General features: G+C 37.3%; 1 pseudogene; it reads left to right on the top strand.

Annotated features, from left to right (window-relative positions):
* Positions 1–33,330: 33,330 nt before the first annotated feature.
* Positions 33,331–123,792, top strand: LOC122490998 (annotated as a pseudogene).
* Positions 123,793–144,179: the final 20,387 nt, after the last annotated feature.

The following is a 144,179-nucleotide window of genomic DNA, read 5'->3' as shown; positions in this document are numbered from 1 at the left end:
TCTTCCAGTGTCCACCAATTCTAAACTATCAGTCATGATCTTTACCCAATTCTATCCAAGCATACCTTCTCCATATGTCTATCCCACACTGATTTCAATGTAATTTCAGAATCACGCACTAGACTTCAGAATCTTAATAAATATCCCAATGTTGTTCTTTTCCCTCTGCAAGGCTCCTGATACTGTTGAGGTAGTATTCTCCCTTAACATGGTAAGCAATAAAATTTTTTGTCTTATCAGCAGGTTATTTTGATAATATTTTGGAGAGCTAACTTTTGACAGATAGGAGAAGTTGGCTGAGAGTAAAGTAAACAGAAACATGAGTTTATTGCGGATGTAATCTGAGTTGCAAGAGAAACTTACAGATAGAAATGGCCATTTGCCTTTCACTAGTATCTCAGAAATCATATTCTCTTGGAGCTTCCTCTAATCCCCTATTCCAAATCTGAATTTAATATCTGGAATCAGAGAACCCTGGGCATCACGCATCATCATATTGCTTTACAAAGGATCTATATCCTACAATATAGCACTTATACTGCATAAAGATGAAATAAGACTTCATTGCTCCTACCCAAGTTCGTAACTGGAACATTCCCATGAGCATTATAGCTACCTACAGGCTCCTGTCCATCTCTTCTTACTGCCTTTCCCAGCCCCAGAGATAACACTATCTTGTTTTGAGACTAAGAGCTATCTTTTTTTTTTAATTTTTTTTCAACGTTTATTTATTTTGGGGACAGAGAGAGACAGAGCATGAGCGGGGGAGGGGCAGAGAGAGAGGGAGACACAGAATCCGAAGCAGGCTCCAGGCTCCGAGCCATCAGCCCAGAGCCCGACGCGGGGCTCGAACTCCCGGACCGCGAGATCGTGACCTGGCTGAAGTCGGACGCTTAACCGACTGCGCCACCCAGGCGCCCCAAGAGCTATCTTTTAAAAATAAACTCTAAAATAATTCTGTCCTATATGTATGTCTGCCTATACATTTTTACATTCATTTTTAGTCTTTAGAAAATATAATCACACGCTTTCCTATAACTTCCCTTTTACACTAAATATGATATTTCTGAGGCTTACTTCTATTGTATATAGCTATAGGACTTCCATTTTTACTATGGTTTTTGGTGGCACTTTTCACATACTTGTTGAAAAATAAAATAGTTATAATTAAGTTAAAGGTGACTGCCCTAGAAAGATAGGAATTGTTTAGGATGACACCATGATTGCCCTTTATTGATCATGAAAGGATAGGCCCCTGTGCAAGATCAGGAAAGGCAAGTCTGTGAAACAGGGCTGTGTTGCACTACTTATATGGGATGGGGGTAGTAGGAGCTGTGGGTTCACCACTGGAGTGGGGGAACACTGCAGGAAAGAGAAGGTCTTCACATTAAGGTAGGGAGCTGAGACCTATAAAGATACCAATGAGAAAATGCCCACCAAGCATCAGTATTTCACTGTTTTCCCTTCTAGCTTTCTATAGTTATACCTCCGTTATATCTAGTACTTGTGTAAAAGTCTATTATTGGCAAGAGCCAGTGTTTTCAGGCTTCAGGTTATGAAATAAGAGAGGCAATAATGATCTCTGTGCGGAGACAGGACAACAGCTCCAGGAAGGAACCTGTTCTTAACTCTAGACAGGAATTTGAAGCAAGCACTATCCAAATATATGAAAGAGCACTGGGAGTGCTCAAAAGTGGGGAGTGGGTCACCAAGCGTCCCACAATATGTGGGATGAGGGCGAAAGTCACACTGTCTAACAATTAAAGGAAAGTGTGAGGCCCCAAGACCTAGAGGAATTACATAGTGAATTGAAATTACTGGGTTTTCTATATTCCCCACAGGAACTCTATGGACTAGTTTATGCTTTCTCTGTTGTTATGTCTCTATATTGATATATCATGAATGAATGAATGAATGAATGAATGAATGAGAGAAATGAGTAAATAACCTTTGGAACAGAAATAAAAACTCCAGAAAGATCAATCCTGAAGATAAATATATAGAGGTCATCAATTAGAATTTAAAATGAGTTACAGGGGCACCTATGTGGCTTAGTCAGTTGAACCTCCAACTTCCACTCAGGTCATGATCTCACATGATCCCACAGATCCCATGGGTTCAATCCCCATGTCAGGCTCTGTGCTGGCAGCTCGGGGCCTGGAGCCTGCTTCAGATTCTGCATCTCCCTCTCTTGCTCTGTCCCTCTGCAGTTCATATGTTCGCTCGCTCTCTCAAAAATAAATAAACTTAAAAAAAAGAATTTAAAATGAGTTCCAGATGAAGGAGAAAAGGCCATCTAGAGAAAAAAGGAAGGAGGTCTTCAACTTGAGGAATAGCCCTATTAGGTTAGGAAGTTACAAGACAGTGCTCTGCAGTCTGTGTATGGGATCTACCAGTTCTGCTGATTTCACTATCAGGCTGATGCTTGCCCTAACCTCTGACTCGTGGAAACTATTTGCATCAAAAGTCATTCTCCAGTTAACAGCTTTTAGTATTTTTTTTTTTTTGGTTGTATGGTAAGAGAGGAAACAAATATCTGAATCCAAGTAGACCTATTAACCATCCATTATAATTTTGGTGCCTATATTGAGTCCTCCTGTGACTAAACTTGCTGGTTACCAGTTCCAAATAGGGTTTGAGTTTTCTTGAAGAGTTTTGATTTTGTTTCTGTTCTTAAACCTTCTTGTCTCTAGGCCTTCCTCCCCTATTTACTTTAATGCTAGAAAAAGGGTTTATGATATAATCTCCTTAATCATTCCACCTAGCCATTGTCCAATTCCAAATAGAATTTTCAAAATTGAAAACATATTAGAGGAATAATTATACATCACAGAGAATAAAATATCTACTTTCTTGATCCCTGAAGAAACAAATATTTATCTCCTAAAGGACAAAACAATCAGAATGTTCTCTGGAATATAAAAAGCTTACACATTGTATTCAGATGTGGCACTGAGGAAATCTAGCATTTTGTTCCCTAAGTGTGGTCTGCGGGCCAGCAGCACTAGTATCACCTGAGAGCTTGTTAGAATGACAGACTCACAGATCCCATCCCAGACCTACTGAATCGGGAGCTTTATCTTTATAAAATTCTCAGGGGACTAGTATGCATCCAAATTTTCAGGAACATGATTCCAGAGTACTGAGGAGAAACTTCAGGGCCTTCCTTGAGGAGAGTGAAGACCTCTGCAAGACCCAAGGCAGGGGTGGGTCCTCTGAATCTCTCCAACGTCCTCACCACCAGAGCAGTATAGCTTTGGCTTTTGTTGTATGTTGTTGTTGTTGTTGTTGTTGTTGTTGTTTTTAGAGTAGAGAGCGTGTGAGCAAGGGAGAGGAGAAGGGCAGAGGGAGAGAGAGAATCTTAAGCAGGCTCCATGCTCAGCCCAAAACTCAGTGGAGGGCTAGAGATCCCACAACCCTGGGGTCATGATCTGAGATGAAATCAGGAGTCAGATGCTCAACCAACTGAGCCACCCAGATGCCCTGGTCTGATATTTTTAAGTGTTGAAGTTCCATGTTAAGCTTTAAAAATGGAATCTCTTGCTTAGAGAATGTTTAAAAATCATCAAACAAGTGTACCAGAATACAAGTGGTTCTCAAAATGTAGGCTGGGGATCCTAAATAGACACACACACAAACACACACACACACACACACACACACACACACACACCTGTTTTGTCTGGTGCCTTAATTCTCAATAGCTTATACTATTTTAAAAATACACATAGATGTCATTACAATTAATGAAACGCGCCAGAACTAGACCCACAAACGTATGGCCAACTCATCTTTGACAAAGCAGGAAAGAACATCCAATGGAAAAAAGACAGCCTCTTTAACAAATGGTGCTGGGAGAACTGGACAGCAACATGCAGAAGGTTGAAACTAGACCACTTTCTCACACCATTCACAAAAATAAACTCAAAATGGATAAAGGACCTGAATGTGAGACAGGAAACCATCAAAACCTTAGAGGAGAAAGCAGGAAAAGACCTCTCTGACCTCAGCCGTAGCAATCTCTTACTCGACACATCCCCAAAGGCAAGGGAATTAAAAGCAAAAGTGAATTACTGGGACCTTATGAAGATAAAAAGCTTCTGCACAGCAAAGGAAACAACCAACAAAACTAAAAGGCAACCAACGGAATGGGAAAAGATATTCGCAAATGACATATCGGACAAAGGGCTAGTATCCAAAATCTATAAAGAGCTCACCAAACTCCACACCCGAAAAACAAATAACCCAGTGAAGAAATGGGCAGAAAACATGAATAGACACTTCTCTAAAGAAGACATCCGGATGGCCAACAGGCACATGAAAAGATGTTCAGCGTCGCTCCTTATCAGGGAAATACAAATCAAAACCACACTCAGGTATCACCTCACGCCAGTCAGAGTGGCCAAAATGAACAAATCAGGAGACTATAGATGCTGGAGAGGATGTGGAGAAACGGGAACCCTCTTGCACTGTTGGTGGGAATGCAAATTGGTGCAGCCGCTCTGGAAAGCAGTGTGGAGGTTCCTCAGAAAATTAAAAATAGACCTACCCTATGACCCAGCAATAGCACTGCTAGGAATTTATCCAAGGGATACAGGAGCACTGATGCATAGGGCCACTTGTACCCCAATGTTCATAGCAGCACTCTCAACAATAGCCAAATTATGGAAAGAGCCTAAATGTCCATCCACTGATGAATGGATAAAGAAATTGTGGTTTATATACACAATGGAATATTACATGGCAATGAGAAAAAATGAAATATGGCCTTTTGTAGCAACGTGGATGGAACTGGAGAGTGTGATGCTAAGTGAAATAAGCCATACAGAGAAAGACAGATACCATATGGTCTCACTCTTATGTGGATCCTGAGAAACTTAACAGGAACCCATGGGGGAGGGGAAGGAAAAAAAAAAAAAAGAGGTTAGAATGGGAGAGAGCCAAAGCATAAGAGACTGTTAAAAACTGAGAACAAACTGAGGGTTGATGGGGGGTGGGAGGGAGGAGAGGGTGGGTGATGGGTATTGAGGAGGGCACCTTTTGGGATGAGCACTGGGTGTTGTATGGAAACCAATTTGTCAATAAATTTCAGAAAAAAAAAAATAAATGCAAAAAAAAAAAAAAACAATTAATGAAACGCGTTCATTTCAGAGTAGAAACTTAAAGAGGGGGAGCTAACAAAGCTTGATAATGGTCAGCAAATGGAGGAATCAGAGGAGGAAGAAAACTCACTCAAATCTAAATCATAGAAACTGGATGAAGAAAGGTTTTCCACTTGTGGATGATCAGCCGCAGTAAATATTCAGAGAAGAGAAGCAGGAAAAAATGTGTCCTAGGAGATGTTGCAATGTGACATCCATGCGCCTCTTCAGCTGGCAGTTTATTTGTCTGTCACAGGAAGCAGTTTGGCAGGTTATGTCATTTTATAGCCATAATAATGTTCTGAGTCAAACCAGCTGCCTTGGCCTGTTGCTGCGACCTCAGAGGGAACAGATGAGGACTGAGAAAGGAACATTGGATTTGGCAATTAGGTGGTTCTTGGTAACAGTGGAGAAAGAGCAGCTTTATTTGAATAACAAGGATGAACACCAAACTGCTGGGGGTGGGGAAGAGAGGGGGGGTGAGAAGGGGAAGCTAGCAGGATGGCAAATTTAGATCCTCTTTAAGAAAATAAGTTTACTAAGAAAGAAGAAAAAAAGAGCAATTTGAATAGAGACAGGTTTAGGGACAAAATTTTTTAAGGTTGTGAAAGCTAAGCAAATTAGTAAATTGAAGAAACAAAAATAACAGAAGGATTGAAGAAGAAAAAATAAGGGAGTAGGTGATAAAACTCATTCACAGGGGAACTTTAATAACCTAGGTGGAAAACAGGACCATTTCTGCTCTATTCTATTTATGCCAACTATTTTATTATGAATTTTTTAACAGATAGTGAAATTAAAAGAGTTTTTCCTGTGAATATCTATATACCCACCACTTTGTTCTGTCATTAACATTTTGGTCTGTTTTATGACATATCTATTTATCTACCCTTTAATCCCGCCATTTATTTCTGATACATTTTGAAATAAATTGCTTCCCCTAGAACCTGTATCATGAATTTCATTAGAGTTAAATATTAGCTTACAATTTTTTTCTTTTGAGGTAAAACTTATACACGATGAAATGCAAAATTTCACATGTACATTTGCTGACTTTTGACCAATGCACACATCTATATAACCCCAAACCCTATCAAGATAGGGATGCTTCCAGGTCATGTTGGTGGCGTAGTCAGTTTGGCATCCTACTCTTGATTTTGACTCAGGTCACAATCTCACAGTATGTGAGATCAAGCCCCGTGTTAGCACAGAGCCTGCTTGGGACTCTTTCTTTTCCTCTCTCTCCGACCTCCCCTGTTCGTGCATGCACTCTCTCAAAATAAAAAAATAAACATTTAAAAAATAGGGACTCTTTCCATCACTCAAGAAAACTCCCTCATGTCTGTTCCCAGGCAGTCTTCACCCACACCCCCAGAGTCTACCAGTGTTGTGATATTCTAATGTTTTTCCACATAGACTATATTTTCCAGTTCTAAAACTTCATATAAATGGGATAGTACCATATTGATTGATTTGTATAAGGCTTCTTTGAGTCAGCGTAATGTTTTTGAGGGTCATTCTTTTGCTGTGTGGATCAATAGCATATTCCTCTTTATTGCTAAGTGGCTTTCAGTTGTTTGGCGGTACCCGCAGTGATGGATACTAGTACTGCTAATGCTGCTGTCAACATTTTTGTCCAAGTCTTTTGGGGACATATATTCACGTACATTGGGTAAATATTTAAGAATGGAATTGTTGGGTTTTAGGGTAATTGTATGTTCAAAGAAACTGGAATACATTTTCCCAAAGTAACTACCATTTTTATACTCTCACCCTCACCAATGATGTATGAGAGTTCCACTTTCTCCAAACCCTCTCCGATACTTGACATTTTTGGTCTTGCCATTCTGCCAGGAGTATAGTAGTGTCTCGTGTTGGTAATGTTGGGTTTTATTTTTTGTTATCAGAAGATAATCTGCCTTAGCACTCATGTAAAACAATATTATCTAGTGATTTTAATGCAAGACTGAAATTCTAGTCTATAAATTTATCTCCCCACCTAGAATAAACTTCTTATAGACAGGGGCCATGTTGTATTATTCTTTATTTTTGCACTAGCATTAGCCCAGTGACTGTGTTCAATAAACACTTGTTTAATTTAATTGAATCAAATGTGTTCCTGCTGGCAATTCTATCAACGAGGAAGTCAGCATGGAAGCTTCTTCCCCTCTTCTCTTCATTTTTTAGGGGATCCGTTGGCCAGTGGCAGTATGAGTAGAGAGAAGAATGATAGTCACAGTAGGGAAAAACAGCATGGTATGTTCCCACTGAGGACAGATACGGACTGCCAGTCTACTCTGTCTAGTATTTAGACATATACTTCAGAGCAAAAACTTGCATATAAGATGAAAGCTTCAAGTTGTTTTTATCAATTATATGTCAGCCATCTGGACTTTCACTAACAAATACTACAGACAACTACAATGTGGACAATAATCAGAAACTAAAACATAACTTCCAGGGAAGAGCAAAGGGTATTTTATTTCCTTAAAAACAGCATGAAGCTGAACGCTAGAGGCTGGTTTATTTGTATGCAGTAATTCCCAAGAAATGTAATGAAATTCTTGAAGCATAGTATTGCTCTAGTGACATACCAAACTCACACACACACACACACACACATACACACACACACAAACACACACACCCCACAACATAGCTTTGGCTCAGAAGCATCCAAAAGTAATCACATACCATGCTTTTGAATTCATTCATAAGGACTGAAGCATTGTTTTGTCAATTCACTTTTAAGAGCATTTGGATGAAGAGCAAACTTTACAAAAGGTTTGCTTTTGTAAAGCAAATCCTTTACAAAAGGATGTAAAGATGTTAAATGCAGAATGATTTATGGAATTATAATAAATCACGGAATTATTTTGCTATAACAGTGACATGTGTGGTGTGTCAGAAACATTTGCAAGTAAAAGGGTTATTATTGGCATTATTGCTAAACACTTCTAGTCTATAGTAGAATGGTATTTTTCAAGTACATACCAGATATTAGCATATAGCCATGTACCCAGATTGTACACGTGGCATTCAGAATATGATGTCTGAAAATGAAGCAACCATGTGTATCAGAGTTTACCTAATATTTCTCCTCATTTCCATAAGATCTGATAAATGGAAGTCAAATCACAAGAGAGAAAAGTGGGTAATGAAAAAAATGTTGAATGTCTACTGGGGCACAGTCTACAAGTGGCCCACAAAAAGTTTTTTCTTTTTCCCTTTCTGGAATGGCCTCTAGAACCATTGAGGAGACAAGGGCTATGTTTTGTACCCCTCCTTGCATCCATGAATAATCATATATCAATTCTCAACAGAGGAATGTAAACAAAAGTGATGTGTACTACCTTCAAGCCAAGACTTTTGAAAAAAGAAAATGAGGCTTCCCCATTGTCCTCCCTGTAAATCTGCTGAATCACATGTAGAGAAAGTGACCTCATTACCAGGAATACTGGCATTGGACTATTACGTGAATGAGCAGGTTTATTTAGTTAAGCTACTGAATTTTACCAATTACAAAACTGGGACCCAGTGACATCAGTGACCCCAGCAGCTTAACCAAGTTTATACAGCTTGGAAAATAATTAAACAGGCTAGGATTTTAACCCAGGTTTGCCTGGCTCCAAAATCTACACTCTCCAAATCCACCCATATATCCATATAATTCATGACATAAACTTGTCAGAAGTATAAAAAGTTTTAGATTTAAAAAGCCCGAACCTGCTGATTTATAAAAGAAAACTGTGGTAAATGATTTGGCTAAGGTCACATCAATCTTTAAGCAACATATTTGGGAAAGTAGATCCAATATTCTTTTCACTAGACTATAATATAGAAGTGAGCAGTATTTGTTAAAAGAATGCTCAACTCACAACACGTATCAATTCATGCAAGGAAGCAATCCTTACTCTATTTAGAATTTGTCTCTCACTTTATTGAAGAAAATTTTGCCAGTGTTTACTCATCCAGCAAAGGAGTTGTGCATGCCACTCTATGTGCTTGCTTATCTTGTAAGTCTTGTGTTTTGTGTATTTACAAGCCTTTTATTCATTTGAATCATAACTTTTTGCTATTATGTTTTCATAATGTCATGTGTAAAATACTACAGAGTAAAAATGAAATGTAACATCCTAAGTTGCAGGCACTAGGAAAAATTTTAGAGTCCTTATACTAAAAACTTCTTATTTTGTAGATAAGGAAATTGCGACCTAGGGACTTGACATGATTTTCCATATGTACAACCTACTTACAGTAGTCCTCCCTTACCCATGGAGGTTACATTCCAAGAGCCCCCAGTGGATGCCTGAAAGCATAGATAGTACTAAACCCTATATGCCCTATGTTTTTTCTTCTATGTACATACTTATGATAAAGTTTAATTTATAAATTAGGCACAGTAAGAGACTAACAACTAATAATAAAGTAAAATAATTACAATATTCCATAACAAAAGTTATGTGAATGTGGTCTCTCTCAAAATACCTCATTGTGCTGTACTCACCATTCTTCTACTGATGATGGGAGATGATAAAATGCCCACGTGATAAGATGAAGTGAGGTGACGGACGTAGTAGGCATCGTCACATAGTGTTAGGCTACTACTCATCTGAATACACGTTGGAAGGAAGATTAACTGCTTCCAGACTGCAGTAGAACTCAGGTAACTGAACCCTTAGAAAGAGAAACCATGGATATAGGAGGCCTATCATATTGAAAAAGCTGAAATTGTATCAAGAATAATATCTGCCTTTTTTTCCACTTTACATTCTCAAGTGAAAAATAAAATACTAATTTTAGACCTTTTTTATGACACAAATGCGCTCAAGTGAAAATCAAGAAATCATAGAAATTAATAAAAATAATAAGGCAGTGCCTATTAATTTGGATATTCTTATGATAAGGAGGAAGTCATGGTAATCAAGGAAAGTGTGAGAAAAAACTATATAATTGTCATTAACATTCACTAAATAAATATTTAGTATAAAACGAATTCCATTACTAACACTTCAAATAGCAACTATCTCTATTACGTTCATGATTCTGTTGTGGTTATAATCTTTACAAAGCTAAAAGGAGGCTTTGTTCTAGAAAAAGAAAGCATAAGCCTCTTTATTTTTCTTTTTCCTAACACAGTTTCCATGCAGTATCTTCAAAAAACACTGTGTCAGAATGAAACCTCCCACAAGACTCTTGCTCATTGCACAATTACCAAAAAAGCAGTAGAATCTATGCACAACACTTATTTCCAATTGCAGTTGAAGGAACCAGGATGTGAAGTCATAAATCATTAGTCTCTGTAACCATCTTGCTGGATGAGCACCAGCATGGCCAGTCCTGGAGAGCTCAATTAGCTCAAAGCTTCTTTGGCTGTTCAGGATTTATGTCAGTTACCCAACAGTGGGTGTTTTATGGGAAAAGTCTTCCCAGGGATTTCTGAAAACTCCACTGCTAAACTACCGATGATAGAATAACAACATGTTCGGTATTGGTCTTCCAGACTGAAAATGAGCAGTTATTTTCATACTATTATTGAAAGTCTGACAGATTCAGTGAAACAGAGGCAACCATGAGACTTCCATGATTGGGCATGGAAAACTGAAATAGGAGAGATAAAGATTTCAAGGTAAAAAGGAGAATAAACTATTAAATGACTATCACAATTAGGTACATCTTTCTTTTCAGCTCACTGAATTTGGTGGACCTAGAAGCATGTGTTCAAAGACAGTGTTTCATTGTGTTTTAAGAAAATACAGAAATTATGCCCCAAACAAAACAATGGCTATAATTAAGATGTCAAAGTGTCCAGTTGAATTGGGAAGAAGAATTCTTAATGAAACCAAGCTCTAATTTTATAAAGCCATAATTTGATAATTTAATGAGTGACAACATATCCAAAATACCGGGATCTATGGTATTTTGTTCTATGCTGCAAAAGATGAGAATCTATTACCTAATTTTACTTTGTGTTGTATTTATGGAGAAGAAAGTTATTTTTTAGTTAGAGCTGAAACTAGAAACTTTCAACTTAGACCTCAGAGAACACTTAGTTTTCTCACCTTCCTAAAAGAACAAGGATTTTTGATAGAAGCAGGGAACCTGTAGAATGTTCAGTAGTTACTGCCCTAGAAAAGTCAACTAGGGAGACTTGCCTTATTTTTTTTAATTAGTTAATTTATTTATTTTAACTAAACTCTGTGCCCAATGTGGGTTTCAAACTTATGACCTTGAGATCAAGAGTTGGATGCTCTACTGAGACAGCCAGGCACCCCCAAATTTGCCTTACTGAATTCTCTCAGGTTATGGTTATCCAAATTCAGTTACTTTCCTATATTAGACCTTTCTATTACTCTATTACTCTATATCTCTATGTTTAGCACTCTTTTTTTTTTTCAACGTTTATTTATTTTTGGGACAGAGAGAGACAGAGCATGAACAGGGGGAGGGGCAGAGAGAGAGGGAGACACAGAATCGGAAGCAGGCTCCAGGCTCTGAGCCATCAGCCCAGAGCCTGACGCGGGGCTCGAACTCACAGACCGCGAGATCGTGACCTGGCTGAAGTCGGACGCTTAACCGACTGCGCCACCCAGGCGCCCCTGTTTAGCACTCTTAATATCTCTTTAATACAGCTGTTTATCCTAAGTATCTATAAATCTACTTAGAGGGGCTCCTGCATGGCTCAGCTGGTTGAGCGTCCAGCTTCGGCTCAGGTCATGGTCTCCTGGTCTGTGGGTTTGAGGCCTGCGTCAGGCTCTGTGCTGACAGCTCAGAGCCTGGAGCCTGCTTCAGATTCTGTGACTCCCTCTCTCTCTGCCCCTCCCCTGCTCACGTTCTCTCTCTCAAAAATAAATAAACATTAATTTTTTTTTAAAAAGTCTACTTCTAGGTCCAATCTCTATTTTCACAGCCATCTCTCCTGTAATATTCAAGTTATAAGTTACTTTGGTCCAGCTTACAAATGGCAGCTGCTTTTGTTTTGTTTTGTTTTAGGGAAAGGGGATATTTGAAGTTGTATGGGGAATACATCTGAAGCTTCAAGACCATGAGGCCATTTAGAAATTTGAGTGCTCTACCAGTAATTATAAAAGGAGCAGATGTCATGGTTTCCAAAACTTTAGAAACATTGTCTTGCCTTTAAAAACAGCAATGAAAAGTGGTCAACCCAGATGTTTGGCTCCCAGTGGCCATCCAGCCCTTGTGGTTAAGTCATTGTTGGCTAACTACACAGCCACAGATCAGGCCTAACTAAGCACCTGGATCTTGATTGTAAGGAGGAGTGCCTACAAGTTATTAGTAAGCTCTTGCCTCCATAAATTAGACATCTAGTTTCTTTCAATAAAGACTAAACAAAAACAAAAACAAAAAACCTCTGTTCTCCTCAGCTGTGCTACACACAACACCCACTGGAAGATAAAATGAAAACAAAATGATAGAAAATATATCAGTGTGATCATGGAATAATGTAATTGGAGTTGGATACTTTGCAAGTATAATTGTCCTTGTGGGATGTGATTGTATGGATGTGAGAATAGAAAGTGACCACCATTAGCTTGTTAAATGCTTTAATACAATAGGATGCTTGCTTTCATCTGAGCAGTACGGATTGTTTTGATGCAACATGACGCTGGAACACAGATGTCAGGCGAATTGTGCCTTTTAGATCTGGCCCAAGCCTTGCTAAGTTCCATGGAAATGTGGGCTGATTTTCCATTCCAAACTGGCTAGGGCAAAGCAGAGAGGATTCTGAAGGAGGCATCTTGCAAAGAAGAGTGTTTCTCTCGATTTAATTTCCATAGCAATTTAAAGAAATGATGTGGGGGCGGGGACAGGCAGTGAGTTGGTAGAATAATTGCTCAGATTTGACAGGGTGTAGGAAAGCTGAAAGCACAGTTTCATGTGCATAATATTAACCTCCACACATTTCCAAAATGGCCTCTTTATTCAACAAAAATATTCTCAACATCTATGAATAGTTTTTCTGAAACTGAGTGGCATCATGACAGGTCAGAAAATGCCGCAGGGCATAACAATATATATTTTTCAAACCCAATCTGAAGTTCCTCATAACATCAAGTAAGGTGGTTTTAAAATATATACTGACATCTCTCAAAGATTATAAATTGTGGTTACTTCTGCCTTCTGTTTTATTAGAGATTCAACGTGAGTCAAAATAAAATCAGACCATGGCTATACACTGAGACGAGTTCTTTTTTTACACTGAAACATGGAATTTGAACACTTTTAAAATGGTGAGAATTTGGTTGTTTGACAGAATTCAGCCTTCTATAAGATAGGCTTTGTCTATTATATATCTATGCATTACACAGAAAATATAAAGTAAAAAATATTTTAATAACCATGAGTCTGAGTGAAGCGACTAAAAACATTACCTTTGAAATCAGAATCAAAGGGGTGTTGATCCCTGTTCAGCCACTCATCAACAATGAGAATGAAGTGAATCACTTAACCTCCTGAGATTCCATTTCCTCATCTCTAACAGCAGTAATAATACCACCTTATAGGATTACCATGAAAATTAGAAAGAGAGGGGTGCCTGGGTGGCTCAGTCAGTTAAGCGTCCAACTTCAGCTTAGGTCATGATCTTATGGCTCATGAGTTTAAGCCTTGCATCGAGTGCAGACAGAGCCTGCTTGGGATTCTCTCTCTCTCTCTCTCTCTCTTTCTCTCTCTCTCTGTCTGTCTCTCCCCCCCCCCTTTCTGCTCCTCCCCCACTTGCATGCGCACATGCGCGTACACACACACACTCTCTCCCTCTCTCTCTCAAAATAAATAAATAATCAAAAAAATTAGTAAGAGAGGTGAGGCTTCTCTCACAGGACTAGATTATGGAATGCACTCAATAAATGCTTACCATTTTCATCCATAAACAACTATATAGTCTTCTTATTCTGCCTACCTTGTGAAGCTTGAAAAAATTTATAATTTATTAAGTGCATCAATTTGTTATTTGTCTTTTTTCTATCATTAAAAAATGCATCAACATTCAGTGACACAATGTTGACCAAATTATAATTCTTAACTTGATAATGTAACATATTTGCTGTCTCACTAGCTCTTTGTGCTATAAACAGAACCTGATCCTTCTGAGAATAACATCTCAAACTTAAATTTAAAATTAGGAAACAAATTTATTACCCACATTATTAAATGCATATTGATCGAATGAACTCAAAGACTTTTAAGAAACAGATTCTAGGAAGTAGGCTTTAAAGAAAATAAAATTTTAGGTGAAATGAGTTATTTTTTAGGGAAGAAAATAAAGCTCAACACAGATCATTCTACTTCTCTAGTTTACATGGCTGGATGACTCTCTACAGCTTATGGAAGGTATCCACATTCTTATCTGGACATTCAAGTCTGCCCATGGCTTTATCCTACTGGGCTTTCTACCTCTGTGTCCACATGTCTTTCATATACACCAGTGTCACTCAAAATGAACTTCTCACTTTATACACATCTTAATTTAAGACCTCTGTGGATGTGATAATTGTGTTTAATTTTTTCCAGAATCTTCTTTCCCATTATCATGCCATATCCACATCCCTGAATCATATAAATTCCTAAAATATTAGTGCAAATATCATCTTTCCTACAAATCCATACTAAATTCACATCCTTTCTCTGAACTCTTACAGAAATTCCTCATATCTTTCTTTTGGTGGATCGTGACTAGAGATATTTCTTTTCTTTGAGTTTTGTTTCTTTATGGCTTTCTACTAAATTGTATTTTTCTACCAAATTACTCCTTCACAGCAGGAACTGTGTGACTTACCTTGATGTGAAGAGGCAGCAAGATAAAGTCGAAGGAAGCAGATCTCAGAGAAAGACCTTCCTGGTTTGGAACCATGTTGTTTCAATGACCACTTTGTGACCTTGAACACATTACATCTTCTCTCTTAGCCTCAACTTCTTTGCATAAAAATAAGAACAAAAAGAAGTGAATGAATAAGTTTCTCTCACTGTGAAACTGTCAATGGTAAGAAAATGAAATAAGACAATCCTTCTGCAAAGTCTAAAACTGTAATTTTCTAACTAGTAAAACCATCAAAGAGCTATGTTTTATTTCCTAACAGTTTACCAAATTTTCTTTTCAGAAAACCAAAGGGAAAGTTTGAAAATAGCTTGCCATAGTGCAAGGAGGTTTAGACTGGCAGACAGGAAATCTTACCTACTGTGGTCCTGGCTCTAGCACCAGAAAGCTGAGTGACCTCAGGCAAATCCTTCACCAATCAAAGTGGAGGATGAGAAATATTAAGTTCTTACAGGCTTTCCCCCCCACTTACCCCCTCCCCCATGGATCTAGCAATAGTCTAGTTCAAACTGTAAGCTCAGGGAAAAAAACAAGAAGCCAACAGAAGTGCCCAACTCCCACTTACAGGTCAGCAAACTTCAATATAGAACATCCCATGCAACAAGGCATCAAAAGTTTACATGTCACTTCCACAACAAAGCCTTAAAACCGCCATCTGGCCCATGAGATGTCCTATAAGAGCAACTTTTTTAGGTACTCTTCTTGTCCACTCATCACCTTGTATTTTCATTATCTATCTAATATATCTGTTTCTTGTCACAGACTGTGGACCCCCTGAGGGTATGGTCAGAGGTATTGTTATTTTCATTACCTCACAGAGCTCCTATCTTAAATGTTTCCTTACAAATGAGTAGTAAATGAACAAGTGGATGAACAAATGAGTAAATGATTAAAAAAGTCAGAAAAAAAAGTTACTAAAGCCCAAAAAACCCCCAGAATTTAAAATATATATAATTCCAACACTGTGTACCTGGTTGTTTCATCCTCAATATGTACCATTTTGTTCTGTTTGAATGATGGAAATTACTGGGTTCAAACTAGTTGAATTTTCCTGTTTTGCCATTAGGGAGCTCTGAGATAAAGGACAAAACAGACACCAGCCTCTGCTACATGTCCATCCACTTGATCTTTCTGAGTGGTGAGTATCTAAGGACAGATTCTGCTATCTTGCTTTCTGATAACTTAATTTCAGGATATGTGGAGAGGAATGTGACAGATGCTTAACTTTAGGAGACTCAACATCAAATACCAAAATAAATCCCCTTTCAAAATACCAAATTGTGCATATCTAGCTAACTTCTGATAACTACAGTATGTCTGACACAGATCAGCAAATTAGTAGATGGTGTCTGGTAAAGGTTTAAGTTCCAAGATGTCACTCATTTTAATGAATTGACGAGAACTATCATCAACAAACATGTATAAAATTACTGAAAGTAATTATAAAAATAGCCTTGGGAACATATTAAATATAAGCAAAACTACCTGTTTATACAACAATACTGGTGTGAAACAGTTTTTAATGAGGGCACTTTGAAGACTTAACAATTGTTAAAATTAAACTTCCTTAAAAAAAAAACTGGTTGTGCCACTTTAAAAATGTGTCATTGCTGGGGCACCTGGGAGACTCAGCCAGTTGACCCTCCGACTTTGGCTCAGGTCATGATCTCACGGTTCCTGGGTTTGAGCCCTGTGTTAGGCTTTGTGCTGACAGCTCAGAGCCTGGAGCCTGCTTCAGATTCTGTGTCTCCCTCTCTCTCTGTTCCTCCCCTGCTTGTCTCTGTCTCTTTCCCTCTCAAAAATAAAGATTAGAAATTTAAAAAAAATTAATGTATAATTGCTAAACATAATTACAATGTACTCGGCGCTTTTCTAATGAACTTACACTTATTAACTCATTTAACTCTTACAACCACCTATGGAATAGGCCTTATTATTCCCGTTCTACAGATGAAGAAACTGACAAAGAAGTCAATTTCTTGCATGAAGTCACATGGGTAAGAAATTATGGAGCTATTAATAATAGACATCATCTGGTGTCTGCTGAAAAGGTGTAATTTGCCATCGCTATAGTCCAGCTTCCTGTGCTGTACATTAGCTCTCACTGAGGCAAGATCCCCTCTTCCTGCCTTTTGCCTATAACATTCAGCCTTTCTTCCCGTACTTCTATCAACTCCTGCTCACGGATTCTTTATCTGTACTGATAAGTTTCTATAGGGACCCATCTAAGGGTACTTGCATAATCAAGGAAAAGAAAAACTTTTTCAATACATCCGCTTAGTTTTAAATATTAACAGATGAGGTAGGGAAGAACATCCACGATTGCCCATGGGAAAGGGACATTTTCAGGGTTTCTGAAATCACATTCATAATCTTGGCATTTAGTTGGCTTAGCCAACTGGCTGTGTGACTTGGTTAGTGACTGGTTGTGTCACTGTGTCACACTCCACAATAGGGGAATGATATTATCAAAGACACAATCTATTACGAAGAGATCATTATGACAATTACCAGTTGCATTGCTTGTGTTTGTCTCTAAGGCAGTTGCCTCTGTCTAGCCCTCGTACAAGTGGATGTATGAGACCAGGTCATGGGGGTATAAGCAAAGATGACTCTTGACCCAGAGTACGCACAATGAACAAGAGCCCCTGCTGGTGGGGTGAACACTCTGCAACCCCGTGCCTGGCGTTTTCCTCAAAACAACCCTAAAGCAAAGGGTTTAATTAATTTACCAAAGAGCCCACAGCTAGTTTTAAGAGGCATTCCAACACAAGTCTATAGGACTCTAATACCACTCTTGGCTTCTTGATGTCTTTTTCCAAAGTCCCCCACTTGTGATACATACCAACATACAACATCCTGGTGAAGGAAAATGGTGTAATTAGTGCATCCCTGACATATTTAGTAAGTTGCATAATATTGTGCAGCTGTATTTGGGCCTGAAAAAAATAATGAAAAATTTCCTGTGCTGGCACTACACACTTCACTTGTTCCATTTCACTTTGGTAGTGCTTTCAAAGTCCTCTTGAAATTTGGGGCACTCACTTGAAACTGATTTGATTATAGGATATACGGTTAATTGGTTTTTGCATTTGAATTAATTGCATAAATGTTCAAAGAATTTTTAGAAAGAAATGTGCTCAGTGAAAATTGATGCCATGGGAGACATCACAATTTATAATATGAACAGTATTATTGTATTTCTAAGGAGATTTTCCTTCCTTCAGAACATTTGGATATGCAAGCCTGTGACAAATTCTGCTTCTCACTGTGGCTCTCAGCCAGGTGAAGCTGCATCCCGTGTTCAGAGGCAAATGTCTCTTTGCAGATTCATTGATTGCAATCATCAGTAGTTTGCTGAAAACTGGAATGAAATAGCTATGAAATAACACATGCTTGTTTTATCTTTCCTCTAGCAGACAACGTCGTAGCTACGGCCCTCTTTGAAATAACTATGGCACCATGCCCTAATCACAGTTTATGCAAACACCATAATACAGTTGTCGTGTGCTCTCAGAAAATTTTCATACAAATTAATTCACACAGTTCTTAAGAACGACACATGTGAATTAAACATGAAAGGAATTACAATATCCATTTTTCAGATGAAGAAACTGAGGTTTTATAAAAGCTGAATAATTTGCTCATGACCATAATACTAGTAAATGAAATGAATGTGCTTATTGTTTGAGAGGTTGTGGATGCTGGAATATCACAATCACAGTTGTAACTATTCACAGGTCTTCAAGAAAAGATCTGTACAAATTTATAAAACTTTTGGTGAAAACTCTGAGAACTGTGTGCTAAGACATGCTTAGGTGTAAGTCAGTTACTAGAGAGTGGGCTAAGCTACTGCCCAGCATTTGCATCTCAACTTAATTATTTTATTTTTATTCCTTATTGCTAATTTCATAAGGATCCAGAGAAGTCAGCCATTACATACTTTGGGCCATTCATTCATTATCAAACCAAACCAAACAAAAAACAGCTAAGTGACTCTGTGACAAGCACTGTCTTGGGTGTGGAAAAGATGGAGAGCTAAGCCAGGCTGACTGAATCCCTGAATTCAAGGAGCCTGAAGCTATGGAACAGTCATTAGGCAAGAAATCAGTAACAAAGCATGATGAGAATCATAAAAGATGATTTGCAGGGAGTTATGAGGTCTAACCTAGGAACTTTACAGGAAATCTCTCCCTGGGAAAGCTGAGACATGAAGAATAATAGGAGTTGGACAGGTGAAAGAGAGGAAGGAAAAATAATATGTTTTATTTGTGGTTCTACTTTACTGGTTTTTGTGAAAGAAATCATATTGTGTAATAAGTGTGTTTATAACTTTAGGAATTTATTATGGTCTCAGGATGTGCTACTGAAACTGTCGAGGGTAGGTTCTATCCTGAGCTTTCCTCTACCTACTTAATAGGTTGGTTAGAACCTGATGCACTTACAGACACAGTGATTTGATCGCATTCTTAAATGATGATTTTTTTTTCCCTGTCCCAAGTATGCAATCTGTGGTCATAACTCTGTCATAAGAAAGATTGCCTAAGAGAATGTGGATGAAAGAGTGAAATTTCATTGCCAATGCTGGGAAAGAACATTTTTGGGGGGTACAGATGCTACTAATGTCATATACTTTTCTGTTTACCTTAAAGACATCAGCTTATTATACAGTTTACATACATATTATAAAAACATAGTCAGAATCTTACATTTCTCTCTGTAGTGTTTGGAACAAAGACTTCATGTTAATTTTTATTGCTTCTTATAAACATTATAATTTTTTCAAAGTGTCACTAAGAATTTTTGTGAGATTGGTACTGTATGCATTTGAATATTCAGTATAGTCCAATATTTTACACAACATCTGTTGAAAATATCATTATGTAACATAGTGAAATTCTAATTGATAGCATATTTTTAAAAGTCAAATCTAAACTTAAAATTTCTTTTTTACATAATGGACAACACCAGCTTGACAACAAGGATTATGTTCAAGGAAAGTAGAGTACAGCACAAAGTAATAAACAAAATGTACCAAATATCAATATACCCCAAATTATTGATATTGGTCAAGATATTTGACTTATGAAACCCTGGAATCATGTTAACAAATTTGTAAAAATTAACATTAGAACATTAACAAATTTTAAGTGGGTGATGGGTACTTATTAAGGAGGGCACTTGTTGGGTGAGCACTGGGTGTCATATGTAAATGATAAATCACTGGGTTCTAACCATGGAACCAATACTACACTGTATGCTAACTAACTTGAATTTAAATAAATAAAGTAAAAAAAACATTAACAAATTTGTGTAAATTACAGAATGTCAAACTTGGACTTAATACATTCAGGTAAATGCTCTCATTTTATAAATGAAAAACTGAGGTTCACAGGCAAATTATCTCCGCTCCCAATGCTAGTTAGCAGTAATGTTGGGACAATGCTAATATCTTTGACTCAAAGCCTACTTCTTCTTGGGGATAACCATGCTATCAGCTTTGTATTTCAGAGAAAATTAAAGGGGCACATGGGCGGCTCAGTCAGTTAAGCATCCGACTTTGGCTCATGAGTTTGAGCCCCGCGTCAGCCTTTGTGTTGACAGCACAGAGCCTGGAGCCTGCTTCAGATCTGTGTCTCCCTCTCTCTCTGCCCCTCCCCTGATCATGCTCGCTCCCTCTCTCTCTCTCTCTCTCAAAAACAAATAAACATTAAAAAAAAAGAAAATTAAAACTATTCCAAGCAGACTTTCAAATGATTTTTCTACCATTTTGAATGCATGTCTATGTTTGCCTACTTTGTGTATAAAGGTAGAAAAGATAACTTACAAGTAAAGAAAATTAAAATCATGTTGACCATTGCTTTTGATCTTTGTCGGTACTAGGATGGTTACTAAATAGTTTGCAAGTCATTGCAATGATACCTTATGATCCATCACTGAAGAATAGGAAATGGACAAAACTAATAGGAAGTAGAGTTATCAATGTTCTTAATTACTCTGTATCTATCTGTCCATCGATCCGCCTGCCCGCCTACTATAATGAGCAATATGCAAAGAAGCTGAAATTATTGTATTGCTATGTGTAGAGAAACAATTACTATAATTATCTAAATGGAGTAGTTAAGTCATTTCTGTTGATGGCTACCATTAGTGCCAGAGAATCTCAACTTTTTTGGGGGGTGATGGTGGTGCATACCACACGTTAGCAGGCTATTTGGTGTGTCTTTACTACTGCATGGAGTGAATAGACACAGCTCTAAATCAGATCACTTCAGTCCAGAAAGAGGAACACTCAGGATCTGTCCAAAGTATTGACCTGCAAGTTGTAACTGCTGTTAGACAAAGATCATCCTGAAAGTTGACCTGCAAAAAGTGAACAACAAAGAATTCAAGATAAAGTAGCAGAATAACTTACATGCGGATGGGAAGAATCAATGGAGACGTCAGCTGGCAATACTGTTCTTAGAAGACCTTTCAGATAGGTGGGCAGAGCACTGTATTTGTAATAAGGATGCAGCAGAGGCCAGTCATCAGGCTGAAGGAGGGCAGTGTGCATGCCTGGGACAAAGACTTGGCTCATATCTAGCAGGGACTAGACATAGGAAGCTATAGAACAAGACATCAGATGATGAGTTATGAGACAGAAGTCCAGTTACTAGAACTACAGCACAAGAATAATAATTAAGGGGGAGGTGAGCTGAGGTTTAAGAAAACAGGAGAGTTCCTAACGATAAAACTGCCTGAACCAAGCCCCAGAGCAAAGTATAAACTCAGATAGGAGGGATTTAACTTCCTCTATCTACCTTTAAAACTTTGAGTCTAAGTCATAGTGCCCAATAATGTTGCCTGGTCCTAAATCTGTCTCCATTTTATATGCAAGTAAGTCATTTGGATATGTGTTTGTGTGTGTATTTGCACCTAGGATTATCTTTCACATAATCTCAATTTCTTTTGATTTTTATAAATCCCCTTTCTGTTTTATATTTGACCATAGTCACCATCTAAAAACATCAGTATGAAGATGGGTTCCAAAGCTATCCCGTAATTCATTTTGTGAATGGAATTTTCTTTACACCCACTAGTTATTTAGCAAATTAAATCTGGTAACTGGGATGATACAAAAAATGACTGAATTCAGGATGACTACATATAAAATTACTCTCTGTTGTGTAATGTTTACTGACCACAGCCTAACAAATGCCTCAATGACATATGCCTTTAAGCAGATACCTTAATTGTAGTCTTTTTTCCCTAACATGAAAACTAGAAGCAAAACACACAGGAAATAGGAAAACGTTTTTGAGATTGACTCATACCTTAATATGACTACATTATATTTTAAAATTTGTATGTGAGGTCAAGGGTACTAAATTGTAGAAGTAATTCCTACAGCAGGTTGGTCCAACAAAGTAATAACACATTTCTCCATAGAACACAAAACAATTTTTTTCACTGAACTAAGCCCTTTTTGAGAGATGTGGGAAATGAATATAAGCAATCTCATCAAATGAATAAAAAGATGAAACACACAGTGTTTATATAGTAAGAATTCCAAATCTAGATAAATGCATGAGCCTAAACCAATTTAAAATGTGATATTCATACTGCATTTTTAAACCTTTTATAACCTAACTGATTTATAAACCACTGGATCACACTGCCAATTGTAGGGAAATGTGACATTTCTTTTCATGCTATCATTCAGACTCAATGGGAAGGATAAAAAGGAAGTATCCATTGCAGTGAAAGAAATATATGAAGTCAAATAAAGAGATATCATTTTTCCCATTGAATTAGCAAGATAGTTTTAAGTCATAATAATGTAAGAGCATGAGAAATATATTCAAATATAATCTTGACTAAAGTGTAATTAACATTTTTTAAAAGAGCAAGATTCTTAACAAGCCCATAATGTTCAATTCAGTAATTTTATGTCAGGATGTAACCTTAGAAAATAATTAGACATATGGACCTGGATCTATATACAAAGATATTCACTGATGGGTTATTTAATATCTAACACTAGAGGTTTGGTTAAAAATTTTCTGAAACATCCATGTGATGGAATATCATTAAGACATTGAATGTTTGTTTTAAATACTTATTTATTTTGAGAGAGAGGGAGAGAGGGAGAGGGAGAGGGAGAACTAGGGAGCAGCAGAGAGAGAGGGAGAGAGAGAATCCCAAGCAGGCTCCACACCATCGCCAGGGGCCTGACTTGGGGCTCAAGTTTCACTAACTGTGACATCATGACCTAATTCAAAACCACCTGAGTGTGGTTGAGAGTCCACACTCAACCAAGTGAGCCACCCAGGGGCCCCAGTGAACATTTTTAATACTATGTAATAAAATTATATAATAACAAAAACAGGATACAAAACAGCATATCCAGGAGTTATGGTTCTTTGGGTGAAAGTAACAGAAACAACAGTTAGCTAATTTAAACCAAAGGATATGGTGCAAGATATGGAAGATAAAGAGGAAGTTGAGAAGGAGAAGGAAGAAGGAGAAAGGGAAGAAGATGAAGGGGAGGGGGAAGGGAGCCGATGAATCAATCTCAGAGGAGACAGTTTTTGGGATACAGACAGTGGAAGCTAATTGTCAGCCTCATCTGCTTACCATTACATGATTCAAATCTTCTTTCCTTCTCCCCCCCCCCATCTTTGAATCACTGTATTCAAAGTGTCAGGAGAGATTTGGATTGGTACCACTTGAGTCAAGTAACTCTCACTTGGCTAAAAAACTTCACTGTAGTTCTATCAATCCAGTATATTGTAAACCAAAGATTTCTTTTTAAAAATGATTGAAAAAATAATTTAAAAATTAATGAGAATTAATATAATAGTTTTCTTTCTTTTTTTTCTGTTTCCAAGTTTTATACATTGAGAATTATTTTGTTTTCAGAAAGTAACCATCAATTTGTTTAAAAGAATGGTTCATGGAAAAGAGCTAAATAGGCCTAGGTAGGGACCTTGTTTTCCTTAAAACTCACCAATTTAAGCATACTAGTAGCTATGTCAACCAGTTTTCTATTCTTTAGTGATGGAATTTATTGTTTTGTCTAACATCAGTACTACATAAAATGCCTCACTTGTAAATGCTTTGCCCTTTCTCTTATGATTTCCCAGACTGTTCTTTTTTCCTTTTGTTTCTAATGTACAATAGAAGTAGGTTTTGTTTTACAACTAGCACTTTAGCCTTTCATTCAACAGTTTTACTACTAATCTGATATACACTAAAGTACAGTTTCTTTTATCTTTAAAATGTATCTTTTGTTAAATAGCAATTTATTAATAGAATATTTTATGGAAAATAAAGTTATCTTTAATTAACTGTGGGCAGTCTTTTAAATAATGCTACCTTTTTTTCAGTTTTAAGTTTAGGGCTGAATTTTGAGTTGACTTTGATACATTTTGATTCTGATACATTTTCTTTTTTCCATTAAACAAGGAACAGAGCAGTCAACTTGAAAACAAATTCCAAAAGAATCGAACAGGATTTGAAAACTGTTTTTGAGGTTTACTGGCAAGGAATCTCTTCATCCATGGTCATGGCCTTAGGTGATTGTGAAAAAAAAATGACTAGACCATAAGGAATCTAGCCAGGGTAGTAATAAAAAGGTTGTTTCTCTATCTTTTGAAGGATTGGAAGAAGGAAAAAAAAATATTTACCAGGGACAAGTAATTAGAATCGATCTACAGGAACATTTTTAGTTATCTTTTTTTTTTTTTTTATCTTTTAGACTTACAAAATTTGCTCAAAGGCAGGAAAGTGATCATTAATAGTAGTCATGCTATCAGTTAAGATGTTTTTAAAATTATTTTTAGCTCTTATGCATTTTTAATCCTTTCATTTGTATAATTACAATTTTTAATAATCTTTTTTTTTTAATTTTTTTTTCAACGTTTATTTTTGGGACAGAGAGAGACAGAGCACGAACGGGGGAGGGGCAGAGAGAGAGGGAGACACAGAATCGGAAACAGGCTCCAGGCTCTGAGCCATCAGCCCAGAGCCCGACTCGGGGCTCGAACTCACGGACCGCGAGATCGTGACCTGGCTGAAGTCGGACGCTTAACCGACTGCGCCACCCAGGCGCCCCTGTATAATTACAATTTTTAAACATTAAAATTCTTCATGGTATTAGGTAAGTGTTATGTTGGTAGAGGAGAGGAATCACAGACCAGAAGTCCAAATAATTTCATTTTTGTCCTTATTCTTTTATTTTCTGGCTTGTGTTGGATTACTTAATTTTGCTAAGTATAGTTTCCTTTAGTGAAGAAATAAATTCAATATCAGCTGTACCATTCACAACTCATAGGGTAATTTTGTGGATTAGATAAAATGTAAATATGAAGATTCACGGAAAGATGTAAGTTTTCATAGAAATGGAAGGTGATAATACCAATATTGCCGTCATTTTATTACAATAACTGAATTATCTTCAGTTTCTAAACTATTGATATTTTTAGTATAGACTCTAGCACATCAAAACCAAAGTAATTAAGCATCAATAATACTATTCTTGATATCAATAAAGGAAGCCATGGAAATCCTATAAGTTTTGACTTGAAACCATTATTTTTTAAATTGATTAAAAAGCTTTCTTTCAAAAATGTGTGATGTTTACAGCAGCTTCCCATGAATTCTTCATGATTTTAGTGCTTGTGAAAGGAGACAGACTGACAGCACCAGTCACTAAACTTCCAAAGGCCTTGGCAAGGTGCCGTGCCTCACAACACGAAAGGATGGTGGTCTGGTCTTCATGGGTTGTTTCATTCGGTAGGGACTCCTGGAAAGGGCCTCATCTGCACATGTGGTTTTCTTTTTTTTTTTTTTTAATTTTTTTTTTAACGTTTATTTATTTTTGGGACAGAGAGAGACAGAGCATGAATGGGGGAGGGGCAGAGAGAGAGGGAGACACAGAATTGGAAACAGGCTCCAGGCTCTGAGCCATCAGCCCAGAGCCTGACGCGGGGCTCGAACTCCCGGACCGCGAGATCGTGACCTGGCTGAAGTCGGACGCTTAACCGACTGCGCCACCCAGGCGCCCCAAGCACATGTGGTTTTCATGTCACCATCCATTAAGGGTTGAAATGGGGTCTACCAATTTGCATAATGGGCTGTGGGACGATGCCCGAGAGCACTACTTGAGAACACAACAAGCCTGGGAGGGGAGAGGCCTCTTTTTAGTCAGGCTGTGTGAGGCTGAGAAGTAAACCAGGCAATCCATACAGAGGTCTGTCTGACACACCAGGACATGGCAAACTTATTCTGTAAGGGCCAGAGAGCAACTATTTTAGGCTTTATAGGCAACATACAGCTTCTGTCTCATATAGTGTGTGTGTGTGTGTGTGTGTGTGTGTGTGTGTCTTACAACCCTTTAAAAATATAAAAATTATTCTTAACTAGAAGACCTTACACAAAGGCCATGAGTCAGATTTGGCCCACTGGCCTAGTTTGTGGATCCCTGTGGTAGACAAACAAGACATTTACTCATGTAAGGTATGATTCAGTGACTGCTAAAATAGGCTGTATCTCCCTCCGACCTTCTCAAGCCTCCTCAAGTTTCTGCTCACAGAGCCACATAATTAATTATTAGAGCTTTATACCTCAGGCTTAAATTTCCCGTTCTAAAATGAAAACTGTAAATCAGTGAAATTTTTAAAAACTTCAACTTTATCCATGATTTAAATACATCCATTTCATTCTTTTATTTTTTTAACATGTATTTTTTTTGAGAGACAGAGAGAAACAGGGTGCAAGTAGGGGAGGGACAGGGAAAGAAGGAGACACAGAATCCTAATGTGGCGCTTGAACTTACAGACTGTGAGATCATGACCTGAGCCAAAGTCAGAAGCTTAAGCAACTAAGCCACCCAGGCACCCCATCCATTCCATTCTTTTAAATTAAACCTACCTACATCTCATACTGTCTCATATTATGCTCCAGTTGGGACATAAAAGCAAAGCAAATCATATACACTTATTAATATTCTAGGCAGTTACCAAGAACTCTTTTCCTTTGCTCCCTACTGAAGCCTAGAGCATGCCCCCTTTCTACAGGTCCTGAAATCCTGAAACTTTTTCTTCCCGTATCTGAAACTCCTTTGATTCAATTATTCTTTGCCTCCTATGTTTTGGCTTTTGGTCCTTGGCTCCTGAGCTATCTCATTGTGATCTATTTTGTCTTCTCTGGATTGGAATCTCCTAACATCCTAAGGAGATTCAAATAATAGAATCTACCTTACAGAATGAGGATTAAATGAGATAAACCAAGTTAGGGGGTCTAACATATCGGTGCACAAAGATCAGTATTTAACAACAGGTAGAGGTAAAGGGAAAGAACTTCACAGTTCCCAATGTCTGATGAGATGGGGGTGAAGAGGTTGGGAACTTTTCTGCATTCACTCTTCCTTTGTTGGGTGCAAGAGCAGAGGAACATAGAAAACTTATTATCTCTACATTTTTCTCAGAGAGTCATCCCAGTCTCTGGCTTTGTTATCCAAATTAGCACCAGTAAGTTCTGTACAAAGAGTATGAAATGTTTTGCCTAGTCATCTGAGGAATATAAATACATACTTGTAAGGCCCTACAGGAGCAGCAGCTATGATGTACTTTAGTTAAAAAGGTCTTTGTTATCTCTTCAAGATCCTGATTGCAATTATTTTGGATGTGTATCTGGAAGTGATATTGCTGGATTGTATGGTATTTCTATTTTTAATTTTTTGAGGAGCCTCTATACTGTTTTCCATAGTAGCTGCACTAGTTTACATTCCGAGAAACAGTGTATGAGGGTTCTAATTTCTATACATCCTGGAAAACACTTGTTACCTTTTGTTTTTTTTAATAATAGCCATTCTAGTAGTTGGGAGACAATATCTCATTGTGGTTTTGATTTGCATTTTGCTGATCATTAGTGATGTTGAATACCTTTCCATATACCTGTTGGCCATTTGTATGTCTTCTTAGGAGAAACATCTATTCAAATCCTTTGTCCATGTTTAAAATCAGGTTATGTATTTTTATTGCTATAGAGTCATAGGAGTTTATTATATACTTTGGATAATAACTCTTTATCAAATATATGATTTGGCAGTATTTTCCTCTTGTACCACCATGTTCATTGCAACATTATTTGCAATATCCAATATTAGGGAAATAACCTAAATGTCCATCAGTGGATGAGTGGATAAAGAAAATGTGGTACCTACATATAATGGAATATTACTTGGCCTTTAAAAAGAAGGAAATCCTCCCATATGCAACATGATGAACCTGAAATACATTATGCTAAGTGAAAGAAACCAATCAGAGAAAGACAAATACAGCACTATCCCACTTATATGAAGTAGCTAACATAGTCAAATTCATAGAAGCAGAAAGTGGAATTGTGGTTGTCAGAGGCTGGGGGTGGGGAAGAAATGGGAAGGTATTGTTCAATGGCTAATAGTTCCAGTTATGCAAGACGAACAAGTACTAGAGACCTACTATACACAGTATCTATAGTTAACAACAGTTACGTGTTTCAGTTAAAACATTTGTGAGGAGGGTAGGCTTAATGTTAAGGGTTCTTATCACAAAAGAAACAAAATCAAATGAAAAACCAAAGGGGTATGAGGAAGCTTAGAGATGGTTGATAGCTTTACCTGTGGTGATGGCTTCATGGGTATATGCATATATCCAAACTCATCAAATTATATACATTAAATACGTGCACAGTTTTTTTGTAGTAATTATATTTCAATAACCTGTTAATTAAATAAAAAAGATCTTTGGTGTTTCCCACACAGTCATAAGCTTCTTTCTTCCCTATCCTGACCCAAATGCCTTAGACTTGCATAAATCCCATCTCACAAGGTAGTCCTCATCACTTTTCTATATCCCCTGCCTTTTCCGCATGGACCCTGTGGTCTTCTAGGAGTAATATATTAGTTCTTATTGCCAAGGGCCCCATGATCCTTCATGCTGCTATTCTCTTGAATGTTATCTTCACGTGAAATGCTTTTCCTCTCTTTTCACCCATTATGTGATATTTATCAGCAACTCTATGAATCCTTAACTAGCTGTTCCTTTTTCTGGATTCAAGTAACATTGTGCAAATCTACATTAGCATTTTATTCACTGTTTCTGGAATTATCTGCTTGCATATTTCTCTCTCTCTCCAGACTGGGAAAACATCCTAGACATGGATATTGTCCTATACATCTTAAACCATTAGGATCCAGTAGAGTATCTGGTATATGTTGAACAGATTAATGAGTTCTTTATTAATTTTTGAAAAATTTCTGACAATTATTTTTGAGATTTTGGTTAAACTTGTATTTAACTCTAGATGCAAATCCCAACTATATTTCTAGGATTCTATGTCTCTAACTATGTTTATAACATTATTTCTGATCAGATGTGAAGAGTCTCTATATCGAATATTGTAACAGGGGCATGATGACTTCAAAGAGCTGGATTTCCAGAATTCTGATGTGGTGACAATATCTATCCATTTAGAAAATATTTAATGCCAATCAAATGTATGGCAAATGCTAGTGCCAAAGATAAATTGAGACATTTCTCACCTTCAAGGAGCTCTCAGAAGAGGGAAAGAGGCAGACAAGTCAACAATCCAATGTGATAAAAAGCCATTATACATGGGAGCACAGAAGCCCTGGGGGCAAACTGAAAGGGCCTATAACCCAGAATAAATAAATAAAACATAGGAAGACAGTGTTCTTTATTTTGGCACATGAATAACATTAGATGCTTTCCCATGGTTCCAGGAAATGATGGAAAAATCCCTCCAGGAAAAGGCACCAAACAGAATATCCTCTGGCAGGTTTTCTCCCATTCCCACGAGACTGTTGACCAAGGAACACTCCTTTAAAACCACTGGACAGAATCTTACTGCTAATTCCTCAGCGGCCATTTCTGAAAAATTTGTTCTTTAACATGAACAGGCTGTGTTGTTACAATTTAGAAAAACTTATGGGACAAGCTATACTCAAGTTAGCAGTTATAAGTACCCATGTGTATAGGTTTTATAATCATTGTTAATTCCCTTCTTACTTTTCTCTACTACACATTCAAGGGCTATTTGGCTCAGAAATCAGGGTCTCTAGGAAAGAAAGATCTATTCTTCATTTCTAAGTTAGAGATCATTTTCTTTTTTTTTTTTTTTAATTTTTTTTTTCAACGTTTATTTATTTTTGGGACAGAGAGAGACAGAGCCTGAACGGGGGAGGGGCAGAGAGAGAGGGAGACACAGAATTGGAAACAGGCTCCAGGCTCTGAGCCATCAGCCCAGAGCCTGACGCGGGGCTCGAACTCACGGATGGCGAGATCGTGACCTGGCTGAAGTCGGACGCTTAACCGACTGCGCCACCCAGGCGCCCCTAGAGATCATTTTCTTGAAGGTAGTTGATTCAAGCACCATTGGTACCTTTGTGGATTCTGTGCATGAAACCATCTGCCACCTGGCTGCACTTTTCCAGAGTCAGTGTCTGCTCTCTGAACTGCTTCTTTGAAATGACTTGGTCTTGAAGTGTCTCTGCCACTCAGCCTTATTCTCTGTGCTTTTAGGACTATATTTCCTTCTATTCCAGTAGGCTCTTAATTCTCTTTTGTTCTTTCTCTGAGAGATTCAAGCTTCTTCATTCATCTGCTTTTATAGCATCACCCTTCAGGGTTTTCCATTCTCATTAAATCAAAAACCTTGGAGTTAAAAAGGACAACTTCTCCCCAATCCCAGTAATTCCTCTTTCACCAGTCTCCAAAATCTTCTCTGAGCATGCCTGTGAAGAGCACTCCCACCTACAAAGTAGCCTACATGATTGGTCCCCACTGGTCCTACCCCAAATAAGCCATCCTCTTTCTTATGTGGCAGCTTTCAGATATTTTAAATCACCTGTCACATCCACACAACATAACCTAACTTACCTTAGCCATTTTTCACATTAATTTTCCACTAATGACATCTATTTCTACTAGATCTCCAATGCTAGAGGCTTAGTTTGTTCCTCAGGAAATGTGATATCTTTGCACTATTCCCAATAGAGGGTTCGAGATGGAGTATGATTAGAACAGATATCAGATGGATTCTTATCACCCTTTATCTGGTCACTGTAATTCTATTCATCAGATGCCATATAATACATTCATATATTTGGCACCATTTGTTTCTCCAAAGATTAATCTCATTTTTCTTAACACTCTTTCATGGAGGCTATCATTGGGATTAATGATGAGGATCAGGGAACATGCTAAAACATACATATGTGAATTTTCATTTACTTCTATTAATTTGTATCTTATTAGTTTTGGTTTATACTCAGGTAACGAGATCTTCTCATTTTTTAAATTCTAGTGATTCTAACCTGTAACATAATAGCTACTGTACACTCTTAGATTTGAGAGTGATGTTTCTATATGTTCATTAATGAGGACTTCCCTCTTACCCCACTTTAATCACTCTGAAACCTGGGTCCAGGCCCCATACACACTCATTTTGAACAATCTACCTAAGCGTTGGTATCCTTTTTAATTCTTCTGGTACCTACATCTACATAAGTATTAGCACAACTGTTATTCTATTAACCATTAATCAAGCTCAGGGGATAAAGAGTTAGGGACATGTGCTTGATAGCTGGATATAAGCATCACTGTGGATCTCACCCTCAGTGTGGCAAACATACCCTAAGACAACCTCTTGTGTATACAGTCTTGTATTATTTCCTCCTCTTGAATGCAAGAGAAACCTGGGATTTTCATCTAGCCAATGGAATATTGTAAAAACAAACAAACAAACAAACAAACAAAAAATGATAGGATAGTCACCTCCATGGTATGTGTCAACATATATAACTCCATTTTAGCATACTGGTGAAAGAGATTCTCTTCCTGGCTTTGAATGCGGAAGCTGCCGTATTGTGGGAAGACTTGTGAGAGAGACATGGCAAGACTTGGAAGTGTCCTCCAGCCGATGGCCAGTATGGCAATGGGTACTTCAGTCTTATAGCCATAAGGAACCCAGTTCTGCCAACAACCACATGACCTTAGAAGAGGATCCTCGGGGTGCCTGGGTGGCTCAGTCAACTAAGCATTTGATTCGTAATTTTGGCTCAGGTCATGATCTCATGGTTCGTGGGATCAAGCCTGGCATGGGACTCTGCACTGACAGTGTAGAGCTTGCTTGAGATTCTTTCTCTCCTGCTTTTTCTGCACTTCCCCTGCTCATGCTCTCTCTCTCTCAAAATAAATAAATAAACTTAAAAAAAAAAGAAAAAGGGGCGCCTGGGTGGCTCAGTCAGTTAAGCATCCAACTTCAGCTCAGGTCATGATTTTGCAGTCCATGAGTTCGAGCCCCACGTCAGGCTCTGTGCTGACAGCTCAGAGCCTGGAGCCTGTTTCAGATTGTGTGTCTCTCTCTCTGCCCCTACCCTGTTCATGTTCTGTCTCTGTCTCAAAAATAAATAAACGTTAAAAAAATTTTTAAAAAAGAAGAAGGTTTCTTAAAAAAAAAAAAAGAAAAGAAAAAGAAGAGGACACCAGATTCCTTAAAGGAACATTCTGGCTAATACTTCACTGGAGCCTTGTGAAATCCTAAGTAGAGGTCCCAGCTGAGCCATTCACAACTTCTGCCCCAGAGAAACAAGGAGATAATATATGTATGTTGCTTTAAGCCACTGGGTTTGTGGTAATTTGTTCTGTAGGATAGAAAACTAATAGAGTTACTGGTTTTGTACCCCTCAGCCTCACCCTCATTTGGGCCTGAGAGCTTGATGTGTTGTTCCTGTAATGTACCTTTAAAGTCATGTCAAGAGTCGAAAGATAGGTTCGAGATGACAGTATAGGAAGATTCTGAGCTTACCTTCTCCTGTGGATGCAACAAATCTATAACTATCTGTGGAATAATTCCTCTTGAAGGGGACCAAAGACTCCACAACAAAAGACAGCACCAAGACAGGTGGAAGAGGTAGAGATGCAGTACCCTCAAGGAACAAACCACATTCCATGTGTGGCAGTCTACAGTTGGGAGTGATCCCAAAGGTATGGGCTTTTCCCTGAGGAGTGAAAGATTTGAGCTCCATCAGGCACCCCAACCCTTAGATCCTACATAGGGAGATGAGCCCCCAGAACACCTGGCTTTGAAAAACAAAAGGGAATATGACCAGGAAAACTACAGAACTGTAGGGAAAGAAAATTCACTCTGAAAGGGCTCACACGCAGACTGTCTTGACCTGGAAACCAGTGTAAAATCACCGTATCCAAAAAAAATGTATAGACCATAGGTGAAGGAGTCCCACTTACTAATCTTGGGACACCCACATGAGAGGCAGGAAGTAACTGGTCCTCTCCCTGAGGACCGATGGCAACCATTTTTGCTATCTTTTTCTGCAGGCTGATCCATATGCTGACAGGCATTTTGGAATCCTTCCTCCAGACTGCTAAGGTCAGAGGACATGTCCTGCTAAGAGATCCATGCAACTCTGTGTCTCAACTGGACCTCCCAGCAGACAAGACAATACCCCCACCCACCATCATGCCCAAAACAGTCATGGTGAGGCCTCACAGGCAGCCAAGTCAGGGACCAGCCCTCTGCACTAGCACACCTGCAGCAGTTGCAGCCAGGCCTTGTGGCTGGCCAACTGGGTCAGAAGCCAGCCCCACCTACCAGTGCACTTGCAGTAGTCATAGCCCCACTACAACAGGAAGGCACAGACAGGCCACACAGGGGACACCTGTGGAGCACCTGGCTCTGGTGGTGAGGGAGGATTATGTTTCTGGGCCCCACAGGACATCTCCTACATAAGAACATTCCTTCAAGACTTGGAGATCTAGCTGAGCTACTGAATACAAAGAAATAAACACAAAGAGTTAAGCAAAATGAGGAGACAGAGGAATACATCACAAATGAAAGAAAAAGAGAAAACCTCAGAGAAAGAGTTAAATGAAAGGGAGATAAGCAATCTATGTGATGGAGAGTTCAAAGTAATGGTTATAAAGATGCTTACCCAACTCAGTAGAAGAATGAACACAGTGAGAACTTGCAACAGAGAGAATATAAAAAAATACCAATCAGAGCTGAAGAATACATAACAAAAATGGAAACTATACTAGGGGGAATCAATGGCATTTTAGAGAATGCAGAAGAATGGATCAGCAATCTGAAAGACATGGTAGTGGAAATCCCCCAAACTGAACAGCAAAAAGAGAAAAGAATTTAAAATAATGAGGATAATTTAAGAGACCTCTGCATAACATCAATACTAACATTATGGTGGTCTCAGAAAGAGAAAAGAGAGATAAAGGGACAGAAAACTTACTTCAAGAAATAATAGCTGAAAACTTTCCTAACCTGAAGAAGGAAACGGTATCTGAGTCCAGAGAGCACAGAGGGTTCCAAAGATGAATCCAAAGAGATCCACACCAAGACAGACTACAATTAGGATGTCAAAAAACAGAGACTCATAAGAGCAGCAAGGGAAAAGAAATGGTGTGTGTAAGGGAACACCCATAAGACATTAACTAAGTATTCAAGAGAAACTTTGCAGGCCAGGAGGGAGTGGAATGATACCGTTAAAATGCTGAAAGGGAAAAATTTACAACCAAGAATACTCCACCTGGCAAAGTTCTCATTCAGAAAGTAAGGGATGATAGTTTCCCAGACAATCAAAAGCAAAAGGAATTCATTACCACTAAAATGTCCTTATAAAGGGCATTTATTACAGGGACTTCTTTAAATGGAAAAAAAAAAGTTTGTAAGTAGAAATCAAAATATACATGAAAGAAAAAAACCTCACTGTGAAGGCAAACATGGTACAGGCAGTGGATCAACCACTTATAAAGCTAGTATGAAGTTTAAATGATAATAGTGAAATCAACTATGTCTATAATAATCAGCCAAAAATACTCAAAATAAAACTATATAAAATATGATATCAAGGGGCGCTTGGGTGGCTCAGTCAGTTGAGCGTCCAACTTCGGCTCAGGTCATGATTTTGCAGTTCGTGGGTTCGAGCCCCACATCAGGCTCTCTGCTGACAGCTCAGAGCCTGGAACCTGCTTCAGATTCTGTCTCCCTCTCTCTGCCCCTTCCCTGCTCATGCTCTGTCTCTCTCTGTCCCTCAAGATGAATAAACATTAAAAAAATATGACATCAAAAACATAAAATTGGGGGACAGAGAGTAGTAAAAATGTAGTACTTTTAGAGTGAGTTCAAACTTAAGTGACTACCAAACTTAAAATAGATTACTATACACATGGGTGTTACATATGAATCTCATGGTAACCACAAACCAAAAACCTATAATAGTACAAAGAGAGAGAGAGAGAGAGAGAGAGAGAGATAGATAAAGAAATCCAAACATAACACAACAGAAACTCATCAATCACAAAGAAAAATGTTCAATCTCACTAATCAGCAGGGAAATTAAAGTCAAAACCCGAATGAGGTATCACCTGACACCTGTCAGAATGGCTATTAAAAAAGACAAGAAATAACAATTATTAGCAAGGATGTAAAGAAAAGGGAACCCTTTTACACTGTTGTTAAGAATATAAATTGTTGCAACCACTTTGGAAAATAGTATAAGTGTCCCCCCAAAATTAATAAAACTAACATGTGATCCAGCAATTCCATTTTTAGGTATTTACCAGAAGAAAATGAAAACATGAATTTTAAAAAGATATATGCACCCCTATGTTCATTGTGATGTTATTTACAATAGCTAAGATATGCAAGAAGGCTGTGTCCATCAACAGATGAATGGATAAAGAACATATTTTTTATACACACACACACACACACACACACACACACACACACACTGAAATATTACTAAGTCATAAAAAAGAATGAGACCTTGCCACTTGTGACATTAATTGAAGGTATTGTGCTAAGTGAAATAATTCAGAAAGAGAAAGGTGCAGTACGGTTTCAGTTATATGTAGGATCTGAAAAACAAAACAAAAACAGACTCATAGATACAGATAACAAACTAATGGTTGCCAGAAGGGAGGGGATGGGTGGATGGGCAAACCAGGTGAAGGGAATTAAGAGGTACAATATTCCAGTAATAAGATATAGAGATACAATGTACAGTATAGGGAATATAGCCAATAATATTGTAATAACTTTGTATGGTGACAGATTGTAATTAGATTTATTGTGGTGACCATTTCATAATGTATATAAATATCAAATCACTATGTTTATATCTGAAACTAATAAAACATTGCATGTCAATAATTCTTCAGTTAAAAAACGGTCACGCTGAGAACTTTAAAGTTGGCATACTTAATGTGCCTAGTTAGGCATAATGAGCATTAGACGAAGTGGCTGCTCTCAAGTAGCTCACAGCCCTGCTGTAAAGTCAAGAAGCATCCAACAACAACAAATTAATCCTATTATATTAAACATATATAGTTTTTAAGAATGCATAAAGTTAGGGGTGCCTGAGTCACTCAGTCAGTTGAGCGTCTGACTTCAGCTCAGATCATGATCTCACCTTTCATGAGTTCGAGCCCCACATCGGGCTCTGTGCTGACAGCTCAGAGCCCACTTTGGATCCTCTGTCTCCCTCTCTCTCCACCCTTCCCTGGCTCACTCTCTCACTCTCTCCCTCAAAAATAAATAAACATTTTAAAAAAAGAATGCATAAAGTTATAAGATCAACATAATACCTAAAAATACTGGGTTTGTATAAATACTACATAGAAATCAGATAATATATGAAAATAACTACTACAATGCCTGGCATAGTAAGTATAATAAAAATGAACCAAATAAGATGAAATGTTAATTTATATTTACGATGTTACAGCCCTCTGTAGTAGAGGCTGCCCAAACAACCTCTGTAATATCTGCCCTTGGATCCTAATGAAGTCAGGAGAGAGTCATGTAATGTTATGGTACCTTGGTAGCTCTCCCATGTCTTCCACTCCAAAGGGTTGATTAAAGGTATTATCAAAGACTTCTGTGGCTCCCGACAACATGATCTTTAAGCTGGAGGAGTGTGTGCTTGCTAAGGAGCAGCCATTCACTGTGAAGAGGGCCTCTTGTGATTTTAGTCATCACTTTAAATAGAACACAAGGGTCAAGGAAGAGCAATTCTGGTTCATGGTAAAGAATATGTCCTTCAAGAGACTCTTTTTTTTCCCCTCCACCCATATGAGCTGTATGAGAAGTCAAGTAAACTTTGTGTTGAAGGGTACTTGGAAAAGAGGAGCTCTTCCTTGCAAGAGATGTTAATTTGTGATCAATAAAGGTAAAAGGGCCTCTTCCAGAATATCTAAGTGGAACTCAGTAGGTAAATCTATATGCCACTTTCTCATTTCCTGTTACAAAATGGTGAACCTAAAATATTCAATACACTCACTACATTGTCTGCAAAGAATACTCTTTTATTTCCTATCCCTTTTTATTTACCTGGTAAAATATTCTTCTTTCAAGATTCCCATGTAAATGTCTCCAATGTCTGAGAAATCGTTCCTGGACTTCTAAGACAATAGTTACCCTCATTTGTATTCATACACTATCCTATTTATATCTTACCTTACATTTTAGTTGGTACTTAATGTCTACACTTCTTCAACATTATAAAGTCCTCTATGATAGAGACACTGTGCATAATAGAGATATTTATATTTGTGGGCTGGACTCAATATAGAAACTCGGTATATATTGGCCAAGTGAAATATCTATATAAAATGTATCCAAATTGGAGAGGAATTCCCCCAAATCTCAGAGATTCAGTCCTCATTACAGAAATGGTAAACCTCAAAGATAATTATAGTTTGCTTGCAAAAGTTTACATTGGCCAGGGATTATCTTACCCCAACCACCAACTATGACCTTAAGATAAAAACATAGCACATTTCATGATAAAATAGCTCTTTTTAGGCATGTTTATTATATAATGGGATCTCTACTGGTATGATGGTTTAGAATTGTGTTCTTATAAAATAAAATAGGACAAGTAATAAGGAACTGCACTATTTCAACAATCCAAGTTAATGACCCAGATTCTTTTGATTACTAGATATGCAGAGCAGCACCACTCAGTGAGTGCTATGGAAAGAGAAACCTTAGCAGATTTTATGCCAAAACAGGTCAGCTGGTCAATGATGTTTCAGCATCAACTTTTCCCAGTATTCTTAATCAGTTCAGAGAGTCCATTAAGCACCTGGTGTCTCCAAAGCTCTTAAAAACACTAAGTGATGGATCATCTCCTAACTTCTTGCAAGATGGGGAAGAAATATCATTCTGCCTTTACAGATGGAATATTTGAAATGTAAAATAGCATATCCAAGGCCAGACAGGAACTCAGCACCATGATTAAATAAAAACTCTGAGTTCCCAACATCTAAGCCTTGGCAAAGGAATTTGTCACATTGCCTTTTTATAGAGAGAGCATGGAAACCCAGGGGGGATGCATAAAAAAGAACTATGAATTTTAAAGCAATATGGAAATCTATTTAATTTAGGCTAAAGTTAATAGGTAATCAGCTCAATTCCTCCCCCTCCTGCCCATACGTATCTGGCTGTCAGACTACATAGCTGGCAATTTAGGTGACTTGGAAGGACCAATACAGACTGAATAGAGACAGAGGTGGGCAAGAGAAAAATTAAGGGATGAAGCGGACTTATATGCTGTCATCTGTGCTCTCATAGAATTTAAAAAAAGAAGTATTAGCACCAGTAAGACATTTACCTACATGGGGTTATTCTGTATACTGAGAATAGAGTTTTATGACCCATAGCAGGATTTTATAACAGATTTAAAGAAGTTGTTCATCCAGGGAGGTCTTTTTTGCTCTGGGCTCCTTGATTCACATTCCTGGTAGCATGTGTTTATATCACTCTGACTCTGTTTAATGACTAATCAATGAAAAAGTAGGTGTGTCCCACAAATCACAAGACAAGGGTTTACATCATGCTTGCCTCACAGAAGGCAAAGTTCATTTTATAAATTCATCATTGAGGGATCTGAGTGCTGACAGAAAGGACAGCTTATATCCCCAGAAAGTAATTTACCTTCCCACAGACACGCTCTGGCTTTAATAGCTGAGAACAGGGTTGTGGGATAAGGAGAGCACTGGCCATAAATGAAATGTTCTCTTCTGGTGCTTCTCATTTGGGCACTATTTGACCTTCAGTGGTTTCCGATTCCATGAAATGAGGCAGAATCACTGCCTGCTGAGGGGCAGAGTGGAGAGTCTGAGAGTGAGTCACAGTGGCTCTCTATTCAGGTGATTTGCAATATCAGAAGCCCGGAAGCCGGCTCTCTCAGAATCTCTCACCTGCCTGCCCCCTTGATACACCATTACAGTCATTGCAGGGGAAAAAGGCAGACAGGGAGCTGTTGCTTCCAGGTGGCTAGAGTAGGATGCTCAGGAGGCTATCTGACCCTCAGTGACAGATAAAATAGGGATGACAAAAATAGGACTATGCCTTCATGTCTAAAAGTGGTATCATTTGCATAGCATTTTCAGACTCAGTCCTGCTGAAGATCCTCCTTACAGCCCTGTGAGGGGAGCAGGGCAGGGCTTATTATCTCCATTTGTTAGGTGAAGAAACTGAGGCCCATTAGCATTCTATGACTTTACCAGAGTAGTACAGCTAGGAAGTGGTTGAGCCAGGATGGAACTCCAGAAACTTCCAAGGCCACCTCCATCTTGTTTCTTTGCCCAGGCATCTTTGCACAATTAGCTATTCATCCTATCCTTCTCTTCAAATCAAAGAAACCTATGTTCAGCCCATGAGAGACAGAGAGAGAGAGAGAGAGATGAGAGAGACACCTAGACAACTTCCCAGGATCCTTCCAGTGCCAGGTATCAGTCACTTCACTGGTAACTATAGCCTTCTGAGAACCAACTCAAAAATTTCAGAAATGTTTTCATATCTTTTGCTGATCACTTTGGAAGGTGCAATAATTAGGCCTTTTGATGGGGACCAGAACATCATACTCCATGAGAGATTGTGAATTGTCACAATGCTAAATATTTATGTACTTATTCAAGTATTATGCATCAGGAGTGAGGAGCTTACAATTCAACAGGGAAAACAGGCATGAAATGAATAAGTGCACAATGACTTCGCGGCAACAGTGATATTTACTAAATGGCAATATCCTGGATACTGACTAATATGTGATGAAATTTTTATCCATAAACAAACAAGTTGTAAGAGAAAATCACAGAAGAAAATAAAGCCACTTTTGTAGACAATGTATTTGTGGAGTTTACAGGGGGAAAAAAGTACTTAGGAGAGGCTATAAGCTATAGAAAAAAAAAGCTGAATAAAAGACCCTGTGGTCTCCATCCCACTTGCCCCTTCAGAAAGTAAAGATTTTTCCAGACCCTTCTATCACTCTGGGCAGTTGACTGCCTTACAGCTCAGGTGTGCATTTGCCTGCTTAAATCTGCTGTTCCAAACAGCTTGCCATGCTCTATATATAGAGATGACTTCACCCTCTGTTGGAATGCAGCAGCTGTTCAGCAGTGCAGACTGATATGCTACAAAGACTTAGCCCATATCTAATTGAGCACTTCAATGCTGCAGAGATAGGCGCCTTAGAAATATTTAGATAAAATGCCTTTGGCCAGATGGAAGCTGGCCAGAACACCAAGATAAAATCTTCATCTCACAGGACTTACCGGGGAGTCCTGGTGGGGGGCATCCATGAAGGGAGGTGGGATTAAGAGAGATGCTCTGTCCCATTCACCTCCCACGCTGCATACGTGACATGAAGAATAACAGGGAATAGGAGAAATCAGCATTTTGCTGCTGCTTCCTTCTCCCATGGCAGACCAAACACAGCCCACCCTCTGTGAAAATAATCTGAATGGTAATGATGCCTACATGTCAGGAAGTCTCCCAGTTTTAAGACTCTCCCACAAAACTGTTTTCTCCCCTAACTCCCAGGATTCCAGCCCCGGAAACTGGTTGGCAGGTATAGATAAATTGGGTATTGCCATCCTACTATTTCTAAATGAACTGATTGCTCAAAATACTTTTATAAAATATATTTTTTAAAACTTCATAATATCAGAAAACATTTCAAAAAGTGAAGTTAAAATTACTTTTAAAACGTGAAAGAAAACCCTTGAAAGTCGACAAAAAATTATTATTGATCATTTTACTACCCTAAGTCAAAAATAAAGTAGTAAAGTTTCCCAGTAACTTTTTCTCACATCTCATAAATCTCCTGGTACGTTGTTTCTCAAAGAAACAAGGAAACACTACACAATGAAGAACATGAACAGAGGTAAATGTCATCTGTGAGTGAATGTTGAGAGTCACTCAGAAGAACAAAACCCACTGAACGTTGATAAAAGCACAATGGGCTTCATTATATTAAAAAGGTCTATCGCTATTGACACTAAAGAAAAGTAAACATTTATTTTTTAAAAATTTTTAACGTTTATTTATTTTTGAGAGACAGAGCACGAGTGGGGGAGGGGCAGAGAGAGAGGGAGACACAGAATCCATGGACCATGAGGTCATGACATGAGCTGAAGTTGGATGCTTAACTGACTGAGCTACCCAGGCACCCAGTAAACACTTATTCTATCAGGAATTACTATGATTTTAGGTAAGATAAAAATACCTAACATGTGGATTTTTCAATTAGTAGGAATATATTTTGTGTCCACATATCCTCATGTAGTATTTTTTAGTTCTCACCAAACCCTGTGTGTAATATCATTTCCATTTTAAAGTCAAGGAAAAAACTCAGAAAGGTTAAATGACGTATTCAAAGTCCTGACATTTATTACAGAGTCCAGTTTTCATGCCAGGCTAACTTATTCCAGTGCCCACCTGGCCACCCACTGCCTATTTTTGTATAGCCTATTAGGCTAAATTTCTTCTTTTTTTTTTTAAATTTTTTACATAGTTGAAAAATTCATAGCAGGAGTAGTATCTTATGACACAATTATATTATTTCAGTATTCATAGCTTTATTGAAACACAACCATATATATGTATATATATGTGTGTGTATATATGTATGTATATATGTATATATATAGTCAATGATTGCTTTTGCACCAGGAAAAACTGACCAGGTGTAATAGATAGTGAATAATACATGAAAAAAGCAAAGCAAATAACCATTTTTATGGCTGAAATGAATACTAGGTTCAATAAATATAACATTATTAGGTCTTTTAAGGAAAGAAGAGTAAATGATACTTAGAATTCTTGGAATGTGATAGTGACAAAAATTAATTCCATGCTCAAAACTTGGCCATATGTTATTATAGGAGGTAAGTTCCCCAAAGAAAGCCCATATGCCAAAATAAAGCATTTCCTATTTTAAGTGGATAGATTGGCATGATTCACTACAGCTATATTTTATTACCTTATATCAGCCAAACATTTAGAGACTTAATTTGTCCAAACAAAAATTGTGATTCATGGTCCAAGTTTGAATAGACACATGAAAACATTAAATTAGTGAAAACTCTAAAAATTTAAGAACTATATGCATTTATGTTTACATATTTTCCTTTTGCAAATATTTATAAATCTAGGCTCAAGGTACTGTGTTAGGCAAGGCATCTGATTATGGAATGCCTGCCATGCCATATCAAGAGGTTTGATTTTATGTGATGGTGATGGAGAGCCATTGAAGTCTTCTAAATATTGGGAGTGACTTGGGGATTCTAATAATGAAGCGGTCAGTGGATAAGAGCAGTCTGCAAAGACCGGAGGTATATATGTAAAAGAGAAGAATAAAATGTCACCAAAAATAAAAGACTAGAAAGTTCAAGGATATAATTTGCAATGTCAAATGCAAAGGAAAGTATACAAAGCAGGATTAAAAAATATCCATTGAATTGGTCAATTAGAAGGTCATTCAGTAAGGCCAGTTTGAGGAATGGTGAGGCCAAACATTATACTGTAGTGAATTAAATAGTGAATTTAGAAGAGATTATAGATTATTTTTACCAGAGATTTGGAGGACCAGATGGATAGTCAGTAAGCAAGATCAAAAGATAAAGGGTTTTTGGGTTCATTTTTCTTTCTTCTTCCTATTTTGGATAAGAAATGCTAAAAACAGAGAGGGGGGTGCAAACCATATGAGAGTCTTAAATACAGAGAACAAACTGAAGGTTGCTGGAGCGGGGAGAAGATAAGTGGGTGATGAGCGTTAAGGAGGGCACCTGCTGGGATGAGCACTGGGTCTTATATGTAAGGGATGAATCACTAAGTTTGACTGCTGAAACCATTATTACACTATATACTAACTACCTTGGAATTAAATAAAATTTTTAAAAAAAGAAATGCTCAAACATGTTTATTGACTGAGGAAGATGAGCCAGGAAATTAAAAAAAAAAAATAAAAATGGGGTTAAAGATATCCACTGAAGAAGCTGAATGTCTAATGGAGAATATCTTGGCAGAGCAGGGAGGAGATGGGGCCATAAACACTGAAAGAATTTAGATTTAAACAAAAAGTGGTGTATCCTGCCCTCTGATACTAGCAAGAAGAAGCAAGATTGATGACAGATATAAACTAGTCTGCAAGGCTGTATGTGAAAGTCTATCACAGCTATTGCCTTGGATTTCTAGACGGACAAGGAAGCAGGACCATGGGATGAGAATGAGAGGTAAGAGTTGAATGTGGCTTTTTGAAGACCAGTGATTTTTGTAAAATGTAGACCCTCCTAATGTGCATGCAGGTATTTCTTTCCTCTATTCTCTTGTCACTGTTATTTAAATATCATGTAGGCACCCTAGAATCTGCAAAGTGACTTTCTCAATATGATCTTCAATATCTGTTCCCACTCTATCTGATGCCTCTTCATGACTTTCTTTTGTTTAGTTTTCTCTTACATTATTTTCCACCTTCTGCTCATCATATGTTGTTCCCAAGATTATATAACTTTGAGGAAGTATTTTGTGCATGTAACTCAGTCACCAACCTCAATCACTGTTTAATTCCCTTTGGACATTCTGTTTGGGATTATCGTCATTTTACAAGTGTCTTTTTGTGGTTAGAGGGTTCTTTTTTCAGTTTTATGTGAGATTCAGATTTAAGGACCTTGTTTTTAAGATCTTATCATGAAAAAGTCTTCCATTTTTAACATTATAGTGACCTCTAGAGTAGAAAACTTGAATATCACCAACATAAGAAAATAGTGAGATCACTGTCATAAAGGCTTATTTTCGAAACTCCAATTATCCTCATTAAAGGAGTATGCATTTAGAAAAACACATTTTTACATAGATACAGAATTAAATAATTGAATTTTAATACATATTCACCAAAAGAATCTCTATCACAATATTTTTGGAATAAGATTGTCTTACAATTAAATAGTCCTAGCATTCTATTTCACATTTACAAAGTGTCTCTTCTCTAAAGGAAGCCAAAATCTTAAAAAACAAAACAAGGAAGAAAAATTGTCCATTTTTATAGAGATATAAACAAGGATAGAAAAATGAGGAGTTAGGACAGTCAAGTAGAATCAAGACTGAATAAAATAGACTCAGAGAGCTAAATTGTAGATTGGAGAACATTCTCTGCCTCCATTTCTTTCTAAGTCCCCATTTTCTAAGTAAGAAATTAGAGGCCCCATGAAGTTCTCTGTGGTTTGCAAACTCAGATCTCCAGGCTCCTAGTTCAGTGTCTTCATTGATTAATGCAACTTCTGTTGCTAAAAAGAGAATTGGTGGAAAAGCTACTGAGCTTTCTACTGACAACAAGAGGTGGTCCTAAGACACAGAGATGGTGTACAAGATGTCTAGCATAAGCTTCATGGTTCTCCATGAAAATGCCACTTAACGACAGAAGTAGGACCAATCTTATGCTTCCTAAACTCACTTGCCTGGAGCCATTTTTCCAAGGAGTCCTCAGGTCGTGAGGAGATCACAGAATTGTCATATATACTTCTATGCCAGATGCCCCTGGAATAGATCAGAATACTTCAAGTGCCATTTAGCTAAAGGGCCAAAACATATCATTTTAATATACCAAATATATTCACTTATTCTTCTAATTTAGTCTTTTCAGCAATAAGAAAGATACATATTAATATTTCTGTTTAACAAATACAGGTTTAAAGGAATTAAACAAGGGGCGCCTAGGTGGCTCAGTTAGTTAAGCATCCAATTTCTGCTCAAGTCATGATCTCACAGTTTGTGGGTTTGGCCCTGCATCGGGCTCTGTGCAGACAGCTTAGAGTCTGGAGCTTGCTTCAGAGTCTGTGTCTCCCTCTCTCTCTCTCCCCCTCCCTCCCTCCCTCTTTCTCTCTCTCTCTCTTTCTTTCTCTCAGAAATAGAACATTAAACCAAATTTTAACAAATAAAAAAGAAAGGACTTAAACAATAGGTTCCACACCAATTTGAAATGGTGAAGCTGGTATTTGAACCCAAGTTGTCTCATGTTAAGACTCATTTACACACTCTTCCTTTAGCTGTGAATACCTCTCATTGAGATTACTTCCTCAGGCAAGGCTTATGACTAATGGTGATTTGTTTAGAGGTCAGTTTTGTTTCTTAACAATCTTTCACTTACTATACTTGAAATTGGTCACTAGAAGAATTTAAGCCACTGGGTCATTTGCTGGCCTTGATGGAATACAGGGATGACTATTAATATGAAGCCACTTCCCAAGGGTATACACCAAGGCTGTTCCAGCAGTTTGCCAATAGGAAGCCAGTCTTTCAAAATGATGTCAAACTCAAAGTAAGGCATATTTAAGTAAAGTCACAGAATCCTCCTCTTTCTTTCTCTACAGCCACCAAATACCACACAGGTCATATCCTTGCACCCAGACTGTTGTTTCTCCCCACACACATTTGTACCTTGAAATCGCTCATTACATAGGCTGTGTGGGCAATTAGGGATGCAGAAGCAACCCTGGGCATGACCAGAAGTGGGTGACATGTTTCAACACTCTACCACCTACATTTTTTCTCCTTTTTTCCATATGGATATTATCCAAGGTCTCATAAACCGATGCATTCTGATCCTGACCCCCTACAAAGCCATCTCATAGAAGTTTCAATTAATGTTAAAATGTAAATGGCTGACAACAACATCAACTACTGCTCAACTCAGAAGAATCTATATTTGATAGGTATCAAGTCTTTTAGGCCAATATGTATATCCTAAAAGAGAGATAGAGATAGAGATAGAGATAGAGATAGAGATAGAGATAGAGATAGAGATAGAGATATATAGACATATGTTATGATGATTGTGGCTTTTCTATGGAGATGATAAGACTTACTGACATTTCTGTAGGCAGACTGTCTCCCATCATCTTAATGGGGCACAAGGGTTCTATCCCAATGTTCAGAAGGACAAAAGATCTTATTTCCTAAGCTGAAAGAAGACAGAGCAAATATGAGAATCCACTACTTTCCCTTATATACTTCAGGAAAGAAAGAGAGCAATCCAATGTTTACTGAGTGTCCATTTGTAGGTCATTCATTATAAAAACTTTGCATATATGCTGATTTATTTCATTTTTATCTCCTCTAAAATCCTGTGATAGAGGTATTTTATTCCCATTATAATTTTTTAGAATCAAGCGGGTTTTGAACGTCAGAGTTGGAAATGGAACTCAAAATAGTAATGTCAACTCTATTTTCATTAATGCCACTTACAAGTGAACTCTAAGTTCTCTGTTAATATTCTTACATCATGAAACCCTTTCTAAGAACTATTTCCAGGACACTGGTTCTCAATTCAAACTACCTGGATTCAGTTTCCAGCTATATTGGCATGACTATGGTCAAGGTACTTTGAGCCCCAGGCTTCACATTTGTAAGAAAGGAATGATAATCTTACCTCCCTTACAGGGTGTTGTAAGGATTAACTGAGATAAAGTATGTGAAATGCTTAGCATAGTGGCTCAATTATTTATCTTTTTTGTTTATTTATTTATTTTGAGAGAGAGAGCACAAGCAGGGAAGGGGGAGGCAGGAGAGGGGGACAGGGACAGGGAGAGGGAGAGGGGTGGAGAGAGAGAGAGAGAGAGAGAGAGAGAGAGAGAGAGAGAATGAATCCCAAGCAGGCTCCACACTGTCAGCACAAAGCCCAATGTGAGGCTCTATCCCATGAACTGTAAGACCATCACCTGAGCTGAAATCAAGAGTCAGACACTCAACAGACTGAGACACTCAGGCACCCCATGGCTCAGTAATTTAAATATTATAATCTTTACCACTTAGGTGAGAGATGGTCAATAGTTTTGTTTTGTTTTTTTCTCACATGCCAACTCTGACGGAGTTGAGTAGCTGCAGGAGCACTATGCTAAGAATTCAGAGGAGGTCCTAGACAAAGAGTGCTGTGCCTGATTCTGCCATAGGAACACGATTAGGGCTAAAGGTACCAAGTGTGCAGCAAACAGGTCATTCTGAACCTAGGCGACGCCCAACTCCCCTAGCATTTTGCACAAAATGATACTTAAAAAATGAATGATTGAAGTAAATAGATAAATGAATTAAGGAGTCAATATAAAGCCAACCTAGTATGGATCCATATATTAGCTGAACCAAGTCTCATATTTTCTGACTCCTCTTTCTCAGCTTCTTATTCATAGCTCACAATAGACACTTTCTCTAAAACTTCAGTGGACGTCAGAAGAAAGCTGTTAAAAATATGTGATACCTTTCTTGATATATAGTATAATAGGCCAAGTGGACTCACAGCTCTAAAAATCCTATGACTCTAAGATTGGAACACGTTCTACTTCAATCAGATGCCGCAAGTGGAACCTGTTTGTGGAATGTGGGATGTGGCACCATGCATAGAAGCAGAACTATGTAGTTCACCCTTAGAACATCAAACACATGGCTTGTCTGCAGCAAGTTTAAGCCAGAGTATTGAGTTTTTAATACAAAAATGAAAAACATCTTTTCTACCCTTCAAGCTTTGTTCTCCACCTCTGAGAGGCAGCTACGTTAGTTTTAGAAGCAGGCATATATTTCTCAAAAGAGACAAAAGATCTTTACCCAGAAGATATAGAACCTCAAGATGCATAATGTAAAGACCTTAGATTGAAGGGACCTGGGAAAATAAAGGAAGTTAGACAAGTCTCTTATGAGCAACTTTAGAGAAAATGATTGAAAATGCTATATAAAAAAGGGGATCTAGCAATAAACTGGACTGTTAGGATAAAAAACAAATCAATAGACTACAGCTTTAGTTGCTCTTTTTACTTCTTTTTCCAAGACTAGGAAAAACCAAATTGCTATCCATATTGTCCCTTGTACTGTGTGCATACACTGGGAGGGGAAAGGGGTTATGGGAGGAGGCTAAGGTTCAAGAGAGCAGAATGCAAAAGAATCAATAGGGATGGAAGTGATCCATCCAGGAAAGACAATACATACACTTTTGAAACCGGATCTGGAGTACAAAGAGAAAGGAAAGCATATTGTGTGACCATGAGCCTCATAAAACAGAAAACCTAGAGCCACATTTCATTACCGACTGAATAGACAGACCATCTCCCAAGACTCAGAGGCTATTTTGCAATAAATAAATGTGCCCCCAATACTAAACATCCACTTTTTAGAGAACATCTGTAGCATTAAGTTTCCATGGAGCACACTTTGGGAACCATTGGTATCTTGTGATACAAATGTGGTATTGAATTTCTAGTGATATGTGAGTATAACTACTATTTGTATACTTTTTATGGCTTACCATCCATTATCATGTGCTTTTGCTCATTTAATTCTCAAAATTCTTATTCGATATTAAAATATTCATTTCAAATATGGAGAAACAAAAACTGAGAAAGGTTAAGTAATTTGCCCAAAGTTTCACAAGTAATTACAGGCAGAGCCAGGACTCAGGTCTAGAGCTTTAGATTTAAGTCCCATACTATTTCCAGCAGTGATGACAGTAACTAAGCAGGAAAAGGTTTAGGGCATATATAGCAGCTTTCTTCTAAGGAGCCTAAAGATGTTATGGGTACAGTCTCATTAATGTCTCAACATTTCAGAAGGGAGGCAAGAAATTATTGTATTTCCATTTTGCAGCAGCCATTCTTCTGTTTCTCTTCACATTAGACCCCAAACAGCATTTGCTGTTCCTTCAAGAATGCACAATCTACAGAACCAATTAAACTGAATGATGCTTTGGTCTACCACATATAGATTGAGCTGAAATCCCCTGAATGGCTGAAACAAGAAGTGGACGAATTTGTGACTCATGCTGATGTTATTGACAACATTCACCTACCGAAGGGACACAGCCCTGACCTGCTTTAATTAGCAGAGTAAGATCCTGCCTCTGTCGTCAAGGTTCTCCAGGAGGAGAAAGAGTTCAGTCAGCTACCTTTTAAATGATCTTAATAAGAACAACAGTTATAATTCTTTAAAGATCAGCAACAAAGATCCTTAGGAAAATAAAACCCAAACAGAATTGGTCCACCAACATTTGAGGATTGTGCACCTGATAACCACATGTGCAACAAAAGCCAATCAGATTCATCTGTGTATTTGGTCAAGCTGCTTCTCAGCCCTAGACCCACTCTCCCCCTCTTTAAAATAAGAATTCTAATAATTATTTACCTCATGGAGCTGTGAAGACTAAGTGGGAATATATATCGTATCCAGTAAATGTTAGGACCCCCTTTGTTTCATGTTTCTCCACACATGGGCTCAACATCTGAGATATCATCACTGAATTACAGCTAAATACCTCGATATGATGATGAGTTTTGCTTCCAACAGAGGCTGAATGAACTAAAACACTGCACGTTCCGGGTGGGGGGGACGGTTTACAGTGGTGGTGATGATACTTTTTCATTCTAATTTTTAGGAGAGACTGTGGCCTCTGAAAAGATTTTATAATCCCTCAGTGCTTTATGTCTAAGATTCTTTAGGTTTCTGAAAGCTATGAGTGTTTGTATCTAAATAAGAATCTGGGGGCGCCTGGGTGGCACAGTCGGTCGAGCGTCTGACTTCAGCCAGGTCACGATCTCGCGGTCCGTGAGTTCGAGCCCCGCGTCGGGCTCTGGGCTGATGGCTCAGAGCCTGGAGCCTGTTTCCGATTCTGTGTCTCCCTCTCTCTCTGCCCCTCCCCCGTTCATGCTCTGTCTCTCTCTGTTCCAAAAATAAATAAACGTTGAAAAAAATTTAAAAATAATAAATAAATAAATAAATAAATAAATAAATAAATAAATAAGAGTCTGAAGCTAGCCTAGAGATTCTGAACCTTAAGGAATCAGTTTTCTTCTGTTTAATCTCCATTGGGAACAGAGGAGCCCAGGAAACGTTTGCAGAATATTCTCTTTCCCTGATAGTGCAAAAAGAGACAGAAAAATCAGCAACATGATCTTGAAACCTGAAGAATGACCTTTAGGAAATGTCAAAGTGAGAGTTGCACAGTCACTGTGCAAAGATGGGTACTGTTTTGAGTAGGGCTATTTTCCCCCCAAAGCATACTTTGAAATATGAGTTAAAGCAAGGAGTTTGTGATCATAAAAATTTTATGCCAAGAGCATAGCATTCAAGGCTAAAAGTGCTGAGAATGATAGAAAGTTTAAAATAGAATTATGTGTTTCTTAGGTGTCAAGATACATAAGTTTCCATCTGATCACATAGATGGTATAGTTTCAAAATGTCTGTAAAATGGATTCTATACCATTTCCAAACTTCAGAATTTCATATTTTTATTAACCAGTGAGGTTGTATATGAAAAGAAAAAAACAAGTATGATTCTGGGTCTTTCTGTGACATATCGTATATATTTAACATACTTTTCTAAACAGCAATTGTCTCAATTCAAAGGAGTTAGGATCCTATACAGATGCTATAGCATCGTATCTTTTATTCCTTTGGTAATATTAGAAATTGATCAGTACTTAGAATTAATGTCTAAAGATTTTCTTTTACTTTTTATTTATATATTATTCAGCTTTCAAGAATAAAGAAAACATTGCTGTTTCTGCCTACCTTAGCCCCTACAAATGAAATTTTAAATATAAGGAAATATTTCAAAATATACAAATAGAGGTGATGTCAATTTGTGAGGTGATTGCTTCAGTGGGAATAGACTCTTCTTACACCTCAAGTCATGACGTGATACTTATTCCTGACTGAAGTCCCTGGAAATTAAATAGTGTCAATCTCTGAAGGTGAAGAACAAATACAAGGAAAGGGTCTTCAAACCCAGTAGGGAAGGGAGGAGAGTGTAAATTCCAAAATATCCCTTTTTTCATTTTTAATTCTGTTCCTGTTTGGTCAAAAGTCAAAGGCATTTTTCCTACATGTTTACAGTTTCTAAAATGAAGAAGAATGAGATCAATTCTCTTTCCTTTAATTATAACAGTGTAAAGCTGCACATTCACAGTGATCTTTATATGGTCAGAAGCCAGAGAAATCACTTCTGATGCAGGAGTATTTATCGTAAGCAAATTTTAAGTCTTATTTCTGTGAACGCTGAGGGTTAAAAGAATTTCAAACCAATAAGCATACAGATCCCTAATTAAAAGTTAATATTAATCAGAATAATGAACTGGGTGTCCATGGGCACAGCATGGACTTCTCTAATTCTCAGTTTCTCCACCCTTATTTTTATTTATTTTTATTTTTTACATTTGTTTATTTTGAGAGACAGAGCACAAGTGGGGAGGGGCAGAGAAAAGGAGACAAAATCCAAAGCAGGCTCCAGGCTTTGAGCTGTCATCACAGAGCCCAATGCAGGGCTTGAAGTCACAAACTGTGAGATTATGACCTGAGCCAAAGTCAGATGCTTAACCCACTTAGCCACCAGGTGCCCCTCAGTTTGTCCATCTTTAAAAAGAGTTCCCACTGGGTGGTTCTAAGTACTCAAGTGACTGTACCATTTCACATTACCACCAGCATCACATGAACGGCAGTCACTATGTGTCCTCACAGCACTTGGTAATGTCAAATTGTTTTGTTGTTGGTGTCAGCCATTCTAGTAGGCCGTGAGTGGTTTCTCATCGTGGTTTTAATTTGCACGTCCCTAATTAATGACAACGTTGGGCATCTTTTATGTACTTATTTGCCATACTTGCATCTTCATTGCTGAAGTGTCTGTTTAAATCTTTTGTCCATTTTTAAATTGGGTTACTTGTTTTCCTCTTATTGAATCTTCATCCTCCTCACATCTGCCGTCTCATATCTTCTGCTCAGTGTTCTATAATGTGGTTCTTTCTTTTTTTTTATTGACTACAAGGAATTCATTAGATATTCTAAGTACTAAAATCTTTAAATATCTTCTCATAGGCTCTGATTTTTTTTTCATGTTTGTAAGGTATATTTTGATACAGTTGAAAACATAATTTAATTTATCAGTTTTTTCCCTTGTGGTTTCTAGTTTTTATATAATATTTAAAAACTATTTTTTCTATGCCAAATCAAAAAAATATTTTCTTCTAGTAAGTGATGAATCACGGGAATCTACTCCCGAAGCCAAGAGCACACTGTATACACTGTATGTTAGCTAACTTGACAATAAATTATATAATAAACCATTAAAGCACTAAAAAAATATTTTCTTCTAAAAGTTTGAGCTCTTTGTTTTCACATTTTATTGTTTAAATCAGCTAGATATTTTTTATGTTGGAAGGTAGAAAATTAATCGTAATTTTTTCCACATAAATAACCAGTTGTCACAAGCTCTATTCATTTGGCTCCATTCACAACTGAACTACTATCCTTTCTCTGTCACATAGCATTTCTAGGTATCTCTCTCCTGATAAATTTTTCTATGACTATTTCAAAATTACATAGTCTCAATTGCTATGGCTTTCTATTCATCCTTACTTATATCTTTAAAATCACACTGACTTCATTGATCTTTAGACCATAAGGTTCCCTTGAAAATTTTATTATAGATGAAACTGCCTAAAGTTATATTGTTTATCTTGGATATTAATTTCTGAACTTTTAATTTTGAAATATCTTTATATTTACAAAAATGTTGCAAAATTAGTACAAAGAATTCTCATAAGTTCACCCATATTCTCCAAATGTTAACATTTACCATATTTTCTCTCGTCTGCTCTCTTTATGTGTGTGCACGTGTGTGTGTGTGTGTGTGTGTTTGTATATAATCTCCACAAATACACACTGATTTCTCAACTGTTTGAGACATAATGTATATTTATACCTAAATATTTCAGCATTTCTTTCTAAAAAATGGTACTTTCTATTATGTGGCCACAGGATAATTGTCAAAATTAAAAATTGACATTAATATTGTATAATTACCTCAATTTCATACTTTGTTCAAATTTCAACAATTGTTCCATTAATATATTTTATGAAAAATGTATTAATGTATGGAATAGTTCCAGTTTTTTTGATCTGGTATCCAATGGATTTAGTTGCCATGTCTCCCTAATCTCTTCTAAGTTTATATATATTTTATATACATATTTTTAAGTTACATATATGTTATATATATGTATATATATTTTATACATATAAGTTATATATATGTTATATATACATTATGTATATTATGTATCTTAAGTTTTATATATTTTACATATTAAGTTATATATATGTATATATACATATACATTGGCCTTCTATATTTGGCCTTCTATAATTTCTCTCAGGAATATCCTATAATTATCAGTGAAAAGGTCATGCATGTTTTGTTAAAATTATTCCTAAGAATTTCTTGGGTGTTTTGATAGTATTTTAAGTAGACTTTTAAATATAATTTTTATTTTCTAATTGGTTGCTGTTAAATGTATTGTAATAATTTATTTTTATATGGCCTTGATAAGTTCACTTATTAGTTCTAGTAGTTGTTTCACAGATTCCTGAGAACTTTCTATTTAAATGTCCTGTCATCTCTAAGGGGACAGTTTCACTCATTCCTTCCTCATCTTTATGACCTTAAGTGTTCTGGTTGCCTTATTCAAACATCAAGCATCTCTAGCTCCATCTACATGAGAGGAGTGAAAACAGACATCCCTTCAGGTTCATGGTAATGTTGTATATTCAAATCTGGTGTGTCCTCACGTGTATTTAGCACAGGAATTATGGTTTTAATTGGATCCAAAAGCTAAAATTTCTGTGTAGGATATTTATTTAAAACCACATAAGAAATGCTATGCTCTATCAAATCCTTTGGGAAGAATTCTCAAGAGAATTACATTTCCTGCTGTGTGCTTTATCTCTTTCACCATATAAAAAATGGGACTTTTCCTTCTGGAGTGTTTTAAGATCTCTGACATCTAGTTTAGAAAGTGATGAACGTGCAACTTCAGTAATATCTTGCTTTAGTCGCGGGAAACATCAATTGACAGAGCTCTGCCTGTGATGTTCATACAAGCGCACTCTATCATAGCCACATTTTTCTGTTAAAATTTGGATTTGGTCCTGTCACTTGACTTGTGGAGAATGGGCTATCTTGTTTCAAAAATATCTTTTCCAACAATCAGTCATCATTAGTGGAAACATCTTTTTTTTCTCCCTGCCTCATCCTGTGTAATAATTCAATAAGCATACTTTCTCAATCACATCTTTGTTGTCTTTTCCCCACTTATTCTGCTTTGCTCTGATTTTTCATTTTAGTATAGCTGCTCCCAATTCTGCTGCCTTTGAAAAATTGACATAAAGCTTCCTTCCTTCTATGCTTTCATTCTCTTCACTTGGCAAACCAAGGATCCTGAAATCTAGAACAGAAACTTTCATTTCCATTTGGAAAAAGGCTGCCTATGAATATCTATAGATGTGTCATGATAAACAAGAGAGGCATTTGGGGAAACGTCCATTAGCCAAGTTTCTCTTATAACACACTATAGAATACTACAGAGGTCTCGGGCTTCGACAGAGGTGGACCTGGGTTTTCACACCAATTTGGCTATTTAAATATGTGGCTTTAAAGAAAGTTTCCTTTGAGTTCTGGGTATCAAGTTCCTTACATATTTAACAGTATTTACCTAAGATAATAAATGCTAAGTATTAGCCCCACCTCCTCCAAAAAGTTGGTTTCTAGACTATGCTGTTTCTAGACTATTACAGACTTTCCTTTAACAATGAGGTAGATTTTCTCCATTATTAAATATGTGAAAGAAGTTAGCCTACAAGACAGCCACATTTAGGGAATTATGCAGTCTTTTTAGCAGGGTTTACTTCAGACATTTGTGGACATGTAGGTGGCTGATAAATCATGTAATAATCATATATAATTAAAGGTGTATTCTATGTCAAGAACAGTATAATGCCCATTAGCTAGATAAGCAGATCTGTAGGTACATAGGTAGATACACAGGTAGGTGATTGGTTGGTCGGTCAGTCGGTAGGTAGATAGATAGATAGATAGATAGATAGATAGATAGATGAAAGAAAGAAGAAAGAAAGAAAGAAAGAAAGAAAGAAAGAAAGAAAGAAAGAAAGAAAGAAAGAATAAGATCACAGAATTTGAAAACTGAAAAAGAACCTTAAATAATTTCTAATTCAACCCCTGATTGACAGATGAAGAGGGAAGAGATAAAGCTGAATTTGTAAGAACCCAGTTCTCCCAGATTTCACTCTTCTGCTATTTCCACTATACCACTAGGTACTCTGTAAATATTTCCATAGAATCCTGCAGTCAAATACCACTAAAGAATTTACAATCCTTTGCAACTATTTGTACAATACAGAACAGTGAAAGAATTTAAATTAGAAAGTCTCCTTATAGAAGATCATTGCAGATTCCTTGCTTTTTCGATAGAGCATAGCATTTTGCCTGTACTATGTACACACCTGAATTTGACTCCCTTTTTATAATTGTGAGTGGGACAATAAATGGTCTTTAGCTAAAAATTGGATTTCCTTCTTAAAATCATTCAAGCACACACAATCAACGTGTTGAAAGTAATAAGTACACTCACTTATCGAGTAAAATTCCCAAGGTATATAACCTTCTACAGGCCGGTATGTTAAGCCTTTCAACAAAGTTTATTAACATTCTTAAAATACTAGAAGGAGAAAAAAATCTCCCTTATTTCAGATTCTACTAAAATATACTTAATATCAACTATGTTTCAGGGATTGTAAAGGGCTCTTTCACATATATAGTCTTAACTAATTTATAACTCTGAAGGGCTAGTGGAATTTATATTTAACTGATGCTGAAATTAAGGTTCATAAAATTAGGTTACTTATCTACAGGCATATGTGTGTGTGTGTATATATGTATGATATACAAGCATATATATATGAGATATACAAGCATATATATGTGTATATATATGTATATATATGTGTTGTGTGTATATATACACATATGCATGTATGTATGTATGTATATATAAGATGGCAAGGCTTCCAGCCTGAATCTCAGTTCCAAGTGCAATGTGTTATACTATAAATGCCTCAGAAAGCCTCTTGGGTTCTTTGTTTATTCATTTGTTTTTTACCAAGAAAAAGTGATATTAAACAATGTTCAGCAAAATGGAAATAAATCAAATATAATGCTATTACTTTGGCATAACATTTCTATTTGTGTGTGTGTGCATGTGTATTCCCCAATAATATTTAACTAAAATTCATGATTTTATGCAGGCCTAATCCAAGTATCTGCTAATTTTTATTATCATTTTGACTTATTGAACATGTTACCTTGTTTTTGCAAATGCTTTTTGCTATTTTTATGGCCGCATAATATTTAATCACTTTGTTAGACAATGATTTATTCCATATTCCATTCATATTGGAAATTTAATACAGATATAAATAATTTTAATAGCTTCTCTAGTTTTGTTTAAACATTTTTGTAATACATTTCCACTAACTAGACTCCTGAGTTGAGAATGCATTTTTTTGTCTCTTTATATGTACTGATGTAATGTTCTCAAAAAGGATGATATAAATTTGCACTATATGATTGACTGATATTGCTCTAATATTTATAACACTGGAGGAATGCTTTAAAAAATAACCTAATATAAGAATAGCATTATGTTTTAATTTGAATAATTTTATTTATGATAAGTTTATATATTGCTTCTTGAGTAGATGTCTTCATCTGCTCTAGCATTAATTGAAATAGACTAAGCAATAGCAGAGATAGCAGAATGGTACCCAAATTGAGTATAGAAGACATTTGTGAGCAAATTATTGACATTCTTCTTTTTTACAATTAAATACGGCAATGGACCTGCCGTAACTCTGATTCAGGCAAGAGCTGAACTGTATTCAGTATATTTCATTTAATTATTAATACTAGCATGGGTAAACTATGGCATAAGTGCTCAAGAAAAACCTTTTTAACCTGGAAAATGTCTGGTAAAATGGAAAATACTTTACCAAACACTTTTGTTATAGGCATTAATTTTATTAATCAAATATTAATTCATGTAGGTCACAAAGTACAAGGCACTTTCCTTTTTAATAGGCTGTGACATACTACTAGTATTACAGTTATTTATGTACATGGTAGTTCCTCTATATGATTCTAGCATTTGTTAGACCAGAGACTCCATAATGCTCATTTTTAACCATAACTGAATTTGAATTTTTCACAAATCATAATGTCAAATTTATTAACAAGTTATTATGTATTGGTCTTGACCAGTTGCACATTGGAAAAGTCCATTTATGAATGTGCTTAATAACCATAAATCCTATCAGATGAAAAATAAGAGTCTATTGCAAATCACTCATTTCAGGTAAATATTTGTTTACAAACTAGAAATGATCCAAATTTCATATATGTCTTTAAAAATATAATATTTAAAGGCAGAACTCATAAAATAGAAAGAAGTCTTCATAAAACATAACTTAAGATATTATCTTGAAAAAGAATATCAATACCAGATTCTGACATATAACAATTATAATATTATAATGTTATTTGTATTAGGGGATAAAAAGACACCAGAGGAAATGCCACAAAGTGATAATGCCTTTAAAGTATGAGAGTTCAAAACAATCCTAAAATTCATATGGAACCAGAAAAGACCCCGGATAGCCAAAGCAATCCTGAAAAAGAAAACCAAACCTGGAGGCAACACAGTCCCAGACTTCAGGCTGTATTACAAAGGTGTAATCATCAAGACGGTATGGTACTGAAACAGAAACAGATGCTCAGATCAATGGAACAGAATAGAGAACCCAGAAATAGACCAGCAAACATATGGCCAACTAATCTTTGACAAAGCAGAAAAGAATATCCAATGGAATAAAGACCGTCTCTTCAGCAAATGGTGCTGGGGAAACTGGACAGTGACATGCAGAAAAATGAACCTGGACCACTTTCTGATATCATACACAAAAATAAACTCAAATGGATGAAAGACCTAAACGTAAGACAGAAAGCCATCAAAATTGTAGGGGAGAAAGCAGGCAAAAATCTCTTTGACCTCGGCTGCAGCAAATTCTTACTCAACATGTCTCCAGAGGCAAAGGAAACAAAAGCAGAAATGAACTACTGGGACCTCATCAAAATAAAAAGCTTCTGCACAGCAGAGGAAACAATCAGCAAAACTAAAAGGCAACTGACGGAATGGGTTAGTATCCAAAATCTATAAAGAATTTACCAAAGTCAACACCTGAAAAACAAATAATCCAGTGAAGAAATGGGCAAAAGACATGAATAGATACTTCTCCAAAGAAGACATCCAGATGGCTAACAGGCACATGAAAAAATGACTCATCATCAGGGAAAAACAAATGAAAACCACAATGAGATACCACCCCATGCCAGTCAGAATGGCTAAAATTAATAACTCAGGCAATAACAGATGTTGGTGAGGATGCATAGAAAGATCTCTTTTGCACTGCTGGTAGGAATGCAAACTGGTGCAGCCACTCTGAAAAACAGTATGGAGGTTCCTCAAGAAATTAAAAATATAACTACCCTACAACCCGAGTAGCAATTGCACTACTAGGTATTTATCCAAGGGATACAGGTGTGCTGTTTCAAAGGAGCACATGCACCCCAATGTTTATAGCAACACTATCAACAATAGCCAAAGTATGGAAAGAGCCCAAATGTCCATCGATGGATGAATGGATAAAGAAGATGTGGTATATATATACAATGGAGTATTACTCAGCAATCAAAAAGAATGAAATCTTGCCATTTGCAACTACGTGGATGGAACTAGAATGTATTAGACTAAGCAAAATTAGCCAGTCAGAGAAAGACAAATATCATATGACTTCACTCATATGAGGAATTTAAGATACAAAACAGATGAACATAAGTGAAGGGAAGCAAAAATAATATAAAAACAGAGAGGGGAACAAAACATGAGAGACTCTTAAATACAGAGAACAAACTGAGGATTACTGGAGGGGTTGTGGGAGGGGGGATGGGGCAAATGGGTAAGGGGCATTAGGGAGGACACTTTTGGGGATGGGCACTGGGTGTTATACATAGGAGATAAATCACTGGAATTTACTTCTGAAATCAGCATATCATTATATGTTAACTAATTTGGATGTAAATTTTTTAAAAAGTGTGAGCGTTCAGAGGATTTACAATATTCTACATCTGTACATTTGAAATTCTTTTAGTCAATGTGTTATTTTATGATTAGGAAATAAAAACATGCAAATTTAGAAGAAGAGATGAATAAAAACTAGCATGTATCTTGAGGATTTTAACAAAATATTTTGTCACAGTCAATAAAAGTATTAGTTTTATATTTATGCTTGGTGATACTATTTTTCCTACCTAAATCCAAGGTCTTAAAACTGTATTATAACACCCTATTATTAAGAATTTTGTTTTAAGAGGTAGCATATTTACTACTTTTTAAAAGTACCAACTGTCTGGGGCACGTGGGTGGTTCAGTCGGTTAAGTGTCTGACTCTTGGTTTTGGCTCAGATCATGATCTCACAGCTTCTTGACAGTGTAGAGCCTTCTTGGGATTCTCGGTCTCCCTCTCTCTCTGCCCCTTCCCTGCTCATGCTGTCTCTGTCCCTCTTAAAATAAATAAACTTTAAAAAATAGGTCTCTAAAAAAAGTGCCAACAGTCTGATTTTTATAAAAAAGTCATGTCACATTCGTCGATCTATTAGGTAAGAGGCTCTCTCTTTTTGGTTTCAGAACCCCTTGACACTCTTAAAAATTGAGAGTCCCAGAGAGCAATATCTTATATAAATTTTTTCTACTGGGTATTTTCTAGTCCAAGTCACAATAGAAATTATTAAATTTTTAATTATAAATTAATTTGAAAATAACAGTCCAAGCCTAGTTCATGTTAGCCAACATAGGATAATTTAAAAATATAAATATTTTGCAAAAAAAAATCAATACAAACAGTGAAATTATTCCGTAATTTTGCAAGTCTTTTTAATGAAGTCTGGCATAATAGAAAAATATCTGGATTCTCTTATCTGCTTCTGCAATCAATGTACTGTGATATGTTTTTGTTTTAAGTATGAAGAAAGTCTAGCTGCACACAGGTATGTAGTTGAAAAAAGGAAAAAAAATTATCACAGTTTTTTCAGGTAACTGTGAATATTTTTCTTTGGTCCTGCACCCAAATCAATGAGTGATAGTTTATTAAAAATTAGTTGCTATGTAGAATCTGAAACCATAGCAATGAATTCTTTGTTTTCCATTGACATTAAAATACATTGGCCTATTTTGCACTTGGAGTGGATATTTTACCCATTCATAATTATGCATTGGTCATTTGGAAAATATCAGTTCACAGCTTTATGCAAATCTCCCAAATGTTGACACATTGCATTATACAATATAAACAATTCGCATTAGTATCATCACTAATCTCATAAACGTCTTTAAGCAGAATCAGCCTTGTGCGAGTGTAGGCTGCACAGTGGTAGAGGGCCCCACACTCAGAAACTTCCTGGGTTTGATTTAATAGTGTCCTGCTATTGCCATCTTGAAATTTTTAATAATTTTATCTTTGAACTTGTGTTTTATAAGTGAAGCCCAATTAGATAACAAAAGCAGAAGGGATACATGCAATATATAATATGTCAGCCATTCCTTATTGCCTCATATACATACATTGCATACAATGCTCAAAATTCACAAAGCTCTGGGGTGCCCACAGCATGGGAATTCAGCAAGATTCAAAGTGCAAAGTAAGCTTGTAAGCCTATGATGAAGTTGGGGTGCTAACGGCCCTGAGAAACCACACTCTACAATCAAATCAGAATTTGCTTTGAATGCAGAAAGAAGGTAGTGCTTTCTAAGAAAGATGAAGCACCTAGGAACTCTATCATATCCTTTGTCATTGGTGTTCCTTTCTTGTGATAGCCAACCATTTTCCCTGAAAATGATGACAGTAAGAAAATGAAAGATCAAGCAGCCCATAGTCCCTTTTCTTTTCAGTCCTTTGTTGGTCACAAATAAGCTGAAGACTGTGTTCACAGAACATACAAATGCCTCAGAGTTTTACATCATTTCTACTCTTCTGTAATGACAAAAATATGCCCATATCAACCATGAAATACAAATTGTGCAATTTTTGTGATTTTGCATATGAATCAAATGTTCTCAGATTTGTATATAAACCTGCCATTGTACAATATAAAGGGTAAAATTCATGTTAATAACCTAAAATTTCACTTCCTTTACTTAGAACAGCATTAAGTAGCAAATAAAAAATATCATGACAAGCAAAAAATAAGAGAAACTATGGAAGAAGGAAAAAAGCTTTCTATGTTAGTACCCTTAAGGGCACTTTTTTTTTTGCTCTTTCAACAAGGACCCCACATTTTCATTTTGCACTGGGGCCTATATTGAAAAGCTATCAAGTTTGTGGTGGCAGATACATGTTTTCAAAATTCTGATTTGTAACTTGAAAGCTCAAATTTTATCATTGGCCAAAAATACTGTCAGTTGTTTTCCTTCAAGTGGCAGGCTCACTTCATTCTTTCTCAAGAAAATGTCTGCCAAATACTCAAGTCTGGATAACCATAATTTCTTTCAAGCAAAAAATAGTATTTCATTAAAAAAAAAGTTCTCAACATTGCGCAATGAGTCATCCACTGCCCTTTGGTATGTAGCAGAAATGCTTTATGCACACTTTGTCACATACAGTGTTAAAAAAAAATGCGTACTCAAGAATTGAGATTAAACAAAATTAAAATTCTTGTGACACCTGGGTGACTCAGGCGGTTAAGCATCTGACTCTTGATCTCAGCTCAGGTCATGATCTCAGGGTTGTGAGATCAAGTCCCACATCAGGCTCCCCGCTGACAGCATGGGGACTGCTTGGAATTCACTCTCTGCCCCTCTCTCACTCACATGCACATGTGCCCTCTCACTTTCAAAACAAATAAAATTAAAAAAAAAATTGTTACTGCTCCATCCAAGGCATCTGTAAGTGAAACTTCCCCCTTTCCTGTACCTGCATTGCAATGAACAATACAGTGTCTACCAGAACAGTTTATTGCCACTACTTTGGTTCATGCTAAGACTCCACTTAGCATGGTTTGCCTGCTATGGCATATGCATCACCTGTGCAAAGGCAGACATAGTTTAAAAAATGGTAAATAATTTCTTATTATTAGAAAAATAATTTTGAACATGTGGACCTCTAAAAAGGGTCTCTGGATCCCCAGGTGTTCATTTACTACACTTTGAGAATCACTCCACTATCTGATTTATTGCGATGAGGAAAATGGCATATGTTCTCTGAAATGCAATTTGTATTTAAAACAAGAAATAAAGCTTTACTAAATATTTAATATACTATTGAACACCAGTACCCTCATTTTGGCATGTCAAATGATTATGTATCATACATTATACGTTATATCCTAAGGGAGGAAAAAGGGTTCCTCAACCCAAAGGGGTTTACTGTGGTGACCTTACTCCCTTATTCGCTTATATTTTGATTTATGATATCAAGTGGATTTGCCAATTATATTATGTGTTTTAACGAGGCTAATCCCCACAAAAAGGGTCAAATGACTTTTAAATATTTCTGCCAAGAAACAAGAGGCTAAAAATAATACAGAAAACACAAGCAAACCTAAAATGACACAGCTGGCGCTTGTACTCCCAAAGTGAGCTCATCATCGGTCATGCTATTAGATTAAAATCAGCGATGAACTGATCAAATGTGACAAGAAATCAGTCAAAAATGTTCAAAAGTATCAAAAAGGCAACTGGATAATGAATGATGAATCCAACCCTAAAAATGTATATTATATTTGAGATTTTAAAGATAGTAACACCTGTATATACATGCATTAGTGAATATTATTAAAAATTAAATTATGTAAATGAAGATAAAGGATGTCAATGATGACAGTGCATTAAGAACTATAAATTATTATTAATCCAGTTCTATACACATGAGATTCATAAAGAAGAAAGGAGCGTACTCCAAACTAATAATAACTAAAAAAAAAAAAAACACAAAAGGCTGGTATATCAATATTAATATTAGACAAGACAGAATTTAAAGAAATTAGTAGAAATAAAGAGGAAAATAAAATCATGATAAAAGAGAAGTCCACCAAGAAGTTATAATAATCATAACTGTGCATCACTGAACATTTAGTCCTGAAATGCATGAAGCAAAATTAATACTATGGAGAAACTGACAAATCCACAATGTGGGAAATTTTTTTCTTCCTTTTTTTTTGAAACTGATAGATAAGCTAAAAATAATTAAGGACATGGGGAAAGTGATCAATTCTATTAATAAGCAAATGTTAATAAATTAAATTAGACATATTTTTCTACTCAGCATTCTTAATTATGGGTATTCTTTTACATATAATCAAGAAAAATTAGGGGTGCCTGGATAGCTCAGTCAGCTAAGCATGTGACTTCAGCTCAGGTCATGATCTCATGGTTTGTGAGTTCAAGTTCCACATTGGGTGCACTGCTTAAGGTGAACACGAGCCCCACTTCATGTGAGCTCTGCTTCTCTCTCTCTCTCTCCCCCTTGCTCACTTTTGCCATCTCTCTTTCACAAAAAAAAAAAAAAAAATAGAAACCTAAAAGAACAAAAAAGCATACAGGCAACTATTAAAAATAGATTTATATTCTTACAATATTCTTAAGAAAAAATAAAGATAGGACAATGCTTATACCTTAATATGTATATGCAAAAACTCATACCCATACATATCAATTAAATGTGTTTAAAAATTGATTTATAAAGGATGTGCTAACTAAACTATTGGGAGTAGTTACCTGGAGAAAAAATAAAGAAAAATATTTACACTTTACTTACATGCATGTATACTGTTTGAATTTTTTCTTTTTTTTTTTTTTAATAAATTTTTTTTCAACGTTTTTATTTATTTTTGGGACAGAGAGAGACAGAGCATAAACGGGGGAGGGCAGAGAGAGAGGGAGACACAGAATCGGAAACAGGCTCCAGGCTCTGAGCCATCAGCCCAGAGCCCGACGCGGGGCTCGAACTCACGGACCGCGAGATCGTGACCTGGCTGAAGTCGGACGCTTTAACCGACTGCGCCACCCAGGCGCCCCCTGTTTGAATTTTTTCAAGACAAGAAGGTATTTAAATATTACTTCATAATAGAGATACAGAAAGAGAGAGAACATAGACCAATCCTGATGTAGCAGCAGGCTGCTACAGCAGAAACAGATAGGAAGCTCTATATCGGTGAGAGTGTGGGGAAAGGTGTTTTCATCAGCTGTGGAAATGTAATGATGTAATAGAAAAAAATCTGTTAGTACTGATGATGACTTATGATCTAAACGTTTTCTGGTCAATGATCATAACTTATGATCATAAGTTAGTACTGACTTATGATCTAAAAGTTTTCTGGTCAATGCTGCATATCAAGCTGTGTTAAACTCATTTGTTATACACACAAAAGTAAAACTCAATTAATAAAAGACCACAATTGATGTGAGTCATACAAAGAGAGTTTGTACAATTGTTAAGCGTATATAGTTCTACCATAAATGCATTTTGAGAGTGTAGAGTAGGGAAGTGTTCTCCTGAGAAATGGAATGCCTCAGATATCATAATACATAAACATGATGAAATTTGGACTGATGCTGCTTTTCTTCCCAATAAATATTCCTTTAGCAGGAATTACTCATTGCTCTGAAGATGCGTGATGAGATTCTAAAAATATAGGGTTTTACTCTCAGTTGATTAAATGTACATGAATCATTTTGAAAGAATTTGAATGGTTAATATAAGAAAAGACTATTAATGGTAAAACCTTCAATGAATATTTACAAGGCCAAGAAGAAATGTCTCCAGTACCAGTGGTATAGGATGGTTGGTATTAGATTCAAAACACCTTGTAAAGAAACACACTTTTGCCTGAAGCATGAAAACAATCATCAGGAAACCTGCCACAAAGAGTGATCCAGAAAAGAGAAATTTGTAATATCACTTAGAATATTTACTTGGCTTCAATTCAGTATTGTCTAATTTAAAATGTAATAAACCAGCAGCAAAGAGCTAGGTAATTATTTTATTAATATTATTATACCAAAATAACTATTTATAATTGCTTATATTATGAGGACTATCTAGAGAATAATCTTGAATAAAACATCAAAGATATTTTACAGAAAGAATTGAAGAATGTGAGAAAATGAAATAATTGTTTTCTTCAATATGCAGAACAGGAAAAAACATTAATGAAAACTCCAGAAGAAAAAGAAAATAAGTTTTAGTACATTAGTATAAGCAAAAGTCATTCTTCAAAGTACATTCATAGACCAATTATCAGTGTTAGTAAGGACAATAAACCATAATGACAACTAGCATGTGAAGAAAGAAACACTATCTTATAAACAGAAACAATGTCAGTGTATAACCCCAATATATAGGGTTTTTAATGTTTACTTTTTAATTTTTTAATATGAAATTTACTGTCAAATTGGTTTCCATACAACACCCAGTGCTCATCCCAACAGGTGCCCTCCTCAATGCCCATCACCTGCCCTCCCCTCCCTCCCACCCCCCATCAACCCTCAGTTTATTCTCAGTTTTTAAGAGTCTCTTATGGTTTGGCTCCCTCCCTCTCTCTCTTTTTTTTCCTTCCCCTCCCCCATGGTCTTCTGTTAAATTTCTCAGGATCCACATAAGAGTGAAAACATATGATATCTGTCTTTCTCTGTATGACTTACTTCACTTAGCATAACACTCTCCAGTTCCATCCACGTTGCTACAAAAGGCCATATTTCATTCTTTCTCACTGCCAAGTAGTATTCTAACCACAATTTCTTTATCCATTCATCAGTTAATGGACATTTAGGCTCTTTACTTTGGCTATTGTTGAAAGTGCTGCTACAAATATTCGGGTACAAGTGCCCGTATGCATCAGCACTCCTCTATCCCTTGGGTAAATTCCTTGCAGTGCTATTGCTGGGTCATAGGGTAGGTCTATTTTTAATTTTCTGAGGAACCTCCACATTGTTTTCCAGAGTGGCTGCATCAGTTTGCATTCCTACCAACAGTGCAAGAGGGTTCCCGTTTCTCCACATCCTCACCAACATCTATAGTCTCCTGATTTGTTCATTTTAGCCCCTCTGACTGGCGTGAGGTGATATCTGAGTGTGGTTTTGATTTGTATTTCCCTGATGAGGAGTGACGTTGAGCATCTTCTCATGTGCCTGTTGGCCATCTGGATGTCTTCTTTAGAGAAGTGTTTATTCATGTTTTCTGCCCATTTCTTCACTGGATTATTTGTTTTTCGAGTGTGGAGTTTGGTGAGTTCTTTATAGATTTTGGATACTAGCCCTTTGTCTGATATGTCATTTGCAAATATCTTTTCCCATTCTGTCGGTTGCCTTTTAGTTTTGTTGATTGTTTCCTTTGCAGTGCAGAAGCTTTTTATCTTCATGAGGTCCCAATAGTTCATTTTTGCTTTTAATTCCCTTGCCTTTGGAGATGTGTCAAGTAAGAAATTGCTGCAGCTGAGGTCAGAGAGGTCTTTTCCTGCTTTCTCCTCTAGGGTTTTGATGGTTTCCTGTCTCACATTCAAGTCCTTTATCCATATTGAGTTTATTTTTGTGAGTGGTATAAGAAAGTGGTTTAGTTTCATTCTTCTGCATGTTACTGTCCAGTTCTCCCAGCACCATTTGTTAAAGAGACTGTCTTTTTTCCATTGGATATTCTTTCCTGCTTTGTCAAAGATTAGTTGGCCATACTTTTGTGGGTCCAATTCTGGAGTCTCTATTCTATTCCACCAGTATGTGTCTCTTTTGGTGCCAATACCATGCTGTCTTGATGATGACAGCTTTGTAGTAGAGGCTAAAGTCTGGGATTGTGATGCCTCCCGCTTTGGTCTTCTTCTTCAAAATTACTTTGGCTATTCGGGGCCTTTTGTGGTTCCATACAAATTTTAGGATTGCTTGTTCTAGCTTCGAGAAGAATGCTGGTGCAATTTTGATTGGGATTGCATTGAATGTGTAGATAGCTTTGGGTAGTATTGACATTTTAACAATATTTACTCTTCTAATCCATGAGCATGGAATGTTTTTCCGTTTCTTTATATCTTCTTCAATTTCTTTCACAAGCTTTCTATTGTTTTCAGCATACAGATCTTTCACATCTTTGGTTAGGTTTATTCCTAGGTATTTTATGCTTCTTGGTGCAATTGTGAATGGGAACGGTTTCTTTATTTGTCTTTCTCTTGCTTCATTATTAGTGTATAAGAATGCAACTGATGTCTGTACATTGATTTTGTATCCTGCAACTTTGCTGAATTCATGTATCAGTTCTAGAGGACCCAATATATAGATTTAGGAAACAAAACGTGAGCTTTTAAAATAAAGATATGAAAAAGAAAATCTTAAATAGTTGTTGGGAAAATGTATTTGCTATTTCTGACAGGAGATGCTATATAAAAACTCCATTTCTAGGAAACAGATTCTGATTTCATGCATGAATGCTTTGGAAAAATTGATAGGTCACAAATGGTTACTTAACTAAATTAGCTCTTTCTTTAATTGAACTAAGTGATTCAACTCATAAAAGTAGTCCAACTAGGTTTTGCCTACTGCAAAAGAGGACCCTCAATAAATGAATAAATAAATGAAAGAATGCAGGGATGGATGCATGGGATGGATGAATGGATGGGATGGAGGTTGATATATCTTCAGATTCAGCCAGAAATATAAATGTAGTCATTAAAATAATGAAATTCTTTAAAATAAAATGGGAAATAATAATGAGTAATAAAAACAAAGCTGTTTCTCTAAAATAATCCCCAGATAAGAACCAAAATATAATTTGTAACATACAGATGATACAGGGCACTGAGGAAGGAAGCAAATAATTAGGGCAAAGGAAAGAACTGATTTAAATATAAGGGGAAAGTAATAGGTATTATGCAAAATAAAGAGAGCCAAGTCTGTAGTTAACCCAGACCCATTTTGTCTTATTTAAACTGATTTGAACTAACAGAGAGTTAGGACTTCTGATGCAATAACTGATCAACACAGATCAAACAAGTCATGTAAGTAATAGGACAGGGGCTGACAGCTAAGATGGTGGCCAAATATGACAGAGATGTCAGAGAGGACAAGATCAAATTTTTTGTATCTCTAAAACATTGAAATGGCTGAATGTTTCCTTCTCAGCATGAATGTGTTTAGACTGTCTGATAATTTATTTCACAGATAGAAACATTACTCTGTTTTCTCAGTCAGCATTACACTGGAGAGAATCTTTCATGTAGAGCCAATTCTGATTTTTTTTTAATCTCGAGGCAATGAGTCTTAATTATTTCCTGTAAATTAACTATTTTTTTAAGTATCATGTAATAGTGTGTGGCACAGTGAGCTAGAAGCTGAGAAGAGTGGAAGGGCCGCTGGCATGTTACCAATGAAAGAAGAAAGCACGTGGCTCCAAGTCCTTAGACTTTATCTAGCTTACTAGTGAGATCCTGTTTCTAAAAACATCACAGAAACATAGAAGCCATATAGCGTATGCAGGGAGAATATTCACAATACAATGCTGTTTTTAAATTTTCATAGGGAAAAAATAGCATGCACACTATGATTACAGAAGTGCAGAGCACATAAATGTGAAAAAAAGACTAGAAGGAAATACAGGAAATTGTTAACAGATGGGTATGATTAGTGACATCGTGTTAATTTTTTCTTTTCAGAACTTATCAAACTTTTTGATGGTATAATATAATTATTAATTTTTAAGTTACCTATAAAAGACATTTTAGATCTAGAATCATTTAAATTGAAGGAGACTATGTTCATTAAATATACACACACATACATACACACACACCAGTATGCAGTTTGAATTCTCCTAAAAGGCTTCACATTTAAAGATAAACAAAACTAACATGTATGTGTTTCCAATTATTTAATGATGGAATCTTTAATTTCTAACTTTTGTTCATGTTACCTATAATACAACTTAGTCAATAGAGTTATAGATGTTTTGGTTTTTCTCTATGAAACTAGATATGCTAGACAAACTGGGAAACATGATTTCTCTTCGTATGGAGATATTAGGGAGAATGCAATTCATCAAATAATAGTAAGCAGTATACTAACTCTTGCAGTACCAATAGAAGATAAAACAGTAGCAATGCTTCTTTCTCAGACTTTCTGCCTATAAACTTCCACAGACAGCAGAGATCTGAGTGCCAGGGCAACTGTGTCCATCACCAACAGATTCCTATGCCTTTGTGCCTAATTGCTGTCATCTCCCTACCCATTTTCCTAATGGCCCACATGCTTGCTGTGTTTGAGCTCATTTTGGAGAACATGTTACAAACATTATTAAGTTTCTTATAAATAGTAAGTTGTTTTTTTTTAAGGCAATAAAAATCTTTTGAATTGGAGGAAGCAGAAGATTACTAAGACTTATGATTTCATAAATGGAGTTCTGAATATAGTCTTTCAGACAACCACCTACTTATAATAGGAGGACCCAGTTGTGTAATACAGTTACTCAGTGCAAAAAAGAGTTAGAGAAAAGTAAGATACAGTCTGGGGAGAATGGAAGATATGAGATATAGAAAATAAAACTAGGAAGCTGTTAAGTTCACACATGAGTGTGAAGTCCTCGCATAGGGTAATGACAGGAGGACAATAAAACGGGGAGAACATTGGGCTTTGTCATTAGAAGTACTGGTGGCATGATCTGAAAGGCAGATGATGACAAATGGAGCCTTCTTAAGGACAAAAATAACAAGTTTTCTTATAGTCACTCTAAAGTTCTCAGTCGTTTTTTTGTTTTTTTTTTTTTTAAGTTTTCAGTTTGGAGGAAACTTCCAAAGAAGATTTCCTGTAGGATGTTTTAACTGAAGGGCTGCACCACAAAGGAGAGACTGGGTAAAAGACTAGGATATAGGAAAAATTAACTTACAGGTGAAGATTTAAAACAGAAAAAAAAAAGAGGATAGTAGCCTCCAAAAAATAAACAAAGTTTAAGAAGAACTAGAAAAAAAAGTTTGGGGACTTCCCATGGTTGAGATACTATAGGAGAAAGAGGAGCTGGTGACTGAAGGGAAAAGACACATAAGACAGTGGGAGGAAGGGCAAAGTGGAATCTGAGAAGAGATTGAAGTTACCAATAGAACATCTATCACTGAGGTATAAAGTAATAAGAGGTCTAGGAAGCTTTTAAATCTGATCAAGAAGGGCATCTTAGTGCCATTGAAAAAACTGGGTCTAATTTAATGGTAGATGCAGAAGCAGAGGGGCCAGGTGGTCAGACACTGGATTGGGGTCTTCCAAGAGAATAATATAAGGTCAATCAATGACTACAAAGCATATCCCAGGTAGTCTTTATTTTTATATAGATGGGGGAGTTGGATTTTTAATATATAAGCATTGAGGACAGGAAACAACAAAGAAAGACGGATGATTATAAAGAGAGGATGATTATAAAGTATGAGCATAATGTCCTTGAGAGAGAGAGAGATAGATGGGGTCAGGAGAAAGACCATGAACCAAATGGTTAGCTTCAGAGGGGTAAGGGCATAGAAAACAGACATGAAGACATATAAGGGAGCTTGGGAAAGGACTATTTTTTTTTTAAGTCAGGAGAAGTTATCCAACATGATTTATTTATTTTGAAAGAGGGAGTGTGGGTACAAGCAGGGGAGGAACAAGGAAGGAGGGAGGGAGGGAGGGAGGGAGGGAGGGAGGGAGGGAGGGAGAGAGAGAGAGAGAGAGAATTCTAAGCAGGTTCCTTGCTGTCAGCGCAGAGCCTAATGTGTGGCTTGAACTGACAAACCATGAGATCATGACTTGAGTCCAAATCAAGAGTCAAATACTTAACCGACTGAGCCACCCAGGTGCCCGTAAATTGACTCTTCAAAGACCAAATTTATATCTTGTTTCAACTAGAAGGAAATAAAAAGTAGGATAGGGACAGGTATGTACAAAGGCATAAAGTGTGACCAGGCCTGTGTTTGGGGTGAAATAAGAAGTTCAGTGTGGCTGGAGAATAAGGTGTGTGTCAGAATATGATGTATGTAGGGAAGAAGCACAAGACACCTTTCTTTAAAAAGATTCTAGGCGGGGCGCCTGGGTGGCGCAGTCGGTTAAGCGTCCGACTTCAGCCAGGTCACGATCTCGCGGTCCGTGAGTTCGAGCCCCGCATCAGGCTCTGGGCTGATGGCTCAGAGCCTAGAGCCTGTTTCCGATTCTGTGTCTCCCTCTCTCTCTGCCCCTCCCCCATTCATGCTCTGTCTCTCTCTGTCCCAAAAATAAATAAACATTGAAAAAAAAATTAAAAAAAAAATAAAAAGATTCTAGGCTAGGGGGTTCCTGGGTGGCTCAGTCTCAGTCAAGCATCCAACTCTTGTTATCAACTCATGTCATGATCTTACAATTTGTGAGTTCAAGCCCCTCGTCAGGTTTTGCTCAGTCAGTGCAGAGCCTACTTGGGATTCTCTGTTTCCCTCTGTCTCTGCCCGTCCCTCTCTCTCCCTCTATCTCTCAAAAATAGATGAACGTTAAAAAAAAAAAAGATTCCCGGATAATGATGGGAGTCACTTTTATCACTCATCCTAGTAAACAGCTTCTTGAGAGCTAAGTCACCTCATGTGCCCCAAGACATAGCCTCACATTCCTCACCAGACAACCCCTTGCTGTCTACTGCACGCATTTGATGTGTGTGCTCACAGTAAATAAGTAAAATTGAATCTTGGCACAGCTGGTTGGGTATCAGAGCACTTTCCATTATGCAAACTTCTCCCATTATGCTGATATTTGCCTATCCAATGTAAATTGAAGAGCTGGTTAAGCACTTATGTGATCAGTAGAAAAAGTCTACCCATGCAATTCTAAGTCTTTTTTGAAAAACATGTTTTTTAAAAAAACCAACTGAGATGGCTATATTATAATGGTTTTGAGAAACTTTCTTCCTTACATCTTCCTTCTAAATATAAAGCATCAAAGAGTCTTCTTTTGAAGGCAAAATTACTGCTTCTAGTTATAAGATATTAAAGGTAAGTTCATTTTATTTTCTGTGAATACATTTGAAATTACTGATAATTGGTAGAAATTTTTAGTTCAAGTCTTTTGTGGATTCAGGTATATATTTATTCAACAATATTTTACTATGTACATTTTACTATGTACTATTTTAAGTACCAGGAAACATGATATGTGCCTGAGATAACAGTGAAAACAGACACAATTCCTAGTCTCATTGAGTTTACAGTCATATAACGCAAATAAAATTGATAAAAGCTGAAGTGTTACATAGGAAAGAAAATATCATGATTCCATAAAAGTATAATACTCAAAAAACCTGAATTGGAGACGAGTGAAGGCTTTTCTGAAAAAGTAACACAAATTAAAATCTAAACATTGAGTATGCATTTAACTAGAGAAATAAATAAGATGACTCTTTAATGAAGGAATACAGGGAATATGCCAGGAGAGTAGATTTCAGGTGCTCTGACCACACACACAAAAATGGTAACTGTAACTCACTGGGTTCAAACTATATTACAAAGCTATATTAATCAAAACAGTATGATATTGGGACAAAAACAGACATACAGATTGATGGACCAGAATAGACAGCCCAGATATAAGCCCATGCATATACAGAAAACTAATTTATAAGAAAGGAAGCAAGAACATACAATGGGGAAAAGGACAGTCTCTTCAATATATAGTGTTGGGAAAACTGGACAGTCACATGCAAAAGAATGAAACTGAACTGCTATCTACACCATACACAAAAATTAACTTAAAATGGATTAAAGACTTGAAAGGAAAACCTGAAGCCATAAAACTCCTAGAAGAAAATACAGGCAGTAAGCTTCTTGACATCAGTCTTGGTGATGATTTTTGGCTCTGACACCAAAAGCAAAAAAACAAAAGCAAAAGTAAATAATTGGGACTAAATCAAACTAAAAATCTTCTGCACAGCAAAGTAAACCATCAACAAAATGAAAAGGCAACCTATCAAATGAGAGAAAATATTTACAAATCACATATCTGATAAGAGGTTATATCCAAAATATATTTAAAAATTCATACAGCTTAGTAAAAATAAAACAAAAACAAAAAATAACCAATCTCGGGGTACCTAGGTGACTCATTCACTTAAGTGTGTGACTTTAGCTCCAGTCATGATCTCGCGGTTTGCGGGTTCAAACTCTGCATCAGGGTCTGTACTGACAGCTCAGAGCCTGGAGCCTGCTTTGAATTCTGTGTCTCCTTCACTCTCTGCCCCTCCCCCACTCACAATCTGTCTCTCTCTCACAAAAATAAAACATTAAAAAAGTAAAAATTAAAAAAATAACCTATCTGATTTAAAAATGGACACAAGATATGAGTAAATTTTTTTTTTCCTAAAGAAGACATATAGATGGCCAATGGTATATGAAAAGTTATTCAGCATCACTAATCATCCGGTAAATATAAATTACAACCCCAATGAGGGGTGCCTGGGTGGCTCAGTCAGTTGAGCCTCCAACTTCGGCTCAGGTCATGATCTCACAGTTCGTGAGTTCGAGCCCTGAGTCGGGCTCTGTGCTGACAGCTCAGAGCCTGGAGCCTGCTTCTGATTCTGTGTCTCCCTCTCTCTCTGCCCCTCCCCCACTCATTCTCTCTCTCTCTCTCTCTCTCTCTCTCTCTCTCTCTGACAAAAATGAATGAACATTAAAAAAAATTAAAACCCCAATGAAATATCACCTCACACCTGATAGAATGGCTATTATCAAAAGTAAGAAATAAAAAGTTTAGGAAATATGAAGGGAAAAGTGAACCCTTATATTGTTGGGAATGTAAATTGATGCATCCAGTATGGAAAACAGTATAGAAGTTTCTCAAAAAATTAAAAATAGAACTATCATATGATCCAGCAGTTATTTCATAGATAAAAGGTTCAAATATTTATATATATACACAAAGAAATATTATTCAGCAATAATAAAGTGAAATCTTGCCATTTGTGACAAAATGGATGGGCCTTGAGGGCACTGCACTAAGTGAAATAAGTCAGAGAAAGACAAATACAACAGGCTCTCACTTATATGTGGCATCTAAAGAAAGAAGCAAAACAAACAAGCTCATATATACAGAAAACAGAGTGGAGGTTGCAGGGGCAGGGGTTGCAAATGAATATAGTGGGTCAAAAGGTACAAAATTCTAGTTAGAAAATAAGGAAGTCATGGACATATAATGTACAGCATCATGACTGTGCTTATTAATATTGTATCTTATAGAGTAAATCTTAAAAGTTCTCATCACAAGAAAACAAAAAAATTTTTGCAATTGTACGTGGTGACAGATGTTAACTAGACTTACTGTAGTGATCATTTTGCAATGTATACAAATACCAAACTATTATATTGTACACCTGAAACTAATATATTTTGTGACGTCAATTACACCTCACTTTAAATAATGGTAACTATTTGAGAAAATGATATATTAATTAGCATGATGGGAGTAGTCATTTCACTGTGTACGTGTATATCCAACATCATGTTGTGTACTTTACATATACAGTTGACTCTTGAACAGCATAGGGATGGCACAAAAACAGACACATAGACCAATGGAATAGACTAGAAACCCCAGAACTAGACCCACAAACGTATGGCCAACTCATCTTTGACAAAGCAGGAAAGAACATCCAATGGAAAAAAGACAGTCTCTTTAACAAATGGTGCTGGGAGAACTGGACAGCAACATGCAGAAGGTTGAAACTAGACCACTTTCTCACACCATTCACAAAAATAAACTCAAAATGGATAAAGGACCTGAATGTGAGACAGGAAACCATCAAAACCCTAGAGGAGAAAGCAGGAAAAGACCTCTCTGACCTCAGCCGTAGCAATCTCTTACTCGACACATCCCCAAAGGCAAGGGAATTAAAAGCAAAAGTGAATTACTGGGACCTTATGAAGATAAAAAGCTTCTGCACAGCAAAGGAAACAACCAACAAAACTAAAAGGCAACCAACGGAATGGGAAAAGATATTCGCAAATGACATATCGGACAAAGGGCTAGTATCCAAAATCTATAAAGAGCTCACCAAACTCCACACCCGAAAAACAAATAACCCAGTGAAGAAATGGGCAGAAAACATGAATAGACACTTCTCTAAAGAAGACATCCGGATGGCCAACAGGCACATGAAAAGATGTTCAGCGTCGCTCCTTATCAGGGAAATACAAATCAAAACCACACTCAGGTATCACCTCACGCCAGTCAGAGTGGCCAAAATGAACAAATCAGGAGACTATAGATGCTGGAGAGGATGTGGAGAAATGGCAACCCTCTTGCACTGTTGGTGGGAATGCAAATTGGTGCAGCCACTCTGGAAAGCAGTGTGGAGGTTCCTCAGAAAATTAAAAATAGACCTACCCTATGACCCAGCAATAGCACTGCTAGGAATTTACCCAAGGGATACAGGAGTACTGATGCATAGGGCCACTTGTACCCCAATGTTCATAGCAGCACTCTCAACAATAGCCAAATTATGGAAAGAGCCTAAATGTCCATCAACTGATGAATGGAGAAAGAAATTGTGGTTTATATACACAATGGAGTACTACGTGGCAATGAGAAAAAATGAAATATGGCCTTTTGTAGCAATGTGGATGGAACTGGAGAGTGTGATGCTAAGTGAAATAAGCCATACAGAGAAAGACAGATACCATATGGTTTCACTCTTATGTGGATCCTGAGAAACTCAACAGAAACCCATGGAGGAGGGGAAGGGAAAAAAAAAAAAAAGAGGTTAGAGTGGGAGACAGCCAAAGCATAAGAGACTGTTAAAAACTGAGAACTGAGGGTTGATGGGGGTGGGAGGGAGGGGAGAGTGGGTGATGGGTATTGAGGAGGGCACCTTTTGGGATGAGCACTGGGTGTTGTATGGAAACCAATTTGTCAATAAATTTCATATAAAAAAATAGTAACAAATAAAAATAAATAAATAAATAAATAATAAAAACAGAAGAGAGAGAGAAAAAAAAAAAGAACAGCATAGGGATTAGGGGCACTGACCCCTGCATAGTTGAAAATCCATGTATAACTTTTAAGTCCCCCAGAATGTAACTACTAATAGCCTACTGTTGACCAGAAGCCTTAGTGATAACATAGTCAATTAACACATATTCTGTATGTTATATGTATTATATACTGTATCCTGACAATAAAGGAAACTAGAGAAAAGAAAATGTTAAGAAAATCTAAGGAAGAGAAAATACACTTACAGTACTGTAACTGTAAAAAGGCAGGATATAAGTGGACCCACACAGTTCAAGCCCGTATATATACACATAATTTGTGTGGAAAAAAAGAAGTGGGACAACCTTGTGGCAACAGGGAGCCAGCAGAGTGATCTTAACATGCTTAATCTCATTATATGCCCATGTAATTGGAGTGCAGAAGGATGTGCTAGAGCCCCCGCACCATGGTCTTCTAAGAAGCGTTATAAAACAGAGGTAACAGGATAAATAGTTTTCACCTTGAGCAAAGAGTCAAATCCCTTTCTGACAGGAGATCAAGGGTGAGTTATCTTTCTTTAAGGAATACCATAGTGAATGATACTCTGCCTACTTGGTTCCTTCGAGGTCTTCATTTTTTTTTTTAAGTTTTGTTTATTTAAGTAATCTTTACACCCAACGTGGGACTCAAACTCATGACCCTGAGAACAAGAGTTGCATGCTTCTCTGACCAAGTCAGTCAGGTGCCCCTCAGGTCTTCATTCTTGATAAAGGATTTAATACAGTAAAGTTTTCCAAGCAGGACATGGAAAGCAGGAAGATTTCTTTGATGTTTCCCAAAAAGGAAACTGCTAGATTGTTAGTAAGGGACCACATCAAATCACCAGTTTTAAGCATTTTAAAAAATTCTGTGTCCTAGAATAAGTAAGAATGAGGCAATGTAAGGCAGTAAACATACCTAACTGTCTCAGGTTTATGAATGAGGGCTCAGAGGAAGAAAAATAATGAATAGCACAAAGATGTATTCTAGGTCTTTTTAATGCCAAGAGGAGTCTGGCACAAAGAAACACATTACCCTTTCCTTCAGAGAGTGACAGAGAATGATATTTCCTGACGTTGCATTGAATTTATTTCACTTTCTTAATGTAGCGTCTCTCAGTATGTGGTTTCACATTTGTTTATGCTCATGTAGCCAACTGTGCATTGCTACAAAAAGGAATCTGAGGTCTAAAAGAGAAGCAACATTTTCTTCACCAAATGTAAATTCCTGAAGAAATCACTCTTCCCTGAAATATAAAATTTGAATAACAATTTTTAACGTTTTGTAAAAGTCTTGTAATAGTTATCTCTCAAGCAGCCAAACAAAACGGAGTTCTGTGTGCAGATCAAATCACTTTGATGAGCTGAGCAGAGCAGCAGCAATGTCGGTAGTCACTGTACTTCATCTCCAGTTCTGTTTTGATGGGTTCAAGAAACAGTATATCAAAGTAGGCTACAAAATCTCATCAAAGAAAATCAATCGAATATGGTAGTCAAGATCGTATTATAGAACCCATTTTTGGCAATTTTCTTAAAGTTTTACATAAAGCTGTTCAGAATCCAGACTTACTGCTACCTAAACTCTAAATTGTACAAATGCTACTGTATGTAAGAGCATGTCTGCATACAGATGGGCAGCCTAAAAGACCCCTATTTCCTATGACAAGCAGTACTATGAATTCTTAAATGAATGCAAACAAGGATTTATGTTGATATATCTGTGGTCCCAAGCCCTATTGCATCAGTACCCCATAGATTTGAATGGTGTAGCAATCGATTCAGCTAGTAGACCAGAGTAAAACACGGTATTATTTCTCAGAGTCTTCTTCTCTTTCATACTTTTTTTAGGCTATTGTTTGGTAGTGCGAGATTTCCCTTCATTAAAAGCTCCCATCTAATTCTAGTGCCATAGTAGTAAAGATCCTCTGGCAGCAAAGCTGTTAAAAGAGGGTATAGCATGCACCAGGCAATGCTCGCTTCATTCCCTGTGAGCATCAAACAGCTGTCATTCAACTAAATGAGTTGTCATTAGCAAGCAGATTTTCACTCCAGCCTTCTGGAGCCATGCAAAGAAATCTAACTGAAGTAATAACTGTTGGAGGAGCCCCAATAGAGTTTGGAGGCGTAGGGGTCCCCTTCCCCCATTCTCTCTCCTAGTGCATTAAGCAGTCTTTCTCAAGTGTGGATATTTGGCTTGGATCTGGTGACCTAAAATCACCTCTGAAATCTGGCACAGTATCTCAGCTCTAGCATGAATGTTCTCGCCTGTCAGCCAGCATTACTGGTAGGCATCCCAAGCATTGCCAAGTATTCACCAGAGGTAGGGATAATGGATAGGCTACAGTGACTTGCAAAGAGGAATGGTTTCCTTTCTTCAGTTTAGAATTTCTGCAAGAAACTATTGCCTCAGCTTTCTTGGTCTACGTTTTTAGTTTTACTATGGTGATTTCAATACTTACCCCAAATTCAGACCTCATCATACTAATGGATTTTCAACCCCAGACTCAGTCTTTCTTTCCCATAAATGGCACATCTTCATGTGCCCTATACACCATTTTGTCATGCCAGGATGTGTCTTTTTGTGATTTAATGTTTTTCCATCGTACTCCTAAATTCAGACTAAATAAAGAAATAGTCACACTTGTGAAGCTATTGGGCTTATTTAGAGATAAAAGGAAATTGTTTCATTGATTCAAAAAACATTAAGTGGATCCCTATGAGAGTAGTTGTCCCCAGTGTGAAATCCCTCGCTACTTGGGGGCTCTAAAAGATATTAATAGGGGCGCCTGGGTGGCGCAGTCGGTTAAGCGTCCGACTTCAGCCAGGTCACGATCTCGCAGTCCGTGAGTTCGAGCCCCGCGTCGGGCTCTGGGCTGATGGCTCGGAGCCTGGAGCCTGTTTCCGATTCTGTGTCTCCCTCTCTCTCTGCCCCTCCCCCGTTCATGCTCTGTCTCTCTCTGTCCCAAAAATAAATAAACGTTGAAAAAAAAAATTTTAAAAAATTAAAAAAAAAAGATATTAATAAAAATCTTCAAGTTGCTTTAAATATTTCAAAAATTAAAATAGTAATCAGGTATTTGCCCCAAATGAGATTATATAGGCTAACTAAAATGTCAGGTTTCTTTGCTTTGGTTGGAGTTATATTATACCTATGGCATTCCCAAGGTGATTCTTCCAAACTGTGGATATATTACATTATATAATATCTCCTGACATGATGTACATTATAACTAAAGATACTGCCTTAGATATCCTTAATTTTTGAACACTTGATTATAGCTATCAGCATAAATTCCCACACATCCCCCAATAATTCTAAACTTCATTGCAAAGCATAGTCAGGATTATAACATTAACCTTGAGTATAGATGGTTTTGTGACAAAACGAAGTGTGTAATCCCTTTACAAGTTTCATCAGCTGGCTAATGAAGAGCAGGGAGCAGCAGGGTCGCCTGGAGAGGAGGAACCGGGCAGTCACCCAGCCCCCCCTACCAGCCCCTTCATCAAGAACCTCACAACATTCACGCAAGTACAAATCTGGGCAAAATGACCATCACCATGTCATGTGCCTCTACGAATGTTTATTTCAGGATAAGCTCGTATTGGCATTTACATTTTTGAAAGAGAAGGAGGGGCAGAGAAAGAGGGGGACAGAGGATCCGAAGGAGGTTCTGCATTGACAGGAGTGAGCCAAAGCAGGGCTCAAACTCACGAACCATGAGATCATGACCTGAACCGAAGTAGGACACTTAACTGACTGAATCACCCAGGTGCCCTAGCTTTTACATTTGTTTCTTAAGTGAGGATATGAATTATGCTAAATAAATACAACTTGTCAAACAAAATCTTTCAGACTATAAAGTCCATTGATGAGGGACGGAGAATAACAAAAGTGGTCTTAGAAGGTAGAAAGTGTGAGATTTTACATTCTAATCTATTCCTTAATGATCATTTTTATCTTTAACTTTTATTCTTGATAGGATGGAAAAAATACAGAAAACTACAGAGAAAAAGATAACAATGTACACGTAAGCCCTCACTGAATGAGTAAATGCTCATATTTTTTTAATGTTTACTTATTTTTGAGACAGAGAGAGAGAGAGAGAGAGAGAGAGAGAGACAGTGTGTGAGTGGGGGAGGGGAAGAGAGAGAGGGAGACACAGAATCCAAGCCGTCAGCACAGAGCCCAATGCAGGGCTCAAACCCACAAACTATGAGATCATGACCTGAGCTCAAGTTGGATGCTTAACTGATTGAGCCATCCAGGCACCCTGTAAATGCTCATATTTTGTCTTTTTTTTTTTTACTTAATTTTACCAAAGAAATAAAATATTTTGGTTAACACTGAGCCCTCCTGGAGGCTTTCCCCAATCCCAGTTGCCACATCCCCTTCCCAGACACAACCATTCCCATGAATTTGATCTCTATCTTCATAATCCATGTTTTAATGCTTTTATTTATAACTCCATAAATAGCATAGATTATTGTTTTGTGGGAATTTGCAAATTTATACAAATGCTATCATACTCTAGACATGACTTGATACCTTGCTTTCTAAACTTTAACACTGTTTTTTAAATCACGTAGATTTAGCTTTATTTTACTATTGAGTAGTTTTCTATTCTGTAACTGTACCACAATTTATCTTAATGTCTTTACTTATGGACATTAAGGTTATTTCCTATCTTTTGTGATTACAAATGATAATGGACTGAACATAGTTATGCATGTTTCCTGACACATAGGTATTGGAGGCAAGATTCTTGGGTAAGAATGCAACAAATTGAAGGCTTTCAGATGGTTTTAGGGAAGGTCTATAGGATTTAAAAGATAAAAAGAGCTCATTAAAACAAGCACGGGAAAGGTACAGCAGGATCACTTTGGGATGTTAACAGAACACTTTGTTGAGGAGGAGGAGGCTAATTTTTTTTAAGTGGCATTTTTCCAAAATACATTTAAACAGAACTAAGAAAAATATCAGACTTAATTCCTGATTACAGAGCGACACTACTTTCCTAGAAAGAAAACTCTTCAAAGCAGGTAAAGTGATAACAGACACGTTTTGTTTCTGACAAGATAATGTCCTAACATCAGCCCCCCAAGCAGGATCCCACCACTCTACCCAAGCCTCCCTACTTAGCACACTGTGAACAGAATTTATATATTTCCACCTTTCCCAGGCCTCTGCTTCGGCTGGGCCCAGCCTAGAAGGACTCGGCTCTGGTTCACAGAGTTCTTTCCCTCTTCTTAATCCCTGTCATACTTAGCCAGAGCATCTCACTCAGACTTCATCACTGACATCCTTGGTGCAAGTGACAAGGGTTGTGATACGATGCCAACCTAGGTGTTTAAGATCAAGCAATTTTCACGTGCTGCTGCCTCCAAGTTCCAAGCTTTCTTTAACAATGACAGAAGAATCCAGAAACAGCCTAGTTTCTTTTCTTGAGTGGCAGCTTTTCTTTCAAGTGAGTCATAACAATAATGCCCATGTTAATGAGACTATTAGAATAAAAATAGCCAACACTTATTCTAATAGTCTTGATATGTACCATCATACTTAATACACAAGTATACATACTTGATATGTATCATAACACTTAATATGTATCATCTCATTTAATCCTTACAATGACTGTGAAGAAATGAAAGGCCAGAGAGATTAAGTCACACAGTTCGTAGACAGCTGAGTCAGGCTTCAAACTAGGTCTGTCTCATTCCTCAGCTGATCATGTTAAATTGTCTTCTATATTAATAACTAGAGAAACATGTTCCTTTTGTGTATAAGAAATTAATAAAAACCACCCTGTTTTCACCCATGGGAGAAAGGAAAGGCAGTATGGCAGGGTGTAAAATGTGTCGATTTTGAACCCACTTCAACTTGAGTTCAAATCCCACCTCTATTATTTATTAGAAGTGTGGTGAGTTATTAATTGCTTACATCCCTACCTTAAAATAGAAAGTCCCCTGGGTTCCTTGTCTATTGATATACAAATGATACTTAGTCTGCAGTTTTTCTTATTCTGTATTACACAGTGTTTGGTGCATGTTTCTGTTTCAGCAGCTACGTTATATTAATATTATGCTTTTATGTATTTATTCATAAAATCCATTCATTAGGCACCTGCTTGATGTACCAAGCTCTATTCCAGATGCAGGAACACAGTTGTGAAATTCACACAATAGCACTTGCTCTCATGACATTTAGATTCCAATAGAGAAAGAGAATCAATAAAATATAAGTAAGTATCTATACATAAACATCTTTATATTGTGACATAAAGCTAGATAAAGCTATACAAAGAGCTGAGATTGGGTGATAGAGAGCAACTTGGTAGCTATTTTAGATTGAGGAATTAAGAAAGGCTTCTCTGACAGAATGAAGTTTAAGCGGCTAAATGAATCACAATAAAGAGCCAGCCTTGCAAACACTATGGGAAAAGAGGTCCCAGGCAGATGAAAGAGCTAGACCAAAGAACCCATATTCTCACCTTACTAGACCATGAGCTACCCAGAACCATTTTAAAGCGTTTCCGATTACTTTCCTGTGGATGATTTTAACATGCTACTCTGTTCCTTACATATTGATGAGCCATTACTGCAACGATGCTATGTAACAAATCAGACAATTTATCTGCTTAAATTCCTTCGATGACTTCTTCTCCTTGGACTTGGAATAAAATCCAAACTGTAAAGTGAAAACTTCACAAAGAAGAGAATCACGATTTATACATCTGGTTCGCCACAATGTCTCCTGTACTTGTTTTGGTGCCTGACAAGAAGTAAATGCTGTACTGGTAGAATAACGATGAAGGAATGCATGCATGAAGAACCTGGGTTCTGTGTCCTAGCCCTTCATTCCCTTCAAGGGATTGTGACTCACCTTCTCATTTATATTTTAAACCATTCTCTTACCAGTACTGGCCCTTTGGCATTCAGCACATGCCTTTTTTTTACCTGAAGAACAAAAACAACTTAGAGCAACAACAGAAAACCCTTTCTTTGATTCCTTTAGCTACCAACCTTTTTCCCTCTTAAGTGGCACACTTGTCATTCACACTTGGAAGGTCACTTCTACCTACTATAAAGTTGTAAATTGCCCATGACATATATAATTGTCAAAGTCAATGGGCATATTTTTCCTCACCTGACTAGGTGACTGCAATTCCTTTGGTGGGTAAAACTCATTTTCTTTTAAGTATTCCACACAGCACTGCTTCTGATCAAGGAACTCACTTCACATAAAAGAAGTGAGGCAAATGGGACCATGATCATGGAATTCACTGGTCTTACTATGCTCTCCATCACCCTGAAACAGTTGACTTCATAGAATGGTGAAATGACCTTTTGAAGACTCAGTTATAGGGCCAGCTAGATGGCAGTTCCTTGCAGAGCTGGAGAAAGGTTCTCCAGAGGCTCTTTATACTTTGAATCAGCATCCAATATGTGGTGTGGATTCTCCAATAGCCAGGATTCAGGGGTCCGGGAATCAAGAAGTAGAAATGGAAATGGCACCATTCACCATTACCTCTGGTAACCAATCAGTGAAATTTTTGTTTCCTGTGTTTGTTGCTTTATGTTCTGCTGGTGTACAGATGTCAGTTCCAGAGGAAGTAATAGTTCTACCAAGGGACACAATGATTCTACTGAACTGCCACCTAGCCAGTCTGGGCTTTGGATCAATGGCAAAGAAGGTAACTGTGGTGTTGGCTGGGGAGACTGATCCTGACTACCCAGGAGAAATTGAACTACTACTCCACGATGGAAATAGAGAAGAGTATGTCTGGAATACAGGCCATCTCTTGTTATTACCATGCCCTGTGATTAAGGTCAATAGAACCTACAATAACTCAATCCAGGCAAGACTACTAATGATTCAGACCCTTCATGAATTAAGATATGAATCACCCTGTCAGGTGAAAAACTGTGACTAGTTAAGGTGCTTGCTAAAGACAAAGGGAATACAGACAGAATGGATGGTAGAAAAAGGTTGTTAAAACACCAGCTAAGACTATTTGACCAGTTACAGAATTGAAAACTATAGTTGCCATTAATATTTCTTCCTTATTTTGTTCTGAATACATCACACACACACACATTTATATATGATATATATAAAAGCAGTCTTTGTTTTGTTTATGATGTAACATAAGATGTATTGATGTTATATCAGTATTTAAGTATTGTTAATTCTACATCAAAGTATTTAAGTTATGGAATATCAGGAGAAGAGTAAACACCACTAATGGACTTTACCTCCTTTCTGAGGAAAGGATTAGTGCATTTTCAGTTGTATGCAGGATAGTTGTCTCGTGTTAGGCAGAATTATGACCTTGTTAATTATCTTTATTTGGAGATTAAGTATGGTTTAAGGTGACCTATGTGGGTGCCAAGTTGATAAGGGGTGGACTCAGGAAGGTTAATTTTGTGTGTCAACTTGACTGGGCTAAGGGATAGCTGGTAAAACATGATTTCTGGGTGTGTCTATCAGGGTGTTTCCAGATGAGATTAGCTTCTGAATCAGATTAAGTAAAGAGGATCATCCTCATCCACCAGGGCAGGCATCATCCAATCCACTGAGGACTGAGGGCCTGAATAGAACAAAAAGGCAGAGGAAGGGCTAATTTGTTCTTTTGGCTTGTCACATCCTGGTCTTGGACATCAGCATTTCTAATTTTCAAGCCTTCAGACTCAAACCCATATTTTACACCATCATCCCTGAGATTCTTGGGCCTTTGGAATCGGAAGCATGATATTGGCTCCCCAGTTTCTCAGGTCTTTGAGCTCAGATTGAATGACACCACCAGCTTTCCTGGTTTTTCAGCTTGCAGAGGGCAGATTATGAGGCTTTCTGCCCTCCAGAATCACATGAGCCTATAATAAATTCCTATAATAAATACCCTCATATATATTTGGTTCTTCAATACCCTAATACACTCCCTCTTGCCTAATTTTCTTTCTATTTCTCCAGCCATCCCTTAATCTTCCTCACAGCCTATTTCCTCCTCATTGTTCCACCCTAAATGGTTCATTCTCACCCCTGTGTTTTCACTTTATGAATAACTCCTGAAGAAATAAACCTAAACTCATGGCAACAACTAATATCTACATGACTATAATACTCATGCCTGAACATTATTCTAAATATCCCCCAAGCATCACAGTAAGTAATAATGGGTTACTTACTGGTTGCTTACTATATAATACAGGAACTGAGCTTAGAACTTTACAAACTTTTGAAGCAGATATATAATTATTTTCATTATACTGAGGAATAAACAAGGGCTTAGACAGGTTAAGTGAATTATCCAAGGCCACAAAACAGTGACAAATCTAGGATGTGAATCTGCGTTTCCTGACTCTGGAGTCCATGATATGCAATATTATGTTATACTGCTTCATACTCAATGATTATTATAGCTAATTACTTTCAAGTATCTTAATTGCAAATTATGTTGGATATAATTCATCAGAATCCAAACTGAATTTAATGTATTAAACAGAAAATGTTTTCCTAAAAATATTCTTTCTGCCTAGAAAACTTTATGCCTTACTGTTCTGTTTGTTTAAAATTGCATATCTTTACCTCTCTTCCTGAAGATTCTTTTGGAAAAAGAAACTTCAGGATAAAAAAATATATATTAAAAAACAGAATGCATCTGCTTTGATCAGTTCATGGTTAAAAATGTCCAGCCTCATTTTTTGTTTTGTTTAGCTTTGTTTTTGGTAATGCTCTAGTGGGCTATTTATACCAGGAAATGGTAGACAGCCAGTGTCTTAATGGTTGGATTTCTTTTCTCTGAGGGATTAGGTGAAACAGGCATATTAAGAAGAGATGCTATTAGAAAAATGGATCAAAAATTTAAATGTCTAAAGGACAGGGACAAAGAGTTGAAATAGGTGATGGTTAAGTACATGGATCTGCAGCCAGATGATTGATGTTCTATACCCACCTTGCAACTTGGCCATACAAAAAATCATTGAAATCAACTAGCCTCCTATTTCTCACTTGTAAAATAGAAATCATAGCACTACCTACCACCTGAGCTTCTTATTGGTGCTGATAAGATCTGCTGTGGGAAGGACAGTGCCTTATACACAGTAAATATTCAACCCAAGTTGGCCAAGTTATTATTGCCTATATTTTCTTCCATGTCCACTGGCTCCATATGGTCCACTAGAAGGTCACATGTCAGACACTCAGGGTTGCAGCACATAGCATTGCAGCACATTCTACCAGGCATGCTCATCTAATTTAGATAGACATTGATATATGTTTCTAATCCCAGAAGACACAAAGAAGCATGTGAGTGAGCCATGACTACTTAAGGAAAGGAAAACCACCTGAAATTCCTACACACTTGGCTAGGTGTGGCAACATCTACCAGTTTGTGTGGAGCAGAGAGAAACTGGATTTAACTACCCCTGGTGTCAGTCTCACAGGTGACTTAATCAAACTGCCTGAATACACAAAGAGTATGAAGATTGAAAGGTAAACCCAGGGGAACCCAGAAGAATAGTTTTTATTTTTACATAGAACATTTAAGGCTTTGGGGAAATTGGATGAGACAGATCCTACTTGTTTTAGAATGTGTTATAGGTAGAATACATTATGGAAATTAATTAGAAGCTTAGGGGAGATGCACTTTTAGATTCTAATTTAGTGGGGCATGGTGGCACGGCAATTCAAATTCACCTAAATAATACTATATCACGATTGTATTTTCTATGCACAGAGATTTTTATACATAGATAACTTGATCCCCCCAAAAAATCTGTTGATTACAGAAGCTGTTATTTATCTACCATCATCTTATATATTCTAAATATTGTCACTTTTTAAAGGTTGGTGTGACTTTTCTGACTCCGTAGCATACCACAAATAGCACTAACCCAAAGCTGCCTCATTTAAGAAACTAGGACTTTCTCTCAGAGGATATTCATGTTCTATTAAACTCCTAATGTACGAATCTATCCATTTACGTATAAGAGTGAAGACAATGTGATGTTGTACAAATCCTAGATCTGCACATTATGGGGAGTGAGGACCTATCTTTCCATGGTGTTTATACTCTATAGCCCCAAAGCAAATTTGGCTATGAGCTTCATTATTATAATTTGGTCTTCTAGAAAGAAGGAAGGGGTAACTGCTGGCTCAGGGAAAAATTATCTAATGTCCCCCATTTCTCCTCTTGTGCTATTATTTCTCATTTTGTACATATTTTTCCCCAGAGAGGACTTCACCTGGAAGCATTATGGCCCCTCTCCTAGACCTCATCCTCATTTAGCTGAAATATAAGATGCCCCTGAGTAAACATCACTGATGTGTACCCAGTTCTATGAAGACAGCTGACTAGGGACCATTTGACAAAATTGTTAAGGGTTCCCTCAGCAACATGTTTAGTGTCTTGCCTCTGAACCCATAGACAGATCTCTCTGGCATGTGACATCCCCTCTGGAATGCAACTACAGTTTTGTCTGTCACCTCATGCGAGAAGATTCCTCATGACCATCTGTTCATTCAGTGCTTCCCAGACCTGGTCCCTACAGATCAATGAACCCATCTTGTATCCCTGATCATATCCAAATTCCTCGGCCACCTGCACTCAGTCATGATGGGAACTCTTCTTTCACATATTTTGAGAAAAAGTAAAACATTCAACTTGTACATAGTAAAAATAGCAAATCTTCAACTCCAATAAATGCAAATATTTCTCAATCTAACATACCTATATTTGAGAGAAGTAAATTCATCCAAATGGAAGTTTCTTTTAGAATCATTTAATGCATGGGGCACCTGGGTGGCTCAGTTAGTTGAGCATCCAACTTCAGCTCAGGTCATGATCTTACGGTTCGTAGGTTCAAACACCATGTTGTGCTCTGGGCTAACAGCTCAGAGCCTGGAGCCTGCTTTAGATTCAGTGTCTCCCTCTCTCTCGCCACCCCCCACCCCACTCCTGCTCTGTCTCTTTCTATCTCAAAAATAAACAAAGGTTAAAATTTAAAAAAAATAATAAATCACTTAATGCATATGTAAAGCTACTTTTCCCCACACACACTCTAATAAATGCCATCTATATTAATATTATCAATGTCACTTTGAGTTCCAGTTTACTAATCTACTCTTTTACATGAAAACTCACAGAGCCCCATTCTGACAAGGTAAAGGTGGGAAGTACTTCTTCTACAGAGTAACCATATTTACATAAAGAAAAAGAAAACATCAGAATGACATTTTCCTCCTACTTGAAACATCACTTTTCATATCCTTGTATGTGTCTGCTTCTAGAGGTCAGTGCAAGATTTCAGATGACTCACACACAAAAGAAGTGTAGCATGCTTCAATTAAGATGTGTTAAAATCAACACATTTAAAAAATCTTATTCCATGTGATAAGATACTAATGAGTGACCTTGAGGGCTTTTTAAGGAAGCTTCCTATTTCTGGTAGTGTTTCTGCTATCACTATTGCATTCACTATGTAAGTATGGAAGTAAATGGAAGGGAAAATTTTCAATAGGGAGAAGATGTTCTCCCTCTGGCTTCCAGGACAAGTACCCACAGGACATCAACTTTTGATTCCCCAATAGGGCCATCATGGTCTCTGCCTTTGGGAACGTAATGCTGGCTTATCACACAAGAAGATCCCCACCCCAACCTTAATTAATAAAAGTAGCACATGTATAGCACTCTTATTTACAAATCTCTTTCAGCTATATTATTTGAAATGTGTCCCAAACTCTACAAGGTAGATACTTGGAAAATTAAAAATCTCTTACTTTACAGTCAAGAAAGTGAACTCAGGAAGATAATTTATCAGGTCAGATAGAACATTAGTGGTGGAGATGGAATTCAAAACCAGACATTCAGCTAGAGGAAAGCTCATCTTGCTAAGGTCCTGGCCCTTCTTTAGAGTAGCATATGCCTGAATACAGCCTATCATATTACTCAGTGTACTCATGTATTACCACCTATGTGCACACCTGTGAGATAATAAGTCATCAGGTCTTTATATAGAGAAAAAAACATAGAAATACACACACACACACACACACACACACACACACACGTGTGCGCACAATTTGGGTAGAAGAAATGATGTCCCCTGAATGGATACAACACACACGTGCATGCACACCACACAAAACTCCATCACAGAATGTACTTCCTAGCAAGCAGTTTACTTACAAATTATTAATTGTATTGTTATGAAATGTTTTTATTGAATTTTGAACGTACAATCCTTTATGTCAAGTTAATGCTAAGGAACCACCATCGATAAGTCTGGATCCCTCTCCACACACCACTTTTCCATTAGCTATATAAACCCAGTTAAAGAGTATATTGAATGGAACTGAATTAAATGCAACTAGAGAGGGGAGAATGTTCTTTATATTTCTCACATTGATACATAATTTCTACTGTTTCCTTGGGGAAAGAGGAGAGATAGTGTTTGTTCAACATTTCTAATACAAATAGTACACAAAACCTGGTTCAATCTTCCCACTCACCAATAAAATTAAAATGTAGGGTTTTTTTTTATTTATCCCCCTTTCTCTAATTAAGTTACCTGAAGCTCAAGGATGCCAAATAACTTGCCCAGTTGCCTCACATTCATAGATGCCACAGCTAGAATCACAATGTGGGCATCAACTTGGGCCAACATGATTTCTCTCTTACCACACCGCATGCCCAGGAGCACCCATCCAAAGGAGAGTGAGAGTAGGAAGCCAGGCTAAAGGAATTGGGGAAGGCAGGCTTGAATCTTGAAAATATGGAGCTGAGGTGGAAACTAGATTCCTGAATTCTCCATTCCATCAATGAGCTGTCTTTGTCCTTCCCAGCTTTGTCATAAAACTGGAGGAAAGCAGATCCTGGAGAAGGAATAAATGGAAGGGAGGTGGCAAGCATTTAAGAGGGTTCTCTCCCAGACCATTTAATACCAAGTGAAGGCATAGGAGTGGTGCAGAGGGCTAGCTAAGGTAATTCCGATCATGTCCTCGCCTCAATAAAGATACAATCAGTTCTAAGTAGAAAGTTTGCTTTAATGCAAACACAGCTTCAACACAACCGTCCAGACATACTCTTCCTCCAATTCTTTCAACCAGATTATCACCCCCAAACTTCTCCCTATAGACATTTTGAAACTATCATTGTTCCTTTATATTGCAGCTAATTCTTCTTCACTTCCTAGGGAAGGGTCTCATCCTACCCTGGAACAGTCCACAATATGCTACTTGGGTAGTTATCAGACAGTGTAAGGTAGAGATCCAATTCTCAGTTTTGGACAAAGGAAACCTTATACAAAAATTAGAGCAAGAAGCTGAGGTGGGAAAAAGGGCAGAGGAGAATGGGAGAAGTCACGGAGTATTAATAGAAAGCACTCCTAATAAAACTCAAGCACAAATGTACAAGGTCAGATTCCAGGAGGAAAAAAAAACTCACTAGGAAAAATAAATCATTTGAGGGAAAAAAAATTTAAAAATGGCCTCATTACAGTGACAATTTGGGGCCAAAATAAAAATCAGAAATGGCAAGAACTAGCAGGACTTCATACACTACAAAGCCTAAATTAGCTTTCGGTTTTGGAGAAAGTACACTAACAGATGCCAGGTTCAACAGATACGCCTCTGGCAATAGCAGAAACACTAACAAAAGCAACGTGCAGCTGAGAAACAAACTGCCAGGTCATGAAACAAAGAGGCGCACATCCTCTAGCACCAGCACATTTAAAAAGACCAATGTCTGTGCACTGGGACATTACAGGAACTTTCCACATGAAATGATCCTTTATGAGATACGTGGAGCTGCCACGAACCAAACCTCTGCTCTGCGTCCTAGAACTATAAACAGAATAAAAATCAAATCAAATCTGTAACACTTGAAGCTACCTAAGCAAAATCGAAGCAGGTTAAATTTATTTAACCTGTTCTAGTACGATTTTTCTCTACACATTTCAAGGAATATGGGCATATGTGCATAAGAATTGCATTCTGTTCAGAAAACACAACCTATTTTTTGTTAAAATGATCATGAAAAGGATCTAAAGTGTCCCATTGATTCATTTAGACATTCAAATATTTAATAAGCACCTATTATATACTTGTTGAGCTCTGTGCTACACACTGGGGATACAAAGAGAAATATATCCGATTTTTAAAATGATTCATTTCACTATACTCTATGTTGATTGACTCTGACTCAGAATTTTCATTTGATCTGGAGCTCCAGATTCTGATACATCAGAGAGGAAACATGCAAGTTCAGAGAATAGCACCACAGGAGGACCAGGGGCAGCCTGGAGATCCTGCAGACATTTAGTCCTTTCAAACATTTAAAGAGCTAACTTGTCAAAGAGAGGGTAGGTATGTTTTGTTGGGTCTCCAGAAAATAGAATCGCAGAAGTTATAGGAAAAGCTATTTTGATCTAATAAAACTAAGGAGCAGAGAATGGGCTACCTTAGAAAAATATGAGTTTCCTGACTCTGCAAATATTCAAATAGAGACTGAATGACCGATTAGAGTTGGTTAGAGTTCTCCTAAAGGTCTTCAGCTCTTGTATAAAGTTAGATTGAATCTATTAATCTGAGATAGTGAAGACCGTGGTTTCAGAAGAATCGATCTTATTGACTGCTTTTATATTGAAAACTCCTAAAGTTAGCATTTTATAACTTTAAAATTAGGCTATGTTATCTATACTTGGAATTGTTTTTAATAGTTAAGGTTATGAGAAGGTGAATCCATAGTAAGCAATAAATATGCCCACCTTTGGGATTAGGGTGATAGGTCTCTTTAGTTCCTTAAGCTCCTAGTAGAGTCTTGGTCTCAGATATTTTTTTTAAAGTCCATTTCTCCAACCTGTGCCAAAGATTTTACTCTGATCCAATAGCAAGGGCATCGATGGCAGATCCCCAAGTATGGGCCTGGGCTTCCTTCAATATCAGGTACCATATGGTCACTAGAGGTACATTGCTTTTTTAAATGGAAATAGTTCACTACCACTGGTTGATCATAAAATATAAGGTTGAGTACCTTATGTCTGACTGCATCATTTGTATCAATGCTACCTATTTTAATTGAATATCTTGCCAGCCGTAGTTATTTTGGTCCTGGGTATTACAAGGCAGCTTTATAGAGGCTATCAAATTGCCTTCCAAATCTGTTGAAGTGGCAGTTGTTACAGGATTAACTGGATCAACAGTTTAGAGAATCTGAAGTTGAATCAGAATTGGATTCCTCTGCTAGATAAGCTTTATCCTTTTTGAAATCATCCAAAAAATCTCTGATACTTCATCTTCTCCTTCTGACAAGAGATAGTTCTTTAACACTAGGACCTTTAGATTTTTATTTTCTGACATCTTAGTTTCTTCCTGTAATTGGATAAAAATTACTGTAAAACACATAAAAATGAGTGATAGGGTGGGGATAATATCTATCATATATTAGTGTAGTTTAGAATTATAATATCTGAACGCTGTGGTAATAAGTGTAAGAACAGACAAGTCTGAAACAGAAGCACACAGAAAAACCTAGAATGTAATAAAGAAGATATCCCAATGAGTGGTATTGGGAAAACTGACTAACATTTGGAGAGAAAAAGTTAGATTCCTACTTTTTTTTTTTTTTACCATTATAAATGTCATCAGGTTGAAAGAATCATATATAAAGAGAGTAAGCCATACTGATAGTAGGAGAAAATATGTGTTTACTTTAAATGCCATCAAGGTGGAAAAATCTTTCTAGGCATGACACCAATAGCAGAAATGAAAATAAAAGACTAATAAATTCGGGGACTCAGTCAGTTAAGTATCTGACTTCGGCTCAGGTCATGATCTTGCAGTTTGTGGGTTCAAGCCCCACATCTGGAGCCTGTTTCAGATTCTGTGTCTCCCCCTCTCTCTCTCTGTTCCTCCCCTGCTCGTGCTCTGTCTCTCTCTCTCTCTCCAAAAACTAAATTAAAACATTAAAAATTTTTTAAAAAGGTATTTGCAACACATATGATGTGAATACATAAATACTTCTTAAAAAGAACATGAAAAAGACAAAAAAGCATATCCTAAAATGGCTTTAGGACATGAAGAAGTAACCTGTAAAGAGAAATAAAAATGGCCAGCGAGCCAGTAATGGCCAGAGCCATTAATAATCAAAGAAATAAAAATGATAAGACCAAGAAAATTCAACATTTACCTATTAGGCTGGAAGGGAAAAATACCTAATGTCTAAAAGATGAAGAAATAAGACCTTCATACTCTGCTGGTGGGGATATAAATTATTCAAACATCACTCAAACCATCAATTTAAATGTTTCAAGACATTCCTGGCATGCAGATTACAAAATATATTGAATCAATTAATATGTGTATATCCTTTGACACAGTACTTCTCTTTTAAGAAGTTTATCCTAAGGAAAAAATCTTAGACACACGTAAAAGCATAAAATGAAATAGCATCCATTAAGGATTATAATGTAGTTATACGTTATTTTCATGGAAGATATGTATGTGCTTTCCAACAATCTCCTGTTTTAAAAGATACTGTAATGAATTTGTTTCTAGATAAATTGGTATATTTCTGCTTCTATATATACTAGTATATTTATTCACGAATATTGAGTTTCATCCTTAGGTAAGATTAGTCATTTTATGCCCTAGCCTTATCTATATATAGATGTCTCATTTGCCTCACAAATTCCAGATATTCTTCCGTTTGATGTGTTGCTGAGAACTTCTTTTCTTTTTCTTCTCCTTTCCTCTCCTGTCTATCCTCTATCTATCTTAATCTGGAATTAATGGTATAATTAGTGTGCTAACCAGTGTCCACCCTGAGCCACAACAATCAGATGAAGAGCCAGCAGAATGATACTAGCATCTGGACCAACAAACCAGTTCAACCACATGTGCAGATAGAGGAGGAATACCTCTACCATTACGTCTGCCAACACTCAGGACCACTTAAAGGGCACGTTAAGAACACAGATCCATTTCCCCATCTAAATAATCAGCAATTAGAGCCATCCAGATGACTTCTGCAGTTCCTTGTTTAACGCACCATCCCTTAAGATTTTACAATAGCAGTCCCTTAATGCTTTACATTCAGATATAATTCTTAGCCAAGAATTATTTTCAGCTGTCACTGGAGGAGGGACTTGGAGGATTGGAGGAAAGTTTAGTGAGGAACAGTGACAAAAAGTTTATTCACCTTCCCACAGTATCCATAAAATATCTTGGTACCTAGGATTTGGGTTAATGACTGACCCCCTTCCTTCACTTCTAATCTCTGCTTTACTTCACTTGAGTCTACTTGTACACTGGTAATGAGAATTTTTATACATTCAGTGCCTCTCCTCTTCTCATTAATCTTCTCTTTTATCACCTCTGTCAAATCCCCAATTCCCTTAATCATCCTGTGTATTCTTTGATGACAGAGCCCTGTTTCTTAGTGCTGCCTTACTAGCTGGCCCAAGAATGCTCCTTCTATATCCTACCATTATGAAGAAACTTCAGTAAAGCCAAGTTTAAGGGTAAGGAGACACCTAAGATACCCAATAATCTGAACTATCCTATTATTGATAATGAGTTTCACAATGGGAAAACAAAGTGTGAGGACAAAATGGAATGTCTTTGAGATGTCCTCTTTCAAAGAGGGTCAGGATAAAAGAAACAAGTGAGGTACAAATATATCTGAATCTTAAAGCTCAGCACCTAGGGTTTATCTTTCTGTGAAAGATAAATTTCACCCAGTTGAAATTCTCCTTCTCTGAGTTTCTCTTTCTCTGAAATCTTTATTCTAGTCTTCAAAGACAGAATTCTTGTCAAATCTGTCAGGTAAGTCCAGTCCCTATACAGAGCCTTGGAAGGCAACATGCACTCAACAGTGTTTCATGAATGAATTAATGTGAAGGAATAAGCTAAGCTTCCTCTTTTCTTTTGGGTCTTCATAAGAAGATCAAGATCCAATTTTGTAAAGATAATTATAAAATTTGTACAATTACTAAGGAGCGCAGTTGAATCTAGACTCCATCTTCCTTTCCATGAAGGTGCAAGGATATACATCAGAGCAAGACCCATGTGTCTAAGTACATTGGACCCTGAAGATAGTCTCAAAGATAACAAAAAGTACAGGCTGTGTTGAGGAGGAGATAAGACGCAAGCAATTTACAAACACATACATGACACAGACAAAATAAAAGAAGAATACACAGAAATAGGTGTGTTCAGTTTTAAAAGGAGGTTGTTAGAATGATTAGGGAAGTTGATAACTAACAGGCGAGGGAGACAATCCACACTGTGCACTACTCTGGGCCCTGCTTCTTGGCTGTTTTCCACTGTAATTAGTTATCTGGCAACCTTGCAAGATCTTAATAAAAATAACTCATAAGGTTTAGTCACATCAGAAAGGCCATCAAAATGAGTGATCACAAATGTTTGGAAAGGGTCACAAGCCAAGTCAGCATTTGGGACATGCTTTTTAAAAATTACCTTATCTCTTTCATCTCCAAAGAAAACATCAGAAGGATGTTGTCACAAGTCCGACAATCTCACTCCATCCCCCTTATCTGCTAACATCACATTGTAAAGTTTGTGCCGCTGTCAGGGGTCCAATAAAATCCCACAGTATTTCTTGTTTTCCTTTCTCAGAGGTATAACTTTCTTCTAATCTGCTTATACACATTTCCATGCTTTGTAACAGAGTTCATACTAGACGTATTTTTACCTGCAATTACTTTAGTTTTCATGACCAGAAAGACTTTAAAAGGAAATAATTACACTATGTATACAAATAATTGCACTCAAGGGATCATGTAAAGCATCTCACAGTTCACACAATCCATTTACACTTAATTGTCATTTTAAACTTAAAACCACCCTATGACTTGTTTGGACAGATTATGGTGGTGTTTTGTTTTGTTTTTTGTTTTTTTTTTCATTGTGAGGAGGAGAAAATTGAAGTTTAGAAAGGTTAAGGGAAATTCTCAAAGTGAACAGCACATAGTGGTAAAACAATTCTTGAAAACCATGTGGCTGCCTCTAAAACCATGATAACCCTGTACCTAATAAGGGATCCACAGCTGGGAAAAAGGGAGAGAGGCAACAGTCTTTCCTAACACCCATGGAATGGAGGGAAAATGATTTACTAAACTCAACATATCATCATACCAAGAATTCCATTAATTACCTCTCCCTTGTAATTCTACTTTTTCTCGCTAGAAAATGGCACTTCTCAGGTAAAACTGGCTACATAATTTTCAGGAACCAATGCCCTGTTCTCAGTGTCTTCTGATACAAAATTAAAGAGGAGATAAAACATGTTCTCCTGGGGCACCTGGGTGGCTCAGTCCATTAAGCATCTTGATTTCAGCTTGGGTCATGATCTCATAGTCACAGGATCAAGCCCCACATTGGGTTCCTCACTGAGTGTGGAGCCTGCTTGGGATTCTCTTTCCTTCTCTCTGCCCCTCCTATGCTCGTGCACATTCTCTCTTTCTCTATTTCCCTCTCTCTCAAAAACAATGAATCAACTTTTAAAAAATAATGTTCTCCTAAGATTTTATTATTAACACTTCAGGTATCCTTGTTAATTTTGGATACTTCTGTTTAACTCATACCCCCCACTTCCAGGGCTCCCTTATACTATCACTATCCAGGGCAATCCACCTGACCTACCCTCTCTGGGAAGAACCCTACACACTTGGTTTCTACCATCTTACCCATGACATTAGAAAGAGGCAAAGAAATGAGTTCACAGTAAGACATTAATGATAGTGATTTGATAAAGGGATTTCTCCTCTGATGGCAAAGGCATTTCTCTTGTGAATCTCTAATGGGGCCATTTCAGACATCAGTGATAAGTTGCAAGAAGAAAAAGGGGATTTCTTTGGGAACAGTTTTGCTAGCCACTGCTAGCCCTAAACCTCACCATAAATATTAATCTGGATATTTTCAAGTCTAAAACCCTGGGTTTACATAAATAATCCATCTATACTGCTTTTAAAATAAAGAATTACATTTCTAGGATGTTTAGACTATTATACTGAAATACTGTCTTGCTGAAAATGATAACGAGTTATTCACAAATAATCACTTTTACTTTCAAGACGTTGGAAGAGGAAACTGTCAAAGATGGAGTAAAGGGATTGGATTCTGGGGAAGTTCCCTGGAGATCTTCCAAGGGAAATAAAATGGCTCCTTTCTCTGAGCCATTTTAAGCCTTGATTTCATTAACTTTTAGAAAATGCACAGAGGAAACACTATTTCAGAGAAGACCCTGAAATTAGCATATTTCTTGGAACTCTGGTACCTCACAGATGACAGCATATGTCACTGTTAACCTTGTGTTATGTTTCCTAACCAGTGTCCAGCACAGCCTCTGAGGCCATCTGCTTTCTGTGGTTGTCAGCTCTGAAAATAACCTAGGACGCTGAATCCCTGGAACACATTTTTCCTACTGTTTTGATTAGAAAAGCATTTCCAGCCTAATCAATCTTTCTGTTTAACTCAGGCATGTATTTGACAAACTTCCTGGTTTTAATTTTCTAGTAAACATGATAGATCTTAAATTCCCAGGTGATATTTGACATTGGGGAAGTTTCAGCGCACATGCAGCAGAACCACTATAAAGTAACATTTGCTTTGCTCCTTGCACCTGGAGAAAAAAACATGTACTGAATAAAACCACAAGGACAGGATACCAGGAAGCCCTTGTGCTGGTGTTTTCCTTGAATTAATGCTTTCAGCATCCTCCTTACTCATTTAGATACTTCTGCTTATATAATTTTCCTATATCCCATCTATTATGTTTCCTTGCCTCTTTAGATAGCTCTTTGTGGCTCTGCTAATTATCTGTGTCTGATGGTTGAGGCACATCATCTAAAATGTGCTCAAATGGTGGAAAAATAGAACATCTAAAAACACAGAACTATTCCACACAGATTTATGATTCAAATAGGGTCATCTTTGTCCAATTAAGCAAGCCTACTTGAAGAAAGATGGCTGAAACATTGTTTTCTTAAAGAGACTTTTTTTTAATGTCCCAAAGCTAAAAGAAAAAGAACATAGGGGAGATACAGGAAGAACATTACTTACTAAGTCACTGCATTTAGAAGTCTTGGAGACACATATTGAATTGCTTTGTTTCTGAACTGGATGGTGCTCTGCCGAAATCCTCCTGTGACTTCTTTCATTGCCTTCATTCAATTTTATATTGTTTTGAAGGTCCAGGCAGAGAGGATATGTAATTGGACATTTGGTGAATTCAGAGGAGTAAAATTGTGTCCAAAGTTATTAGCTTATCTTCGTGTGAAGAGCAAGGAGAACATTTTATTTCATCTAACTTTTTATAGCAATCAATTAATCCTTTGCTTTAAGGATGACAACAGAATGCCTTTACTCATTCTCATGGAAACATTGACATCTAGTGGGTCACTGCATTAATGCAGGGCAGCTGAAAAGCTGGAAAAAAATGCCCAAATTTGGGGGCTATTCAATATGGCATGTTCTCTTTGATTATTTAATTTGGCCCATTGATCTTTCTAGCTAACCTCTGCCTGTAATTGTGGATAAGAAATAATAATTTCTTATTCAGAAAAGGCAGTTGTAGAAAACAAACGTAGCATACCTTACCAATAGCTTTCACATACCCTATAGATAGATTCTTAATGATTATTTTACTTGAAGATTTGTTATTTATAGGAACCCAAATCCTGTAGTAATGATAGAAACTAACTCTTAGTGTTTGGAGACCTATACAGTGTGGCACAGTGGTTCTTAAACATTTTCATTTCAGAGATGACTTTGATGAACAGTATGAGCACTCTGCCAAGAAATTTTATATATAAGCAGCCGCATTAGATTCTGTATACAATTTCAAGGGAGTTCACAGAGCCAGTAAAACTTGAGAAGATAAAGAACTTCTGCCTACTGATAATGACAGGAAACTTACAACACTAACTATGTGCCAGACACTGTTCCAAACATTGTTCATGTATCAACTCATTTAATTATCCCAACTCTTCTATGTAGACATATTATTAACCCATTTCACCGAATGAAGCTGAAACGCAGAGAGATGAAAATATTTGTCCAAAGTCACAAAGGCACTAGCAGGTGGAATTAAGATCAAAACCCAGGTAGGCTGACCGGAAAGCCCATGCTCTGCTAGAATTGCCTGGTGCCTCTCACAGAAGAAATACTGCATAGATGGCTAGACTGGCAGATAGAGCCCTTACACATTGCTCTCAGCATGGCCAATTTCCCTAAGCAATCTCTTTAGACTAGTTGCTGTCTATGCCTCAGTTGTCCAGAATTGTATTACAACAGACCAATGGGCACTACCTATTCAGGAAAGAAGGAGACAGGTGTAAAGTTAAGGCAACATGCTTTGGAGCCTTTAAATGGGAGCTTTAATGCATGTCTGAATGACCAGGACCTTCAAGTCCCGTAGTATTGGGCTGATAGCCATTGGGAGTACAAAAGACTAGTAAAAAAAAAAACAAAAAACATTGAACTTGAGCAAATGTCAGTTCTATGGAGCAAGAGATGTGACAGATCTTCTCTGTTCTATAGGACCTTTAGTCTTTAACCTCGTACTTCATGAAGCAAAGCAAACTGCTTGGATTAACTCTCCTATGGTTACGCTAGGAGAGAAAAGCTATAACATCTGTTCCCTGGCATGCAATTCTCCTGGAGAACAATGGTATAAAGTTAGGAAACAGGATGCATAAACTGGGTTACTACCTCGCAAAGATGTTCCCTGAGTCCAGCACTGGACTCTCTTCCCTACATCCCTCCCAGAGGCTGCTGGGGAATGAGGGAGAAGAGGTTGTTGAACAGCAGTAATCCTTCCTCAGAGGAGCCTTTCCCCAAAACCCAAAGCCACGAATATGAGACAACAATGTCTTTTGGAATCTATTTCTAGCTGGAAAAAAAGACAGTGGGAGAAAAGGTCTGCTGATTTCCAATGCATCCTCTATAAATACGAGTCTTCTAGTTCTTTGACCTTGCCATGCATCTTTCCCTCTAAATGGATACAGTGAAGACTTTAAAAGCATTATCTCCTCTTCTAGGGATTTTTCCTGTCTTCACTCTCAGCCCAAACACTTAAGCAAGCTAGAAATAGTGATTGCCGTCAACCAAATGCGGCTGACTTTGTTTTAACATACAACTTCTGATGCAGGTAAAAAGGAACAGACGTGAACATCTATGGATGCTAAAATTATTTCTCCGGAGTATCCTGGTGACTCTAAAAGGGGCACACATGTTTTCCAATTAAGAAAATGCCTGCCGAGCAATGGGTAATGCCATATGTCTAAGCCTCTTAAATGGAAATGAGCAGCCAAAAGGTTTTGCTAAAAAAGAAAACAATTATTTGTGCTTGTGGCCTGGTAGTCTGCACTTCCAAAATATCATCATTGCGCTCCCATTATCTCTACAATTATCTTAGTTATACTTGGACTATTTGACGTTGACCCTGTAATTCTAGAATTAATCTAGGAAAATTTACCTTTCTCTACCTGGTCTTCAAAAACACCATTTTCTCATGTAAGAAGAGAACCCAATGGATTCCTCAAATAGTTTTAAGTGATTTGTGATATTCAGTGATGAAGGTCTGCGCTTCATACTTCGACACTTTGTAATGAATTTCACCTCAAAAACCCTTAAGGGATAAAATCAAAACCCTTCACAAAATCAGAATAAATTCCATATCCTGCCTCACCTTTTCCTTATTCACATCTGAGCAATGTCAAAGACTTGCTTAATAAATGTTAAATGAATAATAAAGGTGAGAGAGAGGTATAATTTCTTTTGAAAGAGGTACATTTTCTTAAGCTCATCAAACTAGAATTTTCTAACTACCGGAGAAGTATGTAGCCCTCTGAAGAGGGAATACTGTGGGGCGCCTGGGTGGCTCAGTTGGTTCGGCTCAGGTCATGATCTCGCAGTTTGTGAGTTTGAGCCCTGCATCAGGCTCTGTGCTTACAGCTCAGACAGAGCCTGGAGCCTGCCTCGGATTCTGTGTATCCCTCTCTCTCTCTGCCCCTCCCCTGCTCATGCACTGTTTCATGCTCTGTCTCTCTCTCTCTCTCTGTCAAATATAAACAAACATTAAAAGAGAGAGAGAGAGAGAGAGAGAGAGAGGGAATGCTGCTTTCATTTTTATTTTTTTTATTTTCTTTAATGTTTATTCATTTTTGAGAGACAGAGAGACACAGCATGAGTGGGGAAGGGGCAGAGAGAAGAGGGAGACACAGAATCCGAAGCAGGCTCCAGCCTCGGAGCCGTCAACACAGAGCCTGATGCTGGGCTCGAACTCATAAACCATGAGATCTTGACCTGAGCCAAAGTCAGAGGCTCAACCAACTGAGCCACCCAGGTGGCTTTTATTTTTCTACTCAGAGTACAGAATTGTATCCTCCCAATATAGATATCTATACAGAACCAGATTAAAAGGTTTCTTCGACTTAGTACTTTGTAAAAATGGTAAAATTCATTGCCAAGAGCTAAATCTTGCAATATGAGAACTAGGCATAGTTTATAACACATAAAACTTGACAACTAAAGAATATTAGGCTGGTTCTGAGCTTGTAGAACTCTTTGCTAAGGACCAGTGAAGGTTTTGTTTTTTTTTTTTTTTTTTTTTTTTACCAGTGAGATTGAAGGGCTGAGGTCTGCTCCTGTCTTATTCCAACTTTGTGGGCGCCACATGTCTGCTGCTCTGCCAGGCCTTGTGCCAAGTGCTTTAAAATTCAGACGTGAATCTTGCTCAGGTACTTGCTAAAATAATCAAAATCATCTATAATGCTATAGTATACATATACAATTTTATAATAAATGTAATATGAATAATATCCATTATTCAGGGTTTACTGTGCTAAATGTCCTAGCAAACATGGCATCATTTTTATTCCATTTCGTTTTCCCCTATTGAAACATAAAATCCATGGAGGCAGGAATATTTCTTTCTTATTTACCACGGTATCCCCAGTGACTAGAACAGTGCCTGATATGTAATTTGTTGAATGAATGGGTGAATGTTGGAAGTATTGTAATAAATATTTGACATAAGAAAAAACAAAGGCTTGGTGATCTTGCCTTGCCCCAAAGTTATGAAAGAACAGATCCTTCATTGAAGGTTAAACAGTTAAGATTTGGGGCTGAAGTAAAGCCCAGTTTTATCTGACTTCAAAAGTCAAAGGATATATTTCAGAATAATTTTTTACAGTTAATATAAAAATTTATAAAGATATTTTACATTGTCTTTCATACTATGTCATTGAAACTCAGTATTTTATACTTACAGCACAACTCAGTTTGGGCTTGCCACATTTCAAGTACTCAGTAGCCACATGTGGCTGGTGGCTTCAGTATTGCCCTATGTATCTCACAAGATTGCTGTTATTCAGATAATTTATGTGAACATATGTTAGGGGCACTGAATGTTGCCATTTTTAGTGAACTCATTTTATTTTTTTTTAATTTTTTTAATGTTTATTTAATTATGAGAGACACAGAGACAGAATGTGAGTGGGTTAGGGGCAGAGAGAGAGGGAGACACAGAATCTGAAGCAGGCTCCAAGCTCTGAGCTGTCAGCACAGAGCCTGACACGGGACTCGAACTCATGAGCTGTGAAACCATGACCCGAGCTGAAGTAGGATGCTCAACCTACTGAGCCACCCAGGCACCCCAAGCGAACTCATATTTTAATATCACTTGGGTCTATCTTTAGTTATGCCAACTATCATGGACCCTAGTTTACTTTTATCCCTGAGGATTAGCCATGAACTAAACACATTGTCATGTGTAGCTGTATTTGATACCACAGTTGTAGTCTTGTGGAAAAAGCACAGAATGTGTAGTCAGGATGCAGACGACTGTGTTTTTGACTACATCCTAGCTATATGACTTTGGCCAAGCCCAGTTTCACTTTTCAGCCTCATTCCCTTTTTTCTTTATTTTTTTTAATGGTTTATAATTTAGTGATCCATCACTTACACATAACAGCCAGTGCTCATCCCATCAAGTACCCTCCTTAGTACCCATCACCCACTTAGCCCATCCCCCCACCCACCTCTCTGCCAGAAACCCTTAGTTTGTTCTCTGATGAATGGATAAAGAAGATGTGATACACACACACACACACACACACACACACACACACACACTGGAATATTACTTGATCAAAAAGAATGAAATCTTACCATTTGCAACAATGTGGATGGAACAAGAATGTATTATGCTAAGTGAAATAAGTCAGAGAAAGACAAATACCATATGATTTCGCTCATATGTGGAATTTAAGAAACACAACAGATGAGGGGTGCTTTGGTGGCTCAGTTTGTTAAGCATCCAACTCTTTTTTTAAATGTTAATTTATTTTTGAGAGAGAGAGACAGAGCATGAGCAGGGGAGGGGCAGAGAGAGAGGGAGACACAGAATCTAAAGCAGGCTCCAGGCTCCAAGCTGTCAGCACAGAGCCCGATGCGGGGCTCAAACTCACAAGCTGTGAGATCATGACCTGAGCCAAAGTCAGACGCTCAACCAACTGAGCCACCCAGGCACGCTGAAGCATCCAACTCTTGATTTCAGTTCATGTCATGATCTCATGGTTCCTGAGATCATCCCCACATTGGGCTCTGCACTTACAGTGTGGAGCCTGCTTGGGATTCTCTGTCTCCCTCTCTCTCTGCCCCTTGCATGTGCTCTCTCTCTAAATAAATAAATAATTTTTTAAAACAATAAATAAAACAGATGAACATAGGGGAAGGGAAGGAAAAGTGAGATAAAAACAGAGAGGGAGGCAAACAATAAGAGGCTCTTAAATATGGAGTGGTCAAGTCTACCACTATGAAAAACATTGCTTTTCTCCAAATGCAATGTGTGAATTGTCAGCCTTGCCCCTCTTATCTGAGTGGGATGCTTGATTTCTCAGTGTTCTGTATAGGGGACTCCATTTTTTCCTGTGCTATCAAGATAGGAAGCACTAATGCCCTTTGTTGAGACACTCTTCCTACTTGGTACTCAGCAGAAACATAGTTGCTTATATGTGTAAGGTGACACTTCCTATATACCACCATTACAAACCACTTCACATCAACAGTTCAGGGCACTACAGAACTTTTCATGGGTTATATCCCTCTGTGTTCTCAGGCATTTACCTTCTTTACACTGGGTCTCTTCAACTCTCCTGCTCCTCTTCAAACTAACTTCCTATCCTCACTTTTTAAAGATACAAGTTACCTTCAGAAACTGAATGATACTCAAACTAAAAATTTTATGTCTAAGATGACTCAAGCAAAAACTAGGAAGCATAAGAAAAAAAAAGGGTTTCCTGGACTACAGTTGCTTGTGGGTTCTCTGTTTGCCTCCATCCTTGAGTGAACTATGCATGGAATGCTCTGGCATCCATTCAGAGAGTCCTGGCCACATCATTCACTAGTCACATGGTTTGGGGCAAGCTCTTTAACCTTGCAGCTTTAATTATTTCAATGTGTAAACCTCAAAATAATTTTAAAACCACCTACAAGGCTGTTATTTGATGACTGAAAATTTTGAATTTGTTTTCTTCAGCATAATATCAAATTTGAAAGTACAGAAGAATGTTTAATGAAAAGTAAACCTCCCACTCATCCCTGTCTTCCAATCCTGAAACTAAGAAGTGTTTATTTGTCCTTCCAGAGAAAACCTTCTCATATTCAAGCAAATGCAATTTTTATTCGTTTTTAACACCAAAAATAGTTTACTCTATATGGTTATTTATCTTGTTTTTGTTTTTACCTATTACTTTTTCTTTTTCAGATAGAAGAGCTCACCAGAAGCTTACTCATGTTTTTGAAAAGCTGTGTGGGATTATTTCTATACTTTAAAACATTATCTTTAAATTAATATGGAGGAAAAATGCATGGAAACATTCAACACATTTTGAAAACAGAATAATAGTGAAGAGAGAATTGGCGTAGCCTGCTACCTGTCTAAACACATTTTAAGCAATAAGTGAAACAGTACAATAGTGAAAAGCAGAACACAAACAAAAAGAACATCTTTTTTTTTTTAATTTTTTTTTCAAACGTTTATTTTTGGGACAGAGAGAGACAGAGCATGAACGGGGGAGGGGCAGAGAGAGAGGGAGACACAGAATCGGAAACAGGCTCCAGGCTCTGAGCCATCAGCCCAGAGCCTGATGCGGGGCTCGAACTCACGGACCGCGAGATCGTGACCTGGCTGAAGTCGGACGCTTAACCGACTGCGCCACCCAGGCACCCCAGAAAGAACATCTTTTAATGACCTGCTATACATAAAAATTTGCTAGTAAAAGCTGTGTAATAAATTGTATATTTAGAAAAAGTTAAATTAGATAATTATCATACCTCATACACATTTTAAATGGATTGAAGAACTAAATATAAAAATATTAAATAATAAAAGAAATAAAAGAAAATGTAGATAAACATCTATTTGATCTTGGAGTTAGTAAGACCTTTTTAAACAAAGGAGGAAGCTACAGAAAAATCAACAATAGCAAAGAAACGATAGCAAAGAAACTATAAGAAGAAACCATAAAGAAATTTAATAGCTTTCTATGGTTTCTGTTTCTATGATAGGTTTGGATGATGTGACTAGTAAAAAAATGTTATTACATCAGAAAAATTAATAGGCAAATTATAAACAGAAATATTTTGGAACATACATGACAGATATATGGCTAACAATCTTTATATTAAAAGAGGTCTCATTAATCTTAAGAAAAATAAAACTGCCAATTATAACTGTAAGCAAAGTATGTAAAGTGACAATTCAATAAAGAACAGCTTACACAAATGGCCAGTGAACATTAACAGTTACCTAAATTCCCAGTCTTGCCAAATGGTAAATAATGCTAAAAGAACAAAGAAATAACTCTTTTTTTTTTTTTCCAACTGTGAAGCTGGGAAAGATAATTAAATGCACAATTTTCAGTACTGGCAAATTCTCAGTGAAATATATGCTTTAATACACTCACTTCTATCCTGAAAAGTAATTTGATACCATGATTCAAGAGCCTTAAAATTATGAATTTGTTGTCTTATACTTCTTTTTGTAAGAAATTATTCTAATAGAATGATTAGATGTGTACAGAAAGATTCATATACAAGAATGTTCTTAGAACATGGTAAAAAGTTTCAAACGACTTATATGTTCATCAAAAGTGTACTAGCATATACATTTGCTACACTATACACCTGTTAAAATCACATTTTACACAAAATGTAATGGAAAGGGAAATTTCTCAAAATATATAGTTAAATGAAAAAATTCAGTTTATAAAAGATAATATATAATATAAATCCAGTTTAAAAATCTATATACATATGTAAAAACATGTATGTGTGTATATATATATATATGTATATATATATAGGATATAAAAATATAAGGTTTTACATAGACTAACACTTCTCTGGTTGAAATGATAAATAATCATTTCTTTAAAGTTTTGCACAGAAAAGCATTATCTTTATAATCAGAAAAAGTCAATAAATCTTATTTTTAAAATTAGAATCAGAGAAAACTTAAATATTTACACTCACATACCTCACACTTACATATTTAACTATTATTATTTGTGTCACATTATTTGTACCCGATCATAGTGAGTGATACTTGGATATGAATTTTCTTTAAAAACCTGTGTCTGTTTTTGAAACATTATTTGAGATCATCTTTAGGAAATCTCTTGGCTCAAGAATAAAATCCAAAACTATCCCCTGGGAGGGCTTAACTATTATTAAAATATTATTAAGACTTCAGCTTTGTGTTGAGGCAGTTGTTTAGATAAAAAAGTAACTGTACACAAACATTGCTGAAACCTAAATAAGAAGTTAAAATACCAGTAAGAGTGACAATGTAGTTAAAAAGACTGAGATTGTTCATGTTGTTATCCACAGGCATCAGCCATGTGATTTGCCAGTATGAGTCCGCCTTAGCCCTAGATAGCTATGACATCATAGGTTCAAGCTCCACCCTTGGCATAAATACAGGAATCAGGCTGGCAATCTAGGTCAGAAATTCATTTCAGAACAAATCGCAATTTTCTTTTTTTTTTAAATTTTTTTTTTCAACGTTTGTTTATTTTTGGGACAGAGAGAGACAGAGCATGAACGGGGGAGGGGCAGAGAGAGAGGGAGACACAGAATCGGAAAGAGGCTCCAGGCTCTGAGCCATCAGCCCAGAGCCCGACGCGGGGCTCGAACTCCCGGACCGCGAGATCGTGACCTGGCTGAAGTCGGACGCTTAACCGACTGCGCCACCCAGGCGCCCCAAATCGCAATTTTCTATGTGCAATGTGCCAAGTAATTTTTCAGTTTCTTTTCGTGGTTTTCTGAGAAAAGTCCCAAAGCCATGATTTAGTTACATTACTTGAATTGGCAACAAAGCTAGTCATGCACGAGAAAAATCACTACTAATGTGTTTAAACACCCTTAAATCTGTTTCTGTTTCACTTCTCCCATGTGATTAGGGCAATCAGCTCCACTCTAGTTTCCCAGTGCTTCTAAGAAGGGTTCAGTTCCCAAAAGCAAATAAAGATGAGGTCTTCCTCTCTCAAGAGTCTTCCTCTTCAGGTCTCCCGATGCCCACTTACCCCAAAATGTGTCAGCCTCAAGAAGAGTAATATCTGCAAGTCCATTTTACATAAAATATTTCTTAATTGACATGTCTGTTTTTAATTTTAAGTTTTTAAAAAATCTATCGAGAGAGAGAGAGAGAGAGAGAGAGAGAGAGAGAGAGAGAGAATGAGCAGGGGAGTGGGAGAGAGAGAATCCCAAGCAGGCTGACAGCACAGAGCCTGACACAAAGCTCAAACTCATGAACCATAAGATCATGACATGAGCCCTAATCAAGAGTCGGATGCTTAATTGATTGAGCCACCCAGGTCTCCCACTTAGCTGATGTTTCTTGATTGATTGGTAGTTGATAAATTATCAGTATCTATCAATCCAAAATATACTGTGGTAGATTGCTGCTTAAAAAATAAATGGGAAGGAGTGGATTTTGGCAGACCAATGCTGCCACTGAGAACAAAAAGGAAAACCAAGATAAAACATGTTAATCAGAGAATTGGAAGGGCCATACTTCAGAGAGAAGGAATGTAGCAAAAGTGAACAGATTTCTGCAATCACTTTTATCCAAGGTTCATTGTAACTTCTGTGAATGCGCATAAGGATGAGAATTTAAATTTAGATCCCAGAAAGGGATGCTAATGGAGGACAGAGAAAGAAAAAAAACTAAGCTTTTGATAGATATAGGAGGAGCCTCAGGCTTACTTCTGGTTTTATCTCACAACAGTTACCAATTTCTGGAAGAGTAGCAATCAGGATACTAAAACCTAAACAGAAAGTTTAAAAGACTGTGGAAAGATTTAGTAATCTTGTAAATAGATACCATTGAGAAAAGGTAACCCACAAAGTGAGAGAAAATATTTGCAATGTATCCAACAAAGATTTATAACTAGAATATACAAAGAACTTCTACAAATCAAGAAGAATACATGATATAATCCAATTGAAAACAAATTAATAAAAGATATGAACAAGTGCTTCACAAAGTAACATACCATTTGGCCAAAAATACTAAAGAAAGTTGCTCCGCCTCATTAATCATCAAGAATGTCGGAATTTAAATCACAAACCAACTACCACTACACATACCAAAACAGCTAAAATTTAACAATGTAACGATTTCAAGTACTGAGGACAACGTAGAGCAACTGGAACTCTCCTACACTGCCCTTAGAACGATAAACTGGAAAAACGCCTGGCCATATCTACTAAAGCTAAGAATATGCATATTTTGATGCAGCTATTTTACTCCTTAGTAAAAACTGGCGCACCTGGGTGACTCAGTCAGTTAGGTGTCTGACTCTTGATTTCGGCTCAGGTCATGATCTTACTATCGTGGGATTGAGCCCTGCGTTGAGATTGAGCCCTGTGCTGACAGTGCAGACCCTGCTTGGGATTCTCTCTCTCTCTGCTTCTCCCCCCCCGCCCCACAACACACACACCTCAAAATAAATAAACTTTTGAAAATGGGTGATAGGCATCGAGAAGGGCACTTGTAGGGATGAGCACCAAGTGTTGTATCTAAGTGACGAATCACAGGAATCTACCCTCAAAACCAAGAGCACACTATATATACTGTATGATAGCTAACTTTACAATAAATTATATTTTTAAAAAATTTTTAATTAAACCGTATATAAATATATCAATATATACCCCACAAGACATGTACAAGTGTTTATAATGACACTGTTCATAATATCTCCAAATTGGAAGCTACCCAACTATCTAACAATAGTAGACTAGATAAATAGTATTTATGTAACAAATAAACACTATTCAGCATTGAGAATGAACAAACTATAATTATATATAACAACGTGGGTAAATCTGATGAAGAGGAAAAGAAGCTAGACCCGAAAGAGTGCATATGTTACGATTTTATTGATAAAAGTTTCAAAAGCAGACAAAATTAGCCTAAGGTGTTAAAAGTCAGGAAACTGGTTATTCTTAGAGGCCTGGCACTAAATTGTAAGGGGACAGAAGAGGATTTTTGGGATCTGGGTGGTATTCTGCTGGTATTACTTTGTGAAATTTATTCTGCTACATTTTATTTCTATGCGTTTTGAAGATGTATTAAAAGGTTGCACTGGAAGGTTTATGTATTGAGAGAGAGAAGCTGCCATTAGCGAGCCCAAGATAACTGTCAGACTAAGTTCAGTATCAAAATCTCAGTGTGCAGTCAATTTATCTGTTGGACAGATACAATTGATTTCTACATTTGTGTCTCTCAAACTACTGAACAAACATTAATTAAATACCTAATTGCTATGCTAGTGGAAAAAACTTAAGTAGAAGATATGATCTCCAATTTCGTGGTATTTACAAAGTATTTACAATCTGTTTGGGGAAATGAGATTAGAGACAAAATTAGCAAATAGAACTTGGAGTCGAAGTCTGAACTCCTCCCTTGACTCTTAGGGGTTTCAAGCTGATTGAGGTTGGAAAATTGCTCCAGACACCAAGATCTCCTTTGAGAATATTTTCTGCTCACAAAATATGCTATTTATTCTCAAGGGTTTTTTTTTTGCACCTATGCTCATGAGGAATATTGAATATTGTAGTTTTCTTTTTTTGTCATGTCTTTGGGTAGCACTGGCCTCATAAATTTGGAAGTATTCCTCCTTCAGTTATCTAGAGAACTGTTTTGTAGCCTATAACCATTTGTTAGAATTCATCAGTGAAGCCATCTCACTTAGAATTTTCTTTGTGCACAGGTTATCTTAAATAGAAGACCATTTAAGTTATCTAATTCTTGTTGGTTTTTTTTTTTTCATTTTATTTATTTTAGAGAGAGAGAAAGCATGAGCAGAGGAGAGGGACAGTGGGAGAGAGTGAGAATCTCAAGCAGGCTCCACACCCAGTGCAGAGTTGATGCCAGCCTCCATCCCACAACCCCAGGATCATTACCTGAGCAGAAACCAAGAGTCAGATGCTCAGCCGTGTGAGCCAATCAGGCACCCCTTAAGCTACCTAGTTCTTGAATTAACTTTGGTAGATTGTGACCTTTTAGAAATTTCTCCTTTTAATCTATGCCATCAAATGGATTTAAACAAATGTGTTAATATTTTTTTTTTAATAACCTCAAGGTCTGTGATCTATACTGATGTTCTTTTTTTTCCCCTGATATTTGTCATCTGTATCTGGAAGTTTATCAATTTGATCTCTTCAAAGAACCAGCATTTGGTTTCACTGATTTTCTCTATTTTCTTGTTTTTAATTACTTTTACTTCAACTTTTAAGTTTATTACATGTTTTCTTTTGCTTGCTTTCGATTTAGTTTGCTTTTGTTTTGCTGTTATCTTAAGGTGAAACTTTAGATTTTTCAGTTCAAATCTTTCTTCTTTTCTAATATTTATTTTCTATTGTTTATATTATTTCTATTTTTTATATAGAGAAAACTCTAGACAGTGCATTAGCTGTATACCCTAAAGTTTGATATGTTGTGCTTTTTCATGAAATTAAACTATTTTCAAATGACTCTGAACATTCCCTCTTTGATACAAAAGTTATTTCAAAATATATAGTTTACTTTTCAAATATGTGAGAATTTTTATATTTTTTGTTATTTGTCTCTGGTATAAGCCTATTATTGAGATTTATCATACTTTGATAACCAAAAATATGTTCGATCTCAGTAAATGTTTTGCAAGCACTTGAATGGAATGTGTGTGGTGGTGTTATGAAATGGGTTGCTAAGAGTCCATTAAACTAGGCAGTTGATGAACTTTTCAGATCTCTACAGTCTTACTACAGATTTCGGATACTTACCATAATTTTTCTGATTTTCTGTCTATTTTTCTGTTAATTATTGACAGAGGAGTGTTGACATCTTTGACTATCTTTATAGATTGGTCTATTTTTTATTTTGAGAGTTCTATCAGGTTTTAAAAATATATTTGAAGCTCTGTAATTGAGTACATGAACACTTAATATGGTTATATCTTCTGGATGAATTGACCCTCCTCATGGCTTCAGACTTCTTTTGTTTCAGATGAAGGATCTTGTGAAGTAAGTACTGTTTTTTGCCTGTCAATCAGTGGCATCTAGTCACCTCCTGCACATCTACCCTATCACAGGTCAAGAGGTAGGGAGGGGCTCTCTTGCCTTGAACCTACTCTGTGTGAGCACTTGATGACACTCGTGGAGAAGAGTTTGTGAGTGAGGCCAAACTCCCCTGTGCCTGTGGCTCTCAGTTTCTCTAAACTGAAATCTTTACCCACTCTTGGCCTTTTAAGTATGTACAATATGGGGCACCTGGGTGGCTCGTCAGTTAAGCATCCAACTCTTCATTTCGGCTCAGGTCATGATCTTGGAGTTCAAGCCCTGCATCAAATTCTGCACTGGCAGTGAGGAGCCTTCTTGGGATTCTCTCCCTCTCTCCTTCTCCCTCTCCCTCCCTCTCCCTCTCTTTTACTCTCTTTCCCTCTTTCTCTCTCCTTCTATGTCCCTCCCCTGCTCTCTTTCTCAAAACAAATAAATAAAGTTAAAAAAAAAGTATTTACAGTATCAACTGACTTTTTTTCTTATATACTTCTATGGTAGCTGCATATTCTTCCTGTGCTTTGGCCAAGGTTGAAAGGTCTGTGTCTGTCCTCCTCATGCCAAGGGATCTGTCACTTTTCAGAAGTCAGGTTTCTTTTTTGTCTTGTGACCTCAGCACTCTGATGGCTTTGAGTTAAATGATAAATTTGTAAACCACTGGCTTTCTCTTACTGCTAGGATGGGAGCAACATTCCTTTGCAGCTTTCAGAAGCAGAACTTACCTGCCAGAATTTTGATTGGAATTAAAGTCTAAAGATCAATTTTGGAAGAATTTTCATCTATATGAGTCTTCAAATCCACATATAATTTCTTATCAATTTTTGGAGTGATCAGTTTAAGAATAATTACTGCTTTTATAGTTGTTATAATATTGTTAAGTATACATATTGACTAATGTTGGAGAAAACTGCCTTAATTAAGTCTAGATTTCTTCTGGGGCAATAAGCTGGCAGAAGTAGGGAGCAAATGCAGGGGGAGAAAACACGATACCCTCTTTTTTTCTCATTTAATATGACATCATAATACCTGTTCAAAGTCAAATAGCGTCTGGTTAACTGCAGATACTGGACTATATAACACAGGTTGTGTTCCCCACCCCACCCCCAACCCCGTTGGGGTCTATCCACTACACATTTCATATATTGATTTACCTTGAAAAGATCCCTTGGGTTTTCTTTTTTAATGTTTATTAATTTGAGAGAGAGGGAGAACACTAGTGGGAGAGGGACAGAGAGAGAGGAGAGAGAGAATCCCAAGGTGGCTCCATACAGTCATCACAGAGCCTGATGCAGATCACACCAACCATGAGACCATGAATTGTCAAAATCAATAGTTGGACACTTAACTGAGCCATTCAGGCACCCCTCTCTCTTTCACTTTTTTTTAAGTTTACTTATTTATTTTGAGAGGGAAAAGAGTGAGTCCACATGAGCAGGCTCCTCAATGTCAGCACAGAGTCCAACATGGGGCTCGAACTCATGAACTGTAAGATCATGACCTGAGCCAAAATCAAGAGTTGGATGCTTAACCCAATTCTTATTTTAACATTTTTTAATGTTTATTTTAATTGTTTATTTTTGAGACAGAGGGCAAGTGAGAGAGGGGCAGAGAGAGAGACACACACACACAGAATCTGAAGCAGGCTCCAGGCTCTTAGCAGTCAGCAAAGGGCTTGATGAGGGGCTCAAACTCACAGACCGGAGATCATGACCTGAGCCAAAGTTGGATGCCTAATCAACTGAGCCACCCAGGTGTTCCCCACTTCTTATTTAAAAAAATATAATCATACAATTTTTTCAGAATGCCAAGCATGTCAATGAGTTCATGATTTTTCAAATTTCTAATTTCTCTATTGCTGAACTTTCAACTCTGGATATTTGTGTTGAATCCTTTGCTGAAAAGGAGGTCTTTACTTCTATAGAGTTTATTCATATTCACCTTTGTCAGCATTTTCACTGGCACTACCATTCTTTGTCATTTTTTTCTTATATATGTTTGTATTCAAGATTGTTTTTGAGATCTTACCACTAGAGAAATTGTTCTTTCTTGTATCAAAGTGAGTAAGAAGCCTTTAAAATTAAGTAGTCTAGCAGACGGTCTTTGCCATTCTCTACTTGCATTTGAAGTCACTGAAATTGGAAGACTAAGGCTAGGTTTTAAGTTAGTTAGCTGGGTATCTTATAACTCAAGTAAATATAACCAGTGTCACAGAGGAAGCTCAATAGCATAAGCTGGAAATTAGGATACAGATGTGCAGGAAAGGGGACATTAGAACTAATGAGGGGACAAATTTCTCTATGGAAGGACAAATCCCTGGGAGTTAACATTCAATGCAATGAAATAAAGTAGCTGTTGTCTCAATATCTTCCCAGAGTTAGTGCTTTCTTTCAACATAGCAAATGAAGTTTTTCCACTCTTCATTTAAGATATTTATGGATTTCTGATGGATTTTTTTGAAGGAAAAGAAGTGTTGAACAGAAAATAGTAAAAAAAAATAGCAATTTGCAAAAAAAAATATTTATGGGACAAGATTTCAATCAAGCTGACTCTACAGCAGGGTTTAGCAAATGAAAGCCCAAAGGCTAAATCTGATCTGCCACTATTTTTGTAAATAAAGTCATTGAGGCACAGCCATGTCTATTCTATCCTCCATGTGTATCAACAGAGATGTTTTAAACTTGAAATTTAATTTTGTCCTTGCTTATTAAAAGCCTTCCAGAAGCTTTCTGTTGCTCCAAAATCTTTATATGGCACATAAAGCTATTCAAAATATGGTCCCTGCACAATTAAGCAGACCATACATTTATCACTGTTTTTTTTTTATTTTGTATTTATTTCTTATATTCTGTATTTCAGTCATTCATTTATTATATTTATTCTCTTGTTTCTGGGCCTTCACACATACCCTTCTTTTTGGTCCCAACAGACTTATCCTTTCAGTCCTATCATGTAACTCATCCCTTGGGAAAGACTCAGATACCCAAGAGTTCTACATGCTCCCATAAAACCCAGAAAATCTAGTGCCAACAATGATCATGCTATTGTTTATTTTGTTTGTGGTATATATCAGTGGTTGGTAAACTATAGCCCATAGGCCAAATCTATACTGCTGTTTGAATGGTCTATGACCTAAGAATAGTTTTTACATTTTTAAAGTGTCTTAAGTCAAAAGAAAAGCGATATTTCAGGGCACCTGGGTGGCTCAGTTGGTTAAGCATCTGATTCTTTTTTTTTTTTTTTAATTTTTTTTTTCAACTTTTATTTATTTTTGGGACAGAGAGAGACAGAGCATGAACGGGGGAGGGGCAGAGAGAGAGGGAGACACAGAATCGGAAACAGGCTCCAGGCTCTGAGCCATCAACCCAGAGCCCGACGCGGGGCTCGAACTCCCGGACCGCGAGATCGTGACCTGGCTGAAGTCGGACGCTTAACCGACTGTGCCACCCAGGCGCCCCAGCATCTGATTCTTAATTTTGGCTCAGGTCATGATCTCATAGTTTGGGATTCTATCTCTCCCTCTCTCTGCCCTTCCCTTGCTTGTGCTCTCTCTCTCTCTCTCTCTCAAAATAAATAAATAAACTTAAAAAAAAGAAAAGTGGTATTTCATGACATACAGAAAATTGTATGAAAATCAAATTTTATGGTTCATAAATATAATGTTATCGGAGCCTGGCCACACTCATTTGCTTATATAATTATCATACATTGGGGAAGGTGTGATAGGAACAAAGGGAAAATACTATCCCACGCCCCATAGACTTCGGTATTCACAATACCTTCCTCAGTGTGTGGCCCATAAAAAACACTCACTAGTTATTTATAAGTGAAACTATTTTGCCCCCAAATCAATTGCAGTTAAGCAGAGAATCCAGTCAGATTTTCCAGTTCCTAGCCAAGCACTCTTTGCTCCTAGATTAGGCTTCCTTCCCTATGATTATAGAACAATATTATTCTTAGAGTAATCATCGAATTAAAATTCCTTCCAGTTTCTTCTAGTCTTGGATGGTACCTAGGCTGCAAGCTCTAAAATGCTGAACTGTTCATAAGCAACCTCCCTTGTTATGGCCACAAAGGGTAAATAATGATAGACAAGCACTTCTGCTCAAAGCTCGGCTTTAAAATAGCATTTTGATAAGTTCAGGCACACCTCAAAAGTGCAGCTTATGGAAAAAGTATATCAAAGCAAGCACCATGATTAACCATATCCAGATGAGAGAAAAATGTGTTGACATTTCAGCAAGAATGGTTTCAAGCCCCCCCCCCAAAAAAATCCCCATTTATACTTTCTAGTCAGCCAAAATTTCCAGCTGCATGGATTCTCTAGTGAATGAACAGGCCAGCACGTAGAATAAGGTCACTAAAGAATGTGCCAGTAATCACAAACTGTAATTAAGCGGTAATGGCCTCAACCTGAAGCTTTCTTCAGGATTAATGAATACCTGAGAAGCTAGTGGCCTGAGGCAGCACTCATTCTGTCCAGGATGCCCTGGGATAATGTGAGTGCTATAAACAAATGTGTTTCCAGGTTAAATCACCCCCTAAAGTTACCTTTTCCATTTCTATGTCACAGAGTTAGATTTTTTTTATGACATTCATTGTGGAAAAAAAAAAAAACCACAAGTTTAATCAAGAAAAGAGAAAGAAAGGATTGAAATTCAAAACCAGTAGAGATTTCTTTTGGGTATTGGGGGGTGGTGAGTATGAACTATATTTAGAATACTCAGACTTCATTTTCAGCTTTGCTATGAAACATAGGGGTAAGAATATTTATTACATGCCAGATTATACACATAAATTTATCACTTAGTAAATATGAATAAATTATAATTATCAATAACTGTTATAATCATCATTACTATGGCTTTTAATGCCTTAGCTTAACTAATGAGAAGAGAGTCTGGAGCAAGTAGAACATCGGGTTAGTAAGTAAGGCAACTATCAAAATATGAGCCATCATTTATTTGCTGCTTACTCTAAGGCAGGTAGCGTCGTTTCCTCTGTGGGCTGAGCATCATTATCTCCCTTTTATAGGTAAGGAATCTGAGAATCGTGGAGATTAAGTAACTTGTCCTAGGTCATTCTAATTAGTGTAGAGGTTAGTATTGAAGCCTAGGTTCTTCTGACTTTAAGACCCAAACCCAAACCACTATGCACTCTGACCTCACTGATATGAAAGGTCTCGATCAATCATTTGGAAATGATGAGATAGATTTGTCAGGGTGACATTTCCAATAGAGAAATGAAGCTAGTGGTGAATGATTGAAGTCATTAACATGATTTTAAGGGAAATTGCTATGTGTATCAGAGGTCTTAGCTGGGAAAAATTCAGGAGTGACAGAGATATTTAATGTAGAAATCTGCTCTGATATCATATCATATCATATCATATCATATCATATCATATCATATCTCTTGGTATGAATGTAGAAGCCCTAATACAACCACAGTTTCCAAAGCATATCCCACAGTCCCACTAGCCACACCAGAGTCCACCATGTCTGAAATTTTTTTTTTATTTTTTTTAATGTTTATTTTTGACAGAGAGAGAGAGACAGAGCATGAGCAGGGGAGGGGCAGAGAGAGAGGGAGACACAGAATCAGAAGTAGGCTCCAGGCTCTGAGCTGCCAGCACAGAGCCTGATGCAGGGCTCGAACTCACAGACCGCGAGATCATGACCTGAGCTGAAGTCGGACGCTCAACCGACTGAGCCACCCAGGTGCCCCTGAAATTTCTTTAATAAAAGACTGAGCTTCTATTTTTTTAAATGAGAGGTTTAATATGTAAACATGACTAAGAAAAATACCAAGTAAACATATCCAGAAAAGTACCATTTCCTGAAATGGGAAAAACTGCTATTAGCACTTTTCTTAAAGGAAAAGTGCAGGAGGCTATTTTACCACTTGAGGAATTAAGTACTGGATTATAAAAAAAAAATCCTATGTATTCTAAAATAAGGAGGGGAGTGGTAAGGAAGGGGCTATTTATTTCTCTGCCACAGAAAAACATGGAACAGATAAAGTAACCAGATACCTGCTTCCCTATTTTCATCTCACTGGTCCCAGAGTGGGTGGCTGGGCATTCCTCCTTCCTCAGGATGGATGGTCTAGATGACAGAGGGGACACAAACTTTGAGGAACTAGTTGACTTCACTGAGCCTGTATTTTCAGGTGTGTCTTGTCCTTTTAGGGGAAGTGACAGGTTATAGTAGGGTCTCAGAGCCTCCTCCAAAGACACAAAATGTGAGGAGTCCATTTCACCTCCAAACTTCCTCTGACCCTGTGTAATAAGCATATCTGATCCAAATGTTCCTTTCTCCCAGGGATGTTACATTACTATCTCAACTGATGTAGCTTACCTAGGAAGACAACCTTTGGCAAAATTCAAGCAAACAAAACCTTTTCTAGAGAGGTCTCAAATACTAGAGCATAATTAGGTTTGGACTATGCTATGTTTTATGAGACAAAACATACTCATGTTCTAAACTAAACTTGATGTAACCTCTGCCATTCTTTTTCCAAGGAGAGAAAATTTAAGAGGAAATTATCAGTACAGCTGAGCCTGCTTTATCTTCCTTCTTTTTCAAAGTCAGATAACCACAAACACAACTAGAAAAATCTACTCAGGCAGGAATTACCAAATTAGGAGAGTAAAGCATAGTGAACAGAGAGAAAAGAGTGAAGTCACGGACACAGGTGACTAATTTTACCTACTTTGTAATAAATAGGGAGTCTTGCATAGTTTTAGAAGCATATTATTATCTTACTTTTCAAGCACAATGGCCAAGATGGCAGGACAGAAGAGTGGCAAATGTTTGTAATGAGTAAAGCCTGTTTGGAAAACTGACATTGAGGCAATAATGAGAAAAGAAAAGAGGGGGGACAGGGGGATAAAGAGAGAAAAAGAGAGTTACTAAAGACTTTTAATAAGAGTCACTGAATTTCATATCTTTGCTGAATTATGAACCACATACAAACTAAGGTCAGGCCCTATCTAAGCCCCACTGATAGTTCAGATTCATCCCACTCCCATCCCCCAAGGCCTGGACTCCCCTGGTGCAAGATGAATGTTCAAGGAGGGAGAGAAAGGAAAGAAGAAAATCCATTCTCAGCATCTGGTTGCAGAACATAGGAGAAGACAGCACAGTGATTCTGTGCCAGCAATATCCATCGCAGCCAGCCCACTCAAATGACACAGTTACCTAAAGAGCATGGCCACAACGCTTAGCTGTCAGTTCTGGAATTAGCAAAAGACCCTAGATGGGAATTCACTAACTGGTTTCCCAGGAGGTTCAGGGAGTAAAACTCTGTCATCTCTACAATTGTAGACAGTCCTATCCCTCTTAACTTTCTTCTCTAAGTTATTTCTAATTTGATGATTCTCAGTCAGAGGTATACATTTGAATTGTCTGTAAAACTTTGGGGAGGGGCAGGGGGGGTAATGCATATCCGCTCCCTATTCCAGATCTAAAGAGTAAGAATGCTTAGGAGGAGGGGTATCCGTATGTGTATTAAAAATAAAAGATTCAAATGACTCTGAAGCACATGCCAAGTTAAGAACCAGTGTCTTAATTTCCTTGGTCTTTCTTCAACTGATAAAATCCAAAATATTCTCTCCATCTCAGCTACTCTTTGGGATATATTGGTTTCAATCTTGCTTTTAAGACAATGACACCTAGTAAGGAACATAAAATTCCAAACTGAACTACCACCTCCCTATTCTATTAATGCAGCCTAAGATAGTATTTCTCCTCCTCTCAACATTAGCAAAAACTTCTAGGCTTTTACATATCTCTTTCACTTGTTTGATCCTGTGCTGCTGTATGGGATGAGGTTCTTTCAGAGAGGTCCTGCAGTACTTTCTTCAATAGCCCTTAAGACTATATTACAGAAGACCAAACTGCCTAATGCAGCATCCTATCTACTCCCCTTCTTGTTCATGCCTTATAGCTTCTGGTCTGCCACAAGCTCTTGTTTCCAAGTCAGGCTATGTAATTTATGGCTTCTTCTTCTATCTTCTCTCGACCTTCGATGAAAAAGGAAGAAACTGCATCACAATTCCATCTGCTGAGATCAATTTGAATCAAGATTCCAGTGTTCACAGTATATTCCAAATCCATTCTATTTGCATATTGATCAGCCTCTCAGAAATCTCTTGATCCATAATCTTGATTAAGATGTTGAGGGCATGTTATTATCAAGCCTATTTCAGATCAATAATTGCCTAACACTTCCCTCCTTCCAAAGGGTGAAATCAATAAAAGAATTCACAAGGAAAAATATCCATCAATAACTTGGATGCTCCACAGGTCAGACTCACAGAATCGAATCACCTTATCCTCTAGGATACAGCCTCTTGATGTATAATGTTTCTCCTTTGTAAAAAGTCATGCTAGAAAGATTTTATAGCTCTTGAAGGAAATAGTTATGAGATACTATCATAAACTAGTTTATATCAGAGCCCTGCTGAAACCACAGGTAAATAATTTATTACTGAATTAAAATAAAAATGATGCCACACACCTTAACATCCATCCATCCATCCATTCATTCAATTAATGGATACTTCTAGAACACTATGCATCAGACAGGCATTATACTAAGCATGGAAAACAGAATGAGGGCCAAGACAGAGCTATTCCCTTACATCAAAGAGCTAAAAGTCCAACAGGGGAAGAGAGACATCAAAGGAGAAATAATAAAAAATTATCCTATCTAGACTAATGAGGAGTCCTTCTACTACATTAGACTCCATCACTATGACACCATATAATGAGAAGTATATACGTTGTTGAATTTTAAAATGCTTGTGGATACACACATTTGAAAGGAATATAGAGAAACTAGAATGGTTGCAAGAGAGCACCTCCTGGATGCTGACGTGACTTGAAATAATGCTATATGAAAAGCAACTATAGGAATGGAGATGATTAGTCTAAAGAGGAATGAACATTTTAGTCACCAGACCTCTGATGGTTGGAAAGTGGCAAAGGGAGATGACCTTGTTTATAGGGTCTTAGGGAGTTGAACAGAGAACAATGATTAGGAAGCCAGATTCCATCTCAAAAGAAGAAATGTTTTTATATCAGGATTGTATCCAGATTGAGTGCGCTTCTCAAGAAACAATGAGATTTCCATTAGTGGATTATTTCATCACACATTGTCTCCTCTTTTACAAGGATATTTCAAAAGATTTACAATTAAAAAATGGGCAGTTGGATTAGAGGGTTAAAAACCCTCCCAGACCAGAAGCCCTCTATGCCGGAGTCCAGCTCCAGCAGGTCCAGGGGTTCCCGAAGGATGAATGGCATCAGCGAAAAAGTGAAAAAATAAAATAAAAAATAAAAATAAAAGTGGACACAGACAACAGCAGTGTGTTGAACTGGCCTCTTTATTGTGGCAAATGTGGCATTATATTTGTTAGCAATTTCCTTGTAGCATGCATCATCTATGTGTTCTGGCATTACCTAATTCTAAAAATGTTCCTATATGTAATCACCCTTTAAGGAATAACACGGTTATTTTCTCATAATGCTCCCTCCTGCCCTTTGCTTATTGATTAATTTCTTACATTACTTTTATTATGTATCTATGTTTATCTATAATCTATAAAGCATTTGTTTTGCTGTTTTCATGAAAGGTCATCTATCTCTCAACACCTCAAGTGGAACAGTTACAGGGACAAGACCTCTTAGTTGTTTCCCTGAACCATTTGTGGCTTGAGGAACAAAAGTATTCGCCTCAGTCCGAGGTGCCAGGAGGGGGCCAAGAGGGCCTTGGGAACCCACGCCTTATGCATTCTCAGAAAGACAATGCACCTAGGAACTAATGAAACATTCTGTACCTTAACCTACTAGGTTCAATCATCATCTGGAACGCCTTCTGGGGGCCAAGTGGGTCTAGGGGTGGAGTAACTTGTGCCCATAGATACACTCCTTTGTTGCCGGAGTGGGGCTTTTAAATCCATATCCCTCCTTTGCTGGCAAACGTATGAGGCTACCCTTCCTTTAGGTAGAGGAGTCTTTATAGGGGGTGGCAAGGGCTAAACGTAGGGCTGCACAATTTCCTTGCGGAACCTTATTTCCTTCCCCAATGGTTCTTTTCCCAGGGGTCTGTCGAGGGCAATTCCCCAACAGACAATTCCCCAGGTACTTTTATTAAGGCCAAATTACATAAAAGCAGGAGTACAAGAAGCTTCACTGTCGGTGGGCCGCCTGCAGTCCCGATCCATCCACCACCCAGGCCCTGCCATCAGGCTGGTTGGATAGCTCGGCTTCCGGCACCTATAAGTCATATTTTATATATTTTAAACTGTTGGATATATACAGAATAAAACCCTGACTTCTTAAACATGTTAACTATCTCTTAATTATAATGCCAAATTTCTGTTATTTCCTTTTAATGGACTATTCAACCTTATGTTATTTTATACTATGGGGATACGTTTTAAATTATAAATGAAGTCCTAATAATTCACTTTAACATGAAGTTTTGTGACTATTTTAAACACCTTTTAAAAATAGGAAAAAGCTTAGTGACAACACTTCTGCTAATGAGAAGGAGGTGAAGGCCAAATTTCTCAGATTATTGTTTTCCAGCAATAATGCAACTGGTTTACCTTGGAGAAAGTAGTGGAGTTTGAAGGAAGGTCCTGTGACTGGACAGAAGAAAATCTGAAGAAAGACATATTTAAATGTCTATTAGAGTCTTTAACATTGTTCTGTGAAGATGACAGCCAGGCCCAGGAAATCATTAAGAAGCTGGAGAAGAATATAATGTTCCTTAGCCAGTGTACAGCATGAGAAGCCAGGAGGGCTTAGATATTGGGAGCTATTAATCAGGCAAGCCAGGTTAGTAAAGCAGTTGAAATGATGACTCAGCAGGGAGAAAATCTGAAAAATAATGCATGCCAAAAAGCATGCTGAACTAGAAGAACCAAAATGGGTTCTTTTGCAAAATGAAAGGTCTTTTAACTTTCTTGTCAATGAAGATGACTGCCAAGTTCAAAAAAAAAGTTCAACTTTTTTAAACATCAAGCCATTTTCTCTTTGAAGAGTGACCATCATCTCTTTACCCAGAAATATTGGAAATTCAGGAATGGTGACTGGGATGGTCAAACAGTTGGCATTTTGGGGGATCATAACAAAGAGAGCACCATCCCTCATTACAAAGATTTATAAGCACCTATTCCCGGGCAGATGCTGAAGAAGAAAAATGTGAACTAAAAACTAAAGGTGACTTGGAACCATCTGAAAAAGAAACAGTAGAAAGGACAAGAATGCCACATTAAGTCTTTCTGCAAAGAGAAATAATCCATCAAAATGGTCTATCTCGTGTTTTTATGACATGATAGCTCCCTGAACAACAAATCTCAAGACTTCCACCAGAAAAACTACTAAGGAGTGCCTGGGTGGCTCAGTAAGTTAAGCGACTCACTCTTGATTTAGGCTCAGGTCATGATCTCATGGTTTGTGAGTTTAAACTCCACATAGGGTTCCTTGCTGACAGCGTGGAGCCTGCTTGGCATTCTCCTCTCCCTCTCTGTCTCTCTTTGCCCCTCCCCTGCTTGTGCTCGCTCTCTCTCTGAAAAATAAACTTAAAAAACAAAACAAAACAAAAAGACTACTAAGGCACTTTGACTTTTGTTGTATTCATTGCACTGTTTGCAGCTTTGATGGGCTTCCTCATAGTCCAGTTTCCCCAAATGTCTCTGGATGCTGCTCCCACAGAGGATGGGGACTCCTGGATGTCTGTAGAACATATCGTGCATCCATTTCTCAGACTTTGACACAATGAGCCACCACCAGTGCACCTACAGCACATCCTAATATGCATATCTTGATTTGTAAAGTTTCAGTATAGGAACTTCGTAAATTAGTAACTTTCAGCTGGGAAATTATAGCATGGAACCAGAGGTCCTCAGAATTGTTATAAGATATTTTACATTTCCTTTTTATGAGATAACTTCCCCAATTAAAATACAATGGGGGGGGGCTTATTATTTTAATAAGCTTTTTGAGAAAGAGATACATAAGGTATATATTATTTGTTAAAATTTATCAAAATAAATAAGCATTAAAATCTTAAAAAGAAAGAAAGAAAAGAAAAAGCTCTTTTGAAACCTGTGTCAGATCTCTACAAGTAAACCCTAGCCTCTTTAAGAAACTACACAAAGTTGCCATCACTCAATTTCTGAAACTCCTATTTAGAAATTACCTTCAATAGCCCATTCTATTGAATAGCTTCACTGGTAGTAAATTATAACCCTCTGAGGTGCATGTTTTGAAGTAGCCAAAAGTCATTTAAAGTTAACTTCTGAGAAATAATATTATGATACCAAGATTAATAAATTATTACCTATTTTCCCAGCCTTAAATTTCATTTCTTCTTTCTGTGGAATTTGCATGTAATTCCCCTCCTATGGCTATATTTTCACCCTCTCCAAGGACAAGTGTCCTTGTCTTTCTATACAATATAATTGAAATATTTTGTTAATACTTCATTTCAGGAATTGCTTAACCCTATTCCATAGGATGTATCTAAGTCACCCTGGAGCCTTTAAAAAATCATTGAGGATTCACTCGATCTTAGTAGATCCTGGGAATCTCTATTTTGAAAAAGCTACTTCTAATCACTCTGATACTTGACCGAGTGAGGGACTCTATGTTCTGTCATCTTATTCCAACCACATTTTTGCCTTCATCCCACCAATTTTTGAACAATAGATTCCTGTAGGGAAAAAGCAAAGAATTTCAAATCCTGAACACATGGATTTAAACCCCACACGCATGGTTAACTAGCTGACTATAGGCAAGGACAACTCTTCTGAACAGGGATATATTAATAGTTAATCTGAAGAACTACTGTAAGAGTCAAATTAGATCATGTATGTAAAGCACCCAGCATAGTCAGTGGCATATAGGAGTTTAATAAAAAGCAGCAATAATTGTCAATTTCTCATCCCTACTCAACTCTACATGTTAAACTCCATTTCTCTAATAATTTATTAAATTACAAATGAACTTGAAGGTACCACAGGTATCCATAGAGACTTCAAGCTCTTGTCATCATTCTCAAAAACACTGGCTCCCATCTAAGTGAACTTGGTCCCTTGAAAACAATGAGATATTATTGGGAAATACGAGAATATTAGTGCTTACATAAGAAAAATAGAAACTTTAGCAGATAAATAATTTACTTTAACTTATAAAAACCATAAGAAAAGTTGAGCATTGAATTAATATATAACAATTTCACAATCTAACTTCAATCTTATTCCTTCTGAATATGACCTTTGAGTTCCAAAAATATCCATTTTTGTGGGAAAGGGTACAGTTAATACTGTGCACCCTAAATTTGGAACTTCCATTCCTTTAATCCTGGGGGGGGGGGATAAATGTTTCAAAAGGAAGCTTACTGCTTAAGTTTCTGACTCTTCTCAAATAAATATTAGGAGTGAGTACCAGAGTTCAGAAACTGCTAATTTGGGTTTGCTTTTAAAAACTTCAACTTACTCAAATAGGCTTTTGTTTGTCTACCTCTGCCAGCAATCTAAATGCAGGAAAAACCAGAATGTATATGCTTGGTCATAATTCTTGCCATAGTTTTCTTGCCGGTCACCTGCAATCCCATTTCTTATACAGTTGCTCCTATTAAGGCTTCTGGTTAACACCCAACCTAGAACATAGTGCTTAATAAATATCTATTGACTCTATAAATGAGTAAATGGGTGCTATGGACCTATGGAACAGGTATTTAAAACAACCTCTAAAGGGAAAGAAGAGTTTTGGGAAGAGATTAAACAAGAGTTGAGTCTTGAGAATGAATGGAAGTTTACTGGGAGGATGTGAAACATTGTGAGAAAATAGCCAGGCAGAGAGAACTACATGAGTTCAAAAAGAAGAAAGAGCATCTTTATTGTGAGGACCCACAAGCAATTATTCAAAGCATGAGTTGGAGATAAACCTGAAGAAGTATGCGGGACCCAGATGATGAATGATTTTGATGTCACATTAAGAAATTTAAACTTCACCCTCTAGGTAATGGTTAGTTACTTAATATAGTAGAAATATTTTTTAAATTTTTTTAATGTTTATTTTTGAGAGAGAGAAAGAGAGAGAGAATGGGGGAGGGGCAGAGAGAGAAGGACACAGAGAATCCAAAGCAGGCTCCAGGCTCAAAGCTGTCAGCACAGAGCCCAGTGCGGGACTCCAACTCACGAACCATGAGATCATGATCTGAGCCGAAGTCGGACGCTTAACCAACAGAGCCACCCAGGCACCCCTAGAAATATTTTAAGGAATGAAATAATTTGATCAAATAAATGCTTGGTTTTTTATGGATCACTCTAGTAGATATATGTTGGATGGATTTGAGGAGAACAGGGAATGAGACTTGAGTATGGTAAAATGTTCAATAAAGATTTGTTGAAATAATGAAGGTGAAATGAGGACAGTAGTGATATTAACAATTACCAGCATAATATAAAATTACACGAGTCAACATAGAAAAACAAACAAATAAATATAATCCAATTAAAAATGGGCAGAACATGTGAACACACATTTCTCCAAAGAGGACATCCAGATGGCCACAGACACATGAAAACATGCTCAACATCACTCATCAGGTAAATGGAAATCAAAACCCTAATGAGATATCACTTCACACCTGTCAGAAAGGCTAAAATCAAAAACACAGGAAACAACAGGTGTTGGTGAGGATATGGAGAAAAAGGAACCGTGGGTGGAAATGCAAACTGATGTAGTCACTGTGGAAAACAGTATGGAAGTTCTTCAAAGAACTGAAAATAGAATTATCATATGATCCAGTAATTCCACCGCCAGACATTTACCCAAAGAATACAAAAACACTAATTCAAAAAGATATATGGACCCCTATGTTTTCTGTAGCATTATTTATGACAACCAAAGTATGGAAGCAGCTCAAGTGTCCACTGATAGATTAATGGATAGAGAAGAGGTGGTACATATACAACGGAATATTATCAGTGATCAAAAAATGAAATCTTACCATTTACAACAATATGAATGGAACTAGAGGGTGTAATGCTGGGTGAAATAAGTCAGAGGAAGACAAATGCCATATGTTTCACTTGAATTGAAGAAACAAAATAAAGAACAAAGAAAAAAAAGACAAACGAAAAGATAAATATAGAGAACAGACTGGTGTTCATCAGAGGAGAGTTGGGGGGTGGGTGAAATAGGTAGAGAGGTGAAGAGTACACATATCACAGTGAGCACTGACTCATGTATAGAATTGCTGAACCACTATGTTGTATACCCGAAACTAATATAACACAGTATGTTAACTATACTGAAAATTTTTAAAAAGATGTTCACCCCAAAATTAAAAGAAATCCCTAAACAAATTAGGATATTAATAGTAAAACAAAGATTAAAATTCAGTGAAAGTATATTATAAGGTATCAAGTTTACAACACAAATTATGCAGAATTAAAAAATACAAAAGCCATGGGGAATGGGCTCATAACTTATTTTTAATCTGCAACAAATGATTGATTTTTCTAACAACAAACTTAGAAAGTGATTGAATATATTTTCATTCTATAATGTCATCATTATTGGGGTATTAAAAAAGCTTTTTTTTCTAAAGTGTGTGTGTTTCAGTTTATGGATTCTCACTTGCTTTTTCAAAAGCTAAAAACAGCAGCTGAGGGAAAAAATTTTTAATTAAAAAATTACCAACTTAAGTATGATGATGATGATGATGATTATATACCTAACATCAAAAACTTTATATGCATCAAGTCTTATGCTGGGCAGTTTATTTTATTGTCTCTTTAATTATCACATCAGATCTATGAGGAAAGTCCTTGTATCATTACATTTTGCAGACAAGGAGTCTGAAGTTGAGAGAGGTTAAAAAATGTGCCTGATCACCCCTGCAGTATTTTTTCCCAAGATACGCAGTTTAAGAACAGAATATATCAGATAAAACCATACTGAGGATAGTACCTGACTAGTACTTTTTAAAAGTGTCACATTCATGATACATAAGAAAAGGTGGAAGAAATATCTATTTTGCTTTGATATTGTATTATGGTTCTATAAGATGTGAACATTAGGAAAAGCTGGGTGCAGGCTTTATAGGAACTTTCTATTATGTTTGCAAATCTTTTGTAAGCATAAAAACAGTTCAAAGTAAAAAAGCTTTTAAAATTTGTATGTGTCTATAGAACATGATAGGGAAAATATAAGACAAGCCTGAAGTATTTTGTAGTGTTAGAAAGCAAGGTAGTAAACACACACACACACACACACACACACACACACACACACAGGAGACCATCTGAAAGAACTCCCAACAGCCTGAAACAATTTGAGCAAAACATAAATAACAATAATGATGGATTAAAGCCAAATATTAAAATAAGTATCTATGAGTCCACACTAATATAAAGAAATGATTGAATAAATAGCTAAATGGGGTTCAAGAGATAAATCTTCCTTATAGAAGAATTCCAAATAATAAATGTAGATGCAATGAGGGAAATAGAAAATTACTGTTGGAATACCATGTGACAATTGCTGCAGGCAAGTGCTAAAATTAGTGGGCAGAACTTTAAGGATAAACAATATTTTCATATCAGCAAAAATATTTCTATAAATTGTTTTCTTTTTTTTAAAGTTTATTTATTTATTAGAGAGAGAGTGCACATGTATGCAAATAGGGGAGGGGAGAGAGAAAGGAAGAGAGAATCCTAAGCAGGCTCTGTGTTGTCAGCATGGAGCCTGACATGGGGCTTGATCCTAAGAACTGTGATACCATGACCTGACCCAAAATCAAGAGTCAATGCTGAACCAACTGAGCCACCCAAGCACTCCTATACAAATATTTTTTAAGTCCTGTGGTGGTTTTAACATATATCCACTAACTCTTGTATACTTTTCCTCCAAAAGGTGGAACATAATTCTCCTTCCCTTGGGTGTGGACTGAACTCAGTTACTCACTTTTAATATATGACAGGGGAGGGGAGTAATTTTATTGTAAGCAGACCTGGCAAAAACTGCCTTAGCCAAGTGATCAGGGTTAACATCATCAGTTATAAGGCATATTGATATCACATACCTCAGATATGATGCAATGAGAAGGCATTTCAGCTCTGCAATATTTTTTCCAAAAATTTATAATCTACTCTAATCATGAGAAAATATCAGAAAAACCCACAACAAGAGACTTCCTACAAAACACCAAACCAGTACTCTTCAAAAGTGTCAAGGTCATGAAAAAGAAGGAAAAATTCAAAAACAGTTACAGATCAGAAGAGATTAAGAAGACATGACAACTAAATGCAATGTCATATCCTGGATTGGATCTTCAAACAGAATATAACACTATTAGTGGGAACACTGGCAAACTCCAGATAAAGTCTATAATTCAGTGAATAGTATTATACCAAGGTTAAATTCTTAGTTTCAGTCAATGCACTATGGTAATTTAAAATGCTAATGTGGGGGCGCCTGGGTGGCGCAGTCGGTTAAGCGTCCGACTTCAGCCAGGTCACGATCTCGCGGCCCCGCGTCAGGCTCTGGGCTGATGGCTCAGAGCCTGGAGCCAGTTTCTGATTCTGTGTCTCCCTCTCTCTCTGCCCCTCCCCCGTTCATGCTCTGTCTCTCTCTGTCCCCAAAATAAATAAACGTTGAAAAAAATTAAAAAAAAAAAATAAAAGAAAAAAAAATAAAATGCTAATGTGTAGGAAGCTAAGTGAAGTGTACATGGAAACTCTCTGCACTATACTTACAACTTTTCTGTGTATCTATAGTTTTACAAAAATAAAAAATAATTTCAAGTACTTGGAGTTGAAAGACATTAAAAATCTGTTCATAGAAAATGAACAAAAAAGTCAAATAGTCCTTAAAGGATTAACATCACTCATAATATCAGAGACTCAAAATTACACAGAGATATCATTAGTTAACTAACAGGCAGAAATCAAGAGTTTGAAAAACACTTCATTGGTGAGGTTATAGAGAAACAGGACTTCTTATACATCAGCAGTAAATATAACTCCACAAAGACTAACAACATAGGCATAAGGTCCCATTTGTAATAAAATTTTACTTAATTCTAATTAATAAGGAATATTAAAAAGGGATATGTTGAATAAACAGTGGTGCAATAATAGATCTATGCTACAGAGTCATGAAAAAGAACACAGAAAATTTCTATGCACTAAGATGGAGTGACTTACAGGAAATACTGAGTGGGGAAAAACAGCAAGACACATTGGTTTATTCTTACACAAGATTTAGTATACTCTGAGTTTTATGTAGCACACTAAGTTTTGTATAAGAATAAAGGTGAAATAAGAGTTAATCTGTCTATGGGGTGCCTGGGTAGCTTAGTTGGTTAAATTTCTGACTCTTGGTTTGGGCTCAGGTCATGATCTCACACTTTATGAGTTTGAGCCCCCATGTCAGGCTCTGCATTGCCAGTGCGGAGTCTGTTTGGGATTAACTCTCTCTGCCTCTCCCTTGCTCATGAGCTCACATACACTCTCTCTCTCAAAATAAATAAACTTAAAAAAAAGAATTAATCTATCTGTATGCATATTTGCCCAGTTTATCTAAAAAACACAGGAAAGAAATGCAAATCGGAGGGGGATCCAACATGGTGGAGAAGTAGGGGGATCCGAGGTTCCCTCATCCCTCAAACACAGCAGTGTTGAGGCCAAAGGACTTTGAACTGTAAGAGTCAGGGTGGCAAAGTGACAGAGATGCCTCCAGGGACCCATTGGGACAACCTGGGGGGCCATTGGTGGGTGATTACGAACTGGGAGAGATAAAATGGACCATGTAGGCATGGAGGGAAGGGATCCCCTTCTGCAGACAGACAAAGGGAAGAGAAAGAGCAGCTGGAGAAGCATAGGACTGTCCCTAGACAAGAGAAAAACCTCAGACCAGGATGGAGAAAGATCCAATCTCTAACAGTGGGGTTTGCTCTGAATGGGGCTTGCTGCCTAGATCAAGCACCTGGGGAGGAGGGGATCCAGCCCCCCATTCAGTGGCTACGTCAGGGGCACAGTCCTCAAAGTACAGTAAAAGCAAGAAATCCCCTCCCTGGGGTGCTGTGGGAAGGACAAAGCCTACCTGCATCCACCAGCCAGAGACCACATTTCCAGCAGCATGGACTGCCACTTCCCCAAAACCAGGGCAGATGGAGTGGGAACCTTTAAGACATCAGGGTTTAAGTCCCATCGGAGTGCCAGGGAGGTATCGAAGTCAGCAGAGCATGACAAATAGCACACATGGCACTGTGAGGCAGCAGGGGAGCTCATCCCCCATCAGGGTGCACAGAGCAGAACCCTTTAAGACATCAGGGTTTAAATTACAACCAAGTGCCAGGGAGGCACGGGAGCTGGCAGAGAGGACAAACCACCTAGTTCACGCCCCAGCACAGTGAGAATGTCCTGAACAGAGTAGTTTGGGACACCTGGTCTGTGGAGGAGAGACTGGGGTGTCACCATTTTTCTCTGCATCACCAACAAGGTGGGTCTTCAGGGAAGAAACAGTGGGCCCACAGGGGAGGCAGGACCCGCCTACACCAAACCACTCTCCTAAGCACCTGCTAACTGCAAATCTACTTCAGTGGGATAGACCCTGATGAACCGGATGGCCCCTCCTCCAGACCAGCGCTGCCACCCACACCCTGCAGTTTTGCATTGCCTGATTTAATTCTTGGACAATTTTTATTATATATTGATTTTTTTCCCCTTCCTTTTCTCCTTCTTATCTCTCTCCTCCTCTAGTCTGGTTATTCTGGTTGTTGGTTTGTTTAAGCAGACATTTTTAATCTATTCTCTTTATACCTGTTCTACATCTCCTTATTTTCCTTTCTGTCTGGATTAAGCCATATGGTTTCTCTGTCTGGTCAATTTTCTTTTCTTTTTTCCCTTCCCCCTGTCATTTCTCTCTTTGTATGGTATAAGATCTCTTCCATCAGCACCACCTCCACCCTGTTGTTTACTTGTAGCTGGTGTTTCTGGTTTTCTGTTTTGGGATTTTTTGTGTATTTGTTTGTTTTTGTTTTTGTTTGTTTGTTTGTGTTCCTTTCCAGGGATACTTCAAGGAACAAATCAAATCACACCTAGTGGAGGGTCCAAAACATCACACTGAGTAGGGAGATAAAGTACTGAAAGTCACAACAACAGAAATCAAGTAATGCACTCAAGAAAACACCTCCTGAAGGGCCAGACCCTGGACAGTGTATGACCCTCTTTAATATAGTAGTGCTCACAGGTTCAGGGCACATAACAAGTTTTTAAAACACAAAAGGGACAGTAAACTAGTCAAAATGATGAAACAGAAGAATTCTCCTCAAACGAAATTCCAAGAAGAAAGGACAGCTAGAGAATTGATCAAAACAGATATAAACAACATAACTAAACAAAAATTTAGGATAATAGTCATAATAATGACTGGACTTGAAAAAAGCATAGAAGACAGCAGATAATCTATTGCTACAGAGATCAAGGAACTAAAAAATAGTCATGATGAATTAAAAAATGCTGTAAAATGAGGTGCAAAATAAACTAGAGGCATTGACAGCAGGATTGAAGGGGCAGAGGGGAGAATAAGTGAAATACAAGATAAAATTATGAAAAAAGATGAAGCTGAGAAAAAGAGAGATAAAAAAATTCTGGACCACAAGGGGAGAATTAGAGAACTATTCAATGAAATGGAATAATATCCATATCATAGGAGTTGCAGTAGAAGAAGGGAGAGAGAAAGGGGCCAAAGGTGTAGTTGAACAAATCGTAGCTGGGAACTTCCCCACTCTGTGGGAAGAAACAGACATTGAAATCCAGGAGGCACAGAGAACTCCCTTTAGATGTAACTTGAATTGATCTTCTGCATGACATATCATAGTGAAACTCGCAAAATACAAGGATAAAGAGAAAATTCTGAAAGCAGCTAGGGATAAACAGGCTCTAACTTACAAAAATAGATCCATAAGACTGGTCACAGACCTATCTACTGAAACTTGGCAAGCATAAAGGAATGGCAGGAAATCTTCAATGTGATGAACAGAAAAAATATGCAGCCAAGAATCCTTTATCCAGAAAATATGTCATTCAGAAAAGGAGAGATAAAGGTTTTCCCAAACAAACAAAAACTGAAGGAATTCATCACCACTAAACCAGCCCTACAAGAGATCCAGAGGGGGATTCTGTGAGTGAAATGTTGCAAGGACCACAAAGTACCAGAGACATCACTACAAGCATGAAACCTACAGACATCACAATGACTCTAAACCCATATCTTTCTATAATAATACTGAATGTAAATAGACTAAATGCTCCAACCAAAAGACATCGGGTATCAGAATGGATAAAAAAACAACACCCATCTATTTGCTGTCTATAAGAGGCCCATTTTAGGCCTGAGGACACCTTCAGATTTAAAGTGAGGGGATGGAGAACTATCTATGATGCTACTGAAAGTCAAAAGAAAGCTGGAGTAGCCATACTTATAATCAGAAAAACTAGATTTTAAACTAAAGGCTGTAACAAGAGATTAAGAAGAACATAATTGTGGGGTCTATCCATCAAGAAAAGCTAACAATTATAAATGTTTATGCACCAGATTTGAAAGCACCCACATATATAAAACAATTGATCACAAACATAAGCAATCTTATTGGTAAGAATGTGGTAACTGCCGGGGACTTTAATACTCTACTTACTGCAATGGATATATCATCTAAACAGAAAATCAATAAAGAAGCAATGGCCCTGAATGATACACTGGACCAGATGGACTTGACAGATATATCCAGAACTTTTCATCCTAAAGCAGCAGAGTACACATTTTTCTTGAGTGCACATAGAACATTCTCTAAGATAGATCACATACTGGGTCACAAAACAGCCTTCAAAAAGTATAAAAGAATTGAGATCATACCATGCACACTTTCAGATCACAATGGTATGAAACTTGAAATCAACCACAGGAAAAAGTTTGGAAAACCTCCAAATGCATGGAGGTTAAAGAACACCATACTAAAGAATGAATGGGTCAACTAGGCAATTAAAGAAGAAATTAAAAAAATATATGGAAACAAATGAAAATGAAAACACAACAGTCCAAACACATTGGGATGCAGCAAAGGTAGTCCTAAGAGGAAAATACATTGCAATCCAGGTCTATGTCAAGAAACAAGAAAAATCCCAAATACAAAATCTAATAGCACACCTCAAAGGAACTAGAAGCAGAACAACAAAGAAACCCCAAGGCCAGAAGAAGAGAAATAATAAAGACTGGAGCAGAAATAAACAATATAGAATCCACTCCCTCCCCCCCCAAAAAAACAAACAGATCAATGACACTAAGAGCTAGTTGTTTGAAAAAATAAACAAAATTGATAAGCGCCTAGCTAGACTTCTGAAAAAGAAAAGAGAAAGGACCCAAATAGATCATGAATGAAAATGGATTTATCACAACCAATCCCTCAGAAATATAAGCAATTATCAGAGAATACTATGAAAAATTATATGCCAACAAACTGGACGACCTGGAAGAAATGGACAAATTCCTAGATACCCACAAACTACCAAAACTCAAATGGGAAGAAATAGAACATTTGAACAGACCCATAACTAGTGAAGAAATTGAATCAGTTATCAAAAATCTCCCAACAGAGTCCAGTGCCAGATGGCTTCCCAGGGGAATTCTACCAGACATTTAAAGAAGAGTTAATATCTATCCTTCTCAAGCTGTTACAAAAAATAGAAACAGAAAGAAAACTTCTGGACTTATTCTATGATGCCAGCATTACCTTGGTTCCCAAAGCATACAGAGATCCCACAAAAAAGGAGAATTACAGGACAATATCCCTGATGAATATGGATGCAATATTCTCAACAAAATACTAGCAAATTGAATTCAACAGCACTTAAAAAGAATTATTCACCATGATCAAGTGGGATTCATTCCTGGGCTGCAGGGCTGACACAATATTTGCAAATCAATCAATGTGATACATCACATTAATAAAAGAGAAGAGCCATATAATCCTGTCAATAGATGCAGAAAAAGAATTTGACAAAATACAGTATCATTTCTTAATAAAAACCCTCAAGGAAGTTGGACTAAAAGAAACATACCTAAATATCATAAAAGTCATATATGAAAAAGCCACAGCTAATATCATCCTCAATGGGGAAAAACAGAGCTTTCCCCCTGAGATCAGGAACACAACAGGGATGTCCACTCTCACCACTGTTGTGTAACATAGTGTTGGAAGTCCTAGCAGCAGCAATCAGACAACAAAATGAAATAAAAGGCATCGAAATTGGCAAAGAAGTCAAACTTTCACTCTTTGCAGACGACATGATACTCTACATGGAAAACCCAAAAGACTCCACCCAAAGACTGCTAGAACTGATACATGAATTCAGCAAAGTTGCAGGGTACAAAATCAATGTACAGAAATCAGTTGCATTTCTATACACCAATAATGAAGCAACAAAAAGAGAAATCAAGCAACTGATCCCAGGGGAGGAGCCAAGATGGCAAAACAGCATGGAAGTTTTTTGTGTGTCTTGTTCCAATGAAATACAGCCAGACCAATATTAAACCATCCTACACACCTAGAAAACTGACTGGAGGATTAACACAACAATCTGCACAACCTGAACCACAGAATTCACCAGGTACATGGTGCGGAGAGATGAATTTGGGGAGTGAGAAGCTGCAAAAGGTAGGGAATCGCTTTTCCGGGCAGAGAGAAGACAGAGACTGGGTGGGGGGAGAATACAGGAAAAGCACCCCTCCCCAAAAACAACTGGAGAGAAAGTAGAAAATTGGAAACAGCCACAGGGACTAAACTAAAAAGGGATAAAGGAGAAAGGGAAAGGTTTAAATTCCATTAAGACTGTAAACAAGGGGAGTGCAAAGGCTGCAACTCTTCAGCTCAATACCTGGCGGTGCTCTGGTAGGAAGGGCAAATCCTCAGGAAGAGAGTGGGGTCCAGGAGGTTCTCAGGGCACACGGGGAAAAGCGGTTCCACTGCTGGAAGGACATTTGGTAGAGACTGTTGAGGCCACCAGGTCCCAGCAGGCCCCAGAAAATGGCCACATTCGCTGGTGCTGGAACAAGGTCTTTAAGGGTGAAGCCTGGTGCCAGATGTGTGTTGTGATTTTCCATAATCCCTGAAACATTGCTGCTACACTGTCTCACAAACTGTTTCTGGGGCAGCTGACACCTGGCCACAGTCTCAGGGCACCGGCAGCAGGAGGGTCCAGTGGGTGCTCCTGAGTGCAGCCAATATTCGGCCATTGCTCATTCGGCCATTGCTTGGTGAGACCTTCCCACAGAGGGGCGTAACGGGCAAAGCCACAGTCCTTCAGAAGTAAGGGGAGGGGGAAAACAGCCACATCTGAGACAAAACTTGGGAGAGAGGTACTGCCTGGGACCTGGTCACAGAGTGTGGAAAAGCGGGGAGTGGATGAGAGCTGAAGACAGAGGACGGGTGCGCGATTGCTGATCTGGGAGAACAGACTGGGTAGCTGGGTGGCTCCATTTTCACCACTCCTGCCCATGCGCATACACACCTATGAGCACCGCAACAATCCACCTCAGTAGGCTAGCAGTGCCATCTAGTGGAGAGCAGAGTTGTTACATGGAACCCTGCCCAACTGGGCCAACTTTCCTCTTCAAGAACACAAGTGTCACTGCTGGCTTAATTTATGGACTATAAAAAGCTACATAGACTGACTTCTAGGGGAAAAAGAAGCAATTTTAGTCCTACTTCAATCTGTTAGCAGGTTCATCTATGCAATTTTCTTTCTTTTTTTTCTTTTTCGCTTTTACAATTCTTTTTCTTGAATACAGAAAAATTCATTTTTAATTTCAATTTTTATTAAAAATATTTTTCTTTAATTTTTATTACTACATTTTTATCTTTGTGTAAATTTTTTCAAATTCTATATTACTTTCATCATTTTATTTTAACCTACTTCAGTCTATTCACCTTTTCAAATTTTCAAACAATTTCCTCTTTTTCTTTAGTTTTCTTTTTTTATCTTTTTCATTTCTTTTCTTTTTCTTGAATGCAGAAATAGAAAAACTTCATTTTTACTTTCAATTTCTATTAAAAATATTATTTAATTTTTATTACTATATTTTTTGTTTTTAGGTAAATTTTTTCAAATTCTATATTACTTCCATCATTCTATCTTAGTCTACTACAGTGTATCCACTTTTTCAGATTTTCAAACGATTTCTTTTTTCTTTTCTATTTTATCTTTTTTCTCTTTTTCCTTTCTTTTCTTCTTAATTAGATAAAAAGAAAAATTTCATATTTATTTTTAATTTTTATTAAAAATATTTTTATTTAATATTTTTCTACTATATTCTTTACTTGTGTATATACTTTTTCAAATTCTATTTTACCCCCATCATCTTATTTTAGTCTACTTCAGTGTATTCATTTTTTCAAATTCTCAAATGATTTCCTTTTTTTTCTCTTCCTCCCCCCCCTTTTTTTTCTCTACTCTGTCAAACCACTTTCAACACCCAGACAAAAACACACCTAGGATCTAGCATCATCTATTCAATTTGTGTGTGTGTGTGTGTGTGTGTGTGTGTGTGTAATGTTTAATTTTACTTTTTTCTTTAATTTTGATTTTTTTCAATTTCAATATTTCTACCTCATTAATTCCTTTTCTCCCTTCAAAATGACAAAAGGAAGGAATTCACCCCAAAAGAAAGAACACGAAGAAATGACAGCCAGGGACTTAACCAACACAGATACATGCAAGATGTTTGACCCAGAATTTAGAATCATGATAATAAGAATACTAGCTGGAGTCAAAAATAGATTAGAATCACTTTCTGCAGAGATAAAAGAAGTAAAAAATAGCCAGAATGAAATTTAAAATGTTATAAATGAGCTGCAATCACGGATGGATGCAGTGGCACCAAGGATGGATGAGGCAGAACAGAGAATCAGTGATATAGAGGACAAACTTATAGAGAATAACGAGCAGAAAAAAGGGAGATTAAGGCAAAAGAGCACTGTTTAAGAATTAGAGAAATCAGTGACTCATTAAAAAGGAACAACATCAGAATCATAGGGGTCCCAGAAAAAGAAGAGAGAGAAATAGGGGTAGAAGGGTTATGTGAGCAAATCATAGTGGAAAACGTTCCTAACCTGGTGAAAGACACAGACATTAAAATCCAGGAAGCACAGAGGACCCCATTAGATTCAACAAAACCAACCATCAACAAGGCATATCATAGTCAAATTCACAAAAGACTCAGGCAAGGAGAGAATCATGAAAGCAGCAAGGGAAAAAAAGTCCCTAACCTACAAGGGAAGACAGATCAGGTTTTCAGCAGCCCTATCCACAGAAACTTGGCAGGCCAGAAAGGAGTGGTGGGATATATTCAGTGTGCTTAATCAGAAAAATATGCAGCCAAGAATTCTTTATCCAGCAAGGCTCTCATTCAAAATAGAAGGAGAAATAAAAAGTTTCCCAGACAAACAAAAATTAAAGGAGTTTGTGACCACTAAACCAGCCCTGCAAGAAATTTTAAGGGGGACTTTCTGAGGGGAGAAAAGATGAAAAAAAATACACACACACACACACACACACACAGATAAATAAATACCAAAAGCAACAAAGATTAGAAAGGACCAGAGAACACCACCAGAAACTCCAATTCTACAAGTATCATAATGGCAATAAATTCATATCTTTCAGCACTCACTCTAAATGTCAATGGACTCAACGCTCCAATCAAAAGACATAGGGTAACAGAATGGATAAGAAAACAAGACCCCATCTATATGCTGTTTACAAGAGACCCACTTTAGACCTAAAGACACCTTCAGATTAAAAGTAAGGGGATGGAGAACCATCTATCATGCTAATGGTCAACAAAAGAAAGCCAGAGTAGCCTTACTTATATCAGACAATCTAGACTTTAAAATAAAAACTGTATCAAGAGATGCAGAAGGGCATTATATCATAATCAAGGCATCTATCCACCAAGAAGACCTAACAATTGTAAACATTTATGTGCCAAATGTGACAGCACCCAATATATGAATCAATTAATCACAAACATAAAGAAACTCATCAATAGTAATACCATAATAGTAGGAGACTTCAACACCCCACTCACAACAATGGACAGATCATCTAATAAAAAAATCAACAAGGAAATGATGGCTTTGAATGACACACTGGACCAGATGGACTTAACAGATATATTCAGAACATTTCATCCTAAAGCAGCAGAATATACATTTTTCTCCAGTGCACATGGAACGTTCTCCAGAATACACCATATACTGGGACACAAATCAGCGCTAAGTAAGTACAAAAAGATCGAGATCATTCTGTGCATATTTTCAGACCACAATGCTATGAAACTTGAAATCAACCACAAGAAAAAATGTCGAAAGGTAACAAATATTTGGAGACTGAAGAACATCCTACTAAAGAATGAATGGGCTAACCAAGCAGCTAAAGAGGAAATTAAAAAGTATATGGAAGGGGCGCCTGGGTGGCTCGGTCGGTTAAGCATCCGACTTCAGCTCAGGTCATGATCTCATGGTCCGTGGGTTCGAGCCCCGCGTCAGGCTCTGTGCTGACAGCTCAGAGCCTGGAGCCTGTTTCAGATTCTGTGTCTCCCTCTCTCTGTGACCCTCCCCCGTTCATGCTTTGTCTCTCTCTGTCTCAAAAATAAACAAACGTTAAAAAAAATTAAAAAAAAAAATATATGGAAGTCAATGAAAATGATAACACCACAACCCAAAACCTCTGGGACGCAGCAAAGGCACTCATATGAGGAAAGTATATAGCAATCCAGGCCTTCCTAAAGAAGGAAGAAAGATTTCAGATACACAACCTAACCTTACGCCTTAAGGAGCTCGAAAAAGAACAACAAATAAAACCCCAAACCAGCAGAAGACAGGAAATAATAAAGATTAGAGCAGAAGTTAATGCTGTCAAAACCAAAAAAACAGTAGAACAGATCAATGAAACCAGAAGCTGGTTCTTTGAAACCATTAACAAAATTGATAAATCACTAGCCAGTTTGATCCAAAAGAAAAAGGACCCAAATAAAACCAAGAATGAAAGAGGAGAGATCACAACCAACACAACAGAAATAAAAACCATAATAACAGAATATTATGAGCAATTATATGCCAATAAAATGGGTAATCTGGAAGAAGTGGACAAATTCCTAGAAACATATACACTATCAAAACTGAAGCAGGAAGAAATAGAAAATTTGAACAGACCCATACCAGTAAGGAAATTGAATTAGTAATAAAAAACTGCCAAAGCACAAGAGTCCAGGGCCAGATGGCTTTCCAGGGGAATTCTCCCAAACATTTAAGGAAGAGTTAACACCTATTCCCTTGAAACTGTTCCAAAAAATACAAATGGAAAGAAAACTTCTAAATTCTTTCTATGAAGCCAGCATTATCCTGATTCCAAAACTGGAGACCCCACTAAAAAGGAGAACTATAGACCAATTTTCCTGATGAACATGTATGCAAAAATCTTCAATAAGATATTAGCCAACAGGATCCAACAATACATTAAAAAAATTATTCACCACGACCAAGTGGGATTTATACCTGGGATGCAGGGCTGGTTCAATACCTGCAAAACAATTAACATGATTCATCACATCAATAAAAGAAAGGGCAAGAACCATATGATCCTCTCAATAGATGCAGAGAAAGCATTTGACAAAATACAGCATCCTTTCTTGATAAAAACCCTTAAGCAAGTAGGGATAGAAGAGGCATACCTCGAGATCATAAAAGCCATATATGAGCGACCTGATGCCAATATCCTCAATGGGGAAAAGCTGAGAGCTTTCCCCCTAAGGTCAGGAACAAGACAGGGATATCCACTCTTCCCACTGTTATTCAACATAGTATTGGAAGTCTTAGCCTCTGCAATCAGACAACACAAAGAAATAAAAGGCATCCAAATTGGCCAGAAGGAGGTCAAAATTTCACTCTTCACAGATGACGTGATATTCTATATGGAAAACCCAAAAGATTCCACCCAAAAACTGCTAGAATTGATTCATGAATTCAGCAAAGTTGCAGGATATAAAATCAATGCACAGAAATCAGTTGCATTCCTATACACCAACAATGAAGCGACAGAAAGAGAAACCAAGGAATTGATCCCATTTACAGTTGCACCAAAAACCATAAAATACCTATGAATAAATCTAACCAAAGAGGTGAAAAATCTATACACTAAAAACTATAGAAAGCTTATGAAAGAAATTGAAGAAGACACACACAAAAAAGGAAAAAGATTCCATGCTCCTGGATAGGAAGAACAAATATTGTTAAAATGTCGATACTACCCAAAGCAATCTACATATTCCATGCAATCCCTATCAAAGTAACACCAGCATTCTTCACAGAGCTAGAACAAATCATCCTAAAATTTGTGTGGAACCAGAAAAGACCCTGAATAGCCAAAGCGATCTTGAAAAAGAAAACCAAAGCAGGAGGCATCACAATCCCAGACTTCATCCTGTACTAAAAAGTTGTAATCATCAAGACAGTATGGTACTGGGACAAGAACAGACACTCAGATCAATGGAACAGAACAGAGAACCCAGAAATGGACCCACAAACGTATGGGCAACTAATCTTTGACAAAGAGGAAAGAATATCCAATGGAATAAAAACAGTCTCTTCAGCAAGTGGTGCTGGGAATACTGGACAGCTACATGCAGAAGAATGAACCTGGGCCACTTTCTTACAACATACACAAAAATAAACTCAACATGGATGAAAGACCTCAGTGTAATCAGGAAGCCATCAAAATCCTCAAGGAGAAAGCAAGCAAAACCTCTTTGCTCTTGCCCGCAGCAATTTCTTACTCAACACGTCTCTGGAGGCAAGGGAAACAAAAACAAAAATGAACTACTGGGACCTCATCAAAATAAAAGCCTTCTGCACAGCGAAGGAAACAATCAGCAAAACTAAAAGGCAACCAACAGAATGGGAGAAGGTATTTGCAAATGACATATCAGACAGAAGGTTAGTATCCAAATCTATAAAGAACTTCTCAAACTCAACACCCAAAAAACAAACAATCCAGTGAAGAAATGGGCAAAAGACATAGACACTTCTCCAAGGAAGATACCCAGATGGCCAACCGACACATGAAGAAATGCTCAACATCACTCATCATCAGGGAAACACAAATCAAAACCAAAATGAGATACCACCTTACACCTGTCAGAATAGCTAACATTAACAACTGAGGCAATGACAGATGTTGGCGAGGATGCAGAAAAAGAGGAACTCTTTTGCATTGTTGGTGGTAATGCAAGCTGGTGCAGCCACTCTGGAAAATAGTATGGAGTTTCCTCAAAAAACTAAAAATAGAACTACCCTACAACCCAGCAATTGCACTACTAGACATTTATCCATAGCATACAGGTGTGCTGTTTCAAAGGGACACAGGCACTCCCATGTTTATAGCAGCACTATCAACAATAGCCAAAGTATGGAAAGAGCCCAAATGTCCACTGATGGACGATTGGATAAAGAAGATGTGGTGTATATATGTATATGTATGTATGTATATGTACACACACACACACACACACACACACACACACACACAATGGAGTATTACTCAGCAAACAAAAAGAATGAAATCTTGCCATTTTCAACTACTTGGATGGAGCTGGAGGGTATTATGCTAAGTGAAATTAGTCAGAGAAAGACAAAAATCATATGACTTCACTCATATGAGGACTTTAAGAGACAACATAGATGAACATAAGGGAAGGGAAACAAAAATAATATAAAAACAGGGAGAGGGACAAAACAGAAGAGACTCATAAATATGGAGAACAAACTGAGGGTTGCTGGAGGGGTTGTGGGAGGGGGGATGGGCTAAATGGGTAAGGGGCATTAAGGAATCTACTGAAATCATGGCTTCCTATATACTAATTTGGATGTAAATTTAAAAAAAAAAACACATAAAGCGAGTGACTGACTTAGAAGATCACCATTGATAGCTCCACTGTAATAAGTATTTCAGCCAAGAGTCATCTATGGTTGCAAAATCATCAGTAAAGGTTTTGAAGAACAAGACATTCATAGGGTGTCATTTTAATGAATACATTATTTTGATTTTATTTTCATTTATTTCCAGTGTAACATTTTGAGAGTCTTTCTGTTTAAAATGACATGCACAGTGTTAAAGAAACAAACAAATAAACAAACACAAACACACAAAACCACAGGCTCAAAACAGTAGCACTTAGGCCAAGTCATTAAACCAAGGCTTAATACCTAATCTAATTACCTTTTAACCTGTGGCAGAAATGTAGTCTTAACTGGTCAGTGAGGAATTTTCTGATCGGCACCCATGAGGTCATCTGTCACACAGGCTCTCCAACACCCAAAGGAAGATGAGGTAATGCACCTAATAAGACCCTCTGCGCTCCCCACTAAAAGAAGGAGACCTTGTTTGAAACAATCTTTTCTTTTTGTTTGCTAATACTGCTTGCCCTCATCACCTTCCTATAAAAATCTTCCATTTTGTACAATTCCTTGGGGCATCCCTCCACTTGCTAGATGGAATGCTGCCCAATTCATGAATTGCTTACTAAACCCCATTAGATCTTCAGATTTACTCAGCTGAATTTTGTTTTTTAACAACAGGAATAAATCTACGACAAAAACACCTTTTCCTCTTTTGAAGTTAAAACATTGCCTTTTCACCTTATTACACATGGATGTAGACATCAAAGATGTCAATAATTTCAAAGCAGTGAAACTAGTTCATGTTTTCCTGACTGGGTAACTTATTCTCAGAACCAACCACTTTGCCTATATGATCTTTTTTTCCAGGCCTTACAGCCAGAAATTGCCATAAAAGTGGGCTTTTAAAACAGTAGGTCTGTTTTATGACTTGAGTTGAAGACCAAATGAAACCATTTCCAACAGTTACTAAAACAAGCAGCAGGTGACATTTGCATGCTCCTTATATCACTCTATGCAATTCAGAGATGTCAATAAGCTATTACCTTAGCACACTGCGTGCTATGTTGGTGTACGAATGTGCGATGTGCCTTATTTAGGAAGGGGCAAAAACGTGATTTCATCTAAAAAGTGTGTCTGCCTGTGAGCCCTTTATGCTAACACAGACTGTAAATCAGGAGAAAGTGCCAGAGGAGCAGCCCTGTCCCTGCCCTCTCTCCGTTG

Source organism: Prionailurus bengalensis, chromosome C2, assembly GCF_016509475.1.
Source record: "Prionailurus bengalensis isolate Pbe53 chromosome C2, Fcat_Pben_1.1_paternal_pri, whole genome shotgun sequence".
Taxonomy (NCBI): domain Eukaryota; kingdom Metazoa; phylum Chordata; class Mammalia; order Carnivora; family Felidae; genus Prionailurus; species Prionailurus bengalensis.
The sequence above is the reverse complement of the archived record's forward strand: the minus strand, read 5'-3'. Positions and strand labels throughout refer to the sequence as shown.